Source organism: Dipteris shenzhenensis, chromosome 22 (assembly GCF_047967505.1).
Source record: "Dipteris shenzhenensis isolate YYH24624 ecotype China chromosome 22, Dip_SZ_1.0, whole genome shotgun sequence".
NCBI lineage: Eukaryota > Viridiplantae > Streptophyta > Polypodiopsida > Gleicheniales > Dipteridaceae > Dipteris > Dipteris shenzhenensis.
In genome coordinates, this window is record NC_141617.1 from 53,897,902 (window position 1) to 54,030,726 (window position 132,825).

The following is a 132,825-nucleotide window of genomic DNA, read 5'->3' on the forward strand; positions in this document are numbered from 1 at the left end:
GCCCTCTTACTCTCATTTGTGTATATTTGGGTGTGAGGTATATGCACATGTGCCAAAAGAGCTTCGGAATAAGCTAGATCCTAAGTCTAGGAAATGGATCTTTCTAGGTTATGGTGAAACTGGAGAGATGGCTATCGTCTCTAGGATCCAGAAGCAAAGAAAATCATATGAAGCCATGATGTGGTCTTCAATGAGAAGAAGATGCATAAGACACCCATAAGGAATGTGGAAAGGAGAATCACTTTCCAAGGTGTGAATCCACCTGCATATGTTGATAGACAACAAGTTGTCCATGCACCGAATGTGCTAAGAAATGGTGCCACCAGGTACTCCCACAGGTACACAATCAAGGGCAGATGATGGATCATCTATTGGTGGCAATGATGAGCCAAATGTGGCTGATATGCAAGCGGGACAGCAAGCTGAAATGCCCTTGAGAAGAACATCTAGAGTGTCTAGACCACCTGAGAGATTTTTTTTAGGGGTAGACTGTGATGCTTACTGATTGCAGGGAGCCTTCTTGTGCTACAGAGAGGCTATGATGCGCTAGGATCAGCGCAAGTGGGAGTATGCTATGCAATCAGAGATGAGTCACTCATAAAGAATCAGACTTGGGACTTGGGTTCTTTGCCACATGGAAAGAAAGCATTGCCATGTAAATGGGTCTACAAGATGAAGGTCACAGGTGATGATGTGCCTAAGTACAAAGGCCTATTTGGTTGCTAAAGGGTTCAAGCAAGAGAAGGGGTGTGGACTTTGATGAGATATTCTCTCCAGTTGTGAAGATGACCACACTTAGATGTGTACTTGTACTTGTGGCAATACAGGATATGGAGCTTATGCAGATGGATGTCAAGACAGCTTTCTTGCATGGGAATTTACATGAGGAAATTTACATGATATAGCCGGAAGGCTTTGAAGAAAAGAGCAAAGAGAATTTGGTTTGCAAGCTGAAAAAGAGTCTCTATGGCCTTAAGTAAGCACCTAGAGAATGGTATCACACGTTTGATGCTTTCATTCGGTCCCAAGGTTTCAGAAGAAGTGAGATTGATCACTACCTTTACAATAAAAGGGCTCAGGATAATAGCTTGATACTCTTGGCACTTTATGTGGATGATATGGTACTGGCTAGCAAGAACACTTATGAGCTTGATTCATTGAAGGCCAAGTTGCATGAGGCCTTTGACATGAAGGATTTGGGACCTACAGGTCATATTCTTGGTATGTACATCACGCATGACCGGAGTAGGAAACTCCTTTGGCTTTCACAGAAGGAGTATGTTACAAAAGTGTTGCAACGTTTCAATATGGAGGGGGGAAAGGTAGTAAGTACTCCATTGCCTCCATATGTGAAACTGAGTCAAGCAAATAGTCCCAAATCAGATGAGGAGAGGGCCATGATGGCCAAGGTTCCATATGCATCAGCGGTTGGGAGTCTTATGTATGATATGATAGCTACTAGACCGGACATTGCATTTGTAGTGGGAGTTGTTAGCCGGTATATGGATAATCCAGGAAAGAGGCATTGGGAGGCAGTTAAGTGCACCATGAGGTACATGAAGGGTACCAAGGAGGTGTATCTGCTTTGGCAGAAGAGAGATGCGTGTACTTGGGTACACAGATTCCGACTATGCAGGGCATGTGGATAGTAGGAGATCCACACTTCTGGTTATGTGTTCACCTTTGTAGGTGGTCCAGTGTCGTGGATGTCTCATGCACAGAAGTGCATTGCTTTGTCTACCACAGAGGCCGAGCATGTTGTAGCCACAGTGGGTTGCAAGGAGGCTATATGGCTTGATCGGCTAGTGAGAGATTTGGGGATTCATATAGGTGTACCGACATTGCATTGTGATTCCATGAGTGCTATTCAGCTAGCACGGAATCCGGTCTTTCATGCAAAGACCAAACACATTGAGGTCAGGTACCATTTTATCAGGGAGGTACTTGAGGACAAGCACATAGAGCTTGTCAACGTTTATACAGATGATAACCATATTGGGCCCTTACTCATGGCCTCCTTAAGTTGCTGAAAAGACTCTTGTTGCTCCACACCCCATTGGAAAGAAACTCCTTTTTTTGTCAATAAGTTCATGGGATGCACTCTCTATGAAATCATCACAAAAGCGTTGATAATACTTGCTCTTTCCTAGAATTCTGCAAACACCAGTGACACTCTCAGAACTTGGCAATGCCATGATTGCTTGAACCTTGTTAGGATCCATTTGCAGGCCTTCTTCAAACACAATATGCCCCAACAAGACTACTTTTGTTTGAGCCAAATGACACTTACTACCTTTTAGGTTGACCAATGCACAACTACATTTCAAAGGTTCATGAGTCAAGTGCTTGGGCCTTGGGAAAGTTCACAAGGGTGCTTGTGGATGATTTTTTCATTTATTCTCGGCACATAGATCACATGGAGAAGTTAAAGATGGCCTTGAATACCTCCCCATTGAAAATTAGAGATTTCAAGTCTTGTGAAGAGAGGAGTTTGGGCGGCCGAGATCTAGTATAAGAAGAACCATGGAGCAGAGAAGGAGACAAAGGGCAAATAGACAAAAGCTTGAAAGAGAGAAGAAACCTGGGCAAAATGGTGAAAGGGAGAGAAACATGGGTCTCCTCCATGTCCATTCAGGTTCTATAAGGAACCCAAGGGGAGGAGTTTGTGTGTGTGTGTGTGTAGTAGTAGTAGTAGACATTAACAACATCCCTTTCATAGTGAAAAGTAGACAAATTTGGTGAGCTCCTAGATTTCTTTTTCATCATAGAATTCCAACATCAAGGAAGCCAAAAAGACCATGGGCTGTTGTGGATCAAAGACAGAGTCAAGATTCGAGCAATTGTTGCTCACTGACATAACTTCCTTCATTGATACATATATTTCTGCAGATGGTTGCCTACTTGAGGAGTCTTTGCTCAACACCCAGATGCACCACCATCATAAGGGCTACAAGTAGGTGAGAAAAGATGCAGGTACGGCTTCCCTAGGCCACTGTCTTGATGCACTTGTGTACTTCTCCCATAGAAATTTATGAGCACTTATGCAACATTGATCTGAAAGCACTAGCAAAGAAAATTGGCATGGCATTGAAGGACTTGGAGCATAGTACTACCATTCTGTTCGACCGGCTGTCTGGTGCTTTTGGCCGTAACTGAGGAAGAATACATGGAGGCACTGCGATATTCCATTAAGGAACCACTAATTTTGCTAAGGAGAGAACCCAAGGACACTTCAACCCCACAATATTTTGGGATGCAAACACTGACATACAATTCATTTTGAATCCCCATGGTGCAGCAGCATATTGCACATCTTACATGATGAAAACTGACACAACCACAACGAAAGCACTGAAAGAAGCATTCAACTACATCACCAAGAACAACCTCAACACGTTCGAGCATTTGCGAAAGATTGACAACACACTAATAAACACTTAAGAATTGAGCTCCCAACAGCTTACATTGCACTATCTTACCTCTGTGCTGGAGAGTCAAGATATGAGAATTGTAATTTGTCTCATATAAGTCCTTCATGTAACTAATTGAGAGTAGCTATGGAGGGTGAAGATGGATCAACATCATGAAGAGAAGAGATACAATGAAGCATAATTTTATTCATGATAAAAAGAGCCTTAAGTAGGCAAAGATACAAACCATTCGACATCATTGATGAGCTCATAGTTGAGCATCTAGATCCATAAATCACTCCTAGATTATCTCCATCATAGCTACCAAATGAGTCGAGCTCAATCCACTCCAAACACACATCTAACAGTGCTTATGGGCACCTAATTGTGCCTCTAGCACACACACACATAGAACCCAAAGTGTGCCTGGGGCATACACCTTGAGATATCCCATCAAACCCCCCCTCAAGGGAATGCCTCAGGCTATGTCAAGGATACATCTAGTCTCATAGTTTCTCATGCCATCTCATGGTGGTCAAGGATAAATCTATGGCTAGGATCTCATGCTAGCAAGTGTTCCCAAGAGTGTGAAGTAAACAAAAGGGATACATAAGACCTTCCAATGGTTATCTCCCTTGCATGTACATGCACACAATGTTTGCAGAAGGTACAATGGAGCAAAACACATACACATGGCCTACATCATATGGTGACCAGAGGTGTTTACAAAGAATACAATAGTTTATTCCATTCATTTTGGAGGACTATCCAGGCAGAGTACCTTGACTCAACATAAAAGAGAGATCTGGAGCATATATGGAGATGGTTCAAAAAGCATAATCATCATAGGAGGCCTCATCTTGTGGAGGCACATCAACTGAAAGTAAATTGGTAGTTTCTGGTTTTGTAGTTGCTTCCTTTTTGGCCTTACAAAACTTTTCATGGTGATTGTTTTTGCCACAATATTTGCAAGCATTGATCTTGAAGCAATCTTTTGAGAGGTGATTAGTCTTCCCACATAGGTAGCCGACAAAGAGTCTACCTAGTCACAGCAGTTTGAGTATTGTCGTGTATTGATGGGTATTGGATAATATGCTCATTGGTTGTTCTCCCTTAAAGGCACATTGGCCTTAAAGTGGGAGGTTGTGGGGGGTAAAGGCCACTATACCTTAACCTTGGTTATGTACAATACTCAAACACATATATATATGGATGAAATAGAAGATTAGGGTGTTTTGCACCCACCAAAAACTTGTGTCTATCAAGCTCCCTCTCTCCCTCAGCTTCTGTTGTGTCCTCACAGATGGAAGGTGTTAGCTGTTTAACATTCTCTAAGTTCACGCTCAAGGAGCCTAGTGATACTTTGAGTAATATGGCCGCTAAGTATTACACATCCTCCGTACTATGCTCGTACTTTTGACTCAATTCTGATGATTCATTCCCTATAACATAGAAATGAATTTAGAGAGGCTTGAGGTAGTAGTCTACCTGCTTAGAGATTGTCTAGAGACTTGCATGTGACATGTTATGAGCTGGGAGCATTTGGCTTTGGAGGCTTGAGAAGGCTATTTATTTTCATGACTCTATAACATTGTTGGCAGTGAGGAGGATTTCTTTCATGTACTGTGGGTGACGATTTCTTCATAAAGTGAACATCTGCACTATTGATGACCATTTTGTCACAACCTCTTCCATTCTTGCCCTGTAGTAAGTTTGGCTCACTAGTAAGGTATGTTATTTTCATTAAACAGTGAGCTCATTGAGACCCAGTCACTAGTATATTAAGATACACATGATTGTTTGAATATACGTCTCGGAACATATATGCATTTTTTTGACGTGACTATTTGTACATTACCATGGATAATGAGGGAGATTCTCACTTTCTTTGTGAGCCTCTAGCCTTGGATATACAACTCCTACTCTTGGTACTACATCCTTTGCTTATTAAGGATGGGGAAAATCTTTTGGCGAGCTTTTTAATGTGAGCTTTTTTACTGTTTCCTTTGTTTTTATGAGCTTTTTTTAGAAATCCATACATGTTTTTGTTATAAGAAAGATGGGGAGGTTAGAAAGAGGGGGAAAGGATATAGGATATGTTCATTTTCATAGCATGTGGGAGGGGTGGAAGAGTGCATACTGTGCATAAGGGGGGGGTGGATATGAGTGGCAGTAGGAGGCAAAAAATTGTGGAAGATATGTCCATATTGAAAGTAGAAAAGGGAGGAACTATGGGAGATATGTTCATTTTAAAAGTGTATAATTTGAAACTTTTGACCTCATATTTGGATTCCTCATCGAGAATTCTGGTCATTTTGAGTACCAACATGACCATATTTCGATAAAAATTGAAAAAATGGTGTTTGTCATTTTGGCCTGTTTTGGGCCTATTTTGAGTCTGAGCGACACCATTTTTTCAAATTTTATCGGAATATGGTCATGCTGGTACTCAAAATGACCGGAATTCGATGAGGAATCCAAATATGAGGTTAAACCTTTCAAATTATACACTTTAAAAATGAACAAATTTCCCACATGCTCTCCCTTCCCCTTTGCATTTAGTAGATGAACATAACTTTCACATTCCTCATCCTCTCTCTCCTCCTTGCACTCCTCTTTGCATACCTTATAAGTTCCCCCTCTACGTTCTCCACTATGATAATGAATATATGTTCCAACTCCCCTCCCCTCCCTTCTCCATGCCACCTTACCCATGCGCCCGTCCCTCCCCCTTTCCTTTATCTCTTCTCCCCCCCCTCTCCTCTTAACCGCAACCACAACCCAAACTTTCAACCCACCCCACTCCATGACCCTTCCCCCTCTCTCTCTCTCAGGTGAATGAAAAGCTTGCAATATTCATGAAAATAGAAAAAAAGCTCGTACAAAAAGCTCACCAAAAAATCACACCCATTAAGGACCACTTACAAGTTTCCCGGCCATGAAAACAAGTGCTCAAATTGACCAAACTTCCATATTCATTGACAAAAATTTGGCATTTTTATGTATTCACATCGACCTAAGTTTGATTTGCAATGATGTGGAGAGCATTGAGGAAGACACACATCCCCACACCCAGACATAGACACACACAAACACACACATGTCATGAATGACAAATCAAATTTGACACATTGTATGTCCACTCAAAAACACGCATTCAAAACTAGGAAAATGTGTTGATTAATAGAATGGGACCAAAGATTACAAATCGACCATAGGGAGATTTCAAAACTATGAACATGTGATGTTCACATAGGACACACACACACATTTCTAGGCATAAACATTGGTCAAATCCGCACGCTATGAATTGCAAATTGACCCAAGGTTGATATAAAACCTCAAAGCATATTCTAGTGAGTATTGAGGGACACACACACACACACACACACACAGGTATTGTCAATTATAGTCATGGCACAATATGAGCTAGAATGCAACGTTGTTATACTAGAGGATGGATTGAAGGTAGCAAAAGGGACAATTATTTTAATTGCTCTAAATGGTTCTTGCCACTTTCAAACATTGGGAAAATTGAAATGGGATGGTATCAGTTTCTATTAATACCAGTTACACGGATTTTGATGGTGAGTTTGCTTACACTAACATGGGTGCATCCGATGTCAAAGAGGTCCCACCCTTGAATGTAACAGAACCCTCATTATTTAGAGGTAACCTCAAGAATTAGCACACATATACCAAATGTTTTACTTGGGCACATCACATAACCTTCAGGTTTGTGGCCATGCACATTCTCTCACCCGACATTATTGAAGAAGATGAATTAGAGGATCAATTCTTAGGTAGAGGTACAATAGATAATGATGATATAGCTGATCAATTGACTATACATTTAGAGATTTACTTATTTGGGGCATTGGACTTGGCTCAAGACAACAAAGCCATTGATGTAAATCCTATTGATTGATTCTTTTACCATCGACAAGGATTTTTATCTTCGCCCCTTTCACTCTTCTAGTGGCACTGTTATGTACATTTTTATATTGAATGCACTATGAATACACAAGTATTTTGATCTCAAACTTCATGTACATACTCTTATAATTCTATCTTTCAAATAATAAAACTTGTACCCAAAAATTATTTTGGGTCAAATAACGTATTATAATTCCATCAATGTCAAAAATTTGTATCACTTGCACGCTCTAAGCATTGGGAGATAAGCATAAAAAAGGATGAAGGGAGCTTAGGAGAGGTATTCATTCTCATCTTTTGAAACCCTACATTTTTCTTCAATTTTTCCTAAGGGATTCATGTGTGTGTGTGTGTGTGTGTGTGTGTGTTTTTAAAATAAAACCATTTAACAACATATCAGACGAAGCTCAAAAAAAGGTGGATAAAAAATTGTTTTATTATATGGGTGTACATTAAATAAATGTTGGTACAAAAAAAAAAAATCCATCAAGTAGTCCAAGCTCCTAGGTCAGGGTCCACTTACCTGCCACCATCCAAAGAAACTAGGTGTTAGAACATCATAGTTACGTCTGGGTAGATAGGTAATACCTGTGCACCATGGCTTGTTATTGCTTTATCTATGAACAAGCACGACCATCCAGATTCTAAATCATTATTAAAAAAGTGAAAAAAGGTGCAAGAAACAAGTGGGGGGTAGACCACATCCATCAGAAACAAAAAATTGAATAATTATCAAACAAAATCCATTCTTTTGATTTAATTTAAAAAAAAGGGTATTCCACTCTTTTTAATTTGATAGTCCACAAATAGCTTTGAAATATTAAAGATTTATGTTAGTAAATATTTACCAATGATGCTATGCCAAGTGCTTAAGAATTCAGTAATAATAAAAGGCCATAAATTATGAATTAAATGGAGGAAAAATGAAGCAAAAAATTAAAGTTATCTAAAGTAGAATACATAGATCATTAACAACCAAAAGTGGTGACCCACTTAATTAAAAAATGTCTACTTAAAGAAGATAAATAGGGGGGGAGGGACAGTTAAAAGACTTTTATAAACAAGCATTCCACATTCATTTATCAAGAACAAGATGATGGGAGGCAAGTTCCCTTATTTGGGTATTCAAACTTTGTAGCAACTTGAGAAGATGAACAAGTTGGGTCATAGTGGCCTCATAGCCATGGACTCCACCTTTGAAACCAACAAATACAAGGTGATTATTGCTTAGACTCTAGCTCAATGTTTCTTCCAATGCATTGCAAACAAATTTCTAACATTTCTCCTTTATGTGTAGTTTTCTTTATACTCTTTGTTGGTATTTGATGAGCATCACAATGGTGTTCTTGTTGCTTGGACCATTACCTCATGTTGCGAGGAGGGGATTGTGGAGGCTTGGCTTACTGCATTACGCAATCATGTCATCCTAGACCACAATAAGTCATGGGAACCCAATGCCTTAGATGATGCTGCTGCCAAACTTCAAGCTTTATGGTGTGCCCAATTGCCTTGGACTCTTTCTATATGTCGGTACTTATTGATTGCTAATGCTTAAGTAAGAAAACTTGTTTTTCACGTTCCAATACATGCTTGATCACACACTTGGACTCTATGCTAGATAAGTGCATTGTGAGCTTGACTGGTTTAAAGGCATCACACAATGATCATATACTCCACCCTCTACATTCATTTTGTTAGTAGTAGATGTTATGACAAATTCCTGTGCGACTAATACTTCAAGGCCATAAGGTATAAATCCTATATTGACCTTTAGTGTGGTTTGATATGCCCATGAGGCTACATTAAGCTTTTCTTCCTAGTCAAGTCTATTGGGCTCTAGTATTGTGGTGTGAACACTGCATAGTACCTTGTTGGTGAACTCGGCTTGTCCATTGCCTTGGGGATAGTAGGGTGTGCTTTTTTTGTGGATAACCATAATGCTAGATAAAATCTCTTGCATTACCTCATTGAAGAAATATGTGCCTCTATCTAACACAATTTCAATGGGGCATCCAAATTGTCTAATCACATTTTCATACAAGAACTTTGTTGTGCTTCTGGTATCTTCCTTTCTCACTGCTTTAGTTTCAACCCACTTTGTGAAGTAGTCTATGCCCATAATGATGTAGCTTGTGTTCTCTTTCTAGTGACAGGATATGGGTCCCACAAAGTCATCCCCCATTTAACGTGACATATGATCTGCAATGTAGTGCTGAGCCCCTTTCCTTACCACTATCTTAAAGTCGAATTCTTAGAGTAGTAGAAGCCATCTGGTTATCCGACCAATGGTACATGGTCGATTCACAAGATACAATAGGACTTGATGATCTGTGTAAAATAGAAAGTCAATTGCCAATAAATAATGTCATAATTTCTTCACACTATAGACCATTGCTAGGGCTTCTCTTTCATTGGTAGTGTAATTGACCTCCGCATCATTTAATGACCTGCTTGGAAAGAAGATTGGGCAATCTTTGTTGTACTTGCCAAGTTGACATAGCACACTCCCTAGTGCATATTTGAAACCATGTTTATGCACTTGGAATTCAATGTCCCAATTTGGAGCCATCAGTATGAGAGTTGTGATCAATCTCCACTCGAAGGTTTCAAATGCTTATTCACATTCTTTTATCCAATGAAAGTCATGAGCAGCTTCTTGCAATCATGTCTACCTAAGTATGAACCTTCTATAGTATCCGGCATGTCCCATCAATACTTGGACACCCTGAGCATTTTGTGGGGGGGAGGGAGGGGGAAGTTCCATGATGATCTTGATTTTGTCCATGTTGGTAGCAATCCCATGTCGAGAGACTATGTGTCCCGAGACTACTCCATTGTGTGACCAATAATTGACGTTTGAGAGGGCTCAAGGATATTCCATATTCCTTGCATTTATTCAGTACATCTTCAATGCATTTCAAGTGATTTGTTTTGCCTGAGTTTGTACACAAGCAATAAATGCAACATGCCAATGAGATATGCCACAAAACTTGAGGAGCCTAGAATCAAGAGAACTAGAGGTCAAGCCATCAACTGTGCAAGATGCAAGTGCAAAACAGCTTGATGCCCAAGCCAACAAAGAGCTGACAACAAAGGGAACAATACAAAATAGTCCTTCTTACCAACACCTACTATGACGGAATACATCGGTCAATTCTTAACATCATATAAAAGCATAGAGTTGGAGAAGGATAAGTATGGCACAGTAACATATAATGAGAGTCCTTTATAGGAAGATTTCTCATTCCCATAGGCACAAGGAGAACATCGAATGAAACATTTAGATGCAAGAACCTTTGAGATTCAATATTTGTTCCCACCTAACACAAAGTCACAAAGTAGGGCAACAAACCATGATATGATTCTAGACCCCATATGCAAAGAGGAAAGTGGAAAACTTATACAAGAACCTCCCTCAAAGCCTATGATGCAACAAAGACCTACAGTATTGACCAGCCCTACTACCACCACTACCAAGCCAAAAGGCACAGTACCATAAGGACCTGTCTTGAAAGGATGTAGCCACACAAGAACCTACGTGCTTTGTTTCCAAGAATGACCATCAATGGTAGCGCAGCAATGTTGATCCACCACTGATAATCAGGTTGAAGAGTAGGATCAACACATGATCTACCTAGCTAAGACAAAGTATGCTTCTTCGATTTCAACCCCATGACAATCGACATAACAGGAACTGCATTAGGTGCAATCTAGGTTCAGGTGAGTCTATATGGTAGGCATATCATGAACAAGCACCAACAGCTCAAGGTCCTTGTCAATCATTATGCACCCACACAGTTAAGGTCAACATTGGTGAAAACAACTAGTAACATTTTTGCATTAGGGCACGCTGACCTCACAAGTCTCCATTGCCCACATGCCAATGCTAGCTACTGCCATTCAAATGTCCTGGCAATACCCTCAACATCTTCCAGCACCCTCAATTGGTCAAAAAATTGTTAAATCTCCAAATTCAGGCCAAACTAGCACCCCAGTACCTTATCTAGCCATCCCTCTGAAGATTGGTGCCAACTAGATGGTCGCCATACTATTATCCCTCTGGGTTGGTGCCATAATGCTATCCCCCCAGTCAGTGGGATACTAAAGACTCTAAAAGAACCCCCTATCCCCCCCCGCTCTCGTCGCCTTAGCACAAACAGCAAAACTCTATCAATGTTCTGCCAAAATTTCTTCAACTTCCTACAATCTTTCCCACTATCCACTAGCCTCCAAATCAGCCATTAAATGTCCCCTACTCCTCCTCTACTGACTCATTCATTACTTGCTTGCCTTATTTCTTCCCGATGGATCCCAATAACAAATTCTTTGAATTTGAGAGAGAACTTGGCATATACTCCCAGGTAATGCAACATAAAGACAATGATTACACGATGATAATAGCAATTGAGCTTATAACAAAATGTACAATGTACAGCTCAGTAGAGCAAAGCATTACGTAAAATTTTCAAATTCTATACATGTACACTTAAGTTCCTAGAGTAAATTAGTGGGCTATATGACGTAATGGTTTCAAATTCAATACAACTACTATAATTGATGATTCGAAATTAGTAGAGCTATTGTTGTCTCTATGCCAACATGGACTTAGGTGGAATAGAATGTGTGTGTAGAGTAGCGGCAAAGCTCCGCTTGTACTTGCATAAGGCTAGAAATAATCCCTCTTAGAAATCCAACTTGCATGTTCTACATGCAAGTTCTACATATGATTCCTACATGCCACTCCTACATGCGAGTTCTACATGCAACTCCTACATGCGAGTTCTACATGCAACTCCTACATGCAAGTTCTATATGTGAGTTCTACATGCAACTCCTACGTGTGAGTTCTACATGCAACTCCTACATGCGAGTTCTACATGCAAGTTCTACATGCAACTCCTACATGCGCGAGTACTACATGCAACTCCTACATGCAACTTCTATATGCAAGTTCTACATGTAGAGAGAGAATATCTTACAATTCCTACATGTAGAGAGAAAAGCTCTCCAACTTCTATATTTATCCCATAATGGAATGAAGCCCACACTCTTTGGGGCATTGTGTTGAGTTCTACTTTGGTATTCCAAGCAATTGTCTCAAGTGTCCTTGCTTCCTTGCACTCCACGTCCAAAAGCATGTCCTAACCTTCCAACTCCTCCTTCCCTCTCCACTAACCTTGCAACCCATCCTCTCCAACTCCTCCTCCCCTCTCCCCCAGCCTTGCAACCCATCCTCTCCCTCTCCTCCTCCCTCCTCCTCCTCCCTTCTCCTCCTCCCTCTTCCTCCTCCTCCCTCCCTCCTACTCCTCCTCCCTCTTCCTCCTCTCTCCACCTCCCTTCTCCTCCTCCCTCCACCTCCCTCCTCCTCCTCCCTCCCCCCCCCCCTCCTCCTCCTCCTCCTCCTCCTCCCTCCTCTCTCTTCTTTTCCCCATGCTCTTATACCTTCCTCTCCCACTCCTATGCTCCCCCTAAACCCTTAGTTTCTCAACCCTTAATCTCCATGATCTACAAGGGAGATGAGTTCTCCACCATGTACTCTACTCTAAACCTTGGAACCTCTTCTAAACTCTGGAATCTCCTTCTAAACCTTGGAACCTTTTTCTAAACCTTGGAACTCCTTTTAACCCTGGAACCTCTTCTAAACCTTGGAACCTCCTTCTAAAACCTTGGAACCTCCTTCTATCCCTTAAACTCCTTCGGAACCTTGCAACCCCCAATGAAGACGAAAGTCTTCATTACCTTAACCATGAAGATACACGTTCCCTTTACACATGCATGCATTATGTTTGCTTACCACACTTAAGCCTAAGTCTCTCACCAGAACATGACTCGAGGTCCTAAGCTACACGTATACTACAAACGATAACCCCGATATATCTATAAGTGACAAAAAGCCTCGAACCTTGCATACTGAGAATACCTTGCTCTTCCTACAAAAGCCGTAGGAGAGAGCCAACATTTGGCACCACTGTCAGGGAGACTAGCATCTCAAGTAACGAGTAAACATACACAGATATGTGTAAAAAACAAACTACTTCGAACTTTCATGAAAATATCACTCAAGAGCTAGGAGAGCTAAAATTTTTCCAACTCAAGTAAAAAATAAATAAATAATTCCTAGCTGAAACTCTTCGTTACCGGTTTAGGAAAATGCATGTTTTCTGAAAAAACAGCGCCTTAAGGAATAAATCAGACCATGTGATGGTTGTCAGAGTGTAGAGCTTGAAATTTTGAACATTTCTCCTTTTTACAGAAGCACATTCTAACACAACCACCAAAAGTTATGGGCAACATTCTAACACAACCACCAAAAGTTATGGGCAATCGATGATTAAAGTTCTAAATGCCATAACCCAAAAGAAAAATTAAAACCACCTCCCTAGTCAAACTTGGACAAATTCAAAGGTGCACATGTGTTTGACTAAATCCACAACTCCCCCTCCTTTACTATAAAAGAGCACCCATCCCTTCCATACTTTTTCTTTCACATCTTGCCTCCATCCTCTTCTCCATTCCAAGACCTACGCAAGACACTCCTCCCTCTCCATTGACCCCACCACCCTACTTCCATCCTCACATGGTAAGTTACTTCGAGCCCATCTCGCAGCAGTGATAACCTAGCCATCCACCCACCATCCATTGGTCCTCAACAATCCCGTTACATTGAGAAAGACTTGGAGAGCGTTCAGCTGACATCTCTTCCTCCCTTTGGATTTCCATCAAAGTTTTCCATCCGTCAAGTTTTTTCTTTTTTCCCCCTCCCCCTCAGTCTCCCCCTCCACCCTCCCCTCCATCTCCACCACCCAAATCCCCCCTCCCTCCCTCCATTCCCCCCCCACCCCCCCTCCATCTCCACCACCCTTCCCCCCCCCCCTCTCCCTCCACCACTACCCTTTCTTTGCCCCCCCCCAACCCGCCTCCTCCATCTTCCCCTCCCCCCTCCATCTCCACCACCAACCCCCCCTCCTCCATCTCCACCCCCACCCTTTTCCCCCCCCTCCTCCATCTTCCCCTCCACCCCCCTCCATCTCCACCACCAACCCCCCCTCCACCACCACCCCCTTCCCCCCCTCCTCCATCTCCACCCCCCCCCCCCACCACCCTTTTCCCCCCCCCTCCTCCATTTCCACCACCCCCCCTCCCATCTCCACTGCCACCCTTCCCCCCCCTCCCTCTCCACCATCCCCTCCACCCTCCCCTCCACCCTCCCCTTCCCTCTACCCCCCGCCCCCGCTCGAAACCACCCCCCCACCCCCTCGCTGTCGTGCAAAAACCCCCCCTCCCAAAATTATTATTTTTTAATTTATGATCTTAAAAAAAAAAGATTTAAAAAAATCTAACCTAACCTAACCTAACCATTGCACTAACTATAGTTATCTAACCATAACTAGGTTAGGTTAGACTAACTATTAGGCATCTAACTAGATAGTTAGGTTACTTAGACAAATTAGGCTAGTTAGGTCAAATAAACTAGATCAGTTACTACCCCTCAGTTAGACTTAAAGCCCATTCACACCAAACCTTAAGACCAAGGCCCCCCCCCAAAAGGCCAATTTTACCCCTACTTCAACACATCATATCATGCCCGTTTGGGACCCAAACTGGACCCCGTTTGAACTACAATTTCACACACGGAAACAACACACTAAGGGATATTTTTCTAGCCCATTGCACACCATTTTGGCATCCCTAGCACTCGCTCATTCGTGCCTCTGTGCGGGCCTCGTTTTGCACAAATTCGCTTGTATCTTCACACCATGACCTCTGATTGATGATCTGTCTACACCGGCACATTTCCTTACACACGTAGGACAATCTTAGGTACATTATTAACATGATGGTCCCTACACAAACTAACACCACTCTAACCCTTCCAACAAACTACATCCACACCCGCCCGCACTTGCGGCAGAGACATCCTTTGCAAATCTCACCCAATTTGCATGTAGCTACGTTTCGGCCAATGCCTCTGACTCCAACGCTCACCAAATCTGCATACAACTTTGTTGCAACCACGGCCCCGACAATCCTCTACCCTGAATTCCCCCTTGAGATTCAATCACTCCCTTTAACTCCTCCACACCACAACATGGCCGGATGCCATTGCGATAATGATGGGGATATCGACCTCGATGCAGAGGCTGACAATTTCTTTAATCAAAGAAAAACTAACACTCAAGGCAAGCGCCCCTTGGGAAAACTAGAACTTCCCAAATATAATGGTAGGGGAGATCCAGCCCGATTCCTCCAGCATTTTGATGCCACATGCTAAGCACGTGGAGATCAATCCCATGAAATGAAGGTGGCTTGGTTTCCCATGGTTTTAATTGATGAAGCATCTAAATGGTACCTAGACCTTCTAGTGAAAGAGCGTGCTACATGGGACCTGCTTCAAACATAATTTAAAAGATGCTTTCAAATGGAGAAGCTACAAGATGATCCCATTTTCCAACTAAGCAAGATGGAACAAGGCCGTCAAGAAGATGTACGCACGTACCTAGGTAAGATGAAAAGATTAATTGCCAAATGTGACCCACACCCCGATGCAAAGTATCTCACGGACTGGTTCATTGTAGGACTAAGAAAGAAAATATGAAAGAATACGAAAAAGATAAGCAGCTATGAAACGTTCAGTGCTGCTCATGCAGCAGCCATTGACATCAAGGATGGCATGACTGCCGACTCAGACACTAGTAATGATGATGGCAAATCTAGTGCACAAGATAAGGCTTGAAAAAGGGCAAATCAAAGTCCACTACCGAAACATCAGATGAAGATCGCCTAGAGGCCATGACCATGAAGCTGAAAGAAGACATGATGCAAGCCATGGAACAAAAACTTCACTTGTCACAACCGCTAACTCAGGCATATGCACGGCGAGAAAATGTCTGGTGTCCACACTGCATGGCCAATCATATAGCAAATGAATGCCCGGTCCTAAGAGCCAAGATCACTGCACAAGCAAATCCACCACCAAGGTTGTGGTGCCATATCTGCATCATCGGCGGCCATGATGAAAACAGTTGCATCTTCAACATGTGCAACAACTCGCCTCGACCTCAACAATACCAAGCAGCACCCATGCCAATGTACAGGCAACCAACACTTGCACAAGTGCCCCTAGGGCTAAATCATGTTCCCGTTTGGACACAAGTCCCACAACTACTTAGGAATCCAAATCCACGACCATATCCAAGAGCACCAAATCTAGCTCCTCAAGCAGTTCCAATACATCAATTACAAGCCAAGGAAGTAGACTCGTCATTTGACTATAAAATAGAGTACCCAATGTACTATGTAGAAGGTGCAGAGGGTCTAATACCAGTTTATACAAATCAAGTACATCCCAACACATATCAAGCACCAATCAAGTGCTACAGTTGTGGAGAAAATCACTGGATCACAAAGTGCCCTCATCGTGGTAGCCCCGCTAGTTTCCAACCACTCTGCAGAGATTGTGGCATAGGACATGCCTGTATGGATTGTCCCATGAAAAATAAAGTCCGATAACAAACAGAGGATAAGTCTGACGTCCCAATCGGCATCATTGGGGTGGACCATCAAAGTCTGGGTCTAGCAAGTGTGATATCACAACCTGTAAATGTAATTACACGCCAATAGAAAGAGGCCACAAAGGACCCTAATATTCCAATCCAACCAAAGCAATTTCTTAAAAAGAAAACACAAGTGCCTCCACCTCCGTCAAGCAATGAGCAACCGAGCTCATCCACATCAACTCCCGAGCCTCAAATAAAAGAAGCTCAATACCCAAATGCTGAGGTGGAGAAGGCTCATTTTTAGGCACTTCAACAATGGGTACAAAAGGAACAAGCTCAATTTGAGGCTGAGAAACAAGCTCAATTTGAGGCTGAGAAACAAGCTCAAGACCCAATCCATGACTTGGCCCCACATAGTATTGATACTGTACTCGAGCCTCTGTTCCAACAACAGACTCCACAACATAATGTACTGCCACGTCAAATTGAAGGAGCCGCACTCTCTAGCATCCTGAGTTGCCCTGTGTCAATTCCCATCGGAATCCTCCTACGAAATTGTCCCAATCTTTGGGAGAGTTTCAAAGGATGGATTGAACTCGCAAATCCCCCTCCACCTATGAACGACATTGAAGATATCCATGTGCGGATGGGTGAGAGACATGACATACGCAACATTACTATGCCTTTGATCCATGAGGCATATAATGAAGTCCAAGCCATAGTGGATGGCGGAGCAGGTGTAAATGTCCTATCAAAGGAGCTCTACAAAGAATGGGGTCTCCCACCAATGCAAAAGGCTAATTTCAACATAGGCCTTGCCGATGATTCACGGGATAAACCGTTGGGAATAGTGAATGGCGTGTCCACAAAGGTCGCAGGAGTCCGCTTTTCCCTTCAATTCACAATCTTGGATCTTCCCAAAAAATCCTATCAAATCTTATTGGGACGCCCTTGGTTACGGGAAGCATCAGTCCTCCATGATTGGGGAACTAATAGACTGACAATCCAGAATCACGACACCGCAATTAGGATGAATGTGGGAACAGGAGCTATAAAACCAACTGTGCCTAGAGCATTGGATGACACATCTTCAACGACAATCTCAAGCAAATAAGCTCCCTTGCAACAGCATGCCATAGTGGGCGATTCACAAAGCAATGTCAATAACTGGATATAAACATTGGCAACCATTAACAACTACCATTCATTAGACCCCATCTTCTCACAGATAGATGCTAAGGTGCTACAAGTAGATCCTCCACTCACACATGAAGAACCAATCGATCTAGAGATGCCATTCTTTATGGCTGACCTCGAGTGGGATAATGAACCTAAAGATGGTACCCATACCAAAGATGACTCAGATTTTCCTTGGGACCTTGAAATTGAGGCTGAGAATGCTGAAATTGAAGATCAAATCTTTGATAATGACTTAGCCATTTTGCATGCCCTAATGGCAGTCAAACTCTGAAAAGTTGAACCTCCAAAGTTGAATAACAGCAGAAGATCCCGCAAGAAAGTCGGAGGAAATTGCAGAAAAGCTAAGGCCGAACACTTCAATGAATTCGAACGAGTCTAAACAAGGATCATAGAATTGTACCTTGCAAAGCCAGCTCCCTCAAAATTAGAACCACCGCATCTTGAATGGTCCCCTGAGGGACTGGAAGGAGTATGCACAACAAATGAACCCTTACTTGGAAACACCTTACCAGTGGAAAAGTTACCCCACAGTTCCCAACGTAAGAAGTTTCAGAAATATAAGCCACATGTGCGGATGAAGCTCGATCAAGAGACTTCAAAAAAATAAAGTCAAAAAGAGCCTAACAAATTGGTAAGTCAATGTACTTTATTGCACAAAAAGCCTTGGCTATTAGCAAATATGAAGCACTTTGCTCTTTGGGACATAGTTTACAGCTACCAAATATGCCATTGAATAGTGAATACTCATCCTACACTAACATGGTCTCAGGCAAAGGGTTTCTTCTATCCATATCTAAGGCTCTATTTACTTGTCAAAGACATGCTATGTCATCTAGTCCATTTTATGCATTGATGCTAGATGAGAGCATTGTCTTGTTCAAGCAATGAATATGGATGATGTACAAGTGCTCAAGATTCATGATGTGCGATGGCTTGCTAGGGGCGATGTCATGATGAGGCTCATAAGGCTTATGCCTACTATTTTGAGCTTTTGGAAAGAAGTTGCATTATCATGGTATAATAAAGCAAGAATTTTTAAGCTTCAGTTTTGCATTCATATGTTGGCAGACGTTTTGCATGATCTGAATCTGCTTAACAAAAAGTTTCAAGAAGAAAACATTGATTTGACGTCCCTAGGAGTAGCAATTGATGTCACTGTTAAATATTTGCAAAGGAATTTTTTGTGGGATAGCATCTCAAAGGATACAAATGTTGCCAAGTTTATTACCAAGTCCGTTGGTGGAACCTTGGATCATGAAACAGGCGAAGGAAATGTGATTGTGCATCAATTATGATATGCTCAAATTCCAGGCAAGGACAACAAGGGTAATGCATTGGATACAGGAGGAGTGGACTTGGATAGTTGCACTGCTATTGCCAAAGAATTTGCACAGAAAGTCATTGATTGCTTGGATGCAAGGTTTCCTGACTTACCTTTGTTTAATGCAATCAAGCTTTTTAGTCCTCAACACTATTCACAAGATATCTTGGTAAGGGAGTCAACGACAAAAACATGGCTACGAAGGCTCCTCGACAAATTTGGTGGTCACATTATGGATGCCTCCGGTTGCACAAATGAGCTATACATGTTTGTTGATACTCTTAATGTAGGTTGTGAAGGCTTGTCAATGAAGGATGCTTGGAGAGTATTTTCATCTACACCAGATTGGTAAGCAACATATCCTAATATGATGCGCTTATGGCAAATCATCCTCGTTCTTCCAGGATGCTCAGTTGCATGTGAACACGGATTCTCAAAGCAAAACCTTATTAAGAGTTCTCGAAGGACATGCTTGAAGATAGATACCTTAGAGGCTTTGATGAGAGTCTCATTAATTAGCCCTGATGTATCTTGTGTTGATTGGCAAAATGTATATGAAATATGGGAGGATGCTAAGAAAAGAAGAATCATGGATTTGTAGTTTTTCGAAATTGAATCCTTTTCGTCTTTCAAATGCCAGAATCCTTTATTATTGATGTTTTAGTTATATGTATGATTTATTCTATAGACTACAACTCTAGTTTAGAAGTAAAGGTGAGTTTATAAAACTGAAGCCTAACATAAGATTAAAAGCTTAAATTTTTTTTAAAAACTTCATGGAAAATTTTGTGAAGCCTAGAGTTGTGCAGCAAATATAAGCACTATTGATATCAATAATCTTTTTGGGAACATTGTAGATTGCATTATTAATGTGCTATACACAAAAATCCATAAAGAACATTAAAAGGGCTACGCATGAACTTAATTTTAAACAAAAGAATTTTGTTAATATAGACTTCGTCTTGTATAATATGATGCGTGCTTTGATATTGATTCGATGCAAGCTCAATTTTGGCAAACAAAAGCATCAATCATGATTGCTCCATCTCATGAGTTGCTGTGTGATTTCTGAATATTGCTAGTATGCGTGCAAGCTCCATGCTAATAAGCAGGACATGTAGCTAATCTTGAGAGTTCAAGGGACGAGAGAGAGTCGGTGACAGATTAAATGGCGTTTAAGCAACGCACGCCACAGGACTCCTGCGCCCAGCGACCATGCATTGCAGATCAGCGACCAGCGATATCATCTCTCTCATCATCCTCAGCAGCAATTCCTAAAACAAAAGAATAGATTATGGATTCCCCTTGTGTCTCTCTCTCTGTCTCTCTCTCTCGTTGAAATACCGTACTGCACACCAGTAGAAAAGAATGGATTCCCCTGGTCACGTATCGCATGTCTGACGCAATGCAGGCTGGCCGATGGTCCCTAAGCCCTTCATTGCCCCACCCGCTCGAAGAGCTCTTAATTAGTTGACCACACTTCGCACTGTGCCCTCGCTTCTTCCTGCATCCTTGCAGCGGAAACCCAGGTCAAGGGTTCAATCCCCCAGCTAGCCTTCCGTCGATATGTTGTTGTGTGTGTTGTGTTATTTCCAAAATTAACGTCTCTTCGAAAAAAAAAGAAAGAAACTAAACTTAGCATTGCAATCGCGACGTCTGGTTCTCTTTGCAATATTTCCGCCCAGTGAGAAGCTTGACAAGAACAACTTCCAAGCATGGAAGTTCAGGATGACAAACTTCCTTATGACGTCCTCCATGGTCGAGGACGCTGTATTTGAAGTTGTCGCCTTCGCCTGCTACTTGCTGTCCAGTCTCATCGCGCAAGGGTTGAAGCTTCAACTGGCCGTGGTCGGCGGAAAGAAAAATATCACAGACGTGTTCGTCCCGATCAACGAAACTGTCATCCGAGTAGGTATGCTGGCTACAGCGTTTAGTACAGCCGTGGGAACGGTGTTTCTGGTGGTGTCTATAGTCCATGTAATCGAGCTGCGCCTTGGATTGCCGTCTTGCAGCGACAGTGGTTGGTCGAAAGCCGCGGCAATCCCGCTCATTGTGTTGGGCTCTATTGGAGCTTCCATTTTTAGTGCTACGGTAGGATTTGCTTTTAGCAAGTAGATCACAAAGCACTCCCGACGGGATTTGCGATCCATTCTGGTTCTCACTTGAATACCTCTTCTGTGTCTATCCTCATTCGACTTCGACCTCATATTTCCAATCTCCTCACTCTGTTATTATCTTTGGTTTCGTAAATAGCTTGCAAATTAAGGGGGACATGAAGTTTAGAATGGGTTGCGTCTCTCTTCGTCCACTTCTCTCATAAGAATCTACATTATAATTTCGTAAATAGCTTGCAAATTATGGGGGACATGACTCTAGAATGGGTTGCTTCTCTCTTCGTCCACTTCTCTCAAAGACTTACATTATACAAAGTCTCTACTCATATTTTGTAATTCATTTCAAAAGTTTTTTCTTGGTCTTATTAATCCTATCTTTATTCCAAAATATGATAAAATATAATCGTAGGATGGCTCTGAAATACATATTGGAATAAACCTGGTACGGAAATGTGAAGAAGAAAAAGCTTTCTTTAGTACTGGGTTCTTGTTCGTCAACTCGCACATGGATTTGAACAATTCTTCCTTAATTTTATGGAAGATGTGCTCAGTAAACTAGATGAAATTGGATAAATAACGTGGATGCAGAGGGACATGATTGTGATAATGAGAAATATTGGCCTTGTATTAGGAGGTATATTATGATAATGATAATCATTGGCCCATTCACCACTTCTATAAGGATAAAGGATACGCAAGGCCACAGGCGCCTATAGGCCTGATAGACAAGGTAACGGGTGGCATGTATTCTTCCCCTTGTTTAATTGGTTCAAGAATAATTTGTTTTTCTTGATGCAACACAATGTCTTCAAATGTAAAAAATATCTCAACCTTCTCTTTCAACCTTACAATAGCATCATTCGCAAAACATGCATCTGATTCTCTTAAACGTTATAGAGTTTTCTTACTCCATCGATTCTTGAATCTGTTTTTAATCATCCTTTCAATATGGCCTTCAATCCTATAAGCTTCATGTTTTTCTTCAACTTGAGGTTATTTAAGGTCCCTTATCATTCCATCATCTACAGATGGAAGTTGGAACCTAAAGATGAGACTTGAAGAGAGGAAGTTGCAATATCACATCCGGGCAAGAGGAAAACACTCGTCACCTCTCACCCGCACCCATTACTGTCAACAGGTAGTGAACAAAGGAAACATGAAAATTCTAAAGCGCGAGAAAAAATAATGGTTTCCGTGTCGTTTTGTCTCACATTGTGGGAATTACTTGCAAGCGCAAGTCCAAGATGTCGTGAAAGTTAATGGAAAAAAAAGGATGCCTTGAAATGTAGATAGACAAGGGGAATCTTGAAAGAAATTGTGACGAGAAGCATTGCCATAACTTATGCATTGCCATGACGAAAAAAAAGACTTCTCTGTATTTAGGTATCTTGCATGATAATTTATGCATTGCTCAACGGAAATCGGTAAACTTTGTCTTCAAGCTGTAGTACACATTCTAAACTTGAACATGAGAACAAAAAATTATGGAATAAGGATTTGGAATGAGACCATTAAAGCATTACAAGTGCTATGTTGCATATGAAGCATGCATCTTGAAGACTATAGAATATAGCAATTTATTTAAAAACATCAAATTTTATTCTATACATACATGCAACCAAGTAATCATTCAAAAGTACACTACGTCAACTTCTCTTCAACCCAAGGACACACCTAAATGAGAATATTAGGCATGGGTTAACAGCACTCCAATGTTGTGCTAAAGTGATGCATACCCATTTGAGGACACGCTCCATAACTTTTTTTTTAATTTGTTGAAAACCAAAACGGATTGAAAATTTGGAATCCAAACTATTGGGACTATTGCATGGTGGTCTTAAAACATTGATAGTTGTTGGTATTAGTATCTAGATTCACCCTAAAATGGAAGAAGTTGGAAAAGTGCAATTTATGCATGTGAAAAGACATTTTAATAAATCCAACACTGCTTACAATTTTGAATTGTTTCTTTTTCCATGCACTTGCTTGTTTCATGGCTTATAAGCATGCCAAAGGTCATTGCATTTAATAATACACAGCATCAAATCCGATAGCGTGTCCTTTGGCCTATTTGTGTTTTGAAGCATTTTAGGTCACATTGCACTTGTTTGCGATATCCAATTCTACTGACGTGTATCATTGGAGGAGAAAAAACCGGTGATTGAAATTTTACTACTCCCATAAATTTTGAATTGTCACACCTCTCACCCATCAAATCTTGAAAGATTAAGTACCTACAACTTGCCCTTGCCCTGTGACCCGCACGCACCTCGACGTGACCTCGCGCATACTTTGGTTTGCCATTGTCTTCTTTCGAATAAGTTGTCTTCTATTCTTTGCTTGCCTCACCAACTAGGTTCTCTAGGTCTATTTTGGACTGATCATGGTTATGGTGCCAATGGTAACATGCAGCTCGCGATGGCTTACAAGAGATGCAAACAGAGGCCCCGAGATAGGAAAGCTAAAAAGCCAAGTCAAGGCACAAGGAACAAAGTGCGGGTCAAGGAAAGCACTGGCACAATATCAAATCGGCAACGGAAGACACTTTTGCAACATCTGGGAAGGAAGAAACAATGAGAAGAAAGAAGAATCCTTGCAGAAAGCAACAAGAAGTGGTTGCAGATACATGCATTTGATCATTGTCATTGGAGTGATGAACACGAGCTGTGGTGTCACGATTGGCGGGAGCATTCGAGGTAGCAACATTAGGCCATTTAGGTGATTATCAGTCTCGAGGAAGCAACATCAAGCCGTTAAGGTGATCTTCACAAGCTTTAGCTTGCACCCTAAAGTTCGTAGAGTAACAACCCTACCAACACCTCTGGAGATGCACGCCCAAGAGGCGATCCTCTCTAACTTGAGAAATGGCCTACAAAAAGTGAAAGGGGTGCACAACTTAGATCAACTAGCTATAAAGAGGGCAACATTAGCTATGTTGGTGTCCCTTAAAACAAAAGAGAAATGGCTTGGGCACACAATGTCAAAGATGTTGTCAATCAGAAGGACCAACGTGGCTTCAGTGATTGAACGTAGAGCAGAAGCAATGCACGATCATCCCAATTTGAGAAGTCTATCATTTTAGAATGTCTTAGTTATGTATATGTGTATTTGTTTATCCGAACATTGTTTGTGATTAAGCTTTGGGATAGCTCACTTGTTTCATTTCTTAAACTAGGCTTGGACTAAATATGATTGTTCTAAACTAGCCCGGTGGTTGGAACATCATAGGCTGGTTCAGCTCAATCGCCAATTATGTGATTGTCTTGAACAAGCATGGTTGAAGTCATCCAGCCGAGTGTCATGATTAAGCAGAAATTAATAGTAATATATTTTGAATTGTATTGTTATTTTACTAAACCAGCCCAGTGGTTGGAACATCATGCAACCGTGGCTACTTCAGCTCAATCACCAGTTATGTGATTGTCCTGAATCAGTGTGATTGAACAAACATTAGTTATTGACCTATTTCTTAGTACTTAAATTCATTAAATTTAATTTCTTGCTATTCAGGTCATACACCACTGTTAAAGTATGAAATTCATAAATAAAAAGTTATATATTGTTATTTTCTAATGGTGAACTTCGGAAATGAAAAGCAATATACTTATTATTATCTAATATGTGAAGTTGACACCGTCAGGCTAAACCCTCCTGGTGGCTGAAATTATGACAATGTCCTAAACCATCTCGGTGGTTAAAATTATAACTATCCTAAACCAGCCCGATGGTTGACTATCCTAAATGTGTTGTAAACTAGCCCGGTGATTGAAATTGTGACTATCTTAGACTAGCGCGATGGTTGAAATTTGTTTTTCTTCATTATATACTTTAATTAGGCTGTGTTTTGTCTTCTTTTAGTAGTAGCAAAAAGGGGTCACTATTCTATTGTTCCCGCATGTTGGGTTAGCAGCAGACGGAGTTTTATCTCAAGTTTATGGATCAAAATCTGAACATTTCAATTGGGCATAGGAGCTTTGAGCATTGTAAGCCCTGGTACGTCAGGCAACTCAAAGATAGGAGTGTTTGTTGTTGCAAAATACACATAGACTTTGACCTGGCCTAGCAAGCTATGAATGACTTAAAATCTAGTCATGTTAGAGCATTGCTCCATGGGGATCGATGCCCATGCCTCTCCGATGGATGTACAGTTTGTAGGCCACCTGGATCTTCATTTTGTGTTGCAAGGGAGGGCAGGTTTTGTAGCCTAAGGTCTTTATGGGAGCGAGTGGTTTGTCCAAAGGGAGACCGTGAGTGGCACAGGATTGAATGCATTCACGGCACATGCAAGCATTGTAGTTTGAAGCTGAAGAAGAAGACATTCAATGTCTGTCCAACCACATTGCTCTAAAATGGAGGAGATTTGAAAATGTCAATGTTAAAGGATCTCATAAAAAGAGATGGCTACTGTCATATAAGAGTAGCCAGCCAAGGGAGCTTGTAGGTCACGTGGTTCAATCCATCCCAAAATAGTTGCTTCATAATTTCACACCAGCTAGCACAGGATAAATAGTTTAGGACGTGCCTTGCCAATTTTCCCCATGACACTATTGTATCTGTCATAGATTTTGCAAAAAATTATTCATTTCAAGAATAAGATGAGATACAAAGTGCTCACTGGTACAAGCAGCAGATAACAATTCTTATGCATATCACATATAATCATATGCTTGATTCTTCTACGCCTGATGCAAATCTACTTGTTGACTCATAGAAGTCCAACAGAGCAATGCACATACAATTTCTACATTTTAGATGATAGAGAACATGACACCTTATTTGTGTAGCATGCTTTTTTACTGCATTAGGAATGGCCGGAAAAGGAAATTCCCCATGCAGAAAATATAAAACAATGTTGGGTGTGGTTAGATGGTGCTGCCTCTCAATTTAAATCAGCCCATGGATTCTACTTCATCTCAAGGTTCAAATCCCTAACTCGGTCTAGACATGATGTGGAATTTCTTTGGGTCTAGCCATGGCAAGAGTGAACATGATGGATGCAATGTTGTTATTAAGCAAGCTCTGTTTAAACACCAATTAGCATGCCCTAAAGAAAAACTCAATGATTCCCATGATGCTTTAAGATGGCTTACAACCAACCTCTCCACATACAATAAATAAAGCCTTAAGAATACTGTAGTACACAGAGTGTTCCATGAAGTGAAAGAGGATGAAGTGCAAAGGAGAAGCTAGCACAATTGCGAGAAAATTAAAGGATTTCGTGGTCTACAAAGAATATGAGTCTAATCAAACAACCAAATGATAAAAAAAAGAAAACTTTCTTGCTTCTGCAGTGTGTGCATCATAGGGGATCATGACAATTATGAGATCATTGTAACTGTGAAGACATGGGAGCGAGTTCAAGTTTTCTCTCTACGTTTAGATGGAGTGACAAACAATGGAGGGACAAACGACTCGCCATAGTTGGGGAGAGTTTTGATAACCTCACTTACTGTCTAGAAGAGGGGGATAACTTTGCAGTTGTCGCGGCATCTAGGGAGAACGAGGAAGATGACCCATACTTTCTATTGCAGTGCACAAAACCTAAGCACAAGGTTGAGTAAACATAAAGGGATAATTAGGGGACAATCTATGAGAAGTGGGATGTAGTAGTCGGAGCTTTTTGGTACAAAAAAACATCCAAGAGAGGCCGCAATTACAAATGAAAGAAGGGCAAGAGTGTCTTCAAATTGGATTTAGACACACATGAGCACATCTTGGGTTGTGTGGGAGTGGTGGATGAGGACGACTGAGATAGTACTAAGAAAATGTATGTAGTCTCATTGCAAGGAAACAATATGTCCACTTGTCCTAGAAAATGGAATTTGTATTTGAGACCACTAAGCAACCACTAAGCTGGTTTTATTAAATTATTTTTGTAAATCCCAAATGATAAATCCCATGCTTGTTTTTAGTATATCCCAACAACCACCACATTGGTTTCCCATAACGAATCCACACATCCTCCAAATCCATTCATCTTGTAATAATAGACATTAGGGGAGAATTGGTGTCTCAAAATGGCATCCAATTAGTATTTCCTAATTTTAACGGATTAGAGAGTGATTTGAGGTGTACCAATGAGAGTGCTAGAAGGTGTGGGGCAATGGTATGTTGAGGTGGAGGGTGGGCAGGCCTATAGAGAGCCCCTATTGGTTACTCCCCTTACACTAGGGACCACCCAAACCATCCCTCCCCCTCTTAACCCATGTTTGACCCTCCTACCAGGTGCACCTCCCCCACATGAGCCCAAAACTACCTTCAATGGCATGGTAGGGCCCTTCTGGTGAATTTTTCTTCTCCCCTCCCTCTTTCTAAGGCCTCTGCCCCCCACTGTTCTGGTCCAGCTTGCCAAATCAGTCCATTTGAACCAAATCCAATGCATTTTCCCTATTCCCCCTCTTTCTCTGCTCCCTCTTGCTCTGGCTTGCTTGCTGTAGCTCCTCTCTCTCTCTCTCTCTCTCCCTCTCCTATGCCTCTGTTGGAGCTGCCCTGTCCCTCTCCTTCTCCCTCTCCTATGCCTCTATTGTTGTTGCTCTATTCCTCTCCTTCTCCTTATTTTGTGCCTCTGTTAGAGCTGCTCTGTCCCTCTCCTGTGCCTTTGTTACTGCTGCTTTGTCCCTCTCCTTCTCCCTCTTTTGTGCCTCTGTTGGAGCTTCATTGCCCTGTGTAGGAGTCCCATTCTTGCTATTGCAACCTCTACAAGCATGGTGAGGAGCAAGGCTACAAGACCATGCAATGCTGTGACCTCTTGTGTCTTCCACAACACCAGAAATGCATTGGATGAGTGGATCCCTTGCACCTACAGCTTAAATGATTGGATAGTGATAAAAGGATCGGCCAAAGGTCCACATAAGCTTCCCAAGAGCAAGAGAGGTGGGGAAGTAGCAAGCTAAGTGTGTCCACTTTTTGTTCACTCCCCAATCCTTGGGAGGTGGAAAAACAAGCTTTTTAGCACACAAAAATGCAAATCTCACCTACTTCCCTATGGATCTAGTCTTTGAAGTCTTCAGACACAACATCACACATGCTATTGTGCACACAATCGTATAGTTTGATCGAAAATTTGATGCACACACAAAAAATTTCTCTGTGTCACACGGCATGGTTCCAAGGTGGTCACACCTTTGTCACGAACAGAGAGTGTCATATTAAATTCTAAATTTCTCACTCATTTTAGATTAAATGTTATTGAAACTTTGTAGGTGGTCTCTTTACATTATGTAGAGCTTAACTTGATTTATTGGTAATTTTTTGAATGAATTATCTAATTATAAATAATTATTCATAATAAATAAAGTCATAAAATACATGCATTTTAGTAGCACACCATATTTTTTTAGTATTTTGAATAATTAAGCAAATCCAATTTGGTGGAAGGTTAGTAGGCACATAAGGGTGTGTGGTTGAATCATCAAATCCCAAATCCAACGGTTAGATTTAGGAAGATTGAAGTTTAATTTTTACTTTTACTCCTTAGAGGATCGATAAAGAATATTAAAAATAAATCTAGTAATTCTCAAACATGACTAAACATATCAAAAATGTCAATATTTTTAGTCCTCCACATGATGAATAAGAGGAAAAAATGTTGGTTAAATTTGAGTAAGGGAAACGTATGATATGGCCTCCAAGATTGAAATCTCCCTTTTGTGGGGGAAAAAGGGCCACCCAAGCCTAATACCAAGACAAGGTAGGCTTGGTATTAGGCTTGGTGAGGTAGGCTAGGAGCATCACCGACCCTAGTGGCAAGCCTTTGGAGTGTGCATGCTGCCCATGCAGAAGGCTGTCATCTATTTTTGCCTTGCAACCATGCCACGTTGTTAGACCGCGTGGTGCCATGTCATCAAGGAGATGTGACATCACTCCTTGCCATGTCACCTTACATTGCCACACGTGCTGCCACATCAGCCACATGTGCCACCTCATCATTCCACATCATAGGAACTCTTGGAGCCATGTCATCACACCTTCCCACCTTGGCATACCTCGTCAACCTTGCCACATCACCAATCCCTCCACCTCAATTTGCCATGTCAATCTACCACCTCATGAATGCCAACTCATCATGCCACATCACATTTCCACATCATGGAAGAGACTCATATATTCCACACCATATTGCCACATCATGGCCATGCATGGTGCCACATCAACCACATGTATACACATCACGATGTGCGCAAGGCATAGAATACCTCGATTGAGGTTTATCACCACGATGTACGAGGCATAGAATACCTCGATCGAGGTTTATGACCTGCATGAGGCATAGAATACCTCGATCGAGGTATATGACCGTGGGGTATGTACCTCGATCGAGGTTTATGACCTGCGTGAGGCATTGAATACCTCAATCAAGGTATATGACCTAGGCATAGCATACCTCGATCGAGGTTTATGACCACGATCGAGGTATTTGGAGGTACAAAATTGGAATAAAATCAAACGATGCAAATATTTGAAATTAACGTTGGATTCTAGCCAATTAGTTTCAATCTTAGCACCTTCTCCACCAATAATAATCAAGAGCAATCTAAGAGCAATCTAGTGGATGAGTTGAGGCTCTCTATAAGACACCACGTTTTGGTTCATTTCACCCATTCTTAGCCATTCTTGCCTCCTCATCACTTTGTCACACCTTCCATCCTACTTTCATTGAGAATGGGTTCTCAAAGCCGTAGAGCTAGTAGACGTGAAAGATGTAGGAACCTCCCCCCAAATCTCATTGACGAGGAGCGCAAACGGAAGGCTCGTGAGTGCAAGAGAGCCTCTAGAGCTAGAGCTCGTGCTGCCACCACTGATCCACCTCCACCTCTACATCCCACCTCCACCTCCACCTCCACCCCCACCCCCACCCCCACCTCCATTGTCCCCCCATCCTCATCTGCTCCCCTACCTCCAGCCTCCGCCCTTCCCCTAGCCACCTACATTTTGGCCTCCATCTCTACCTCTTCCCCCTCCACCCTCCCCCATCCCCCTCCCCCTCCCCCTCCCCCCGTTCCCCTTGGCACCTCCCTTCCCTCCTCCACCCTACCATCTCCCATTGATCCCCTTGCCCCACCTTGTAGCAGCAGTGTTGCTTCACGATGTGACTTGCCGAAGTCCACTATCCGTCGTCGTACTAGCAAGATTGTGTAGTCTTTTTTTTGTGACCTCACGCCAGCTTCGGATTCTACTCTTCTCACGTCCCTGATTGATCACCCTGACTTGGTAGAGTGTAGGAGGCTTGCTGGTCTTGGTGCACGTAGAGATAGGGTTGTATGTAGCGAGGTCCTTAGCAGTGTTCGACGTTCCTATGCTTCTATTAAGCATAGGAACTCCAGTAATGCCTTGGCAGCACGTCGTGCTATTGTGGCTACCATTAGTAGACCTCATATGATAGGCCATGTGCATACCACTTCATGTCTTCTTCAGATTGCACCGCGCACATTGCGAGTAGGCATGATTAGGAGGCAGAGTCTAGAGGATAGTGAGACTGATGCTCTTTGGGCTTCGAGTGGTCGTGCACCTCGCAACGATCGATTGTTGGATGATTCCACTAGGTCCATACAACAGTTTTGGGAGGAGCATTGCAGAGCATCCCCGGTGTTCAAGAAGGCATTGCGGAAGAGGGTGTCATGTGGTGTGTACATTGAGCATGGTGCATGTTTTTTGGAGTGTACCTAGACTGAGTTGTACACTCAATTTGTAGAGGCGTACCTGGAGTTCAGGATTGGGCAAAGTTCATTTGAGCGATGCAGGCCATGGTTTGTGCAATGCTCTCAGGAGTGTGACACATGCTGTTGTCGCTACCATGTGGATTTTGGATTGATGTATGACGTATTCCATTCCCTTGATGGTCACAGGGGAGTGGTTCCTACTAGCCCTCGTGACTTCATTCATTCCATATTGTGTACATGAGATGGTGATGCTTTATTCCACTCCCTTGATTGTGTGGAAGGCAGGTGTACTTTGTGTGGTGACTTTGCTAGAGTGCCACGAGTTGCACTAGATACTTGTGATGTGTAGATGGTTCGTTGGCAGCAGTATGAGTACAGTACCTTGACATTAGATGGTGGTGCACAGTCGAGGAGGTTGTAGCTTGTGGGGAAGGAGACACCACGTGTTGTATTCATTGACAGTTTTCAGGGAAGCTGTACCGCTACATACGCCACTCACACACTGCAAAATGGGAGGATCATCAGTTCCGTGCATGTTTGAGGACATTTCCTACAGGGGTGGTTGTCTCAGTGGTGGACTTTGTAGAGAATTATATCTTTGCACCACATCATGAGATCCAATCGGAGTATTATTTCTCCGAGCAGGTGACGTGTGATTGAGTTATTGGTTTTTTTATGGCCTCATTATATTGAATTAGGGTTTCGCTACCTCGATCGAGGTATTTCACATGCCACATACATATCGATCCATGATACCTCGATCAAGGTATAGACATGCCACGATACCTCGATCGAGATATTTTACTTGCCACATATACATCACTCCGTCATACCTCGATACCTCGATCGAGGTATTTGACATGCCCCATACATATCGGTCCATCTACCTCGATCGAGGTATGGACCTGCCATGATACCTCGATCGAGGTATGTCAGCTGCCAGTCGGATGCCACATACCTCGATCGAGGTATGTCAATTGCCCTGTCGGATGCCCTGTGGGATGGCACATACCTCAATCGAGGTATCTGACATGATCAAAGACATCCATCCATGAAACCTCGATCGAGGTATGTGGACTTGCCACAATACCTTGATCAAGGTATAGCTGGATTGCCACGATACCTTGAACAAGGTATAGGTGGCATGCCAGGAGACCTCGATCGAGGTATAGGCTCGGTTCAGTGAAAAAAGTCCAGGACCTCGATTGAGGTATTGGCTTGGCTCAGTTGTCCTCGTGTGTGATTTTCATTGGAGATAATACCTCGATCGAGGTATTGTAGATTGAAGTAAAACCTTTGTATTTTCACTCGAGCGGGTGTCACACTCACCCGAAAGTAGTCCGAAAGTGGACACCCTTAGCTTGCTACCTTTCGGTGACATCTTGGATGAGTGGAAGGGGTGCATCTTGAAGTTCAAGTTTGGGAAGAAAGGATGGCTCACAAAAGTGCAACATGTTTACATGGGAAAAGATATGTGGCTTCCTCTATCATTCAATCAATCTAGGATACCATCACACTGTGAGCCTTTCTATCTATGTACCTTTTTCACCTGTAAGTGTAATGAGTCCATTTGGAAATTTTGTGTTTGGTTTCTAAGAGCTCTTATTTGTGGTGGCAGATGTTTTCCCATAGGACTTTGAGGAGTGGGAACCAGTTGAATCATTCATAGGCAAGTTCACTACAATTCATGAGGGTTTAGGTAAGCAAATGCATGCCGAGGAGAAGTTGGCCTCCTTGCGAATGAAGAATGTGTATTGGTATAATGCAACATACATGACTCCAACAACATCATCAAGCTATGGATGTTTGCAAACCATTGCACCACCACAACTTCAAGACATGGATTCCAATAATGTGGACTCGAGGACATTGCAATCGTACAAAGACAAGATTGCAAAGGATGTGGGCATGGCCATGAAGTTTACATTTGGATCCAAATGGGCAAGGTTATCTAGGTTTATGCCTCTACACATTTTTGCTTCTTTATTTCAGAATATACATATGCATAGAACAAAAACTATGTGGTCCTGCAAGCGTGTAGATGAAAATGCTCTTGAAGATTTACTTGGGATGAATTGGGGAACCAAGTTAGGCGACCAAAAGGGTGATGTGTTTCAATGTCACACATGTAAAGACAATGTGGTTTTATTAGATACCATTTGTCACATCAAATGTTGTATTTAGCTTTTCAGTATAGGCGCTGGAAGAAAACAAATGGCCAGTGGCTTCCCCTAGACTCTGATGATGAAGACAATATAGGGGTAAGTTTGTCTATTGATGTTGAAGAGCGAGATGTCAAAAGAATGTGAATGTCACATCGCAGTGGACTCTAAGGGATGTGTGAGAACACCTATTGGTCATAGAGGATAGCATGTCAGAGTCCTTCTACTTTACCTTAAATGGTGGTAAGATCAGCTGTTGTGTGGAGAAGTGCATGCATAGTGCCAATTTCATTCCTCCTGCAACTTTGAAGATTGCTAACATTGTGTTTGACTAGTGCAGCATTTAATTTTTTGTCTGTCAAATCCTAGTTATTGCTTCAAATGATGATGGACAATTAAATTAAAATGTTATTTCTTTCAATGTTTTCTCCTTTCAGTTCATGGTAAATGTTTTTTTAAAAAATTGGGGATTTTATGTTTAATTTTAATTTTTAGGGTTTTGATATATATTAAGGGGTAAGAGCCCTTTTTACATCACATTCTCACTTTCACATTTAAAGAGTCATAGAAACTCCCGTCCTCAGAAGTTACTCCCTCCATCAACTACTATTTGCCATGGATTCAGCTAGAATTGTGTTCCATGACTTCATCTCACGAACTACATTTGCAGATCGTCCGGAAGAGCTATTTTTAGTGTTTGATAGGACTTTAGATGTCCTAGGCACATATATGCGAGCCAAGGATGACTTCTCAGATCTCATCCTTTACATGCAAGATAATTTCTCAATTTTTGCCTATACACTTGACCACTCTTCAAAGAGATGAGTTCCCATAGATTACATAAAGTATCTGTTCATAGAGGAATCCAAGTTTTTAAAGCGCTTGGCCCACTTTTGTGACAACCTTACAGATGAAGGGTTTAGGACAGTTGAAGTTCAAGACATCCTAGACATAGGGATCACAGGAAATATAGGCACCAAATTCCTTTCATGGGAGATGACATTCATCTTCCTTCTCCAAGAAGGAAATTTAGAGAAAGAAGCCTCATCGTCTAGCACCCCCTCTAGTAGAACTGCTGATCTAGTCGTCCCTAGACTAGACTCGAACATCTACATGAAAGAGAGTCTTGACGATCCAATAGAGGAGATGGAAGCAGCTCAAGCATTGAGCCTACTTCAAGAGCCCCCAGTAGAGCAAGAATCTGCATCAGAGACCGCTGACCCAGACTCAAAATTATGGTCCTTGTCCCCCCTCATCATCGATGGAGAAGAGTACATATTCCTCTATGACATAGAGATTCTTTTTGGACTATGAGAGGATGAGGCACTCGGAGTCCGATCGGGGTTCGATGTTGACACAAGTGTCAAAGATCCCAGGGTTTTAGGTACCGAAGACCAAATAATGGAAGACTTTCTCTTAACGACGTTGGTTTCAATGAGGGATGTAGACATGTCCGTATACGATGCACAACCCTCTCATGCCAAAGCTTCCACCTCCAACACAGGTCAGGAGAAAGCGTCCACCTCCCAAATGGAACATCACGCAGCACATGGTTCCATCAAAATTGCACATGAGGAAGGGATAGAAGCCGACGATGCTATAGTGGTAAGTTCGAACAATATTTTTTATTTTGATGTTCTTTTAGTATAATTTGTTTGGTCAGTCTTCTAATGTTTGTTGAATTGTTGTAGGATGCGTTTGAGCTTGATGAATTCTCATCTCGATGGGGTAATGTTTGCAACGCATTTGGGTGAAATCATTCTTTGGCCCATTACCTTGGCAAAGTCGCAGAGCATATCGTGGTCTTTCACATCAAATTTTCTCCTCGAGGTTCTTCGAAGCTGCTAAACTACAAGGCATTGTTGCACGCTATCGAATACTCCAACATTACTCGGAATGCCAACAAAGTCATTTTGGTACACTGCCTGGTTGCTATCAATGCCTTTGGATCGAACATTCATGGCAGGGCATTGACGGCAACGGCTATGTCTTTGGCAGTAGGAGAGTAGGATGTTAGTGCTGTTGCGACTAGATTTATATCTAGGAATCCACTAGGGGATTCAAAGACCCCTATTCTCGATGTACTTGGACTAGCCAAGAAGAGAGATAGCCTATGAGGCCTTTTGTATATATAAACATATATTTAAATGGATATTTCAATGGATACATGACTACATGTCTTTATTATTTGTTTTAAGTTATCATTGCTCGTCATGAATTCCATTGTATTTTGCTCAAGTCGATGATATATTTTCTCCATCATTTTAATTGTAGTAGTTTAATACATTTCTAGCCAATTTAGTATTATTTTCACCAATTCTGGGTATCGAAAGTTCATTTCTGTCAAATCCTGAAGGAATTTCACCGTTGCGCAGAAGGGAAAAGTGTTTGGCACATCGCCAGAACCCTAGAAAGCCCAAAACCTGCCACGGTGCGAATTCAGGCATTCTGGACTTGGACCCCAAAAAGCCCAAAACCTGCCACGGTGCGAATTTGGGCATTCTGGCAAGTCCAGAATGCCCAAATTTGCACCCTGGTGGGTTTTGGGCTTTCTGGGGTCCTGGCGACATGCCGGACACTTTTCCCTCCTGTCAATGGTGAAATTCCTTCAGGATTTGACAGAATTCAAAACTTACATTATCAGTTACTGTAGTCATAGAAATGGAAAATACACAACAATGCGATAGTGTAGAGAAATGGAAAATACACAACAATGTCCTTGTCCATGACTATGATGCGCTTTGCATGGATGGCACACAAGTTGGCATCCTTGAACAGAGCGGTGGTCACTTGCTCTGCAACCTCTTGGAGTGCCCCCATAGCTCTAATGCTAACTCGCACATTGTCCTTGTATCCCTGTGATATCTCCCGTACCACACATTCGAAGGGAGCACGCGGGATCAGGTTGTCGGTGGTCTTCTGCATTTGCTTGATCTCCCTTAGGGCCCGCGCTCCTGGCTTTACTCTGTACGGCTTCCTGACTCTTGGTGGAGGCTTGACAGGTACCCAAACATGATCCCACGGCCTCTTGTCTGCCTTGAATTTCTTCCGCTACTCTTATCTGTGTTGATCCTCCTCCAAATCCTCCTCTCACGACCCTCTTGAGCTTTGTCCTTCTTTAGGATGGGGCTTCCTTGGCGTCTGCTTTACCCTCCTCATGGGCACAGGGATCATCTCTACGGTGGGTTGTATCACTGAGAGAGGGAAGATGGTGCTCTTCCTAGAAGTCTGTTGGCCCTCAAGAAGCATCTCTATGTTCGGTGGGTCATCGAACATGTTTGATCGGGGGAGAGCTCTCATGGGGAGGGGAAGGCCGAGGGGAAGGCTGAGGGGAAAGTTGAGGGGAAGGCTGAGGGGAAGGTTGAGGGTCTAAGGCTGAGGGGAAGGTTGAGGCTGAGGGGAAGGCTGAGGGTCTGAGGCTGAGGGGAAGGTTGAGGGGAAGGCTGGGGAGAAAGGCTGAGGGGAAGGCTCATGCTCTTGGGACTAGGGAGTGGGCTCACAGGACTTGGGAGGAGGAGAAGGCTCACGAGATTGGGGAGTGGGCTCACGAGACTTGGGGCTCACAAGAGTTGGGGGAGGGCTCACAAGAGTCCTGGGAGACCTCACAAGATTTGGGGGAGGGCTCACGAGAGTCGAGGGGACCGGATAGGTTCATGTGTGCAGATGACATGGAGGTGGTGGAGCTAGAGGAGGAAGGGTATAGGCGGCGTCCAGTGGGTCTAACAGTGTTCTTCACTCTTGCCATTGAATAATGAAAGCTACGATTTTTTTAAATGTTTTATATTGGCCCATCATTTTTTGACATCCCTTTTAATTATATTTAGGGTTTCATCGTGCCCCTTGCCCCCACCTAACCCCCCCCACCCTCATCGCCCTCCCCCCCCCATTGCCCTCCCCTTACTTGCCCTGCCCACACCTGTCACCCTCCCCCATTCCCCCGATCCCCCTCCCCCACCCTTGCTACCACTCCACCCCTCCCCTTGCCCCACCCCACACCCCTCCCTGCTCTCCCTCCTCCTTCACCATGTCCCCACTTTTCCCAACGTCATCTGAGTACAAAAATTATGGTCAAAATAAGCAAGATATTAAAGAGTAAGTACACAAATTATGGTCAAAATAAGCAATAAATTTATTTCATATTTGTATACAATTACACCATAGCTTCTGTTGGTGGTTAGACCCATCTGCTCCCTTCTCTCACTCTAGCTTGCAACCAACATGTGACTCCTCGACTCCCTATGGATGCTTTCAAGCACTACCTTCTATTCTTTGATACAATTTGAACTGCTTTTGCAAGTTCTGATGCCTTTGCCTTTTCAGACTTCAAAGTCCTTCCTAGTAAACATGTAAAAAAACCAGTCAAACATCTCATGCAATGCATTGCTGCAAGTGACACCACCACCATGCCTTGAGTTCTTGAAGTAGGCTGCCTTGGCTCTATAGTGCAACTTCTCCATGCCTTGTGTATTCCAAATGGACAAAGGACCCCAATTTTGTACAAACCATGGTCCGTGTGCATAGAGAATATGTTGCAAACATGATGAGAATCAAATCAACAACAAAAATTGTTTATAAAGCAAGTGCTAAATATTACGATGGTGCCAAGATTACCATGTAATGCATAATGTGCGGCTCCTCCCATGCTTTCACCATTAATTGCATAAACTCTTTCACAGCCATCTTAGACCTTTCATAATACATCTCATCGATTTAAACCTGGCAAAGAAATTTTATCAATGCATCTACCTTTGTCCATACTTTAGCTCTCAAAGTTGCTACTTGAGGATGAGAAGCCTTATTGGTCATGCATTCACACAATGCTTTCCAATATTCCCAACCCAAACTACTTTGAGATAATGTATGTTTGTCTTTGTTGAGATTGTGGTTCAATAGGAATCTCCTTGCCTTCCCTCCACCCATGGACACTTTTGCAAGAAGATTCTATGTTGCCCTAGACATTTTCTTATCCTCCTTAAGTTCGACATGTCCTCCATGGAATCCCATCTCTGACAGCAACTTCTTAGCTTCTGCAATGCACCATGTGGATACTTCTTGCAGAATCAAATTCCAAGCATAAACAAGATGCAAATACAACTTATCAAGTACATGTAGTTCTGTGTGTAAAGTACATATGTGTACTCTCTCAAGTGGGATGGGCAAGATGGGATCCCACTTTGGATCCTTCTTGTCACAATTGGGAGCTTGCGTTTGGCTGCAAGATAGAATGCCATTCTCCCATTGTAAGCCAGCCTTTTGCTTACGTTGCAAACACATGCAATAAAGGCATGTGTTCATTGCATTTGCCCCTATATCACAACCATGCAAGCACTTGAGGGTTTTTAAATCACCAGCAAGATGCCATTCAACTTGAAAGGTTCCATGGCCATCGATTGTCAATGTTTGCCCTTCCTCTTGTCTTCGGATCATCAATGGGATTCCTGCTCTATCTAGAACCCACTTCAATGTCTCATGGCACTCTTTTGGAGTCTTAAATGCTACAAGCCACCATATATATTTCTCTGATTGCACTGAGAAATCTTGCTCTACTTCATCGTCCCCTTGAACAAAGGCTAAGGCTTTATTCCTAATGTAGATGCTGACTCTCTCTAACTTGTGTTCTTTCACCAATTGAGCTTCATCCATTTTGATGACAAATATGAGCTTTCCATTGCAATCTATACAACAAAAGAGAAAAATCGTTAGGATAAACATGATATAGGAAATGAACTAAGTAAAGTGCAATGCTATAATGGATTTTCTCTTACCATCTTGTCATGCCATAGAATTTGACCATTGCTTGTTGCAATTTCTCAACATTTAAGTAGACATTGTTGAAAGCATTCATCTCAAGGATTTGCAAGCCAAACTTCTTTTTACTCTTCCAAGTCATTGTGCCCCTTACGCAATGGTACCCTCCAAGCATTTCTCTTGCACATTGGTTTGTTTCTCGCCGTGCATGTCTCATAGACCAAGGTGTGGGTAGAGGCACTGTAGACTTCTTATACTTTCCCAAAATAGTAGACTTGAAAATTTTGAAAACAGATGTGTAAGCTTCACAACTTACACCGGTAGTATCACAAGCTGCAAGCATCTTCTTTGCATCCACAATATCCTTGAAGTCCTTCATCACCTCTTCAACAACTTGCATGCATAGGCGCTTGTGTCTTAGGTCCCTTAGTATCCCAATGACATCGCTTGACTTCAATAAACTAGCTAGAGCATATGAATAGTCAATATCATCCCCGTCCGTTCTTCCCATCACATCTTCCATGAAGTTCCTAAAGAAGAACACAATAAAAACTTAGTCACAAACAGTGTAGCACAAAAGAGTGTAATCTCATTGGAACATTTGATAACCAACCTTGTAGCCTAGACTCTCCTCTTTCTAGCACCACCAGTGGGTTCCAATGCATCCATGTTATGTAAGTACCTTCTTTTCCTCTCTTTCAATCCCAAAGGTGTTTCTTTCATCTTTTGCACTTGTTCTTCTGCCTTCTCTCATTCCTTCTCTACGGCTCGTCGAACTTGATTGTATATAGATCTTTCCAAGCCTTTTTTGGACTCAGCTAGCTTACAAAGTGACTCTTCTAATTTATGTCGCTCCAAGTCCAATGCTTTGGCTTTATCATGAAGATCCTACATAGAGTTATGCATTGCAACAATGGTGCTATTTCCTAAATGTGCTAGCATCTCTACTTGGGCTCTGCGCATCTCGCTTGCTTGCATAGCCATTAACAAAGCATTATTTAACCGATTGTAATAACCAAGCAACCCCACATGTCCATTTCCAACAAACCGAACTAGCTCATGCATTGTATGGAAAGGAGGGCTCTTTTGGTTGGCAGGATCTAAAGGATACAAGGATCCTTCTACCCAAATGTCAAGATGCTTCTTTCCTTGTGAACGAAGACTATGGATTTTGGAAGCTCCCCTAAATCCTAGACTACGTGTGCTTGCATATTCAGCCAACTCTAAGTGAACCTGGTACCTGTTGGAGACGTCCTCGAATGGTGCCATGACTAAAGGAGTGTAGAGAAGGAGAAGGTGTGGAGATGCAAACTTCAAGGAGCAGCACACAGGAAGAGGGAGGGCGAGGAGGAGGAAAGATGGGGGAGGGAGGACCAGTAGTTGAAGAGGAGGAAAGTGAGAGTGCTCTCAATGAAAGCAAGAACGGAAGAAGGAGAGAGAGAGAGAGACAGAGAGCCACATGAGTTTTGGTGGGTGCAGAACCACCCTAATCTTCTTTTTCATTCATTTATATATGTGTTTGAGTATTGTACATAACCGAGGTAAAGGCACACTGACCTTTAACCCCCACAACCTCCCACTTAAAGGACAATGTGCCTTTAAGGGAGAACAACCAGTGAGCATACTATCCAATGCCCATCAATACACGACAATACTCAAATCACTGACTAGGTAGACTCTTCGTCAGCATATCTGTAGGGTTATCATCTGTATGAACCTTGACAAGCTCTATGCGCTTGTCCTCAAGTACCTCCCTGATGAAATGGTACCTGACCTCAATGTGTTTGGTCTTTGCATGAAAGACCGGATTCCGTGCTAGCTGAATAGCACTCATGGAATCACTATGCAATGTCGGTACACCTGTATGAATCCCCAAATCTCCCACTAGCCGATCAAGCCATATAGCCTCCTTGCAACCCTCTGTGGTTGCAACATACTCAGCCTCTGTGGTAGACAAAGCAATGCACTTCTGTGCGTGAGACATCCATGACACTGCACTACCTGCAAAGGTGAACACATAACCAAAAGTGGATCTCCTACTATCCACATGCCCTGCATAGTCTGAATCTGTGTACCCAAGTACGCGCATGTCTCCTCTACCAAAGCAGATGCACATCTCCTTGGTACCCTTCAAGTACCTCATGATGCACTTAACTGCCTCCCAATGCCTCTTTCCTAGATTAGCCATATACTGGCTAACAACTCCCACTGCAAATGCAATGTCTGGTCTAGTAGCTATCATAGCATACATAAGACTCCCAACTGCTGATGCATAAGGAACCTTGGCCATCATGGCCCTCTCCTCGTTTGATTTGGGACTATCTGTATGACTCAATTTCACATATGGAGGCAATGGAGTACTGACTGCCTTCCCCCCCTCCATATTGAAATGCTTTAATACTTTTGTAACATACTCTTTTTGTGAAAGCCAAAGGAGTTTCCTACGCCGATCACGCATGATGCGCATACCAAGAATATGACTTGCAAATCCCAAATCCTTCATGTCAAAGGCCTCATGCAACTTGGCCTTTAATGCATCTAGCTCATAAGTATTCTTGCTAGCCAATAGCATATCATCCACATATAGTGCCAAGATTATCAAGCTATTATCCTTAGCCCTTTTAGTGTAGAGGCAGTGATCAATTTCACTCCTTCTAAAACCCTGGGACCAAATGAAAGCATCAAACTTCTGATACCATTCTCTAGGCGCTTGCTTAAGACCATAGAGACTGTTCTTCAGCTTACAAACTAAATGCTCTTTGCCCTTATCTTCAAAGCCTTCCGGTTGCACCATGTAAATTTCCTCATGCAAATCCCCATGCAAGAAAGCTGTCTTGACATCCATCTGCATAAGCTCCATATCCTCTGATGCCACTAGTCCAAGCATGCATCTAAGTGTGGTCATCTTCACAACCGAAGAGAATATCTCATCAAAGTCCACACCCTTCTCTTGCTGGAACCCTTTAGCGACCAAACGGGCCTTGTACCGAGGCACATCATCACCTGTGACCTTCATTTTATAGACCCATTTACATGGCAATGCTTTCTTTCCATGTGGCAAAGAAACCAAGTCCCAAGTCTTATTCTTCATAAGTGAACTCATCTCTAATTGCATAGCATACTCCCACTTGCATTGATCCTCACGCATCATAGCCTCTCTGTAGCAAGAAGGCTCCCCGCATTCAGTAAGCATCACATAGTCTACCCCTGGAACAAACCTATTAGGTGGTCTAGACACTCTAGATGATCTTCTCAAAGGCATTTCAACTTGCTGTCCCATTTGCATATCAGCCACATTTGGCTCATTATTTCCACCAATAGATGATTCATCATCTACCCTTGATTGTATACCTGTGGGAGTACTTGGTGGTACCATTTCTTGCACATTTGGTGCATGGACAGCTTGCTATCTATCAACATATGCAGGTGGATTCACATCCTGGAAAGTGATTCTCCTCATTTCCACATCCCTCATGGGTGCCTTATGCATCTTCTTCTCATTGAAGACTACATCATGGCTGCGTATGATCTTCTTTACTTCTGAATCCCAGAGACGATAGCCCATCTCTCCACTTTCACCATAACCTAGAAAGATGCATTTCCTAGACTTAGGATCTAGCTTCTTTCGAAGCTTCTTTGGCACATGTGCATATGCCTCACACCCAAATATACGCAAATGAGAGTAAGAGGGCTTCTTGCCACTCCATGCCTCTTTAGGAATACCACCATCCAAACTCTTACTAGGTGATCTATTGATCACATGCACTGCAGTCTTCATTGCCTCAGCCCAAAAACCACCAGAAAGACCTGCATTGGAAAGCATGCATTGTAACCTTTCTTGAATGGTATGGTTCATCTTTTCTGCAACTGGATTTTGCTCCAGAGTACGAGGGGATGTGAGCTCCCTCTTAATCCCACGTGTATCACAGAAATGCTGAAAGTCATGAGAAAGATACTCTCCACCATTGTCAGTCCGTAGGCATTTAAGCATTCAACCTGACTGATTCTCAACCAAGGCCAGCCATTTCTGAAATACCTGGAACACATCACTCTTCCGAGCTATAGCATAAGCCCACACTTTCCTAGTTGCATCATCAATGAATGTCACATAGTATTCAGCCCCGCCTAATGACCGTGTAGGCATGGGACCACATACATCTGAATGCACCAAATCAAGCATTTCAAACTCTTTCTTTCCCCTTCTTTTATGGGCTGATTTAGTCTGCTTCCCATAGAGACAATGCTCACAAAATTCAAAATCAGAGAAACTCAAATGCGGTAAATAACCCAAACGGCATAAGAGTTTCATTCCATTCTGGCTCATGTGCCCCAACCTGCAATGCCACAAAGAAGTGCTTGGCTGCTCGGTTATTGCAACAACATGATCAAACACCCCTAATACATGTAAGGGATACAAAGTCCCCTGGCCAAAAGCATAGAGCCCTTCTGAATTTTCCAAAACTGAAAGCCAAAAGTGGTATGAAAACCAGCATCATCTAGCTGACCCACTGAAATAAGACTCTTGGTTAGCTTAGGCACATGTCTCACATGTTTTAAAACAAATGCAGACCCATTTGCAAAAGAAAACTTTATGTCATATGCATAGTCATTTCCAAGATGCACACAACCTGTCTTTCCACTGTCATAAGTGGAGAACCATTTCCTATGGGGAGTAACATGGAATGAAGCACCAAAATCCAAAATCCAATCCTGGGAATATGCATTATCTGAAGTGGTAAGCAACTCTGCAGATAAACTAGACATGAAGAGAACGTCATTGTCACTATCATGTGTAGCATTGATCTCCTCGATCTTCACTTTTCCTTTGTCCTTCCTTGGACTCTCTTCCTTTTGATTTGCACCCCAATCTGCATTCTTTTTCTTATCCTTTTGCTCTCTTTTTAGCTTGTAGCAATCCTTTTTCATATGGCCCTTCTTGCCACAGTGGTAACACTCAATGTTGCGTGCCCTGGATTTGCTGCGAGACTTTCCTCTTTCTTGGGACTTCCCCCTGAGCTGTGATCTGACCCTTTGCACATTTAAGGCTGCATCCTGCTTGTTGCCATCCATAGACTTTCGTCTAATCTCCTCAGCCAACAAGCTACCCACAACATCATCAAATTTCAGTACTCCACTAGGTGCAGAGTTACTGACAACTGTACGGAAGGTATCCCATGAGGATGGCAATGAACATAAGAGAAATATTGCCTTAGTCTCCACATCAAAATTCATCTTCGGAGCCTGAAGCTGGCTGAAAATATTATTGAATTCATTCAAGTAGGAAGCAATGGAGACACCTTCCTTCATCTGCAACTCAAACAACCTCTTCATGAGGTAAACTTTATTGAAGGCAGTTTCCTTTTCATAAGTGGCACATAGTTTCTTCCACAAATCTTTCGTAGTCTGCTCATTTACTACTGTGAAATAAACTGACTCTGCAAGATGAAGTCTAATAGTAGACTTTGCTAATGCATCGAACTCATTCCAATCATCCTCAGACATATTTGCAGGCTTAGCTTCAATCCCTGCCAAGGGTTCAATCTGCTTCTTTTGAATAAGCACATCCCTTATTTGTTCTTTCCTCAAAGAAAAGTTTGTCCCATCAAACTTTTTAATGCTAAAAAACTCCTTTTCAGACATGGAAGAGGATGCCATGATGCAAATAAAGTAAAATCCCAAATGCTAGTGCCTCAAGAGAGAATCACACCAAATACCAAGTGCACCCAAATGTGTATGCCACAATAGACTGAAATATCACCAAAACTCAAAGCTCAAAGCATCTGACTCATGTGCATATACTATGCATCCATATGAGCAAATCTGGCCCAAAAGAAAATGCCAACTGCAATGGCAATCCAAAATGCCAATAAGTGCCAAATGACTCAAGCATAAACACCGTCCATTGCCATACGCATCAATAATATCTCATCCAAGAGAGCATAGCACTATCAGTGCATCACCTACAATGTGTCAAAGCTGTCCCTCGGCATAAAATGGCATCCATGTTCAAAACGTCCATAAAAAATAGCATCCCACAAGGCAATTTGGGCCTATCAACGCATCCAATAAGGACCGTAATGCATCCAAATGGCCTATAAATCATCCACTGCAACCCAATGCATACCACGAATGAGCGCATTGCAACTAGAGTGATCTACATAAAGTATGCTCAAGAAATCATAGTCCCACAGTAATGACCGCTACTGAAAATAGAACCTGAGATGCCTCAAAACATGGGCGCCATTGCATAATCGGACTCATCAAGAAAATTTGCAAATATCTCTCTTCTGCCAGAACTCCAAAATCCCAACCGATGAGTGAGAAATGGGAGTCAACTCTTATCCACTGCCATGTGGCATAAATCTAAGGTTTCAAAACCTTAGAATGAAAAATGCATAACAGAGAGATGAAATCGAATACACAGAGATCTATAACTCTAAAAATCCTCCACCGAATCGCGCAAGAACTGACAGTTAGGGGTTTTTGGGTGTCCGAAACGCAATGGGATAGACGGTTTTGGAAACCGTGGTCTCAATCACTGGGTCCAACACACGGACTGAAAAACGTTTTTGGAAACAGAGCTGTTTGTAAACTCCACCGGAGTGCAAATGATGAGCAACATAGAAGTTTTAGGACCTCCTGAGTCCACTAGAACTGACAGATCTGCAAATGGTTGCTCCAAACTTGAGTTCCAACACCCGAGCAAAAAACGCAGAAACTGACACAGTGAGTCAGAAATCCAATGAAATGATCCCAGATTCAAGAATGAAGGTGTTTCCAAGCTCCTGAAGTGAAGTGGATACCAAAAGCAAGCAATAATTGCCTCTATAGGTCAATACGGAGTCTCTGTCATCGAACAAAACAGGGAAAAGCTCAAAAAACGACTTTTTCTTTGAAACCACTTAATAGGCTCTCAAAACCACTTTGCAAAGCCAAAGTGACTTTTCCAAAGGTTCCTCCAAGCTCTTTGCACACTCGGATGCAAGTAAAGTCACCCACAAAGCTTCCCATAGAGCTTCTCCTTCCTCCCACAGAGCTGCTGAGCCTCAAGCATTCACGCATGCTCAGATAGATCACCCGGGCTCTGATACCAATTGAGAGTGCTCTCAACGAAAGCAAGAACGGAAGAAGGAGAGAGAGAGAGAGACAAAGAGCCACACGAGTTTTTGTGGGTACATAACCACCCTAATCTTCTTTTTCATTCATTTATATATGTGTTTGAGTATTGTACATAACCGGAAGAAGGAAAGAGAGAGAGACAGAGAGCCACATGAGTTTTGGTGGGTGCAGAACCACCCTAATCTTCTTTTTCATTCATTTATATATGTGTTTGAGTATTGTACATAACCGGGGTAAAGGCACGGTGACATTTAACCCCCACAGAAAGGGGGGCAGTCCAGCAGGTGTGGAGGGTGAGGAGGAGTAGGCATGGAAAAAGAGAAAGGGAGGAGGAAGGAGCAGCGGTGGAGGAGGAGGAAGGGGCAGGCGAGGAGGAGCAGGCATGGAGGAGGGAGAGAGGGGGAGGGCAGGAGGAGCAGGCATGAAGGAGGGAGGGAGAGAGGGGGAGGAGGAGGAAGGGGGAGGAGGGAGTGAGGAGGGGGACGGGGAGGGGGAGGGGGAGGGGAGGAGAGGGGAGGGGGAGGAGGGATGGAGGGAGGGAGGGAGGGAGGGAGGGGGAGGAGGAGGGAGGGGGAGGAGGGAGTGAGGAGGGGGAGGGAGGGAGGGGGAGGGAGGAGGTGGAGGAGGGAGTGAGGAGGGGGAGGGAGGGAGGGGGAGGGAGGAGGGGGAGGAAGGGAGGGAGGAGAGAGAGAGAGAGAGAGAGAGAGAGAGAGAGAGAGAGAGAGAGAGAAGGAGGGAGAGAATTCAAAATTCAAATTTTGAATTTTGAATTTTTTGGTTCCCACCTAGGAGTAAGAGTTATATAAGAGGTGTAAGAGGTGGGGTCACTTTTGGGCTTAACCCACCTAGGTGAGGGGGGGTTAGGACTTTTTGGGACCTACCTTGGCCCTTTCATTAGGACTAATCCATTTCTTAATCCATTCCTTATGAGGCCCTTTTGCGACCCCAATTCTCCCCTAATGAGCAAACCACCGCACTGGTGGCTGTTAATCTCCTAGTGTAACCAACCACCACGCTGGTGATAACTTATCCTGCACTACTACCATGCTATCCCTACACTACTATTGTGCTATCCTAAAATTTGTTACATAGTGCTATACTAAAATAGTGCCCTTTAGACTATTTATCGTTTCGTTAACGCTGTCAGATTTCATCCCATGCTTGTTTTTAGTATATCCCAACCACCACCACACTGGTTTCCCATAATGAATCCATACATCCTACAAATCCATTCATCTTGTAATATTAGAAGCAAACCACCGTGTTGGTGGCTGTTCATATCCTAGTACAACCAACCACCATGCTGGCGATAACTTATCATGCATTACTACCGTGCTATCCCTACACTACTGCCATGCAATCTTAAAATTTATTGCACAGTGCTATTCTAAAATAGTGCCCTTTATATTGGTTATTGTTAACCATCAGATTTCAAACATCGGTCTATTTAAAACATTTAAGTACTAACATGGAAGCAGGTTGATACAAAATCAGGTATTACGAGCACCATGAGAAAGTCCACAAGTCTAAGAAATATCTACAAGATTTTTATTTTTTCAAAATACAACGATATTTTGTAGCTCAAGGAAATTCCAAACTCCCAACTATTTTATCAACCTCTCTATAGCAAGCATCTCCTAGCTCTTTAGGCTAGTCTGATGCACAATGGCAAACCACTTTACACACTCGAATTACACGCTGCTTGCTTGACTTTGCCGACTTATATGCCCATAGTAACTCCTCCTTTTGCCGGGGGTCCTTTTCATCCTGTTCTTTGTGCTCTATACATCTTCGTGCCTCTATCATGTCCTGCCAAAAGAAACCTACATCATGAGCTTGACAAGTACCTTAAAGAAGCAGGAAAAATAATAGCCATGAAAATTAATATTCACCATCTCTGTCGACTCCAAGTAATACACCCACCACCGAAGCAAGTCCTCCTTGTAGCTATTTTCCTCCTTCTTCTCCGAATCTGTTTCTACGAGGATGCCATCCAACATCATTTTCAGATAGAACTAAAGCATTCCTAAGTTATTTGGGTATGCCACATATTCATTGTAGGTGGATCGGTGTACAGAGTCTTGGTGCTAGATTTCATAATGGGCTCTTAGTTGTGTCAGCACTACACTTAAATAGGGAGAGAGTTCATTAAGCCTGACCTTCTCAATCTTCAGTCTCATGTTAGTTTGGTAATCGAAATCTTTGAGTTCATTGAGCCCGACCTTCTCATTCTTCAGTATCATGTTAGTTGTCTAATCAAAATCTTTCATCTCATATTAGTGATCTAAACAAAATCTTTTGTCTCATATTACTTATCAAATCGAAATCTTTTGTCTCATTATTATCACCGCATTAGCATGGATCAAAGGACACTATCTAGTCTAAGTAAACTCTAGAGAAAATGAACAATTCAATAGATTACACACATATTATATAGATTATATCTCAAAGACTCCTTTCCTTCAAATTACATCTCAAGGACTCCTTGTTGAGCTCCCTCATTGCAGGCTCGGCCCTCCTTGCTCCTTTTCAGAATGCGGCTGGTTTGTTCCTACAGGGGTCTGGTCCCTCCCTTCATGCCGCTTTCTCTTTCCTTGATTTGAGCTTCCTAGTTGCAAGTTCGGCCCTTCTTGCTCCTTTCTTAAAGGGGGCTGGTACCTCCCTTCAAGCTCCTTTTCCTCGCAGTTAGGCTTGGTCTTGGTCTTCTTTAATTTGAGCTCCTTGTCTTTTGTATCTTTTGCCCAAATGGCAAATTGAGCTGCAGCATCTACTTTCTCGTCATAGAAAGTTGTAGTAGTAGCAAGCAGGCACATTTGATCTGTCCATGACGTGAGAATGGCAAATGGCATTCTCTATAGCTAGATTTTGTATGCATAAACACCCCAAAGCAAAAAATGTGCACAGGGTGGTAGCATGCAGGCCATCGGATACAACAGTCATCTACGATGGGGGTATGGCAGACCATGCATTTCGGACCCTGCTACATAGCAAAATAAGCATCTGATTTAATTATTGGGGCCGTCAATATCACACTCTTGCTCTGTACATGACAAAGTTGCTTCTTGATTCCTTCCTCCCTCGTCCTAAGGCTGTGGATATTCTCCTTCATCTCCTCCACTTTTGCTCTCTGTGCAACAGCTTCATCTGAATCCCTCAGCATCTGTTGAAGCTTCTTAAATTGCTCAAACACATCTTCATGGGCCGTTTCCCAGACTTCCACTCTAGTTTGAAAATCTTTCAGGATGACAAACTTCTTTTCATAACTGTCAAAAGCCATGGAAAGCTCATGCATAGCCCTATCGTAATCTTGTTGTAGGGTCTTGTAGCTTACTCTTTAGACTTCCAATAGTGCTTCAAAAAAACAACCCTCACTTGGCTGCTACAAATTGCCCCACCGTGGCTACTGCAACTTGCCCCACCATGGTTGCTCTGTACATCCTTCCATGCCTGGAGAGCTGCCTCATTGTCTTCTCTACCCTAGCTGCTCTCTGCCCCATCCTTCCTAGCCTTGAAGCTCTCTTGCAATTTTTGCATCATCTTTTTGGTTTCTGCATTCTCCCTTTTCAGCTCCTCCATCATTTGGTCTTTTTCAATGTTCAATGCGTTCTGCATGTTGCAGAGCCGTTTGTAAAGATCCTCTTTTTCGGCTCTCTGATCTTCAAGATCATATTGCATCTTTTCTAGCTCCTTGTCTGCCATGCTGCCATCATTTCTCACTTCCTCAAGCCTATCTAAGAGCTCCTTCATGCACTTCTTTGCTTCTTCTCTTCTATGCCTTTCCATGTCGACCATTTTTGTAGTAGCAGCCTCAACTTGCTCTTGTGCTTGCAAGGCCCTTACTTGTGCCTCCTCTACCTCGTCTTCTGCACCTTCCCTGAGAACTTTTATCAAGTTGCACTGCCTTTGCTACATCGGTGGATTTCTCTTGTAGAAAAGTCACCTTTTGAGACATCTACTTAACGTATTGCTCAAAAATTCCTTTGAGGGTAGATGCCATCAGGTGCATTGCAACTCCTGCAGACTGAGATGACAATTGGGATTTGCCATCCACGCAATTCTTCAGGTTGGTTAACACGCTCTTGGAGATCGCCCTTGAGAAAGATACATCACGTCCTTTCAATTTCTCTACTGCTGCTTGAACCTGCTAGAACTTGCAGGATCCTCTCATATCCGGAAAGAAGTGAATGGTCTTCTTCAGCACATCTTGGACGTATGTTGGCAAGCTAAAAATCTTGACTCCACCATCTTTACTAGTCTGAGCGTTGGGGTATAAATCTAGAATATCTTGTCTCTTCCACTGCTTCTCGAAAAAGTGTGCTTGCAAAACTGCCTCTAGAAATTCCTAGAGCATTTCCAATCACAGTTTCATTAATGGCAATCTTCTGACCTTAACAAACTAGTTGCGCCTCCTTCACGTTCACCTCTTGTACCAACCTAGTGAAGTTTTGGAGAGCATCAAAATTGGGATTTTGAAGAGCAAGAGAGAAGCTCCCATATGTCATGATTTCAAGATTAGGGGAGGAGGAGCTCTCGCATTGTACTGCAGAGGGGGAGGAAAGATTGCATGAGGAGCTTCCAGACTATGCAGGGTCCATTATGAGAGGGGATAGAAGTTGTAGGAAGAGTGCAAGGGAGATAGAAATGTTTGAGAGGGATAGAAGATAAAAAAGTGAATAAAATGGAATAGTGGAGGCTTGAGTTTGCTGTCCGATTGCAAGGGACTACAAACTCAAGCCTCCACTATTCCATTTCCTTCACTGTTTCATCTTCTATTCCTCTCAACATTTTCTTTCTTGATTGCGAGGGAGAATGAAATGGTCGAGAGGGATAGATGACAAAACGGTTAAGGGAGTGGAATAGCGATTTGTAGCCCAACTACATTGTCAAGGTGAGAGCCACCATGGTGGTTGGCTTGAATTTTGATTAATTCAAGGCGGTAATACTGACTTGCATGGTAATGAGTGATTAGAGGTGGTGGCATCTAAGATTCCCAACCACGTCTGTGGTGGCAGCTACGACCCATCGAGCTGGTAGTTAATTACCAGCCATCGCAGTGGCCCACAATTACTCAACTTCCAGTTACCACCACTGGGCTTGCATGCATGATTACTACAGGTGTAGTAAATTACCAGTCATTGGGCTTGCATGCTCAAGAGAGTACTAGAGTGCATGGTAATGAGGGTTTAGAGGTGATTAGGCTTCATGATTTACTTTTGTGGAAATTACTGCCTGGTGGTGGTGGCTATCATCAGCCACATCTGTCATGGCTACGATTCCACCAGGCTTGCAGTTAAAATTACCAGCCAACCACCACTCACCCACCACCGGGCTTAAGCATGCATGATCACTATGGGTGCAGTAAAAATTACCACTCACCGGGCTTGCATGCACATTAGAGTACTAGAGTGCATGGTAATGAGTGATTACATTCATGGCTATGACTCCACTGGGCTAGCAATTAAAGTTATGAACCACCACCACTACCACTGAGCTTAAGCATGCATGATCACTATGAGTGCAGTAAAAATTACCAGTCATTGGGCTCGCATGCTCAGTAGAGAACTAGCGTGCATGGTAATGAGTGATTAAAGCTTCATGATTAACCTTTGTGGGAATTACTTCCCAGTGGTGGTGGCTCTCATCAGCATGTTTGTCATGGCTAAGATTCCACCAGACTGGCAGTTAATTACCAGCCACCAGAGTGGCCTGCTCACCCACCACATGGCGTCTGCTTCATGATTACTAGCCCATCTGGGATGGCGCCTGAGATTCCACCGCAGTGGCATTGCAATTAATATGGATGGAGCCCTGGGCTCCAGCCACCACAGTTGCTCGAACTTTATAATATATATAAGATCAGTGGCATTTGGCAATTTACTATGTTGCTCTCATCCACCCCGACTCTGCTACTTTGCTCTATCTTCCTACTTCCAAGTTTTAACTTTCCACCTTTTCCCTATGTAGAGCAAGCAAGGACATGTTAAGTGTTCAAAAAGTTCCAACAACGAGACGAGAGATGATTTTGATATTGAACTTAGACTTGCAAGGCCTTAATGAGCTTAGCATGTGGACCAATGCGTGATTGGGTATAGTCATTTTTTGTGAAGTTCATGGAATATATCGCATATGGCTAACTTAGAAAACTTGCTCGATTTGTAACTTATGCATTTCTCAATGAAATTTAACAAACTTGGTGTCTAACTAATCTACACATTATGAATTTGCATCTGAGATATAAAAATTACACAATCGGCATCTTGAATGAGATCGTTAAACTATATTGCAAATGTTGTAATGCCTATGAAGCATGCATCCTATATTAAAAACATCAAATAATTGTTCTACATATATATATGGAAGCAGTTGTTTATTTGAAAGTGCACTACTTGAGCTTCCCACAAACCAAAGGAGGAAATCAATTGAGAACCTTTGCTATGGTTTAGGGATTCTCCAAGATTGTACTATAATTGTGCACATACATTTAAGGGAAAGCTTGATAACTTTTTCTCACTTGGTCGAAAAAGTAAACTATTTGAAAGATTTTGAACTATGGAGCTAAGGATAAAACTCTACCAAGTTAAGCATTTTGTGAGAGTTGAGAATAAACTAAGAAACGGAATAAAAAGAAAAAGAGAGAAATATTTAAAATGAGAAAGAAAAAGGAAAAAAAAGTCCATAAGAAAAAATTGTGAAGGAGAATAGTTTGGGGTAGGCATTTGGAGTACTTGGCACATTTTAAAGGCCAAAAGCCTTGAGATATTGCCTATGCGGCCTCCAAAGTATACATGTAGCTCAAAGCTCCAAGAAGATTCTCCATGGTACTTTGCACAACCAAAGTATTTCAGTGAGCCCACAAACATCCCATCAATCAACAAATTATAGCTCCAAGCATTGAAATCTCAAGAACTAACTCACACAAAAGACATACCCACAAATTGAGAAGACCCACCAATGAACACAAAGCCAACTAAAAAGAAACTTCATTTAGTGGGACCAAGGGAAGATCTCAAGATTTATTCATCAACCCCCCCTACTCCCTCTCAATATTTCTTTCTCTCCCCCCCCTCTCTTCCGTCATTCAGCTCCCCCTCTCTCCCCCCACTCAACGTCTCCCTCTTCCTCCTAGTGCCTCCCCCCCCCCCCCCCCTCCCCATCCCCCTTTCAAACACACGAGACCTCCGTCCTACATACCATGCTATTGCTCCTAGCAAAATTATGGTGTTCCTCACTTGGGACAACTTTCTTGCATTCCACCTAAAGAGATTAAAGACATAGCTAAACTAGTTATATGCAAGGCAAGCAAGAGGGAGAAGTGGCAAGACACAAGGCAAGCAAGAGAGCAAGGAAGCAATGGAAGGGAAGGGTGAGCGATGGAAGAGAAGGGGGAGGAGAGCAAGGAAAGCTGCAAAACTCAATAGAGGGGAGAGGAAAATTCATGAGCCTCGAGCATTAACTTCACGCAACTCGAGCGTCAACCGATCTTCTACTGACTTACATTAATGGGCATGTGCACATTTGGCTTAGCTTAAACATAAGTTAGTCGATCCAATAAGTGGGAAGGGAAAGTGACTAATTCGTGTTTTCCACCAACTATTCACTAGAGGGACATATTCACAAGCTAGGGAAGACACAGTGTGAAGCAATCTACCTTTTGTACATGTTGATCAAGTATATCAACTTAAGAGTGGCAAACATGCCATCGAATGATTGATTGTGACACCGACAACTTACTACTTGAGGAGTGGCATACAAGTCATTCTACGATGAACGAGACTCTTTAAAGTATGCCTCTTAATATGGTTAGCACTAGCATTAACAATTGGAACCTCAAGCTCGGCATATCAAACGACTTATCAAGTTACTACTTTGCACGCGCCTTTCTAATGGCCTAGAGGTGGTTCTACACTCTAGTTCATTGTTTGGAACCACCACGTGTCAACTTGGAGAGATTGAGGCAATCCAATGAGAACCCAAATAACTCTACAAGCTAAATTAGTATTGAGCCCAAGCCACTTTGTCCTAGCAAGTCATAGAAAGGCAAAAAAACTTGGCACAATCAATCTATTCTTAAGAAGCACTTCAAAATGGCATGTAAGCATGATTGTGCAACGTGGACCAAAGAGGCCATACATAAAACCTAATTGGAATAGATCTCATAGAGTCACCCAAGTCCAAACCAAGGGATTGAAGAGTTTCGAGAGAACAAGTGACCCTAGCCAATCAATAGCAATAAAATTAATCCTTTTGTATTTTTTCGGAGTCGATTTCACATTATATTCTAACTCAATCTTTTGTAGAGTTCTTTAATTATCTCAAGCTTTAAACAACTTCATTACACACATGATCTCAGGTCTTCACCATCAAGTGTAGTCACAACCATTTCGAGGCACAAGAATTCATTCAACCTATAAAATCAAGGATCCCATAAGCTTGGATATCGTGCAAGAGGTCTTTTAACTATTACATAGACGAAGATATTCTCCTACTTCAACTACGAACTATGACAAGTTGAAATTGCCCTCCAAGGCTACTTAATCACAAAATTGCTAAGGAAGCTTGATTAGTCTCACCTTTATTTCCTATAGAGAGTACATCAATTTGAAGAGTTCTTATAATGAATGCATGTCCAAAGCAATATATGCCCACAAAGGAAAAGTGATATTATTAAGTCATGCTAGAATCAAGGCAAGGCAAGGCAAGGCAAGGCAAGGCTGAGATGAAGGTTGATTGTACCAACCCAATGACAAGTAAACCCAATTCATCTAAGATTCTCGACATAGCAACCCTACCAAAGACTTACTCTATTTATAGCATTGCCCATGTGGATTGACGAGGTAAATCAATAAATTTAAATCACATTGTTGCTTGCACACCTTTAAATAGTACCAAAGTGCCAAGTTGCACAACATGACGGGTGCATAGAACATTTCTTAAATTGAATGGAGAACACCAAACTCTGTTGAGAGTAGTGCAAGTAAGACAATGAATGGATTAAAAACTTGGCGAAAGAAATCAACCTCTGGAACTCATGGCCACACCACCTCACTTATTGCTTAGCAAGATGCCTTGCAATAGAGCTTAACACACTCAAGACTCTACGGCACGAGACGTTGCAGTTCTACAATCCTCACCAAAGAAGCCCCTTACTTTTCTTGACAAGCATCCCAATAATGTCCTAAGAGGGAACGCGGCCCAAGGATCCCAATCCTTTAGGGCCACCAATGCATAATTGAGTTGCCATCACCCATCCTTGAAGAACCTACCCTCTATGATAAGGCACTATACCAACTTACTCTTGGCACTGCATGGCCTAATTAGAGTCCACCAAGCCCATGCCGAGATATGTACCATGCCTAGGAAAAAGAGGGACTATTGCCAGCCTAGCAAAAGCCAAAGCACATGGGCAAATCCACTACTCTAATTTTGGTATTTATGAAACCTTCGTCATTGTGTGATACAAGGATGACTTTTCATACTCCTATGTAGCAAACCTTGTAGGATCGTGCATCTGTTAAGTATGTAGGTGTTCCAAGACTTCAACCTATCAAACAAAAGTTGTTACGCACACCATGCAAAATAAATGCTAAAATGGCCAAAATTATTATACTTGACCGAGATGAGAAGCCCCTTGAAAGCCCAAAAGAATACATGATTCCTTCCTAAGGCAAGATGGCCAAAGATGCCAAGAATAATGTAGGATAACCGAGCAAGGCATACATGAGTCCTACCAAGTCTACTGCTCATGCACAGAATACCAAGTATGATTTCAATGCAAGACAAGCCAAGAATGGATTTTGACATGTTGAGACTAACAAAGGGGATACATTTGATGCTAACATACAAGACGAACCCAAGTGTGGGACTGGCCCAAGTACCACATGAGAAGAGTGCCTAAATTGTAGCAATGAGGAGTCTGGTCAGACTTCCACTGTGTGATGCCAAGAATGCCATCACGGTGAGCTATCCAAGAAAGGCGGAGCACACTGCCACTCAACCAGGGACTGCAGGATGGCACCACTTTCTCCTCTTATATTATTGCTATTATTGATCATCTTGATACACCTACGTGATTGTTGAGGACTTCAGGAGAAACTCACAAAATGCTGACCAAATGAACATTAATTCCACAACTGCCCAACTCCATTAGCAGCTCACTTAAAATCTAGTGTATTTTGCAAAGATGAAGTCCATCTATTTATTCTTTTGAAGCCAACAATCCTTCATTTTAGTCGAAAAGCTGGCTTTCAGAACAGTGACTCCTGCTTGTCCAAGTCTCAAAGAGAAATCCACCCGTATTCCATATCTATTTCCAGTTATCTCAGCTCTGAAGGAGTGATGCCCCTGCAATCGACATTCATTTCTCAAGAATAACAACTCAGTCGGATCAATTTACAACACATGCAGAGCTCTAAGGAGAGCATGATTCTCATAATTGGCAAGCTGAGCACATCCACACAACCCTTCCATCCCTGGGAGCCTCAAGTCACCCTAGACTATATTCTACATTCCAAAAAGAGTATTGCTTCTCACCTATCAGGTAACCATAGAAAGCAATTGCTATAAAAACAGAAAGATAAGCTGACTAGAACAGAGAAACTTGAGAAACTTATGAATTTAGAAATTCAAAGTTGAAACCTCTACACTTGAATCAGAATATATTTTGCACAACATAGGAGCCAATACACTCATCTTTACATTATAGACATCAATTTTTAAAACAGCCCATCCATCGTGGCAACTACTCCACTTACCACCGAGTGCAATGAATGCTCCTGAGCACCGTATACAACCACAAACTCCTACAGAGCTTTCATATAGTTACAAACAAAGTGTAGGCAAGCCAGTTTGTTCATCCCTTTTTATTCCTTTACAAATAACTCCAATGTCCTTCTGACTAATGTCCCCATGTTCTAACTGCCACCTGCTAATCGCTGGCATAGGATTGGCAGGCCTTTCTTTAAAGTTTTAAATATTCTCAGCCTTCCCCAGATCTACTCACAAGGTGATGGCCAGTATACATCAGTGATACATGACAGCTTTCTAAAGAAATTTTCATATGCTACAAGAGGGAGCCAGAAGACCCCACTACAATTCTCACAGATTGAGGGTTTTGTTTACTTTTTATTCTTTTTCTCCGTGGATTCGGGGGGGGACACAGGGACACAGAGAAAGAGAGAGAAAGAGAGATTTAAAACCTGCACTCCATGGAAAATCATGACGATATTGGTTCATAAGGGTATGAAAGCCAAGGATGCTTCAGTGCCTCTGATGCACCTGGGCGATTTTCAGGATTAACCTGAAGAAGATATCCAACAAAGTCGACAAAGCCTTGATCTCCCATGGGCAGACGGTGCCTTAATGATGTCTTTTTGGGCAGCAGGTACTCCAGCTGGAGTGTGTCCTGTGATCACAGAAGAGAAGGTAATTTCTAACGAGCTTGAACACAACAGATTACAGCATTTCCAAAAACCGAGCATCCTGCAGACATGTTTTCTGTGTACTGTGTACAGAAAGGCTACTCGGATGTGCCTTTTACTATTTAGACGAATGTAAACTAATAAGACAAAGCAGAGTCACCAGAAACATTTCTAGAAGCGGGTTTTAGGGCCTCAAATTGAAACATTCCAAAAATCTCCAAAGAATTTTGCCTAGAAACATGCATAATTAATATCTCCATTTCCTAACAGCAAGATCATCATGTGAAGCTGAGTATAGGACAGCCTTCACAACAACAAGAGAATATGTATAGAAGATCTTCGTGGTGGTTTGCAGCCATCTAATGGAATGTTGGTATTAGAATCCCCAGACCAATCTGAATCACTAAAAGCATGCAAGTCACAGACACCCCCGCTGGATATAATTACTACTGGTGGAATGCTTCGTAGCATAATCCCTAGCCCAATTTGAATCACAGAAAACATGCAAGTCAGAGCCAGCGTATCAAGCACCTTCCCCCCCCCCCCCCCCAAAAAAAAGAGACTTCTATTAAGTAAGAAAGAAACCCGCTAGAGCAAGCTCTATGCGGTAATACACCATGCTAAGCATGTAATAAAAACACCTCAGAGGAATGAGGTAGAAAGAAACCAAGGCTGAGGCTAAAAATGCCATCTCAACCCTATATAAGTCTCAGCAAAGAAGGGAGAGTCTCTCCAATCTCTGAGAAAAGTAACTCTCCTGGAGGAGGCTACTCGAGATGATCCCTGCATGGTCGCCCAAATGGCCATCAGAGTGTGTATCGTATTTGTCCAAGTACTGGCCAAGATCTGAGAAGGGTGAACCTGAGAACCCTCCAAAGCCTCAGTGCATCTGGCTCTCCAAATGTGCCATGCTGCAATGCTAGCTAGGATCTCCCATGGAGAGTCGACCGAGGAGTGAGCAGCCCTGAAAAGAGTGGCCGGAACATCCTTTAGAGAGCACGACTCCACAAGGTGTCGTCGGATGTGAAGAGCCCAAGAGGAGTCAAGTCTCTCAAAAAATACTTGCCCTGAAAGAGTAAGCCAAGCCACTGATCCCCAGGTCATATAGAAAGGTAGGCGAACAAAAGTGCTGAAAAGTCTTGCAATCCCCTTCTATATGATTCTCGCCTGTCTGCAATCCCATAGGCAGCGCTGTATTGTCTCCAAAGCAGAAAGGCAGCGAGGGCAAGAAGGGTCAGCTCCGAACTTGTATCAAGCACCTTGAGTGCAGCAACGCCGTGAGTTAAGGCGCCAGCATAAATCGGTGAGGTGCAAGCACTCATTATGCCTTTATTGCACACTCTTTGCTCAATTTCTCTTAGCTATTCAGAAAGTTGTGAGATTTCAAGCACGAACAACACTTGTTTGCCTCTAGACTCAAGAATTGCAACATAAAACACATGGCATGTTCGAGCTCGAGAGCCTATGCCGAAATAAGGCATTAAACCAATGGGGATAGGCATCATGGGATGGTTTTAATCTTGATAAATTGACAAGAAAGGGCAAAAGGGCAAACACAAGTGATGAGCATCAGCAGGTGGGACACCCTTGAAATGATTTCATCTTTGGTAGGGTGACAAGAAGACAGCCATAAGTCTTTTGAGACATTCATGTTTCCTTTTCAAACAATTTGATCGAACAAATCAAGTGCAATAGGTCTTTCCGTATAGCAGGGCCACAATTAAAGGGCTCCGATTGTAACTCGAGGGGAAGCCTTAGTTTTATTTTACCAAGATAAGAAGTCACACGCCTAGGTTGTGAAGATGCACTTCTAATGGCTAATTCCACTAGGATGATCCAACATGAATAATACAAGCAACAAAAGCACCATCCTAGTCAATGTCAGGGTATTGAGGAAGAGGAATACTTAAAGAGGGCGAGGTGATCAGGATGACAGAGGACCAGCATATACAAGGGGAGATAAAATGCATGTCCATTCCAACAATAAGAGAGCAGTGCCAAACTTACAGATAAAACAACTAAGATGCAAACCACTACCAATCTAGGGAAATTGCTGAAGCATGACCTCTCAAAAGGAGAGGATAAGTCTTGAAATGCAGACATCTCAAGGACCAATTTACACCATACAATGTAGACATCATACCAAGCTTGAATGTCATACAAACTCAGTCGTTAAACTTGTAGTCACTCACTTCAGCCAAATGGCATCTTCAAAACACGTGATTGAAAGAGGTACCACTTTAAAAACCCAATGTCCATGTTTTCTTTTTTGCAAAGAAAGGAACCTTCTATTAATGCTTGAAAGACTTCATACAAAGCAGTCCCGAAGGTGCTGAGTATGGAAAAAACCGGGAAAAGGCTGAAAGAAAAACCGGCCTGTTCCAGAGAAACCCAGCTCACTGCCTAGGGGATCTCTGGTACTGGGGCTAACAACCAGGTGGGGGGACTATACAACCAGCGAATACCTCGCGGAGTGAAAATGTAAAAGACTCATGCAAGCCAAGCCTTGCAGAATCTACCTCGCGGTCTGAGATACTGGGAGGGTCAATGTGCCACTCCTTCCCCAAACATCCCACCACTCTGATCATAGATGACCAGTGAACCCCATCTAGACTCCCATCCATCTCTGGGTCCCTCTCAGTGAGATCCTGTACTAGGCCTCCAGGTTCTACACGGAAAAAACCAGGCTGTGTGCTGCCTCGCTGCATCATCATCCTCAACGGCACACCAGTCCGAGAAAACTGGCCCAACCATCTCCTGTCCATCCACACGCGAAGTCCCTCCCACCAGAACTCAGGGATGGCTAGGTCAATCTCTCTCATCCGCTACCCTGCCCCTCGTAGATGTGCTACGGCGCCAAGCCTCGCCTCTACCTCCATGGGTAATCTACTCCATCTGCCAAAGGACCGGCCCGGTCCACTATCCCACTGTGCCCAACCAATGTGAGTCCGTTGTCCGAGCATACGCCCCTCCTGATCTCAGATCTCTGGGTGCCAAACAAGGAGTTGATGCTCGAACTCCTCTCTGCATTTGGGCTGAGCAGGAATGAGGCCCCCCGCTAATCTCTACAAGACCCTATGGAGGCTCCTCATCAAGGGGGGACCCTTCCCCATAAGGGGGGCCTCTAAGAAGATCCATCTGTGTGAAAGCTGCCACTGCCCCCTAGTGCGTGGGGTGTTCTTGAGAAGCCCTCGCTATAAGAGGAGCTTCCAAGGCTCTGCACCTGGAGTGAGGCCGCAAACAACCAACTTGCCCAAGAGGGCTCTGCTCTACATCTCCGGATCAATGATACCCAAGCCTCCCAGTGCCTCAGCATAATCACCGTCTGCCAGGCGACCCGGGCTCTAGTAATCCTTGTGCCGTCCGAACTTGCCCAAAGGAAATTCCGAACCAACCGTCGGAGCTGCCCAATGCACCCTCTATGAAAACACTAGCATGAGGTGATATACCAGGCCGTTGGCAAGAAGGACTAGTTTGCCACTAAGGCACGACCCGCTAGGGAGAGGTTGACAGAGCTCAAGTGGAGAAGCTTGCCCCAAACAAGGACCGGGGCAATCTGCTACTCTGCTATAATGTCAATACCAATCTGATATCCGAGGAATCTCGTTGTCTGGCCCTATGGTATCCATCTGAAGCCAAAGTCGCTCCCCCACTCACGAATCTCCTATGTCTCCTCAAAGCCTATGAAGAAACCTATGGACTTTGTCCAGTTGATCTACGCACCCGAGGCCTCACAGTAGATAGCCAGGGCTCCCCTGACTCTCTCCAAACTCGTGGTGCCCTCTACATACAAGGCTGTGTCATCTGCAAACACAGAGTCCAGTAACTATTCCTCCTGCCTGATTGGGAACCTCACCCTGTGAGGCCCACCACCTGTGATCTCAAGTAGTAGCCCAAAGCCTCTGCGACAAACAAGAAGAGGAAGGGAGCAAGGGGGAGGCTCTGGCGGATTGAGCGAGAGAGAGGAAAGGCCTCGCCCGTATGTCCTCCGATAAGCATCTAGCTAGAGCTCCCCGCATAAAGCGCAGAAACTCCTCTAACCCATCCGTCTGAGAAACCCAATCTCTGCATAGTACCCTCCAGGAAGGACCACTCCACCCTGTCGTAGGCCTTCTCAAAATCCAAGAGGAGGACGGCCAACAGCTGTGACTCTTCCCTAGACCAATCCACTGCCTCCCAGAACATGAAGATGTTGTCCAGGATGCTCCGCTCCTGGACGAACCCAATCTATGTGTCGTGAATGATGCCAGTAAGATGGAGCCGTAACCACAAACTCAAGAACTTGGCGAGGATCTTGTATGCAGTATCAAGCAAAGTGATCGGTCTCCATTGCCGGATGTCTGACCTATCTCCCCCTTTCAGGATCAAACAAATCCACCCCCTGCTCAGGGACTGAGGGAGAGAGCCCGTGTCAAAAATCTCCTAGCAAGCTAGTCAAAAAGGGGTGGAGATGAAATTCTGGAAGAAGGCAAGAGTCAAGCCGTCCTCACTAGGACACTTCTTGGTCGGGAGATCCTTGAGGGCTTCCCAAAGCTCCTCATCCGCGAAAGGCTCCTCCAAACTGCTGCACAAATCATGCGAGACTACTGTCGGAACGTGATCCCAAACTACCTCCCGGGCCACAAGACCAGCTGGAGTCATCCTCTCTGTCCGAAAGAGCTGGTTGTAAAAACCTGTGGTCAAGTCTAAAATCTGTTGAGGGTCAGTGTGCATGATGCCTTGCAAATCTCGAAGACGCTGCCGCTGCGTGCCTGCCAATCAAGGCTCAGTGGTCTGAAAAATTCGCTTCATCATCCTGTCCCCCTGCTATACCCACTGGGCCCCGGAAGAGTGATAGGAGAACTCGGCCCGCCGAATCTCTGTGTCCTGAAGCTTAAGGCGAGCGCTCTCAAACCTGTCACTAAGCCACTGAGATCTTGGGTCTTGCTCCCTGAGCCGCTCTATGGAGGCGAGGTCTCTCTTCAGTGTCTGCTCGCGCGCCTGAAGAGTCCTCCTCCGCCTAAGGGCATGAGCCTGCAACTCCTCACTGCTCCTCTGGATCGCATCGGCCACCCATGAAGCCAAGCCCTTACACGGTGCCGTCTCTTACTGCTGCCATGACCTGTTGAATCTCCTCATCCTGCAGGAGGTCCTCTGGAATGCAGACCCCCTTTTGGGGAAGACCTCCACGGGGTTGCTCTAAGTGAAGTACTACTGGAGAGTGGTCTGACATTGTGGTGCTTGCAAGAATCCCAGTAGAGCCACCTCTGTGCAGTGCCCAGTCCCCAACATAGAAGCGGTCTAGCCTCTCAAGCAATCCATCATGTCTCCTCTGCTCGAAAGAGAAGAGGAGGCTGCCAGGTATCCTGCTGAAATCTGGCTCTCGCCACGGGTTTCTGCCACTGATCATGAAGATGAACTGCTCTCAGGTGCTCCACTCTGCTGCTGGCATCTCAGAGAAGGAGGCATCACCATGTTTGTCCTCCCCAAGCTCCAAGTTGTTGAAGTCCCCTCCAACAATCCAAAAGTTACATCCGGAAGACAGTCTGATAGCCTCCTCCAAAAGGCCGGACGATGTTGTCTGCACGCTCAAGCATACACGTTCAGGATCCCAATCCTGGACTCTCCCATGCTAACTCCCATCCAAACTACCCGTCCTAGGATAAGCTCACCCTGATCATAGACCTCTGGAGCCATTGTCTGTGAGACCGAGATGCAGACCCCTCCACTCCGTCCTACTGTAGGGAACCACTCCTCCAGACCTCTCCCTGGGAGAAGGTGGTGTCGCCGTCTGATGTCTGATGCTGATAACATATGCTCCTAAATCAAAAGGATGTCCATTGTCCACCCTACCACTGCCCTTTGCAACTTTTACCAAAGGATCAGGTATTGCGGTTGACTACGAGCACGGTCGTGGAGCCCGTGCACGTTCCAACTCACTACGGTCCAAATCATGAGGACGGGGATGCAAAAAACAAGCCTCCCCTGTGAGTGGATGCATGTTCTAAAAAGACTGCCTTATGTGACTTTGCCGGGGGTTTGGAGAGCGAGTAGTCCGTGTCTGTACGTCGACGTACTAAGGTGCACACCGGTTCAATGCCAATCTTCAGTGCCCACTTCATCATGAAGAAGACTTCCACCCCGAACAACTCCGCACACTTCTGGAGTGGCCAATAGTATGCCTGATCAACCTTTGCCTCAAGCTGCAATCTGATAACTTCTATCGCCAAACCACATCAGCTTCTCTCGCATGAAGCACTGCTGAAAATTCACCTCCGCACCATGGGCGTGCCAAAGGTCCAGTCCCTGTGGCCCCATCCACTCGTCCATCATGCATCGAATCTGATCTCCCATAATAGCATCAAACACCACTGGGGACCACTTCTTCAACCCTCTGGATGCGAGCTGGAATCTCCAAACTGGGTGTGTCTGGGAGCCTACTACGTTGATCGAACCCCCTTTCCGAGGCTACAAGACCACAAGCGTTACCTCCACGGCTAGAGGGTAAGAGTCTGGAATCTACAAATAATTCCAGAGTCCCAATCTCCATAAGTCCCGCTATAAGGGACGCCCAGGCTGGAGATTGGGAGCTGTTGACCGGGAGGATGAGCCGACTGGACAAGATGCTGCGGTGAGGAAGCGGAAGGGGACGTCGTCTTACCCTTACATGCTGGCAGGGGTGTCGAGACAGGGGAGGGATGGGAGGATAAAGAACATGCTGAGGAGGTGGAGAGGGGGGCGGAGGGAAAGGGGGGAGACGGACGGAGGGGGCGGGAAGTGAGGGTGATCGTAGCAGGAGGGGCAAAGGAGGGGGGAGGGGACGGGGGGGAGTAGGGGTGACCACAAGCCCCCCTTGCTGACTAGGCTCGTCGAGCCTCTGGATTCGCTCCTCCTCACCCGTTGCCGGGCCAACGTCCGTAGCTTCCGCCATCGCAACGTCAAGAGCTCCTGGGGCTCGCTACTCATGCAAGGGTGAGTGCGGACGCTGAACCTCCATCACGGGAGGATCCTTTGGCTAGGCAGTGACCCCTTCCGCTAGGGGAGGTGGATCTCCACGTAAGGGCTCCTCCTGCTGCTCCTCCTCCTCAGGTCCCTCTCGAAAAACCTTCTCTCTCTCTCTCTCTCTCTCTCTCTCTCTCTCTTCTTGAGGGACATAACAAACTGGCTGATTTGCTACATAAGGCGTCACCCTCAGCTTTAGGAACATTTGTATCTAAGCTTTTCAAGCACAGAAACTCACCTAGACATAAAGGTAGCTTCTCTTATTACCCTCCCCTTTGAGGGAGGAGTCTTTATGTATGTAAGGTTTTGTATTGTTTTAGGTCCCATAGGCCGATTTTGGATCTTCAGATGACGATAATATATTCTTCTTCTTCTTCTTCTTCTCTCTCTCTCTTGTAGGATTGAATGAAAGAGAGACAAAGTGCAAGTAGCAAAGAGTCGCACAAGTCTTAGCCGTCAAAACTAGGATAATGAAAAATAGGAGTACAAGGTACTTGTAAACCTAGACCTAGGACTCAGTGTCCTATGTGGCCTAAAAGGCACTAACACTACAAGTGCCTACATTTATGCCTACAAGGCACATACCATGGCCTATAGGGCATCACTAGAACCACCAGAAGATGGCCTACAAACCCCCCTCCATGGGATGGGCTGAAGTACTCTGGAAACGTCTCAAAATACCTGGTATTTTCTTGTCATGGTGGCACATGTTCATCCAAAAGAATATAACCAGCACTATTCTGTCTTCCAATTTGAAAATGAGTGCAACAATAGCAATACGAGAAGGTGGCAAGTACGAAATATGATCTTTCGGGCATATGTGATACAGACAGTACTCTATGGAGTAGAGGTATGGGGTGGGAGTATATCTCCATCAACGCGGAATGAGATAGAGAAAATGCAAAAGTCTTTCATTAGGAGGCACCTGGGCATCAAGGCTACTACACCATACTCTTTGTTACTCCTAGAAACAGGATGTATACCCATAGAGCTACATGCTCTGAAGAGAGTACTCAGATACATCACAAAGGTCAAGTGCATGGATAATGAAAGGCTACCAAAGAGAGCATGGAATGAAAGTCAGAAGCTTCAAAAGACAAACAAGGGCAAGATTTTGACATCCGGATGGGCACAGGACCTAAAAAAATGGTTCAAGAAGTGGGAAGTAGAAGAGTATTTAAACTACTCTTCAGATGAATGCACTACACAGGAAATGGCAAACAGCAGAAAACAAAGATAAATTTGAGTACTATCGCACATATATCAACCCCGAATATTGGTCAATTTATACAGGAAGGGAGACAACAACGCAGAAGTACATATGTACACCTATAGCAGTGCATAAACGGAGGGCTTTAGCCTCACTTCGCACCCGATCACACCAGCTGCAAATAGAAACAGGGGGATGGAAAAAGATGCCAAGGGAGAGTAGAATATGCCAACTATGTGATCAAGGTATGGTTGAAACAGAAGAACACATGGTAATGATATGCCCTCACTATGCACACATTAGGGAAGAGTTCAATCACCTCCTTGAGGGACATAACAAACTGGCTGATTTGCTGCATAAAGGGTCACCTTCAGCTTTAGGAACATTTGTGTATAAGCTCTTCAAGCATAGGAATCCACCTGAATCCTAGAAGGTGGTTTCTCTTTCCACCCTCCCATCTTCGGGAGGAGCTTTCATGTACTTGTGATATTGTATTGCTCAGGTCCCATAGGCCGGTTTTGGTCTTCAGAGGACGATAATATATTCTTCTTCTTCTTCTTCTTCTTCTTCTTCTTCTCCCCCCCTATCTGTGTTGAGGATGACAAGCTTACATCCTGATTCATTCTCAAACACATTCAGCCATCTCTGAAAGCATAAGAAAACTTTAGATTTGGCCGTTAAAGGATATACCCAGCAATATCTTGTGAAATCATCAATGAGAGTCACGAAATACGTATACCCCCCAATGGCATTTGTCCTCATTGGGCCATAGACATCACTATGTATCAGCTGCAATTTCCTTTGTTAGAGTTTTGGACAATTCTTTTGAAAAGGAAATCGATGCATCTTACCCAAAAGACAACCCTCACACACATGTTTGGAAACTGTGTGAGCCTGAGGTACATCATTTGCCATCTGCTGTGAATGTAGCTTTGCAAGAGCTCTATAATTGAGATGGCCCATTCTCTCATGCCAAAGATGACTTTCAACAAGCTGTGAATCTGAAATAGCAAATGCTTCGATAGAAAGTGCAGCTGAATGATGATCAAGGTGATAAAGCCCTTTTTGCAAAGTGCCAGTGAGAACTATGGCATTGTCATCACGAAGATCATAAACTAGACATCTGTAGCCATCAAAAATCACTCTGAAACCTGAAGTAGCAATTGCTGAAATTGAAATCAAGTTGACTTCAATGCCAGGCACAAAAAGGAACATTTGTCAAAGTGACAGGATGGCTTGAAATGGATGTGAGCTGCACATCTCCAACTCCTTTTACAGCATATGAAGCATTATTAGCACATGTAACAGTCCCCCCTCGAGGTGCATCAGCTAAAGAATGAAACAATTGTCTGCAAGATGTGACACGCTTGGAAGCACCACTATCAAAGTACCAGGACTGAGCATCATTAGCAGTAAAGAATGCATCAGCTTTGGAGGGATCAAATGAGCAATGGACAGCCCATGCCCAATCATCCTGAAGAGCATGTGCATGTGAAGCATCTTCTGGCTCATGGGATTCAATAGCATGTGCAGCATTAACTGTCAATCCTGCTTTCTTTTTCTCCGAAGCAATGCGCTTCCTGCATTCTGAAATGTCATGTCCAAGCTTGTGACAATAGTTGCATCTTTTCTTCTTTGACTTATCTGCTGTATTTTTAGATGCATGGGAGGAATTGCAGGTGCTATGCGCAGATTTTGGCTTGCCCATAGGCTTGGAAGCCTTGCCTCTTCTTGTCTACTGTGAAGCAAATGCATGATCAGGAATAATGGCTTGTCTATTAGCTCTACTTTGCTCTTCCTGCAAAAGCAAAGTAACTAGCTGATCAAAAGAATAGTGGTCTGGATTACCCATGGCCACTAATCGAAGGGTTGTAGCAAACCCTTGATATGTATCTAGCAGTCCATTCAATGTGGTACTAACAAGCTGTGAATTTGGCACCACCTCATCAATGTTGGCAAGTTGTTCCATGAGGTCCGTGACCTTTGTCAAGTATGCATCCATTGACTCACCTTCATTCATACTGACTTCCTGTATTTGCCTTCTCAAATATGCAACACGAGCTTCATTGCCAATCTGATAGAGAGAAGCCAATTTATCCCAAGCATCCTTTACTGTCCTGCAAGACCAGATGTGTGGAATAATGATTCTCTTGCATGATAAAGCAATGCATGAATGTGCATTTGCATCTCTTGCATCCCATCTTGACTATTCTTGAGTTGGAAGAGCAGCAGCAGGAGTGCTAGAGGAAGAGGCATCAAGAGGAGTACCCCCTGCAGAAGGACCAGCAGTAGAGGCAACCACTGTAGCATTGGCTGGCCTCAGATTAGCCCCAGAAACAATACTCCACAAATGCTTTGCAACAAGAATATGTTTCATGAGATAAGACCACAAGAAACGAAATACTCTACTACTGAAAGGGACGCCTTGGAAATAAAAAAGCGCTCCTGCGAGCTTCCCCTCCCCCCCTCGCCGTTAGCCCCTACCTCCCCTTCGCTCCCCCCCCCCCCCCTCGCCGCGTCCACCTCCACCCCTCCCGTCCGCCCTCGACCCCCGTCCCCTCTCCTCCCCCCCCGCCGGCACCCCGCTACCCCTCGCCTCACCTCCGCCCCTCGCTCCATCCCGCCCCTCGCCTCACCTCCGCCCCTCGCCTCACCTCCGCCCCTCGCTCCAGCCGCCCCTCGCTCCATCCCGCCCCCTCGCTCCATCCCCGCCCCTTACCTCCGCTCCATCCCGCCCCCTCGCTCCAACCCGCCCCTCGCCCCCGCTCCAACCCCCCCCCCCTCGCCGCCGCTCCAGCCCCCCCCTCCGCTCCATCCCGCCTCGCCTCGCCCGCCTCCGCTCCAGCCCGCCTCGCCTCGCCTCGCCCGCCTCCGCTCCATCCCGCCTCGCCTCGCCCGCCTCCGCTCCATCCTCGCCCGCCTCCGCTCCATCCCGCCTCGCCTCGCCCCCTCCGCTCCATCCCGCCTCGCCTCGCCTCGCCCGCCTCCGCTCCATCCCGCCTCGCCTCGCCCGCCTCCGCTCCATCCTCGCCTCGCCGCCGCTCCAGCCGCCCCCTCCGCTCCACCCCGCCTCGCCGCCTCACCCCCAGGCTCCACCGACGCTTCATCTCTTCTTGGGTGGCAGCCTGTTTTTCTTCATCGGAAGCTTGCAGTTAGTCTTGGCGGTATGGCGGCCCCCAGCCCGGATCCGGAGGCCCAGTCGGACCCTCCCTCTCCAGATGCCTACCGCGTTATCCTGACAGAGCAACAATCATCTCGTGTTCAGGAGGTAGCCAGTGACTTTGCTCGTACCTCTGTTTACGGTAGAGTCATTGGACACTCCCCCTCCAGGTCTACCATCAGGGACTGGCTCCAGTCCACTCTCTTGCTAGAGGATGGCCATATCGAGGAGGTGGCCCTTATGGGAAGGGGCATCTTCTGGCTCAAACTCTCCAGTGAGAAAGCTGCGAGCAATCTGATTGCCGGTTCCCCCACATCGGTGGATGGGAAGATCATCATGATAGTCCCGTGGTACCGTGGTTTCAGCGCAGCGGATTTCGACACTCGATTCCGTATACCTCGCCACCCAGTGACACTCGTTTTTCCAGGGCTTGCTACTGAGCTGCGGCCGATTGTCAGGGACTTGGGCTCCCATTTTGGCTGGGTTATGCACGACACCTTTGCCGACGCGGTGACCACGGCAGGAGCTCCCCGAGTCCGTGTGGCTGTGGCGGATCCTGCGACTCTCCCTGCAGTGATCGAGATCGTTACAGGTGCCGGCAGTATCACCCAGAGCATGATAGTCACCGGACAGCCAGGTCAGTGCCTGCGGTGCCATGGCTTTGGGCACTTGGCGGCTACTTGTCCACGCTTTGCCAGCTCGTCTCGACCCTCCCCGCCCCCGCCCCCTCCGCCCCCACCTCCCCCCCCCGGACAGCCACGTCAGGAGGAGCCGAGGCAGTCGGAGCCTGGGCCAGAGGTAGTGGGCGGTTGGACCGAGGTTCGAAGGAAAAGAGGAAAGAATAAGAAGATTTCGGATAAAGGCAAGGAGGCAGAGGTCACCATTCCTGCAGCAGCACTCCACAGGCCTGACAGGCAGATGCCCCAGGGACCTGGGAGAGCCTCTTCTTCGACGGCAGCCCGCCCTCCACAGCCTCAGATCCTCCTCTCTCCCACCCCCCCGCCTTCTCCCCGGTTTCCCCAGTTTCCCCCCCCTTCGCCCGCCCCGCAGTTTCAGCCCCCGCCTCCTTTTCCTCAGTCCCCTCCCCCTCCCCCTCCCTCTCAGCCCCAGTTCCAGATGCATCCCCATCCCCCTCCCCCCCCTGCTCCCCTCGCCCCTCCTACAGAGTTAGCTGCACCGTCGCCTTCCCAGCCGAGTGCAGCCTCCGCTCCACCTCCTCCACCTTCTCCGCCAGTCGCCTCCGTGGAGCCCGAGTCGCCTATCCCGCAGCCTCCTCCCCCTCCTCCCCCGCTTGCAGGACACCCGGTGTCTGTACCACCAGTGGAGCAGGTTTCCCTTCCCGCTAGCCCCTCAGTGGCAGACTCAGCTGGGTCTCAGCTCCAGGAGAGAGAGCTCCCTCGAGACTTTTACAGATCTGGCCCCTGGGACTACCTGGATGTGGCCGACCTTGGGACCTTCCCGGCTTGTCTCGACATTAGTATCTTCATGCTCCGCAAAGGGGCGGATGGGAGGATTGGTGCCTTGGCTCCCAGGGATGGCCCTAGCTTCGCCTTCACGTTCCTCAGCGATGGCACCGAGACCTGGACAGACGACTCGGTGTGGGAGGCTCTCAGAGAGCAGACACACGCCCAGATTTGCTCCTGGATAGGCCCGTCCGGTGGGCAGCTCCTCGAGACTCAGTGGTCCGAGGGCGATGTGCGCTTGCGGTGGCGTTGCGCTGCCAAACGTTTCCGATTGATCGTGATCCTCAGACCCCCCCTGGCATGGCCTCTTCCCCAGGACGTCAGAGCTTGGTCCCAACAGAAACTCCGAACCTTCTACGGGATGACTGCTTCAGAGATCTCGAGCTGGCTCGAGAAATCATTTGTTCATGGCACTAGAGGCCTCTCGCCTTTGCTGAAGGTGTTGAAGAACGGGCAGGACGACCCCGTCTCCCCCTCCAAACCTTCTCACAAGCGGCAGCGCCTCCACTCCGATCTGTCTGATTCTTCTTCGACTTCTTCTGCGAGCAGACAGCTGTTCGCAGCCCCCCATCCCTCTCCATGAGCCTACACCTCGTATCCTGGAATGTGAACGGGTTTCACTCTTCGAGTACCCGTGGTCCCAGGAAGCTCATTTTGCGTCAGGAACTTCAGCCTGCAGTGATTGGTCGATTGGATGTACTGCTGCTCCAGGAGCACAAGCTTTCTGCGGCTCATGCCCGTAGCTGCGGGAAGGTTCTCCCTGGACGCTCCTACACTTATTGGGAGCCTTCGATCGGCGCACAGGGGAGGAGCGGGGGGGTCTGTACCTCCGTGTGCGAGCAGTTAGCTCAGTCAGTTTTCGGTCACGGCACGTTGATCCCAGGCCGAGCCCTTTGGGTAGGCCTGAATTTGGAGGGATCCAAGATAGGAATCCTCAACATTTATGCTCCCACAGACCTCAGATGCAGAGCCACCTTCTGGAGGACACTTACAGGGATTCTTCCAGACATGGATTCCTGGATTGTTGGAGGAGACTTCAACAACCTGGAGACCTTGGAGGACCAGCAAGGTAGAGATCCGGAGTTCACAGGTATGGCTCAGGCAGAGCAGTCAGCTTGGGACTCTTTCATCTTCGCGACAGGAGGGAGGGACAGTTGGAGAGACCCGTCCTTCCGGCGTTGGCACGGGAGCCTGGACTTCTCTTGGGGCTTCCGCAGGGAAGGAGGCAGACTCCTGGAGCGGCTTGATAGGTTTTATGTCAGCGATTGGGCCATCAGCAGAGGTGGCCAGGCGGGCATTGTTCCAGGGACGACACTATCCGACCATGCGCCTGTGCTCCTCTCATTAGATTCGGCAGCCCAGACTCTCCCCCCCCGATCATGCAGGATTCCCGATTCCATCTTCTCGAGGGCGGACGTCCGTAGCAGCATTTGCAGTCTTTGGGACAGAGACTGGGGGGAGGGCATGGATCTGGTAGACTCGGTCGCGCAGGCTCTGCAGGAGTCCAGCCAGATCTGCCAGCTCGCAGCCCTACAGGTTCGACAGGATTGGTGGGGCAGAGAGAGAGCTCTTCGGAGGGACCTCGCCTCCATTCAGCGACTTCAGCAGTCTTCCCCGGGCTCGGAGGAGCTTCGGATCCAGGCCCTTCGAGCCAGAGCCCTCTTGGAGGAGACCCTCCAGCGTCGCTCCGAGTTCTCCTTTCACGCCTCTCTCTCCTTCTGGGCCCGGAAGGGTGACCGGATGTGCAGGGAGTTCTTCAGGACACACGGCCAGAGAGCTGCAGGTGATCAGCTACGGAGTCTCAGGACAGCGGATGGTCACATTGTTACGGACCCGGGGGAGGTCCTGGGGTTGGCCACTGACTTCTACAGGACCCTCTTCCAGCAGGAGCCACTTGCCCCTCGTGCTAGTCGTGACCGTGAGGAGGTGTGGAGGCACATTCCATCCCTGGTCCAGCCCAGCATGCAGGCGACGTTGTTGGCGCCGTTCACCGCGGATGAGATGTTGGAGGCCTTGATGGCTATTGATGGGCAGAAATGCCCAGGTGAGGATGGGCTATCCCGAGCTTTCTTCACCTCCTTCTGGGACCAGATCCATCAGCCCCTCCTTGCAGCTCTGCAGGGGATTTTCAGCAGCGGTCAGATGCCAGAGAGCCTTTCCTCGGGACTGATTTGCCTCATCCCGAAGGGAGGAGATAGACAGGAGATCCGCCAGTGGCGTCCGATCACTCTCCTTACCACTGCCTACAAAATCCTCGCCAAGATGATCAGTGCCAGAGTTCGACCTCTACTCCCAGACCTCGTCCATGACACTCAGACAGGCTTTGTCCAGGATCGCAGTATCCTGGATAATGTCTTCACCTTTTCAGAGGCGGCGGAGTGGGCTCAGTACAGCGGTTCACACCTTGCCATTTTACTTCTCGACTTCGAGAAGGCCTACGATCGCGTGGATTGGTCCTTTTTGGAGGGGACTCTGGAGCGACTAGGTTTCCCGGCAGGCTGGATTCAGGGTATCTCAGCTTTGTACAGGACAGCGTCTAGCAGAGTCATCATTGGAGGCAGGATGGGTGAGCGTTTCAGCTTGGAGAGATCAGTACGTCAGGGCTGTCCCCTGGCTCCTTATCTGTTTCTCTTCTTCGCCGAGGCCATGACTTACTACCTTCGGGCGAGGTCCACAGGGCTCAGGGGTGTTCGCCTTCCACTCCGGGAGGACACGGAGCTTCTGGACTCAGAGTACGCAGATGATACAGCCCTTTATGTCCAGGACGATGAGAGGATGCTAGAGAGGGTGCGGATGGCCCTGGAGGTTTTCTGCTCGGCCGCTGGTGCGAAAATCAACTGGAACAAATCAGTTGGTTTTCTCACAGACCCGGGGGCGTGTTCTCAGTGGGGGCGATTCCTGGGCTTCAGATGGATTCCACGTGGACAGACAGCTAGATACCTTGGCTTCCAGGTTGGCCTAGACATTACGCCAGCTCAGCAGTTTCTCCCGGTGCTAGATTCCATCCGACGGAAGCTGGCTTTCTGGAGCACTGCTAAGCTGTCCCTTGCAGGTCGTGCTTTAGTAGTTAACCAGGTCCTTCTAGCCACGGCTTGGTATGTGGCTTCCTGTTGGTGCTTCTCGAGATCCAGCGTGGCACAGCTCAGGAGGTTGGTTCGGAACTTTCTTTGGTCTGGGGAGGATGGGCAGAGAGATACCAGAGCCAGGGTTGCTTGGCAGACAGTCATTCTTCCGCAGGCGGAGGGGGGTCTGGGGGTCATTGATCCAGAGCTTCAGAGTCAGGCCTTGTTAGGCAAGCTTATCATCCGCGGTTTGACCCCAGGGGGGCAGACGTGGAAGATGTTACTTCAGCAGGGAGTCGGCTCTTGTGTCCCGCGCCGAGGTGGAGAGTGGCTACCGTCCTTCAGGTGGATCTTCACTTCCGCCCCGCTCACTCAGCCCCGCTCCCCACTCGTTCGTAGCCTCCTCATGGTTTGGAGGCGGCTCCGTCTCAGTCTCATTCAGTCCCAGCCCAGCTGTCAGGAGGAGATTGATCGCCAGCCGCTCGTCTGGAATGGGCAGGTCAGAGACGCCGAGGGCCTTCAGCTGGGGGAGAGATCACATATCAGGTGGGACGGCTGGATGAGGGGGCCAGCCCGGTCCCTTCGAGTTTGGAGGGACACGTACAGACATCTGGAGATGGCCGATCTGGCAGACGCAGCGGGAGGTGCACGCGGAGTCCAGGCGAGACGCACGGAGATCGACGGTGCGATCCCAGCCGCTTGGTTGGCTCCACCTGAGCCTCAGGTCCTCATGCCTGGAGACACCCACTGGCTGGGACAGTTCACCCCTCGTGGCATCCCACTGGTGGTCGCAGGACGTTTGGATGACTCCTCTATCGCCTTCTTCGCGGTTTCAGGGGACGGACGACTCAGGAGAGAGGATGCGCTCATTGACCCCCTACTCCCGTGGCAGAGGGTTAGGGTCGTAGGCCTTCTGGGGAAGGTCTGGCATACCGACCCTAGTATCGAGCAGGACCAGTTGCAGCTTTGGCGTCTTTGGCTCTGGGAGGGGCGGGCCTTGTCAGAGCTTGAGTGGGACCCAGGAGAGTGGTGGTGGCCAGAGATTGTGACAGGACAGGGGCAGACTTCCTTCTTCGCTTACAGCACGACTCTGGGCAGGCGAGTTCTCGGGAGGATGCAGAGCCGCCCCCCCACCCAGCGTCCTAGCTGGTACGCACAGGGTATTTCCAGGTTCTTTTTGCAGGCTTTCTGGAAGGCCTTGTGGGAGAGCTGGCGGCCGCGGAAGATCTCATACTTCCTGTGGCTTCTTACCCACAAAGGTCTTCCAGTGGGGAGCTGGTTGAGGCAGATAGGCCAGGACGGTTGCTGTCAGATTTGCCATGTGGATGAGGAGTCACCAAAACACTGCCTGTGGAGCTGCATGCGCGCCCAGGAAGTGTGGAGGTGGACTTTCGGGCTTCTTACTCGTGCAGCACCAGAGCTAGGAGTGATCACTTGGGGCGCGTTCTGTTGGTGCAGCACCGCACCTGGTCTTCATCACTTGTTCGAGGCATGCCAGCAGGACCCCACTTTCCTTATCACACAGGGGACGTGGGGGCCGCTCGAGGGTATCCCACAGCACCTAGCAGAGGCTGATACAGGAGTTCGGGAGAGGCAGCCAGTCTGGGAGATTATCAGCAGCATTACAGGATGGCACATCTGGACCTCGCGCTGCGCGCAGATCCTCGGTGGCACCTCCTTATCGACTGCCCAGATCATGGCGGAGATTTGGAGTGAGATTATTCATACCCTCAGAGGCCAGTGGGACCAGATTCAGGGAGACTCCCGGGCTGGTCAGGAGAAGCGGAGACGCTTCCTCCAGGCTTGGGATTCACAGAGCCTCTTCTTCGAGCAGACTACGCAGGGCCTTCGGTGGCACTACTCACCACCCCGATGGCTGTTCATTCACACTCAGCATATTCCTCCGTGAGAGTATGATTTATTATGCTACCTTTTGGGCTGCGTCCGGTTTGTGAACGCAGCCCGTCAGCTATAAGCTGACCTCTTGTATCTTGTTCTCGAAGTAATATAATTAGAACTGTTTTTTCGGAAAAAAAAAAAATTTTGAGATAAGACCACATCGGATAGTTGGTGCCATCCAACTTATCATCTTCACGAAGAACTCCAAATAGATCTTGATTGTTCCCAGCCATAGCAAATGTGATACCCTGAAGAAGACCTGAAAACCCAAAAGCCTCAAGGCTATCACTGCAGAAAGCTGGCTGTCCAAAAATGACAGCAAATATCTGCAATTTTCTGACCCAAATCAAAGGGCAAATGCTGATCTGACCCAAATGTGACTATGGCAGGCAATGTTCACTGCAAAAACAGCAAATCTGGCAAAAGCCCCAAATTTATTGAGGGCAAATAGGCCAAAAAGAGGGCAAATGCAGAAAAGCCCCAAATTTTGCTGAAATTTTTTTGCAAATGTGAACCAATGTATGCAAATCTGACTCAATGTCCTGCAAAAGTGACTCAATATCCTACAATCTGACCCAACGTATAGCCTCAAGGCTTGAAACTGCAAAAATATGAGTTATTGTCCCAAACACTAGTTGAAATTGAGCTCCCAACACAAAAAGCCCCAAATTTTGTTGACCTGAGTGATGACGTGGCACAATGTGACAGTCCTGAACCTGAAATTAACTGAAAACTTCAATTTTTGGAAAGATTTCAGTTTTCAACCTTGTCAAAAGTATCGTATTGACAGGTTGAAGGTCCATATGTTAGAAGCCCTAAATTTTTCTGTTGGAAATTAGGGTTTGACAGTAAAAACTGGCAAAAAACAGTAAAAGACTGCAAGAATTTAACTCATGCCAAATGCTGTACCAAATCTGGGAGTAAACACAACTGTACGCATGACAGTACGGAAGCAGTTACTATGCCTGTACCGAGGCTGTACGACGCCTGTACAGAGGCTGTACGACGCCTGTACGGACGATGTACTGGACGGGCACATTGTTGCTACGCTGTACGAAAACTGTACGACTCGGTACTTTCTGCAGGTACTGACGTATGAAAGGTGCAACGCAAGGGAGTACAGTACAGCGCATTACTGTATGCAAGTACGAACGTACAACGCAGGTACGTTGTACAATAGTGCGTGAACAGTAGGTACGACGCTGATCAGGTACGGCGCATGTGCAACATAGGATCTCAGGTACCATGCTGAGCAGGTACGGAACCGTACGGTGTATGACCCAAGTACAGCACAGATACAGAGAGCAGTACGGATGAGAGGAAAGGGTGTAGGAGACGAATCTAAATGTGGCTCTAATACCACTGTAGGATCGAATGAAAGAGAGAGAGAGTGCAGGTAGCAAAGAGTCGCACGAGTCTTAGCCGTCAAAACTAGGATAATGAAAAATAGGAGTACAAGGTACTTGTACCTAGACCTAGGACTAAGTGTCCTAGGTGTCACATAGGACTAAATGTCCTATGTGGCCTAAAAGGCACTAACACTACAAGTGCCTACATTTATGCCTACAAGGCACATACCATGGCCTATAGGGCATCACTAGAACCACCAGAAGATGGCCTACATCTCTCTCTCTCTCTCTCTCTGTGTCTAGCCCTCTGCCAGAGACGCTTGCCGGCCTATTTGCTTGGTTTCTTTTTCTTTTTAACCTGGGTCCAGTCCCCTTCTGAGGAAGTCACCTGCTCCTATCTAGGGGGTGCTAGGCTATTGCCTGTTGACTCTGCCTGGTCTACGGGGATTCCGGGGGAGGAGCTCGGCCTTGGCTGCAAGGGCAATCGAGCCAACAAGGTGTGTCCTAAAGATGTAGAAGTGGATACGGGAGTTGTGTCCTCTTCTCACCCACTTTGGAACTGCAACGAAGACACTGGCTTGGTAACCCAGAAATCTCCACTCGTTGGCGAAGTGTGCCCCCTTAGAGGGTCTCTAGGAGGATCAACTCTAAGAGGGACTCTGGGCTCTCAACCACCAGTCTGATCTTGGGAAACCACCATTGAAGCGGCCAAATCTGGCAGAGACTCAAGCACGGTGCCAAATGCCCAACCAATAGAGGGGACGATGCCTTTATACTCCTTTGGAAGCCCTGGGAAGCGGAGCGTAATCGAAAAACGAGGAGCATGGTGTGTCGTGTCCATGTCCTCCACTGTAAATCCATGGTACCAAGAAAAGAGGTACACCAAATGCGGGCCAAGGAGGATGGGGCTCTGCTCCACAAGTGTCAAGGCAATATCGAGGGAGCTCAATTGGATGAGGAAGACGCCCCTTCCATAGATAGTGACCTCTTGAATGTGGTCACCCTCTAGTGCCATGTGCGCCTGGATCCACTCTCGCACCTATCGCCTCGTGGGTGTGAGGCCCACAATTCTGCCCACAATCGCCTTGTCTTGGAGGGCTGGAGGGACTGAATTGCATGCTGCACCTATTGCTTATCTAAAGGAGGAAGGATAACCTTGACGGCTTTGGGATTCGAAGGTGCTGCCATTTGAGCCCTTTTGACCAGACAAGTGTCACCACCGAGCTTACTTTCTCCAAGGCATAGGCCAATTAACCCGAAGCTGCTCGAGAGGAAGAGGAGGGGTGGAAAAAGGGGAAAGGAAGAAAGCTTAGAAGACGGTCAAGAAGCAAGGGGGGCATGCAAGAAATGGCATAGGAAGCGAGGAAGAAACGAAGGGTGGGGGGAGACCTATGTCCATGTTTCTATGCGGAAGAGCCACTTCATAGTAGTTAGTCATCAAAATAAGTATGCATGCAGGTATAGACACTTTGTAATCATAAAAGCTTGCTTTAAAAATTTCTTTGATGGCAACCCAAAAAGCTTACACACATATACCTTTTGTAAGACTCAAAATTCTAAAGCTTATACACATTGCATTTCCTTGTGAGCAGTTTGTTCGCTAACAAGAGAATGCTAAGATACACGTTGGCTCTAGCCAAAATAAGCCTAAGTTCTTGGGTCAGCTTTGTGGGTGAAAATTAATAGTCTAATGAATGCCAGAAGGCAGTCAACTTTATGAATGAAAGATAGAGTGAGAACCGAAATAGCTAGTACCAAAGAAGATTAAAGGGGAGTGCATTTGAATCAAAGAAGAGTTCTTTCTCTTTGGTAAATCACTGAAGTCCTTGCAAAAACAGTAAGCCATAAAGCGTAAATTGGAAATTTGTCAGATGGTGTGTACATTTTCAGAAGGAGCTTACAAACTACAGAAACATACATCCACAACCAATGCACTTCAAGATATGGTGTACCTGGTTCCGCTCATACAGCATATGATTTTTTGTAAAGTATTTGTGTGTATCGCGCCCTTTTGCAAGCATTTCAGGGTTTACTGGGCCAATTATTCCAACAACCCGTGCCAACAATGTTGCTAAAGAATCATTTTGAAAAATAACCTGCAAGTGAAAACTTTATCTGAGAACTTTCTTCCTGGGATACTATATGATGTTCAAAAGGCATCTAACAAAGAACAACCCTGGCGCATTGTTCATCTCAAATTCTACTTTCCCCTTTGAACCATGTGACCCCCCTCCCCCGTTTCCCCCCCAAAAAAAGCAGTAAAAAGTAATGACTTCAATGACCGTTAACGTTGTTCCATGCATGATAAGAAGATCCTTTGCAAGCTTGCACGTCCAAAAGCTTACTATGAGTCTCTCCCAAGGACATTATTAGTCCAATTCTTTTCTTTGTCATTCTCAAAGGTTGAAACCCAATTGCCATGTAGCTGAATCTTTCTCCAAATTCCCTTGTAACATGAGTTTTTGAAGACATAATCCAGGTGGGTTTTTTTTGGGGGGGGGGGGAGGGGAGTTAACATTTTTTGAAACAGAATTTAAAGGGCCCAAAACAATTTCCAATTTTTGTACAGCGAGTTAAAATATCTAAGAGGATTAAGGAAATTGGAAGTTCATTTACAATTACGAACGACCTTATCTGTAAGCAACCACATTCAAGCAAACATGAGCTATATCAAGAATTGCATGACTCAAGCTCATGCAAAGGAAGACACCTTGAATTAGGAGTACATGATGCCAAGAAATGGCGATACAAGGTATACTGAAAAATAAAAGCTTGAGAGCATAATTCTCAAAGCTATTGCAGATATCCATATAAGAGACACTACGCAGCCTCAATTTCCAATTTTTGTACAGCAAGTTGAAATATCTAAGAAGAATTAACGAAATTGGAGGTTCATTTACAATTACGAACGACCTTATGTCACGAGGACGTGAAAAGTGATGTAAAGTATCTTCGTAACTCAACTTACCTTAACCCAAGGTTAACCATGGTTAAGTGTTGTAATGGTTTGGCCGTGAGGGACTGGCTAGAGCAAGTGCACACTTCCTAGAAGTTCCTAAGGGCAAAGTCTAGGTGCACCACTAGGTTCCAAGGGCAAGGCAAAGGCTTTAAAAGAGGGGTCTAAAAGTTGGGCCCAAGGACAACCAACGTTATCCTTGGTATGGGGATTAGGACTTTAATGAAGGAGCAAATGGCAAGAAGGAGATGCCATTTGTCATGCATGTGTATGCATGCCCTTCCCCCACCTTCCATCTCTCTCCCCTCACTCTCCCAGAGGTGTCGAACGTTTTCAGTTGTTCTTGTGCAGTTTTTGAGCTGTTTGAGCTGTTTCAAGCCTGTTTTCAGCCGTTTTAAGTCATTTTAACTCTATTTTGACTGTTCCAAGGCTAGTATGCACTTCTAGGAAGTGCCAAAAGTCATTTCAAAACTTTTTAAAAATTTCTGAACGTTTTAAGCCGTTTGAACTCTGTTCAGCTGCCTCCAACAGGTGCCCGGGGTTGTCTTTTGCTGTGCTGGACCTTTGTGCACATGTTTCTGGCTGCATGGTGGCTTTTGGAGCTGTTCTGAGCTATTCTGGAGCTGTTCTGGACCAGTGCAGGCTGCAGGAGGAACTTTTCCTACTGCTTTTGGCACCTTCTCTTAGGAGGACTCACGCACAGATCCCGAGGCGATCATTTCGGGACAAATCTGTGAACCATCTTTCCTCTACAGCTCTTTCTTTTTCACCCTCCGCTCTCTACCTTCATTTCTCTCTTCTCTTGATTGCTGGAAGACACCTGCACCCTGCAAGAGCTTGGACAGAGGATAGGTGCAAGGAAGGAGCTCGTTCCTCTACCACAGACAGCGGGAGTGGTTCCACATTCGGTTTTTCCTTGTTCTTTCTTGCTTTGCAGCTTTTTGCAATGTATGCGTGTTGTGTGCAGTCCTTTCAGGACTCCAACAGGTTCTAGGAAGCACCCAAAGGCAAGGGTGATCCTGTGGAAGGCCTAAGAACAGTGTGCATGCATGTGATAGCCTTGAGGCTGCCTTGAGCTCAGTTTGCCAGTGGTTTGGATGCCTGAATGCCTCTAAGTTGTGTTAGATCAGAAGTGAATGCCTGAGTATGCCTTGCCAGTGGGAATTCTAGTGGTGCACTGGGATTAGATGCCTTGAAGACAAGTAGAGGACTTGCAGCTTATCTATAAGCAACCACATTCAAGAAGACATGAGCTATATATAGAATTGCATGACTCAAGCTCATGCAAAGGGAAAGGCCTTGAATTAGGAGTACATGATGCCAAGAAATGGCGACACAAGGTATATTGAAAAATAAAAGCTTGAGAGCATAATTCTCAAAGCTATTGCAGATATCCATATAAGAGACACTACGCAGCCTCATAGCCTTGCCTTCCAAGACTTCAAATTCTACCCAAGAAAAAATAATAGAAAGAATATCTGCTGGACTAACATCTTTGAAACAAAAAATATGATATTCAAATGACTATGCATCTACATCACAATATGGCCACCTCACCCCAGCATCCCATCCTTCCAATAGAAACATCTAAAATCTAATATTTTGACGCACCAATGTGAAGACCGCACACATTGAGCAACAAAGCACCTACTTTTGCAAAGACCGCACACATTGAGCAACAAAGCACCTACTTTTCAAAGACTACTGTAATGCCATAGATTCAATGTAATCCACAAATCTAGTCAATTGTTTTCAGATAAACAGAACATATATAATCAGCAGTCTGCAATTGCAGTGCTGAAACAAGGCATGCAACCTAAGATCTCCTAGAACAATGAAGAAATAAATGGTGTTCCCCTGAGGGTCGATTCTCAAGCACTCTGTAAATTAACTGCCTATTTGCTTACAATTCAAGAACCATGAAAATCTGCCTAAGAAAGCAAAAGAAAACTCACATTTCCAGAGCATAGTTCTGCAAGAATGCAGCCTAGAGACCAGATGTCAATCTTCTGGTTATATGGCAGTCCAAGAATAACCTCTGGTGCACGATAGGACCGCGACTGTACATATGGACAGAGATGGTCAGTTTGGAAGCAGCTGCTGCCAAGGTCAATCACCTTTATTTCACAACGGCTGTAACTCTTCACTAAAATATTTTCTGGCTTCAAGTCACAGTGAATTAGCCCCAAATTATGCAGAAACTCCAATGCTTCCAAACATTGTCGAGTAATTGACTGCAAGGCCAACATGAAAAAGGGAAAAGATCACAAAGCATCTTAGATTGAAATAATAACCTCAGCAGGAGTAAAACGAGCAGGCAGAAACTCAAAGATCCACACCTGCAATCTTGACATGGTGAAATAAACTTCTCCTCCTGATTCTCTATTGAACTTGTGAAATTCATACAAATTTGCACGTAGAAGTTCACATACAATAAAAAGATGTTCCTGTCATTTCAAAAAAGTTGTCAAACTGTGCCCATCTGAATCATGAACAGAAAACAAAAGACTTTGCAGAAAGAAATACTCTAAGACATCAAAGAGTGGGTTGGGGGGGAGCGTGCACAGGGGCGCACAAAGGGAAACCAAAACTCCCTACAACCAGACAGATCCCATATCTTGAGTTAGTCACAGGTTCTTTAAATCAATTTAACACTATGATGTGCACGGTTTTAGAGCCCACAAATGAGTAGGTGACTAAACTATATGGCATCCAATGAAAAGGTGCTGAAGGATGTAGTTATGAGTGGGGGTTCGTATTTCACCTAACAGCCCCAATGGCAAGACAGCTAGATTAATTTTTTCTCAACTCAGATAACCAAAACCATATGAAGAGAGATAGCTCAAAATACATAATTATTCTCCACTAAAAGAACCAAGACGAATGGGCATTATGATGTTCATGGCAGTGTAACAATCCCAGCTAGATGAAGACCATGTCGCATGTAGTTTATCACCATTTTATTCCTAGGGGGTTGAGGATCACAAATGGCATAGATGTCTCGAGACACAAGGAGAGGAGAGTTCGCACAAAGAGTATACCTTTAAAAACACATGCAGGTCAATTCCTTTTGAAAACACATGCAGGTCAATAGCCATATGGTGCTGGAGTTTGAAGAAATCCCTGTTTGATACACTTGTCAGGCAACAAATGTTGTAAAGGCTTGAGGTTTGGGGGACAGATGCCTCTAAAAAGACACCTGGAATGAGGGAGAAAAGTTCCAGAAACAGTTTTTTACCAGCTTGGGGTTCAAAGAAACCACGTCATAGTCCATTTTCCTCATGGAGGCTAAAAGAATGCACTTGAAATTCCCTGCGATGGAAGAAATAATCAGAGCAATCCACAAAGTGCAAGGTAAGCAAGCCAATAGGCTTCCTTTCTAGGTTTGAGAAGCCAATTTCAATGAGAACAAGACAATGGAGAGCAAACTCCTAGTACCAATAGTCAAGGTGGATTAAGGACAACCACAGACTTCAATCGGCAGTTGTGCCAGCTCGAGGAGTCGTCCCTCCACGAGTCTGGACTTTTACCCCAGCATTGGGTCTCTCTGAGTATGAACAGGCAAGTGGAGGCACCTTCCACTGATGAGGATCTTTTGTAGGCTGTCAAAGTCCGCCCTCCTCAAAAGTGCCCTGGGGAGAATGGATTGACACCTTCCTTCTTAAGGTGATTCTAGGAGCACATCCACACCCCTTGGGTTGGCTTTTCAAGAGATTTTCAGCTCCGCCTCTCCCTGCAGTCCTTGAGTCGAGGTTAAATTTGTTGCAGGACATTCACCAGTAGATGTAGTTGATTGGGCTCAGGAGGAGTCTCAGCCTATCGTGAACCTTCTTCTAGATTTCAAGAAGGTTTATGGCAGGTGGAGTGGTCTTTTGGGGATTGGCAACATGCACAGGTTGGGCTTTCCAGACTGACAAATTCAGGGGGTTTCGGCCATTTATGCAAGGAGGGCTAGCCACATGCTCGTTGGCAGTGGGAAGGCCTTCTCTCTTCCCGCTCAGTTTGTCAAGGCTGCCCCCTCGCTCACTTCCTCTTCCTCTTCGTAGTAGAGGCTCTCGGTTACTTTCTACACTCTTAAGAAGCAAGCCTCATTGGGATGCAACCCCCAATTCGTTAGGAGGAGCTACTAAAGTTTGAAAATGACATAGTACTCTTTGTGGAGGGCACGACATAGAGCCTAGAAGGAGGTCCGGGGAGCCCTAGAGACGTATTGTTTGGCCTTCAATGCCAAGAACAACTAGACTAAATCAATTGGCTTCCTTACACAGGCTGAGGAGGTTCAGGTGAGCCTGGATTGAGGTACTACACTCAGCTTTCGGTGGATTCCGCGAGGGCAAACAGCAAGGTACCTTGGCTGTCTAATGAGACATTCCAACAGAGCGGTAGATTGCCCTTGATCTTGAGTGTGCGATGCAAACTTATCTACTACAATTCGGCCAAGCTCTCTCTAGCAAGCAAGGCCCTTACAGCCAACCAGGTCCTCTTGGCTACAATCTCGTACATAGCCTCTTGCTGGAGTCTTGCACAGGGTACGCATGGGACAGCTCAGGCACTTGGTGTGCAACTTCTTGTGGGCAAGATTGGATGGCACAAGGAACATAGAGCCCTAGTAGCATGGCAAACGGTGACTTTACACTAGGCAAAGGAAGGACTAGGCATCATAAATTCGAACATGAAGAGCGGAGGCCTTTTGGGCGCGTGAACTCACCCGAGGTACACAGCCCTAGAAGCTCTTACTTCAAACAGGGCTTCTCAAGAACACTCCTAGCACAGGTGGTCAATAGCAACAATCCCACGGGTGGATTCTTTCAGAGGCTCCCCCCATAGGGAAGGGCCCCCCTTGATGAGGAGCATCCATAGAAATTGGCAGCACTTGTCCGGAGGGCTCATCCAAGCAAGCCCGAGGTGCCGTGAGGAGTTTGAGGGACAGCCCTCATATGGCATCCGGAGGTTCGAGCCCTGGAGCGACTCATGTTGGGACAGAGAATGCACATCAGAAGGACAATGGCCCAACCAATTCTTTCAAGGCATGGCCGCCTTCTCGCAAGGGAAAAGGCAGGAGTTTAGGCACTCTCCCAACTTAGATGGTGGAGATCATCCCAGAGTCTTGGCAGGAGAGACTACATAGTGCCTCGAACCCCCCTAACTGGAATGGATAGTTTTCTAGACGGGGGTGCCTCTCAAGATCCACTTTTTGCAATAATCTCTCATCTCCTATCGTTGCAAACTATACAGACGAGGGCTTGGAGACCTTCTTCAGCCCAAGACTACGGGAGAACCCGGAGTGGTGGACGAGGCACTAGACTTGCTAGAGTGGCAGAGGATCAGAGTTGTGGGCCACTTAGGCAAGGATTGTATTCTAGTCTCAGCTGGACAACAAGGGTGCGCGTTGGCACCTCTGGCTATGGGAGGGACAACCTCTTCCAAATATTCAGTGGGATATGGGTGAGTGGTTTTGGCCCATACAAGTAAGACATTTTGACAGGGTGGACGAGGCGCCTTCCTTCTTGTACATGACACACGTTGGCCGGCATCTTCAACTGGAGGCGACAATGTGGATGGCCTCGAGAGAGCATCATTGGGTGAAGCAAAAAGTTCCACATGAGGATATCTCGTGTTTCTAGTCATGTCTTTGGACCAACTGCAGGCCACGAAAGATCTCATACTTTTTTTGGATCGTGGCGCATGGAGTATTGCCCATTGGCCCATGGTTGGAGCAGACATGCGTAGATTGTAGATGCCACCGTTGGGCAGACAAAGATCTAGAGATGATTCCACATTGTCTTGGGGGTTGCCTCACAGCTTAGAGGATCTAGATGGAATCCCTCCGGATTGTTGCAAGGACGCCAAGGTTACAACGAGACTTCACCTCGGGGATGGTTGCATGGCTGACAGAGGAAAGTCATGTCTTCTCCATTAATCCAACCTCTCCAACCTACAAGATCCAAGGTCAGTACGTTTTTAGAATAGAGGGGCATGATGCATCGCCTCCTTGTCACCCATGTAGGCCATCTTCTGGTGGTTCTAGTGATGCCCTATAGGCCAAGGTATGTGCCTTGTAGGCACAAATGTAGGCACTTGTAGTGTTAGTGCCTTTTAGGCCACATAGGACACTTAGTTCTATGTGACACCTAGAACACTTAGTCCTAGGTCTAGGTACAAGTACCTTGTACTCCTATTTTTCATTATCTAAGTTTGACGTGACGGCTAACTCAGTGACTCTTTGCTACCTGCACTCTCTCTCTTTCATTCGATCCTACACTGGTATCAGAGCCAGCTTGGACTCGTCTTCCTGCCCTGGACCTTCATCTTCTCCCTGCCCTCCTTTCCCGTACAATCCGTACGACTGTACGGACGTCCCTTGTACCTGCGCCGTACTGTGGTCCGTATTGTACCTATGACATATAGTCACGTATTTGCATCAACGTACAGCACACGTACGTTGACTCTGTACTTTTCCGTACAACCGTGCGTTGTTCATCGTAACTGCATCCGTACACTGTTTATACTTGATTCGTACTTCCCACACCGTACAACTGTACAAGCCTTACCTACATCACCGTACATCGTACATTCGGTACCGTACTGTCGTACAACCATACACCGTACAATCTCTGCACTGTACTTTGGATCTATTTCGTACATCCATACAGTTGTACTTGTTTCAAGATTTCCGTACAGGTTTGGCACGTGTGAAATTTGCAGGACACTATCAAAATTTGGGGCTTTTGAGGATTTTTGTTATCCTTATCTTCCTTCTACTGTTTGAAATCATCTCAAGACATTTCAACAAATTGGAAAGCCTACATTTTGAGGTTCACACTTTGGGACAGGTGCACTTTTGCAAGACATTGGCGATTTTGGGGCTATCGGCTTTTTTTTTCAACTCCTTTGGTTGCAATATCTTGCAAGAACACTGGAGTTCTGGGATTTGGTCTGCAATTTCTTGTTTCATTGCAGTACATTTGGTCGGATTGCAGGACATTGAGTCACTTTTGCACGACATTGAGTCAGATTATCCTTCATTGGGTCACATTTGTAAAAATTTCAGCAAAATTTGGGGCTTTTCTGTATTTGCCCTCTTTTTGGCCTATTTGCCCTCATTAAATTTGAGGCTTTTGCCAGATTTGCTGTTTTTGCAGTGAACATTGCCTGTCACAGTCACATTTGGGTCATATCTGCATTTGCCCTTTGATTTGGGTCAGAAATTTGCAGATATTTGCTGTCATTTTTGGACAGCAAGCTTCTTCCAGTGATAGCCTTGAGGCTTTTGGGTTTTCAGGTCTTTTTCAGGGTATCACATTTGCTATGGATGGGAACAATCAAGATTTATTTGGAGTTCTTCGTGAAGATGATAAGTTGGATGGCACCAACTATCCCATGTGGTCTTATCTCATGAAACATGTTCTTGTTGCAAAGCATTTGTGGAATATTCTTTATGGGGCTGATCTGAGGCCAGCCAATACTACAGTGGTTGCTTCTACTGCTGCTCCTTCACCAAGGGGTACTTCTCCTGATGCCTCTTCCTCTAGCACTCCTGCTGCTACTCTTCCAACTCAAGGACAGTCAAGATGGGATGCAAGAGATGCAAATGCACATTCATGCATTGCTTTATCATGCAAGAGAATCATTATTCCACACATCCGGTCTTGCAGGACAGTAAAGGATGCTTGGGATAAATTGGCTTCTCTCTATCAGATTCGCAATGAAGCTCGTGTTGCATATTTGAGAAGGCAATTACAAGTAGTCAGTATGAATGAAGGTGAGTCAATGGATTCATACTTGACAAAGGTCAAGGACCTCATGGAACAGCTTGCCAACATTGATGAGGTGGTGCCAAATTCACAGCTTGTCAGTACCACATTGAATGGACTGCCAGATACATATCAAGGGTTTGCTACAACCCTTTGATTAGTGGCCATGGGTAATCCAAACCACTATTCTTTGGATCAGCTAGTTACTTTGTTTTTGCAGGAAGAGCAAGGTAGAGATAATAGACAAGCCATTATTCCTGATCATGCATTTGCTTCACAGTAGACAAGAAGAGGCAAGGCTTCCAAGCCTATGGGCAAGCCAAATTCTGCGCATAGCACCTGCAATTCCTCCCATGCATCTAAAAATACAGCAGATAAGTCAAAGAAGAAAAGATGCAACTATTGTCGCAAGCCTGGACATGACATTTCAGAATGTAGGAAGTGCATTGCTTCAGAGAAAAAGAAAGCAGGATTGACAGTTAATGCTGCACATGCTATTGAATCCCATGAGCCAGAAGATGCTTCACATGCACATGCTCTTTGGGATGATTGGGCATGGGCTGTCCATTGCTCATTTAATCCATCCAAAGCTGATGCATTCTTTACTGCTAATAATGCTCAGTCCTAGTACTTTGATAGTGGTGCTTCCAAGCATGTCACATCTTCCAGACAATTGTTCCGTTCTTTAGCTGATGCACCTCGAGGAGGGACTGTTACATGTGCTAATAATGCTTCATATGCTGTAAAAGGAGTTGGAGATGTGCAGCTCACATCCATTTCAAGCCATCCTGTCACTCTGACAAATGTTCTTTTTGTGCCTGGCATTGAAGTCAACTTGATTTCAATTTCAACAATTGCTACTTCAGGTTTCAGAGTGATTTTTGATGGCTACAGATGTCTAGTTTATGATCTTCGTGATGACAATGCCATAGTTCTCACTGGCACTTTGCAAAAAGGGCTTTATCACCTTGATCATCATTCAGCTGCACTTTCTATTGAAGCATTGGCTATTTCAGATTCACAGCTTGCTGAAAGTCATCTTTGGCATGAGAGAACGGGCCATCTCAATTATACAGCTCTTGCAAAGCTACATTCACAGCAGATGGCAAATGATGCACCTCAAACTCAGACAGTTTCCAAACATGTGTGTGAGGGTTGTCTTTTGGGTAAGATGCATCAATTTCCTTTTCAAAAGAATTGTCCAAAACTCTCACAAAGGAAATTGCAGCTAGTACACAGTGATGTCTGTGGCCCAATGAGGACAAATGCCATTGGGGGGTATAAGTATTTCATGACTCTCATTGATGATTTCACAAGATATTGCTGGGTATATCCTTTAAAGGCCAAATCTGGTTGCCATAAAGATGCTTTTGACAGCAAAGAGTGGATGGACTCAATGAGAGCTCAGTTACAATCTGAATAGAAGTTACAAGAATGAGATACAGAGCGCTATCAACATGATAAAACCTAAGGTAAAGCTCACTCAGTTACTAACTCAACCACTAACTGTGGTTAGGGGGAACCTTCAATGTCCGTGGGAGTGGATCTGATTTTTTAGTGCTGATTTTATATGTGGATGATATGCTCATCACGGGCCCAAATACTCAGCAAATTGCAGCTTTCAAGGCTGATTTGCAGCAGATTTTTGACATGTTAGACATGGGACGGCTCCATTATTATTTGGGCATTCAGTTTGCTCATGTTGAGGGGGGTATCATGATGTCTCAATCCAAGTATATTGGACAGCTCCTTGATCGTTTTCAATTTGAGGATTGCAAGCCAATCTCTACTCCACTGGACCCTGGCTTCAAATTCTCAGCTCATGATGGGAGCCCACCATGTGATATCACTCTTTATCAATAGGCTATTGGATGCCTTGTTTATTTATGTCACACCAAACCTGACTTGCAGTATGCAGTATCTCAGCTCAGCAGATTCATGCACATGCCCAGTTCACAGCATTGGCAAGCAGTGAAGAGAGTCTTCAGATATCTCAGAGGCACTTAGGATTTAGCCCTCTTCTATGGTGATCAAGGTTCACTTACCATGCATGCTTACACGGATAGTGACTGGGCAGGAAGTTCCAACACCAGAGTGTCACATATTGGCAATTGTTTTTTGCTTGGCAATTCATGTGTCTCTTGGCTCAGCAAGAAGCAACCAACAGTTGCCACATCTAGCTCTGAGGCTGAGTACAGGGCAGCTTTCACTGCTACAGTAGAGTGTGTTTGGCTTCGACAGTTACTTACAGATCTTGGTATTTGCCAGACATCCTCCACTATTGTCTACACTGACAACCAAAGTGCTTTGGCCATTGCACATAACCCAGTGTTTCATGCGTGTACCAAGCATATTGAAGTTCACTATCATTATGTTCGGGAGCGGTTGTCAGCAGGAGACATAGAGTTGTCCTATCTTCCCACAAAGGACAACATAGCAGATATGTTTACAAAGGCACTTCCTCGTCCCAAGTTTGAAGCCTTCCGATAGGCTTTACTCTTGGTTCCCTTTGTTACATGATCTGACATCCCTTGTACATTCATAGGTGGCTAAATCTTTTTGGATGAACATGTGCCACCATGACCAGAAAATACCAGGTATTCTGAGACGCTTCCAGAGTACTTCACCCATCCCATGGAGAGGGGTTTGTAGGCCATCTTCTGGTGGTTCTAGTAATGCCCTATAGGCCATGGTATGTACCTTGTAGGCATAAATGTAGGCACTTGTAGTGTTAGTTCCTTTTAGGCCACATAGGACACTTAGTTCTATGTGACACCTAGGACACTTAGTCCTACGTCTAGGTACAAGTACCTTGTACTCCTATTTTTCATTATCTAAGTTTGACGTGACGGCTAACTCAGTGACTCTTTGCTATCTGCAGTCTCTCTCTCTTTCATTCGATCCTGCAACCCACACCCGCTGCCTTTGCCAAAGGATAGCATATGGGAGACGATGTCCAACATCGTTGCTTGGAACATCTGGGTTGCCCGCTCTACATTTTTGTAATGGGAGGCCATCAAGTTTCCCCTAGGTGGCCACCCTTGTCACCATCTAGCAAGATAACATTTTACACCCTATGTGCCATCTATGAGTGAGGGACGTTAGGATCTAGGGTGACCGCTGAAAGCTAGAAGCCTTTCTGCAAGGCTTGGCATGCCGCTATCTTTTTTTTTTTTACCACGCTAGGTTTTCGTTGCATATACCTAGATGAATCCAGGAACATTCCCAAACTCATCCTCTAAAAACACAACATAGTGCAGTTTCAATCTCATGATAGTCACTCATAAGATTGAAAACCATAAACTCCATCACGCATAGCAGGGACTAGCTACTATGACATCCCCACTGACGTCATCAACGCCCAACAATGAGTGTAGACCATAGTATAAAAATATGCTCTCACACATACAAATCCACACACCCACACATACTTGAGCATCCATTTATACAAAGTCTTCACATTAAGTTTATGTCGACACTCCGGAGGTGAAGGGCAAACTCACCCATGACGAAGGCTAGCACTAAAGGAGAAGGCTAATCAAAAAGTAGTCCAAATCTCTTCATTCAAGCTACAACTTCTTATGAAGTCTAAATGATTTCATTTTAGTCTCTCCCAAGCAAGCATCTAAATCTAGCTGATGGAGCAACGCACCATTTAAGATAGAAAAAGAATTATCGCAATACCAGCAAGCCACAACTTGGATGAAAACTTCACAAGGTGAAATTTACATGTCCGCTAATACGGCACAAGCATATACCTAGATGAATCTAGGAACATTCCCAAACTCATCCTCTAAAAACACAACATAGTGCAGTTTCAATCTCACGATAGTGACTCATAAGATTGAAAACCATAAACTCCATCACGCATAGCAGGGACTAGCTACTATGACATCCCCACTGACGTCATGTATAGACCTCCACCTTGGTTGTTAGTCCCTATTCCAGAGATTCCCTGGGCAATGAATTAGATTCTCTCGAAACAGGATGGTTTTTTGAACAGCCAGTTTTTTCTCATTTTCGCCATGATCAGTGCCTCTTGGAATGCTGACTTGTACGGTTGGTTTTTCAAGCATTAATAGAAGGTTCTTCTCACCTTTTTTTCCCGGAAGGACTTGCTTTCCTTCATTGAGATTTACAAGAGGTCTATGTCTCTGTTTTTAAAGACAAAGGGTCTGAAAATAAGATATGCCATTTGCACAAAGCATTGTATGGTTTGAAGTATGCATCCAACAAATGGTATGCCAAGATTTGTTCACATCAAATCAACCTTAGTTTTTTTTTTTTTGCCAAAAAAATAACTTCATTAATGAAAACCGCAAGAGCAAGCTCTAATGCGGAAGTACATCATGCCATGCATGAGAAAAAAACCAGCTCAAAAGAGCTAACAAAAATCCAAGGTGGAGGCTGAAAATGCCACCTCAACCCTGAAGGAAACTCAGAGAAGAAAGGAGATCCTCTCCAAACTCTCAAAAAAGACTCTCTCGTGGCTATAGCTGTTGTAGAGCATCCCTGCATGCTCGCCCAGATGGCCATCAATGTGTGTATAGTATCATTCCATATACTGGCCATAGACTGGGAAGGGTGAACTTGGGAACCCTCCATCGCCTCCGTACATCTAGCCCTCCAAATATGCCAAGCTGCAATGCTAGCCAAAAACTCCCATGATGTGTCTACCGAGGCATGAGCAGCTCTGAAAGGAGTGAAGGGAACATCCTGGAGAGAACATGACTCCACAGAGTATCGTCGTATAATGAAGGCTGAGTCTAAGTCATGTCCCTCGAAAAACACATGAGGGCCAATAAGAGATAACCATGCCACTCATCCCCAAGTCATGAAGACGGGTACTCTATGAAATATGCTAAATATCCTAGCAAGACCCTTCCAGATTGTACTCGCCTGTCTGCACTCCCAAAGGCAATGCTGAACTGACTCAACTGCTGCGTGACATCGATAATTCTATTCCTGAGAGATTTCCAGAGCCTCCTCCAAAAGTTTTTACGCACCTCTGTAAAAATTTGGAAACTATCCCAATGAGGAGCTCTGGAGGGCCTCCAACCTCTACTGCTAAGGTGAAATCTCTTGGCATTTCTGACTGTGTAACGAAAGAAGGGGGTGCTCTTCTCTCGGTGCCCTTCATCAATCCATTCCCACTTCCCTAGATCCCACTATAAGAACCTAATGGGAGAACCAGCATACAACCAAAGTCTCCAAGACCCAAGTGCTAGGAGAACACGGTCAGAATCAAGATACCATTATGAGTCTGTGCCCCACTCCATGTAACCTACAATCCTAACACGCTAGAAGGCAACCTCCAAACGAATATCATCTGAAGATCTGAGAAGTCTGCCTCCCCACTAAACATCGAAGACAAAGGTGTGCATCCCGCAAGGCAATAACCTGTAAAGGAATACCCGTTCCCGTGAAAGCTCCCAACCAAGTGGACTCTGTGATCAGCATGTCATCTGTATCTATCCACTCTGCTGAAATGGCTGCCTCTACCTGCTGCATCCTGACTGCACTCCCTCTAAGGTAGCCAACTGATAAGAATCTCTGATCCTCTGGAAGCTTCCTAAAATCCTTCCACGAACCTACTGTGGAAACAGATCCCCTCTCCCATCTAAACCACTGCATGTAATGTGACACTCCTAGCGATTTGCCATGCTCATCCAATATAGAGTCATTCCACATGATAGGTTGCATGTCTATTTCTTCGCGAGAGGAGGGTCGAACTCTCCAAAGAGTGGCTCTGAAGTTGCCCCAAGCTTTCAGAATGGCAGCCATGAGAGGGAAAGAGGGAGATCTAAGATGGGTTGAAGTAAAGATCCATCTCGAGCTGTCCATCCAATCTCCCCCATGAGAAGGTGTACAAGATTGAATGCTGTGTAAGAAAAAATCTTTCCAAGGCTCCTGTCCAGGCATCAATCCTCTCACTACAAACTTGTAGAGCAAGGCCATACGCTACAATTTCCGATCAATAATATTGAGACCTCCTTTCCCTGTGGGGAGAATGAGGGTCTCCCAAGCCACCCTGGCTACAACATCTAAGGTGCCATCTAACCCACTCCATAGGAAGTTTCTGATAGGTCTCATGAACTGAGAGATACAACCTCTAGATCTGCACCAACTTGAGCAAACAAACCAGGAAGTAGCCAAAAATACCTGGTTCACAACCACTACTCTGGATGCAAGGCCAAGTCTGGTAGAACTCCAAAAAATGAGTTTCCTTCAACACGGGAGCAAACTGCTGTGCTGAAGAGATGCCCATCCCAAATCAGCCCTACAGAGAGCACTCTCTATGTGTGCAAGTTTGCTAATTCTTATTCTATATGTGGATGATATGCTCTTGACTGGACCTTCCACTCAGCATATTGCAGCCTTCAAGGCCGATTTTGCTGCAGGCATTTGCTTGACAGATTTGGGCTAGCTGCACTAGTATCTCGGCATTCAGCTTGCTCATGTCGAGCAAGGTATTAACTCTTACAGAAATTTCATTTTGAGGACTGCAAAGCAGTTTCTACACCTGTTTTCTGTTTCTCCATGAGATGATGTTGCGTCATTTGATGCCACTCTCTATCAGTAGGCTGTTGTGCCAGATATATCTGTGTCACTAGGCCAAATCTTCAGTATGTTAGTTCTCAATTGAGCAAATTCATGCATAGTCCTAGTACACAGCATTGGCAGGCTATGAAGCATCCTCTGATACTTGAAAGGCACTCAAGGTTTGGACCACAATTCTTCACCTATCATGCTTCACAGATAATGATGACTAGGCTGGATGCTTTGACACTAGAGTGTTGCACAGTGGCAACTGTTTTATGCTTAGAGCTTTATGTATTTCTTGGTTCAGCAAAAAACATTCTACAATTGCTACTTCTAGCTCTGAAGCCAAGTACATAGCAGCTTTTACAGCCACGGTGGAATGTATCTGGCTCCGGAAACTACTTGCAGATCTGGATGTTGGTCAAACATCTCCCACCATTATCTATTGCGACAGTCAAAGTGCTTTAGCCATTGCACAAAATCCTGTGTTTGATGTGTGTACCAAGCACATTGAGGTTCAGCACGCAACTACAGATACAAATTCAGCAAATGCATGCTCACTCTTTACCTTGCAATGATATTCTGCTCATAGTTTTTTTCAAACAAATATATTTGGTTGTATTTGAATGGCAACAAAAGCATTTTTTGTTGCTGACATGTGGAGACAAGTGGTGGTGGTGGTTGTGTTTTTCTTTTAATGGTGGGGGGAGTGGGTGCAACCATGGCAGCAATGGACATATGAGCTGTTGGACAAGATAAACCTGATGAACAGCATGTCTGATTCTCCTAAAGCCCTTAACTGCCTCCAGCAACAGTGAAAATACAAAAATGCTTCTAAAACACCATAAATTTTGAGTTGTAAGCAAGAGTCGATGAAATGAGGTTGAAGGGACTCAGAAGTAAAAACACTAATCAGAAAATAATGGCTTACCCTGTAGTAAAAATAATCATACAGCCGTAGAATATGGTACTTGTCAGCAGGGTCATTTTTGTTGATAAACTTCAGAAGCTTGATCTCATCAAGGCTTTGATCAAAGAAATCCTTGTTATTTTTTATTATCTTCATGCAAACATCCATCCCTGTTTGTAGATCACGTGCTTGAATGGCCTTGCTAAATGCTGCTGACCCTAAATACTCAGTGACAAGATAGCGTCCAGCAACCACTGAGTTTAGCATTACTGGGAAATTCTTTTCCTCCTCGAATCCAGTTCTACAAAAGATAATTGAAATGTGTCAACCAATATGCAAAATTTCAAGACCAGAAGTTAAACCACATGCTCATAAAGAAAGAAAAATATAGGTAAGTTTAAGAGATAAAGCTTGCACAAAGAGGAACCTGTTCTTTCTATGGACAATCCTCAGGTTGAAAATCTCATATTCATCTTCTTCTGCTTTCATTTGCTGAAACTCTTCTTGTACAGCAGCAGCTTCATCATCATCTACGAGTGTTGCATCTGTGTCTTGATTACGATATGGAGGAATTTCATCCTCTTTCTCTTTTGCTTCACGTGAGAGAGATTCGTCAGTAGATTGAGCTGAAACAGAAGAGTGCACAGAAGAAGCTGCATTGAGAAATGTTTCCCCTCGTGGACTCAATATAGGTGATGAATCATTGCTTTTCCGTTTCCAAGATGCCAATGTCTCATCTGGACCAGCAATAGCAGCACCATAAACATCCGTATCTTCAGTTAGAAGAATATTTTCTGTCAACCATAAAGACTTTCCAGAATCTGCCTTGGAAGCTGCCAAATCACAAGTGCTTGAAGGAGATGGAAAAGAGAAACCACCAAACCCGGAACCACAACCCTCTTCTTCAAAATTATAGGGATGGCCATCTACAACTTTAAATGGTCTTGAGCTGCTGCTCTCAGGGTTGTGTTTCTCAATGCACACACCCTTGGGTAACCATTCTGAGCTTGAACATCTGAGGGTACCATTACTTTCACCATGAAAATCACTGCAATGCCTTACTCGATCATTTCCAAAATTTTGTAATGTATAGTCTTGAGCCAACATCAACTCAGTAACTTGGTACCCTTGCACTTGTTGCTCCTGCAAACTCTCTCTCTCCCATTCACTAGTCACTGCTGCGAGCATGCTATCTTTTGCTTCGCTCCCCAGATCTGCCACATCACTACTTATTCCAGCACCACTAGATCTCGCAGACCCCTGTTTCTCATCGTCAACTTCAGAAGAATATTCTTCTTGAGAGTTTCCAACACCGTGAACACTTTTCTCCCCACTGAGAAGACCAAGTTGATTTGCCTGAGAATTAAACCCTTGCCACACAGGCTCTGCCCTCATCAAGTTCAACTCCTCTGCATCCATAAGCTGACCATCATAATTCATATTTCCAATTTGGCTCAAATCTACGAAATTGTTCTGGCTTGAACTGCCAAAAAAGTTTGTCATGCTGGCACCATCATGACCCACAATGGATTTTATCTCACTTTGACCTGCTTTATAGAATTGTTCCCCTGAAAAATATGATTCTTCTTCTATTTGAGAGAGCTCATCATCCTCGTGATTATCCCCTCCTTTTTTGGAATGACTACCTGCTCCTTCCATATTGGGCTTAGCTCTGTCGTCATCACTTGGGTAGTCAATTTCATGAGCCAAAAACCAAGCCTCATCTTCAATTGGTTGTCTGTGGTAACCAGGATCCTCATCATCTTCATATGTATCCGAATCCCAGTAGCCCTGAGGATACCCAACAGCTGAATCACTCGGTTCATCACCCAGTGTTGCAAACCCTGATAGAAGCTCTGGGGTGTCCTCCACAATGCCCTGACTGACAGAAAGTCGAGTGCTACTGTTCTGCCGCTTGGCTCCTTTAAAACAAGAAATCATAGAAACAAAACCAGCGTGAGAAGCCATAGCAACTTTATGATTCAAAAGAAAAGGAGAAGCAAAAGAGGGAGAGAGGTGATCAAGCTGGGGAGAGTGCAAAACAATTCTGAGCAAAACCATGCTTCACAAGCCAACACAAAGCACAAAATATACCTGTGCAGTCATCAGAGTTAGATGCTTTCCAAGCTTCACAACAAAATAGTTATTGAATTCAAAAGCCTAACTGAAAAACTTAAAACCATCAACCTATAACAAAATATATATAGGCTCAATTGTATGGCATATGCATCATCTAATCCCAGAAGAACATAAAAACAAAACTTATGAAGACTGTCTACTTTGGTATTCTGTGTTTTATGCACAAATATATGAGCAACATGCTAACTGTGCGCTAATGCCCAGAGGGCTGAATACAACTGTATGGAAGGACTAAAACCCTCAATGCAAAACTGGACTACCTAGAGGAGGCGAATCCTCACTAGAGCCCTGTCGAGGCTGAGGCACCCTACTGGTCTGCTGCAAGGAGGCCTAACTGCTGCTGAACTGAGGCTGTGATGCCCAGCTGTGGGATGGAGATGAAGGCCAAGGGGGCTGCCTTTTGTATTCCCCATTGGACCTGGAAATGCACCGACCATCTTCCAGCCGCCCACCGACTTGGCAGACTGCAGGCCGACCTGCTGGCTGCACCAACTTGCCACGTGGCTGCTGATGTGGTGCCGCTTGTCCCTTGCTAATGTGGTGCCTTTGCTGATCTGTCGCTTGTGTTGTGCTGGCTGATGAGCTGGCTGCTGCCTACGTGTGCTGCTGCCTACGTGGCAGCCGGCTAACGTGGCTGCTTGCATGGCTTGCATGGCAATCCACATGGCTGTTAAGGTGGCTGCTTGCTGATTGGGCAGCCCACACGGCAGCCTAGCATTCCACAGGCTGAGGATGCCCGTGACATCCCCTTTTGGTGAAACTCAAACAAGTATATGAAAGTGGACTCCCGTCGTACTGATGGAGGTGTACTGGCTGTGGTATACCTAGCTGATAAATCCTAATCTGGATATCTGTTTCATGAATCCATAAATGGCTGCTATGTCACGATCTGTGACGTATTCCTTTCTCTATACCTTAGACTTATGGATGGTTTGATGAATGGACACTTGTGGAAGGGTATGCCCTTTCGATGGGACACTTCCTATGAGGCACAACCCTTCACAAGAGACACATTCTATTGAAGAGACACTACCATTGTAATGTACCCTCTCATTAAGGGTCACACCCTTCACAAGGGGTACACACCTCTTCATGCACATACACTTTGGAGTACACACCTTTTCATGTGTGACTCGTTCACTCTCTATATAAGAGAGGCCCAACTATATGGATGACACACTCTAGACACTCAAGCAATACAAATATTCCTCGTTCTCTGCTATTTCAGTCTCCTTTCGGTTCCTTAGCACATTTCTAAATATAGTAAATCTAGGATTTCTTACCGTGGTATCAGAGCAAATTTTGCTCCTGCCTGTAGAAAATGCCTCCCACCTTCTAGCGCCTATCTGATACTCTACTTCCGCTAGAAGGATATCCACACACTTTTGTGCATGGAAGAGATGGAGAGAATGAGCGTAACATTTTTTAGCGCAAACCCCACCTAAGTCATCAGTGGCCTCTCCATCTTCCTCACATCACAAGTTGATGTGAATGGACACGACAAAAATCGTGTCTTTTGATGTGCCTGGGCTGTCCCAAAACCAAGGGACGCACCTTTTTCACCATTGGATGCACCTTTTCATGAAGATTTTTTGACTCCGCACCCAAGGGACACACCCCATCGTGAAAAAGACACACCATTTCTTGTGGGGACGCCCCCTTTCAAACAGGGATATATCCTTTCATGAAAAGGTACACCTATTCCAAGGGTCATACCCCTTAGAATAGGCACACCCTTTGGCACCAAGCACCCACTTATAAAGAGGTCCCTAGAGGCCTAAAAAGGGACAACCAGCCCCTTACCCAAAGCCTAACCCTAGGTCACCCTAGGCTCAAGACAACCCACGTTTTAATTTTTGGCAACCATCAACCAGAAAAAAAGGCGAAATCAAATCCCGTTTTCCCGTCTGCCTTCTCCGCTCCAAAATGGCCATACATTTTTCGCCATCTTCTTGCAAGCAGGCTGTGCCCTTCGTCTAGCTTCCATCTTGCATACTCTAGATCGTTTTGCAGCAGCCAGCTCTCGCTGGGTCATCGCCATAACTGCCTGCAACCAGCAGCCCTTGCTGCCCGTAAATCTCGATTCAGACCAGCCTGGTTCTTGCTGGCTCATCGCGCAACCTTAGCCTGTGAACAGCGGCCTTTTCCTGCCTTCCAATTCCAACCAGCCAGGCCCGCTCCTGCTCCTAGCACCCCACAGGTACTTGCCACTGAATTCAACACAGGAAAAGCGCGCCAGGTTCCACGAAATCTGCCCTTTTCTACAACACGCCTCTGCCAACGCCCTATCTGCCTCTAATTGGCAGATCTAATCTACGCCAGGTGGATTCTTTCCATTCTTTTTTCTAAGGATTTTCTTTCATATTGATATTTGCTGCTCATTATCAAATTACAGCAAATGAAAGCCCTCTCCTTAAAACATGGAAACCCCTGGTAATGCCCCAGCCCCTGCAAGCTCACCATGGACATCACCTATCACTCAATATCATGTTCAGATTACACAACCAGCCCACTTTGGAGCCTTTGCATCGTGGGTCTTTTGTGTCACATACCCTTCCAGTGACTTGGACCACATCCTATATCTGCTGCGTGAGGCACCTCAATTACACTACTTCCTCAGCACAGTCCAAGTTGTGTTGCACGAGACACGTAGATACCCAAAACCTGATATTCCTGACGAGTTCGCTGTCCATTTTGCCCCCTCCAACATGAGAAAATCTCAGGGAGCAGTCCGGATCTTCTTCCAAGAATGGTACGAACTAGAGCGCAGTCTCGTGCTTTTCTCACAGGGACCTTAGACATGTCGAACCGCTCGCGTGCAACCTCTCCGGAGATAAGCGACCCTAATCCAAAAAAGACCCCTGAAGTAAATATACATGGCGAAGCATTTCTTCAACTTCAAATTTCTCAGCTTCAGGACAGCATTTCTGATTTGGTCCAGAAAGTCCAACAACGCCAGGATTTTCGCAGTTCCACACATAGAGAGGATGACGTGATGCCACCCGACAACTATGTGGACCCGATCCCACCAGAGGTAGAACACGTTGAACTTAGTGCCCTCTACCGCTTACTTCAAGCTTCCAAAACTAAAAGACTTGACATAAAACTACCGGAAGCCTACACTCATCAACAAAATCGCCGAACAATTGACCAGTGGCTCACTAAAATGCGCATGTACTTTGACATTGTCGCCCTCACTAAAGGCAAGAAGATTGCCTTGGCAGCCTCTCTCCTCAGAGATACAGCTTTTCTATGGTAGCAAGGACGCTTAAAGGACGGCAAAAGTGTGGTAATTTGAACACGTGCTCTGCAAGCAATTCATACCTACTAATGCGGACTTCCAAGCACGCTCAAAACTTCGACAGTTGGAGCAAACGAGCTCCCTGTCTTCCTACATCTCCCAGTTCACCACATTGGTGCTGGAGATCGATGGTTTGACTGATGATGATTGCCTTCATGCTTTCATCTCAGGCCTAAATCCCTCGTCCTCAAAGCAAACATCACCACCACTGCTGGCGTTATTGCTTACGCAAAGGCATTACAGATTTCCAAAACACAAGGAAGCACAAATCACAGAACTCTACTAAGGCCAAGGGTGCTCGCCCTCAAGAAAACTCAAAGTTAAGAAAAAACACGGGTAATCAAGGTCATCGACAGTCTCAAGATCCTAACAAGCCTCAGAAATCGTATGCTAGATCCCAACAGAAGCACTCCTCCAAGGATCGCGCCTCTTCCTCTTCGCAGAGTCATGATTGTCATCACCAACACAACGGTGCGGCCTCTGACAAGAAGAACAACTCCAGCACAAAAGCACTTTGTACAAAAGCACTTTGTACCATCTGCACTGGCGACCATAGATGGTTCGATTGCCCAAAGCGACCCAAGCAAAATTCCAATATGGAACCTAGCACTTCCCAAGCAGAAGATGCTACCCCAGCACAAGACAAGAAAGGCAAAGCTGTTCGAATGGCAAATACCATCCACGTGAGCCTTGCCAGCAACCACGAACCTTCCCTGGCCACTCAAGTACTTTGCGTCCAAGGATCGATTCATGAAACAACGGTCACTATCCTCATCGACAGTGGCTGCTTTCATAATTTCCTAGCTAGTTCTATGATCAAAAGCCTTCAATTGACCACCAATCCTAGTCCTATGGACTATTAGATCGAACTCCCAAATGGAACTACCTTCTTGTGTAACACCAGGGTCAAAAACCTGTCCTTTCACATCCAACATTATATGGACAAGTTGAAATTCGACATCATGCCTCTTTCTCGGTATGATGTCATACTCTGACAACATTGGCTCTACAACTATGATCCATCAATCGGTTTTCGCAGCCATACTATACAATTTGTCCACCACGAAAAACTTATTGAGCTAACTGGTTCTAGACACTCTCCTTCAACTCTAGTTGCCTCCGCCTTACAAGTAAAGAAGTGGGTTCGTAAACGTCAAGCAAAGACTTCACTTCTGTTGGTTACGGCAGTTGAGGAGACACCTAAGAAAGTTCATGATGTCCGCTCTTTTCTCAGCTTGGCAAACTTCTACCATACAAAGGTCTATCAATTTTCCGAGATTGCAGCTCCGATGTCCAAACTATTGGAAGGCACGGCAGTTTTCCAGTGGCTTCCCGAAACAGAGTATAATTTCCAACAACTCAAGCAAGCACTCACTACCACACCTATTATGGCTATTGCTGACCCAAACCTTCCGTTTGAGGTCATGACCGATGCTTCTGACATCGCTACAGGAGCAGTCTTGATGCAAGAAGGCAAAGTTATTGCTTTTAACAGCCATAAACATTCCGATATCCAAACCAGATACCCGGTTTATGATAAGGAGTTTCTTGCCATTGTACATGCTTACTGATCTTGGAAACATTGCCTCATGAGAGCCGACTCGGTGGTTAAGACAAACCATCACTCTCTAAAGTATATCTTTACTCAGCTAGTAATGAACGCTTGACAAGCACGCTGGGTTAAGTTTCTCGACAACCTTTTTTTTTTTCAAAGAAAGGAACCTTCTATTAATGCTTGAAAGATTTCATACAAGACAGCAGCCTTTCTGGCCAACTTTCACATGACCATTGAGTACATTCCAAGACTACGCAATGTAGTTGCAGATGCTCTCAACCTAAATGATCAAAAAGGAATTAAGGTCAAGGTCCTTGGTGAGGGTGACATGGCACAAGACTAGGTGGATCTAAGGCTAAGAAGACTTCGGCACAGTAGTACAAGTTCTTTCGAAAGATCAACCTTCTACTTCCGAACTGAAGATCTTCTCATCCTATTCTTATATGGACGACCTTATGTATTATCAAGATCGCGTCTGTGTACCACATGACAAGGATGTTCGACGTCTTTTGTTAAAAGAGCATCATGTAGTTCCTTATGCTGTACATCCGGGCATCAACAAGACTTACAGGTTCCTGAGTGCAACATAGTAGTGGCCTCAGATTAAAAGCGACGTCATCAAAATGGTTGCATCTTGCTTATCTTGTCAACAAATGAAAGCAAGCCGACGACTTCCAGCATGACTTCTTCAACCTCTTCTTGGGAAAGTATTTCCATGGATTGTATTACAACACTACCACGATCATCCAGAGGTAACACTCAGATTATGGTAATTGTTGATCGAATGTCCAAAATGGCACACTTTGTTGCTTGCAAAAGTAGTGCACAGGCTCCGGACATCGCCAAACACTTCATACAACATATCTTTCGACACCACATATTGCCCAAGAACATTGTCTCGAACAGAGATCCTAAGTTTACCAGTCACTTTTGGATTTCTCTGTTCGAATCTTTGGCTACAACTATAATGTTCAGTTCAACCTACCACGTAGAATCAGATGGCCAGACTGAAAGAGTCAACCAAGTTCTGGAAGAAATGCTCCGACATTATATTCAGTCACGCTTAGCAGCTTGGGAAGAGTATCTACCACTCCTTTAGTTTGCTTATCATAACTCTTTCCATAGTGCCATCAGCATGACTCCATTCCATGCAGCTTACCTAGCTGATCAACTCGTTCAAGAAATGCAAGATATTCTACTCCAAGTCAGGGATCATATGCGAAAAGCGCAAGAGCGGTATCAACGGTCCGCCAACAAACGTAGACGTAACCTTTAATTTGAAACTGGTGACATGGTGCTGTTATTTGTAGCCCCACATCGCGATCAAGTCTGTGTGTTTTCTAAGTTGCAACCAAGATACTATGGACCTTTCGGATCATCAAGAAAAATTCACCTTTAAGTTACAAATTGGAATTACCACCATCATGGGATAAGATCCATCCGACATTTCATATTTCTTGGTGAAAGACATATATTCCAGGTGATAAAGCAATTCCTCCTGCAGGTCACTACGTCCCAGAAATCAAAGACGATTATGTTCTCCTTATTCCTAAGCGTATTCTGGACCATTGACAGCGAGAGACTCGACATCGACTTATCACGGAATTCCTTATTCTTTGGCGAGATTTGGACGACTCCGATGCTGCTTGGCAATCTGATGAAGACTTACAGCAGTACCCTAACATATTACAGCAATATTTTCAGAATTTATCATGATATTTTCTACACCAGTTCATTATTTCCATCAGGGTCTTATTTTAAGTGGGAGGGGATGTGACGTATTCCTTTCTCTATACCTTGACTTATGGATGGTTTGATGAATGGACACTTGTGGAAGGATATGCCCTTTCAACGGGACACTTCCTATGAGGCACAACCCTTCATAAGAGACACATTCTATTAAAGAGACACTACCATTGTAATGTACCCTCTCATTAAGGGTCGCACCCTTCACAAGGGATACACACCTCTTCATGCACATACACTTTGGAGTACACACCTTTTCATGTGTGACTCTTCACTCTCTATATAAGAGAGGCCCGACTGAATGGATGACACACTCTAGACTCTCGAGTAATACAAATATTCCTCGTTCTCTGCTATTTCAATCTCTTTTCTGTTTCTTAGCACATTTCTAAATATAGTAAATCTAGGCTTTCTTACATGCTAAGCTCATGAATCCCGATCTGCAGGTACTAAATTCTTGAGCGGTTGTCAGCAGGAGACATAGAGTTGTCCTATCTTCCCACAGAGGACAACATAGCAGATCTGTTTACAAAGGCACTTCCTCGTCCCAAGTTCGAAGTCTTCCGCAAGGCTTTACACTTGGTTCCCTTTGTTACATGATCTGAAATACCTTGTACATTCATAGGTGGCTATATCCTTTTGGATGAACATGTGCCACCATGATCAGAAAATACCAAGTATTCTGAGACGTTTCCAGAATACTTCAGCCCATCCCATGGAGGGGGGTTTGCAGGCCATCTTCTGGTGGTTCTAGTGATGCCCTATAGGCCATGGCATGTGCCTTGTAGACATAAATATAGGCACTTATAGTTTTAGTGCCTTTTAGGCCACATACGACACTTAGTCCTATGTGACGCCTAGGACTAAGACACCTAAAACATTAGTCCTAGGTCTAGGTACAAGTACTTTGTACTCTTTCTTTTCTACTACTCTAGTTGACGTGATGGCTGATTCTTATCGACTCTTTGTACCTTGTATTCTCTCTTTTGCTTATCGATCCTACAGTGGTATCCAGATCCTGTACGTCTCCTCTAGCTGCTGTCCAAGGCTTCCAGAGATTTTTTGTCGTCACAAAGTGCCTCATTGCTGTTTCCAAGCTGAGGCGACTGCTCTAGGACCTTGCTCCAGTTTTTTTCGTGGACCATATCAGCTCTTTGTGGTCAGTTCAAGGCCTTTCATCGCTGGAAATTACTTCGAACTGCTTCTACACTAGGCGCCTACCAGTCGCGACTTGTCTAGAGGCTGTTCCACGGGTGCCTTGCAGCTCTACACACAGTTCGAGGCTGATTTGAGGCATTTCCAGCCCTGCTGCTGCTGCCTTTTCATCTCGAGCTGCTGCTACAGCCCTTTATCCAGCTCCATTACACTCACAGGTGGCCCTCTCAACTAGGCGACTAACTTGGGATCCATCTCCCAGCCAGATTTGAGCTTCAACCTTCAGTTTGTGGCACTAGAAGGTGGCGACTTACCTTCTCCAGAAGGTGTCTCCTCTCCAGCTACTCCTCTGAAGCTTCTATTGGCTGCTCCCATCTTGTTTTTTACTGTTTTTTGACAGTTTTTACTGTCAAACCCTAATTTCCAACAGAAAATTTAGGGCTTTTGACATCTGGACCTTCAACCTATCAATACAATACTTTGGACAAGGTTGACAACTGAAATCCTTCCAAAAATTGAAGTTTTCGGTTAATTTCAAGTTCAAGACTGTCACATTGTGCCACATCATCACTCAGGTCAACAAAATTTGGGGCTTTTGTGTTGGGAGCTCAATTTCAACTGGTGTTTGGGACAGTAAATTCTACTTTTGCAGTTTGAAGCCTTAAGGCTATACATTGGGTCAGATTATCAGACATTGGGTCAGATTTTCATACATTGGGTCACATTTGCAAAAATCTCAGCAAAATTTGGGGCTTTTCTGCATTTGCCCTCTTTTTGAACCATTTACCCTCATTAAATTTGGGGCTTTTGCCAGATTTGCTGTTTTTGCAATGAACATTACCTGTCACAGTCACATTTGGGTCAGATCTGCATTTGCCCTTTGATTTGGGTTGGAAATTTGCATATATTTGCTGTCATTTTAGGACAGCCAGCTCTTTGCAGTGATAGCCTTGAGGCTTTTGAGTTTTCAGGTCTCTTTCAAGGTATCACATTTGCTATGGCTGGGAACAATCAAGATCCATTTGGTATTCTTCGTGAAGATGATAAGTTGGATGGCACCAACGATCCGATGTGGTCTTATCTCATGAAACATGTTCTTGTTGCAAAGCATTTGTGGAATATTGTTTCTAGGGTTGATCTGAGGCCAGCCAATGCTACAGTGGTTGCCTCTACTGCTGGTCCCTCTGCAGGGAGTACTCCTCCTAATGCCTTATCTTCTAGCACTACTGCTACTGCTCCCCCAACTCAAGAACAGTCAAGATGGGATGCATGCAAATGCACATTCATGTATTGCTTTATCATGCAAGAGAATCATTATTCCACACATCCGGTCTTGCAGGACAGCAAAGGATGCTCGGGACAAATTGGCTTCTCTTTATCAGATTCGCAATGAGGCACGTGTTGCATTTTTAAGAAGACAGTTGCAGGAGGTCAGTATGAATGAAGGTGATTCAATGGATGCCTACCTGACAAAGGTCAAGGACCTCATGGAACAACTTGCCAATATTGATGAGGTGGTGCCAAATTCTCAGCTTGTTAGTACCACATTGAATGGATTGCCAAATACATATCAAGGGTTTGCTACAACCCTTCGGTTAGTGGCCATGGATAATCTAGACCACTACTCTTTTGATCAGCTAGTTACTTTGCTTTTGGAGGAAGAGCAAAGTAGAGCTAATAGACAAGCCATTATTCCTGATCGTGCATTTGCTTCAAAGCAGACAGGAAGAGGCAAGGCTTCCAAGCCTATGGGCAAGCCTAAATCTACGCATAGCAACTGCAATTCCTCCCATGCATCTAAAAATACAGCAGATAAGTCAAAGAAGAAAACATGCAACTATTGTCGCAAGCATGGGCATGACATTTCAGAATGCAGGAAGCGCATTGCTTCAGAGAAAAAGAAAGCAGGATTGACAGTTAATACCTCACATGCTATTGAATCCCATGAGCCAGTAGATGCTTCACATGCACATGCTCTCTAGGATGATTGGGCATGGGCTGTCCATTGCTCATTTGATCCCTCCAAAGTTGATGCACTCTTTACTGCTAATGATGCTCAGTCTTGGTAATTTGATAGTAATGCTTCCAAGTACATCACATCTTGCAGACAGTTGTTTCATTCTTTAGCTGATGCACCTCAGGGGGGGACTGTCACATGTGCTAATAATGCTTCCTATGCTGTAAAAGGAATTGGAGATGTGCAGCTCACATCCATTTCAAACCATCCTGTCACTTTGACAAATGTTCTTTTTGTGCCTGGAATTGAAGTCAACTTGATTTCAATTTCAGCAATTGCCACTTCAGGATTCAGAGTGATTTATGATGGATACACATGCCTAGTATATGATCTTCATGATGACAATGGCGTAGTCCTCACTGGCACTTTGCAAAAGGGACTTTATCACCTTGATCATCACTCAACTGCACTTTCTATTGAAGCATTTGCTATTTCAGATTCACAGCTTGCTGAAACCCATCTTTGGCATGAGAGAATGGGTCATCTCAATTATAGAGCTCTTGCAAAGCTACATTCACAGCAGATGGCTAATGATGTACCTCAAACTCACACAGTTTCCAAACATGTGTGTGAGGGTTGTCTTTTGGGTAAGATGCATCGATTTCCTTTTCAAAAGAATTGTCCAAAACTCTCACAAAGGAAATTGCAGCTAGTGCACAGTGATGTCTATGGCCCAATGAGGACAAATGCCATTGGGGGGTACAAATATTTCATGACTCTCATTGATGACTTCACTAGATATTGCTCGGGTATATGCTTTAAAAGCTAAATCTGAAGTGTTCTCATGCTTTCAGAGGTGGCTGAATATGGTTGAGAATGAATCAGGATGCAAGCTTGTCACCCTCAACACAGATAGGGGGGGAGAGTATATCTCAAAGGAGTTTGATGCATTTTTGTCTTCACGGGGCATTGTTCACTCATGCACTACTCCTTACACTCCTTAGCATAATCCTGTTCCTGAAAGGAAAAACAGGTCTACTATGGAGATGGCCAGATGCATGCTTAAGGCCAAGTCTTTGCCCAATAAATTTCGGCTATGATGGGAGCCCACCATGTGATATCACTCTTTATCACACGCTGTTGGATGCCTTATTTATTTATGTCACACCAGACCTGACTTACAGTATGCAGTATCTAAACTCAGCAGATTCAGGCACATGCCCAGTTCACAGCAGTGGCGGGCAGTGAAGAGAGTCTTCAGATATCTCAGAGGCACTGAAGATTTAGCCCTCTTCTATGGTGATCAGGGTTCACTTACCATGCATGCTTACACGGATAGTGACTGGGCAGGATGTTCCGACACCAGAGTGTCACATACCAACAATTGTTTTTTGCTTGGCAATTCATGTATCTCTTGGCTTAGCAAGAAGCAACCAATAGTTGCCACATCTAGCTGTGAGGCTGAGTACAAGGCAGCTTTCACCGCTACAGTAGAGTGTGTTTGGCTTCGCCAGTTACTTACAGATCTTCGTATTCGCCAAACATCCTCCACTATGGTCTACACTGACAGCCAGAGTGCTTTGGCCATTGCACGTAACCCAGTGTTTCATGCACGTACCAAGCATATTGAAGTTCACTATCATTATGTTCAAGAGCGTTACATGATCTGACATACCTTGTACATTCATAGGTGGCTATATCCTTTTGGATGAACATGTACCACCATGATCAGAAAATACCAGGTATTCTGAGACGTTTCTAGAATACTTCAGCCCATCCCATGGAGGGGGGTTTGTAGGCCATCTTCTGGTGGTTCTAGTGATGCCCTATAGGCCATGGCATGTGCCTTGTAGGCATAAATATAGGCACTTATAGTTTTAGTGCCTTTTAGGCCACATAGGACACTTAGTCCTATGTGACACCTAGGACACTTAGTCCTAGGTCTAGGTACAAGTACCTTGTACTCTTTCTTTTCTACTACTCTAATTGACGTGACGGCTAATTCTTATCGACTCTTTGTACCTTGTATTCTCTCTTTTGCTTATCGATCCTACAGTGGTATCAGAGCCCGGATTTGCTTCTTGTCCCCATAGGCCATCTTCTGGTGGTTCTAGTGATGCCCTATACGCCATGGCATGTGCCTTGTAGGCATAAATATAGGCACTTATAGTTTTAGTGCCTTTTAGGCCACATAGGACACTTAGTCCTATGTGACACCTAGGACACTTAGTCCTAGGTCTAGGTACAAGTACTTTGTACTCTTTCTTTTCTACTACTATAGTTGACGTGACGGCTGATTCTTATCAACTCGTTGTACCTTGTATTCTCTCTTTTGCTTATCGATCCTATAGGATCTGGTGCCACCATTGTTCTCCCAAGATGACATCCGTTGCCTGAGTAGGTACGACCCTGTGTAGCCAACTGTGTACCCGCCTTGAGATCTTCAGAGTGGCTGAAGCTACCTGCATGTTGCTTTCTATCTACTGCCCCGAAAATGCCCCATTCAAGGTCATAGGTTCCATTGGCATAAGAGGCAATTGAGCCTTCTGAGCTGCTTTGGTGGAGATGATGTCCTCGGAACAGCCTGAATCTGCCAAGATAGGGTCCTTCTAACCACCAACCTGTCCATAAAACCAAAACATATTGGGAAACTGACGAGGCTCCCCCTTCTACTAAGCTTCAAGCTCTTGTATGACTATTGAGGTTGTCCCTATAATCTGTTGTTCATCAAGCTCCTCAATGACTACGGAGGTTTTTGAAACTGCACTTGACGTAGCTCTTGCAATTAGAAGTTTCTAGTGATGCGGGCAATCTTCCTTAATATGGCCCGGTACATGACAATGGGAAGCATTGGTTCTCTTTGGCATAGAGTGCTCGTGTCGCTTTATCCAAGTGCCCGCCATAGCCATTGATATCCTTCGCCATCCAGCTTTTCTTCTACAGCCCATTCCCCCCATCACCTTGTGTGGAATCCTAAGACTTCTTACTATTGACCTGCCTGGATCCTTCTCCCTTGTGCATGAGCTCAAAATTCTAAGCAAGCTCATATGCACACCCATAATCCCGTGGCCTAAAACTTCTAACATGCCACTAGATGTATGTCACAGCCCATGGAGAAATTTGCTAATCTTCTGATTGTCGTCCATCTGCAACTGTATAAACACCTGAGTGAATACATTGGCATAATGATTCACCCTCTCAGTGTCTCCCTAGCATAGCTCATAGAACTGACTCTAGAGCCTATCCAAGTACTGCGGTGGCAGGAACCGTGATCAAGATCTTTCACAAATTCCGTCCAACTATAGAAAGGTGTCTCCTCCTGTGCATCATATTGGTCCTTCTACCGCTTGAGCCACCACCTGACCACCTCGCCTGTGAGGTGCATGAATGCTAGGATACACCGCTCGTTGTCCTTTGTAGCATCACTAAAAAATAACTTTCGAACTGATTGAGCCACGAAGTCAACACTAAGGGTTCTTGCTTACCATCGTACTATATGATGTTGAGCTTCCCTGAAAAGGAGGGCTTGGCCGGAGGTGGAAGTCTCTCCATTTCTCCCCCCGTTGGTCAGAGTAGAGAAATGAGAAGCTGCCGGTCCCAATTCTTCCTTCTCTTCTCAAGCCGTACATTCTCGGAGCTCCTTGGATTCCCAAGCCTCTCTATTGCATGAGTCTTTCCTGAGCTGCCCTTTTGGCTTCTTGAGCTTCCGATCACGTTTTCTTTAGCTTCCTGAGCCTCTCATTCACATTCTTCTTTTGCCTCTTGAGTGAGTCTTTCGCGCTCTCTGGCAGCCTACCCACGATCTTCCCACATCTCCTGAAGTTCATGCAGGTGAAGAGAGCCTCAGATTGTTGTTGTTTCATCTGCATTATAGCCTGCAACATGGCTATCATGGGAGACAAGGAAGTATCTGCAGGATTCTGTGGCGGCAGTAGTGGTGGTGGTCGAGGCACTGAACCCTCCCCCCCTATGTTGGACTGCTCACTAGTGCTCATCGTGTCCTTACCGGATCTTGTCGTTCACCACAGATTCCTAGGATGAGTAGGTAGCCTCACCCTCCTGCTTCGATGCTTTACTTTTGTCTTTTATAGAATTGGTCTTGGCAATTTTGGCTAATAGAGTCGGACAATTATTCCATGGATGCCCTGGCTTATGTTTCACATTTACCTCCCTTAATCAGCTTTTTCTTCTCATCATCAATCATGGCAGGAAATGGTATCCATCCAGGACATGATTAGATGTTAACATTTTGTACAATAGCTTTCTCCTTTCATTTGTTTAAGGGTTTACGAGAATTAAATTTCCTCTCAGCAATCTCAGCCAATTTAGTGAGGTCTTTAAGGGTAGTTGGGTTGAACATTTCAACCTCATACCTCACTTTCAAGCTTAGGGCTGCTAAATACTTATTTCTTCTATCATCCTCACTGTTCTTGGGTAATTCTAGAGAGGGAAAATGGTATCCATCCAGGACGTGATTGGCTGTTTTTTGTACAATAGCTTTCTCCTTTCCTTTGTTGAAGGGTTTACGAGGATTTAATTTGCTCTTAGCAATCTCCGCCAATTTAGTGAGGTGGGCTGAACATTTAACCTCATACCTCACTTTCAAGCCTAGCGCTGCTAAATTCTTCTTTCTTCTATCATTCTCACTCTTCTCAAGTAACTCTTTTCAGAGTTTCCAAAACCTGGCTGTAAATTCAGCGTTACTCTCCTTATTGAATCGCCTGAACCTTTCCCAATAGAAGGTCAATTCTTCTTCATACCTCAGAGGCATGAAAGTGACCTTCAATTGCTCAACAAAGTTTAACCATTGGAGAATATGCTCTTTTCCCGTTTGTAATGAGGACCACCATATCAAAGCATCCTTCTGTATGTACAGTGTGGCAAGAGCAAGCTTCTCGGGTGATCGGTCTTATCTTGATGGGCAAAATATAGCTCAAAATGGCGAATCCAATTAAGGATTTTATCCGCCTCTCTTGCTCCATCATATTTTGGGAATTCTATACTCTCTCACGGTTGAAATTTGGCTCTCTTCGAGGGGGTACTTAAATCTTCATCCCCAAAATTCAGCACTCTCTTAGACCCAAATTTTGTCAAAATGGATAGTTCAATCATATTACTAAGCTGAGAAACCAGCTTATCAACAGGAGACTCCTCTCTCCCTCTTGCACTTGGAAAATAATCCATGTGTATGGGATTTTGAGTTAAAGGCGTAAACTCAGTGCCTTGCTCTTGGATGGACTCATTTCTCCCTTCATTTCTTAAGGAGAACCCCCTATCAAGAGGTTCTTGAAGGAGAGACGAAGGTAATTCTATTCGTGGGTTATCATACTCGAGGTGTGTGTAACTCTCATCTAAACTATCCTCTTCAAGAGAAGGTGATGGTGTTCTCTCCCTATCCCCCTCTGGTAGTGGAGGAAAAAGGACAAGTTCATTATCAAATCTCCCTTCCCCTTCCATTCTTTCCTTTTAGTAATACAAAAGCGAAAATGACTTCCTTATTGAATCGCCTGAACCTTTCCCAATAGAAGGTCAATTCTTCTTCATACCTCAGAGGCATGAAAGTGACCTTCAATTGCTCAACAAAGTTTAACCATTGGAGAATATGCTCTTTTCCCGTTTGTAATGAGGACCACCATATCAAAGCATCCTTCTGTATGTACAGTGTGGCAAGCTTCTCGGGTGATCGGTCTTATCTTGATGGGCAAAATATAGCTCAAAATGGCGAATCCAATTAAGGATTTTATCCGCCTCTCTTGCTCCATCATATTTTGGGAATTCTATACTCTCTCACGGTTGGAATTTGGCTCTCTTCGAGGGGGTACTTAAATCTTCATCCCCAAAATTCAGCACTCTCTTAGACCCAAATTTTGTCAAAATGGATAGTTCAATCATATTACTAAGCTGAGAAACCAGCTTATCAACAAGAGACTCCTCTCTCCCTCTTGCACTTGGAAAATAATCCATGTGTATGGGATTTTGAGTTAAAGGCGTAAACTCAGTGCCTTGCTCTTGGATGGACTCATTTCTCCCTTCATTTCTTAAGGAGAACCCCCTATCAAGAGGTTCTTGAAGGAGAGACGAAGGTAATTCTATTCGTGGGTTATCATACTCGAGGTGTGTGTAACTCTCATCTAAACTATCCTCTTCAAGAGAAGGTGATGGTGTTCTCTCCCTATCCCCCTCTGGTAGTGGAGGAAAAAGGACAAGTTCATTATCAAATCTCCCTTCCCCTTCCATTCTTTCCTTTTAGTAATACAAAAGCGAAAATGACTTGCTGTAATTTCGAAAAAGGGGTTTATTTTGCAGCAAAAGTCAAGTGTTATAGAGTTGGTGGTACTTATTTGACTCCCGCTTCGTTTGTGTCGAAAAGCAGCTTGAAATGAGCTCTTCTTTCTTCTCTTTTGGGCTCTTCTTCTTGTTTTTCTGCTGTAAACTAGTACACTCCGTTCGCGCTACTTGTTTTGAATGGATTGGAGCTCTAGACACCATTATAGGGGGTACTTGGTGGGTGGATCACCCCCTTAAAATCTTGTTCCAATCCGACTTCCCATTAGGAATAACGGGGGGTCTCTTTTCCTCACAGTCTAAGGGTTTCAAGGGTATATTCGCACTCGGTGGGAGTCGCCCCGTTAGGACACCCAGTTCCTTGTCTAAAGGTCAGAGTTTCAAGAGAAAACCCTTACCTCAAACCCTCCACTGTTGTTGTTCCCGGCCAAATACCAATCCGCGCTCGTAGCAAACCCTGTACCTCTCGCACATGTTGGTCTCCTCCCCATCCACTCTTTACCTATGTGCTGCTTTCCCGCCCAGCTCCTCTGCCTTCTCATGCTGTACCGTACAGCGCCTACTGCCTTGTGCGGCCCTACTTACCCGTACAGTTTCTTTACGGCACTTTCTCTGCGGATTTTGCAATGCCTCTGCTCTGTAAAGCCCAAACGTGCTGCTGGTGCGCTGTCTCTTTTCCTCACAGTCTAAGGGTTTCAAGGGTATATTTGCACTCGACGGGAGTCGCCCCGTTAGGACACCCAGTTCCTTGTCTAAAGGTCAGAGTTTCAAGAGAAAACCCTTACCTCAAACCCTCCACTGTTGCTGTTCCCGGCCAAATACCAATCCGCGCTCGTAGCAAACCCTGTACCTCTCGCACATGTTGGTCTCCTTCCCATCCACTCTTTACCTATGTGCTGCTTTCCCGCCCAGCTCCTCTGCCTTCTCATGCTGTACCGTACAGCACCTACTGCCTTGTGCGGCCCTACTTACCCGTACAGTTTCTTTACGGCACTTTCTCTGCGGATTTTGCAATGCCTCTGCTCTGTAAAGCCCAAACGTGCTGCTGGTGCGCTGTCTACTCGGTGCCCTCTTTTCCTCCACAACGGATCCTTCGCTCTTCACGTCCCTGCACTGGATCGTGCCGCTCTGATACCAAATGTGAAGAACCAATTTTCTCAAGAATGCAAATGTGTGCAATGCATGCAAAGTTTGAACGCCAATTGGCCCTCCAATGGGGGAAGAGTGCCCTCGTGAGAGTACTTGTTTCTCTTTTCAACCTACATGCAAGGTGGGAGAGAGATGGCGGATGAATGCACTTGGTAGAGAGAATGCTACGTAAGATTCACAATGAAGGGTGATACCCTTTCATTAATGTCCCTTGAGATCACTCAAGTTTCATCTTCGCATTTAGATCTACACTTAGCCTATGACCCATGCATCTACCATTCAATGCACCTTAATGCACCCTTCCTTTCCTATTGCCCCTAGGAACTAGACACGTGGGTGTACATCTTTATTAATAAAATAAGTGGACTTGTGTCACAAGTCCGAACTTGATGCCTTCTAAAGTAGTGGCTCTAGCTCGACTAGCCCTATCTACTCAGATGATCCACCACCATAACAATTCGACTGGTGTCCATCATAAATACAAATACATTGTACACCATTGGCGTATAATATATAATAATGTTCTAATGTCTACTAATCACGGATTAGTGATTTCTCTTGTCATGATAGAAACTATGTAAAAACTTTTTCATAATATATAACAAATATCTTTTTATGCTCCAAAAAAATTTTGAAGAAGAAGGCTATTCAAGAAGTAGTCCACGTTCTCTTCATTCAAGCTACAGAAGACTCTACAATTTCATTTTAGTCTCTCCCAAAGGAGCTTTTCTAAGCAAAAAATGCTTACACAATCTAGTTGTTAGGGCAACGCACCACTTAAGATAGGAAGAATTTATCGCAATACCAACAAGCCGCAACATGGATGAAAAGTTCCCAAGGTGAAATTCGAATGTCCGCTATAATGGCCAGAACATATATCTAGATGAATCTAGGAACATCAAACACACACACATAGTGCAGTCTAAATCTCATAACAGGCACTCACAAGGTTGAAAACCATAAACTCCACACACATAACAAATATTAGCTTACAATGACATCCCCAACAACATCATCAGCACCCAAGGGTAAGTGTAGAGGTATAAACATATCACTCACACAGATATCCTCCAATGACCAAAATGGTTTAGGAGACAAAATCCAATGTATTGCATGAAATGCGAGGTGGGAAAGGCAAATTATTTCTCCCACTCAATTGAGAAAAACAGCACAATGTAAGGTTCAACTTTATTGAGGTGTGGTGCACTGTCACACTAGCCGAGACATCCTATCACTAGCTCATACCCTTGGGTGGAACTAACCATTGAGTTGGGTCAGGGGTTCAGCCAGATTCGAAGTGAAGGAGGAAAAAAGGGGTGCCCCCCCTATGCTTGTCCAGAGGCTGGGGTTCGCAGTTGTATGGACTGGAGTGAAACTGTACGAAGTAGAGGGAAGGAGCTGTACAATGTGCTCAAGAGGAGTTGTAAAGATTGGAGCAGGAGAGTTGTATGGGTTGAGCTGTACCCGTTACAGATCCTCGAACCCCAGTGACGGAACCAGAACCAGAACGCCATTCCCCGTTCCCTGGGGAACAGTGTTCCAGGATCTACTCTGCCAACATGGCGTTCTGAACGTAACCTGGGATCCTGTTGCTCTAGCCATGTTCCCGTGTTCCAGGAAGGGAAAACAGCCTTCCCTGGTAGTTACGCTCTGGAAGAAAGGCAGAAAAGGGAGGTTCGAGTAGAATGATGCAAAGAATCCAACACATTCTATGGAACACGAGACAAATGCACACAATCCTTGAAACAACAAACAAAAAAGGAAAGCCATGCTTGTCATCAGTACTAAACCCTAAGCTGCAAGGTTCCCTTGATTCTGAGGTTAACCCAGTGCTTGTTATGATATTAAAACAAAAACGAAATTGTAAAGAAGCACAAAAGCATGGGGAGAGAGTCAGACAGGGCTAGAGAGATAAGAATCATAGTACAGCCCAAATTTTTTTTTAATATAGAGAGAAGAGAGAGAGAGAGAGAGATGTCAGCCGAGTACTAAACCCTAAGCTGCAAGGTTCCCTTAAATCTGAGGTTCACCCAGTGCTTGTTATGATATTAAAACAAAAACGAAATGGTAAAGAAGCAAAAAAGCATGTGGAGAGAGTCAGACAGGGCCAGAGAGATAAGAATCATACTACAGCCCAATTTTTTTGTTAATATAGAGAGAAGAGAGAGAGAGAGAGATGTCAGCAGAATGGTCGTAATATTCCACAGGATCTGAGACTAAACAGAGAGTAGGCTTCGACACTCCAGCTTTCCCATGAATCATATGTAGGCTGAACTTCCATTCAAAATTCTGATGACAAGAATCCAACCTCCCTGCCTTCAGTTAGGGAGGTTAGAAAGAGATTTGGCGTGCAAAAGTTACAGAGCGACGAGTGGCAGTTACTTTCAAAAATCAATATCCTTTCTGACACGCAATATATTTTATTTCATGGAAAGCAGGAGTCTATTTGCAAAATCAACAACCCCTTGGGACCTGCAGGAGTCTATTTGCAAAATCAACAACCCCTTGGGACCTTTTTGTTACTGAGACAACAACAAACCAGTCCAGATATGTAAACCAAGGCCTTCTGAGCACTGTTATCCTTGCTGGACAAATGAAAATAACATTCAAAAGAACAATAATAACACCTGATAATAAAAGTGAACTAAATTGTGTGAATCCAGAGATAAACTTCAGCATAACCTGCAACTCCACCACAACAAGATAGAAAAGAGATGACCTGAGAAAGCTACATCTTGCCCCACAGGGATGTCCAAAAAGGAGCCTAGATTGAAGGATGTCTCTGAAACTGCATTTGCAATCCCATGATGGCCTGTCTCTGATGTACTATCCAAATGAAAAGTTCCACTGTTCCCTTTCAAAAGATCAAGGTTCTTATCAATTGATCTGACTCTAACATGAGGTAGCCTTGGTAAATCTTCAGGTCTGCTTTCATTTGTACATGCCTTGGCCTCTTCAAAGCCTTCTAGCCGATCAGTTTCATTTGGACAGCACACTTCCCAGGGCAGTACCAAATCTTTCAAAAAGTCCACAGGTCTTGACTCCATGTTATAGGCATGAACACATCCTCCTTGCACCATTTGCTTTATCTCATGCTGCTCAAATTGGTCAGATGAATTTCCACTAGTAGGGCAAGACAAAGGAAATGGCTGGCCACCTCTGGAGCACATCCCCTTATTCAAGGTTTTAGGTAAAGAATCACTAGATCTCCTATCATCCAACCATCCATTTTCCATTGAAAGGCCATATGACCTGCTTGCAAAGCTGTCATAAGGGTTTTCAGGAACCTTTGATGTGTCACCAGGAGACGTATGTCCTTGGAAAAGTTCTGGACTTTCATGCACAATGGTGTGCTTCTCTACCTGAAAGGAGCCAACATCCTGCTGGAGAAAATCATTGCTGCGCTTTTGCAAAGACATATTACATTCCTCCCATCGTCTCATCCCCGATGTTGATATAACCCCTGTTTGCCCAAATGGATCACCTGATGATCGGACCTGGTTTACACTTTCAACCATGCAATTCATTCTTCTTGTCTGCATTTCCAGAGGCTCCTGCTGAATACATGATGAATTACAGGATGTGGTGTTCTGAGGGCGAACTTGAAACTCTTCTTCATTTTGGACTCCAGTATATCTCTCCGAAGTTCCTGTATCTTTATCAGAGATGTGGTCTTTCCAATTTATGGGAACAATACCTTGGTTATCAAGCTTTGACCTCTGAAGTCCAGTCTGGTCTGGTGCATTACCAAGCCGAACGTGCTGTATCCTAGGCCCCCTATCTAGTTCAGGACTTAGCCTAATCGCCCCATGATTAAGAATTGCAAGCGAACCGCTGTCTAAACTGCCATTAGAGCACGGTTCAGTACGTTCATAAATAAGTTTATGTGGCATCAATGACCCGATTCTCTTCGATGCTGCATTTTGACTCGCCAATTCAGGCTCCCATACCTGTGATTGCAAATCCAAAGCCACTAATTTGTCTGTTAGAGCTTTGGAATCAGAATCTAAAGCATCTCCATGAAAACTTTCATCTGCAGGGAAAATTTTGCCAGAATATGGAGTGAGCTCCTCCTTGACCGGTTCCCCTGACAACAAATCAAAATCCAGATCCTCCCTTCTAAGTGCGAAAATGGGTTCTGTTAGACCTTTTCTTCCTTGCATCTCCAATCTTAGAGCAGCTTCGGCTCTCATAAAATTGTGTCGTCGTAAGTACTCCAGTACTATGCCGACAGTTTCTGCCATTTATCACGAACTAAGCCACCTTTTGTTATCTCTTGCCAGTCTCCAGCCTCCCCACACAATTTTAACGGGCCTAAGCTGTGCGATGAACTGCTTGGCAAAATGAAAGAAATTGCCTTCGAGAAAAATGAAATAGGGCGTTATTTCCAAATTATTTCCTTTAGCGACTCTGAATCACCATCCCCGAAAAGTGTAGGGTGCAATTTGGAGGCAAACTACATTTTTCCTGATAATTGTGGTTTACCAACAGTGCTCCTGGAAGCACATCTCAGACTCGCAAATCTTTAAAGCAGATCCTGTGCAGAGATGACATCTAACAAACACCACTAAGCGTTACGTTCCTTGTATATTTGCGGCTGTCGTTTCCTTCTTTCAAAATTCCACTTGCCATTGTAAAGGTAGCCATCATTCATATTCCGCATACCTGCAAGACAGACGGGGCTAAATACATGGCAAATTTCAGTTCGATAATTAACATTTTCTGCAGCGGAGCATCCAGACGCAAAAATCAGATGATTTCACCGAAAGCCTACGCTTGTAAGCCATTTGCGGAGCTGAAACTTGAACGAAAGGGACACGCGTTAGGGGGAGCACAAATGTACCAAACACAGACGTGGGGGGGTATTGAGAGCCCCAATTTTGGAAGATGCATTCTGCGTGAAGGAAGCCACTTGGCCCAAACGCCTTGGAGCTGCCGCAAAACGAAAGATGTGTTGCTGAGGACAAGGCCGCCGTTGGGTTCAAAATAGAGCAGGCTTCCCACAGAAAAGAAATGCCACGAATAAGGTGTAAGGCATGGGCGAGCAGGAGGCGAAAAAGGCAGAAAAATGAGGGAAGAGGGCGCAAGAAAATGAAGGAAACTGCTAGAGATTGGAGAGAAATCCTAGTGTTGGTGCGGGGGAGAGGATGTGGGGCGAGTAGGCATACGGATAGAGAATGAAGTGGGAAAGTGTGCGAAAACTGAGGAAAGGAAATGAAAGGAGAGAGGAATTGGATTGGAGGGAGGGAGTGAGAGCCCTGAGGAAGCGGAAGAAGAAGAAGAAGAAGGGGTTGGAAGAGCAGAGCAGAGATCGGGCCGCCCGCCCTCATCTGCGGCGGCAGAGAGCGCAATAATAATAATAATAATAATAATAATTTATTATATTACCCTGCCCCAACAAATCACATTTTTTTCTTGCTCTTTTTCGTTTCCCCTTCCCCCACGTGGCATTGCATTTCTTGATTCGAACACTCTCTCCTACTACACTATTATTATGGCATCTCCTTCCACTCGCCTGGTTGTTGTTTTGGCTGTCTAGCCTTGGTACAGGACGGCGTTGTTCCTTCGCCCTAGTGTTGTTGCGTTTCCGGATTCGAATGTTGTTGCATTTCCGCATTCGAACAGACTCAGTTTTGGATGCACCTCTTATAGAGAAGACCCTTGTTGAAGCCTCTTCTTCGTTTTTTTCCAGCATTTTATTGAGCTTTATGATCAAGTACATCATGCTCCTAACCCCAAGCTTTCGTGCACACAATTCATTTGCTAGCACATATTACACTCCAAATGGGAGGCAACACACACACGCACGTGCATTCATACGCGTATATTTTAATTAGTAGCGACAATAACAAAATCCCTAATTGTTATGAATTACATTTTCCCTCCAAAGTCTAAATTAAGAAGCTCAATTTTCCTACACTCAATGTTTTTAAAAGCTAACTCTTAAAAGATTTGCAAAACATTCCTAATCTTGGACCTACATGCTTTCACGATAAGCACTCCATCCCACATATCCAACTTGCACCCAACTCCCCTCATCCTCTTCATCTTGAGTCTCCTCTATTCTAAGTGATTATAGCTTATCCTCTCAAGTATCCACCCATAATACATAAATCCTCTTTACTCGTGAAACCAACTATAAAGCACTTGCATGAACAAATAATTACATCTTTCAATTAGCAAGTGTGTATATGTGTGATGTAATACAAAGGTCAATAAATACAAAAACAAACAAACTATGGAGCAAGAGAAAATGCATGGAAGACCACCTAAGGAGAGTCATGGGTAGCGCAAGACACTAATATCAATGTGAATCATAGTAGCGACCACCTTGCATTTGAGATTTGAATGTACTTAGGGAGAGTCATAGCTAGCACATGAGACTAATATGAATGTAAATCATAGCAACCACCTTGCATTTGAGAATGGAATGTACCTAGTCAGTAAGGCACACATGATGTACCTAATAGATGAGGCATATATGATGTACATTGTCAATGTAGGTAAAATAAAAAAGGTTGCTAGATCTCCTTAGGAAACAAGTTGATGCTAGACCTCTAGCTATATGGGGCTTTGATACCTATCCGAAGCATCTCACAACTTGATCAATGATGTTTTGCAAAGCACCTATTGAAGACATTACGGTAGGAACATTATGTTTGCGTGTTATGTTCATATGTTCTTACCGAAAGGCAAAGTAGGCCTCTTGTTGCTTACAGACAAAAGCATGTAGAATTATCTCATGTGCTCAATAGCAAAGAGAAGATGGTCATTGACTAGTGGTAAAAGACACACACTTTGATATAAAGTAGCCAACACCTACAAGAGATGCATTGTGCTCTTTTGATGAACGCAACTCAATAGGAGATAATGAAATGTTTCTAAATGTCCAATCCAAATTTAGTTCTAGACTTTCCATAGGCCTTAAATGAGGTAAGGCAACAAACTTGAGCAAGGGCATACTAACAAAGGTACGTTACTAGTGGGGCTATGGAAGATGTTAATTATGAAAGCATGAGAGGTGTTAAGGAGTGGGTATTGGCAACTTGCAAGTATCCTGCAAGTTTCATAACTAGTACATTCTCTTAATTGTGTTAAGGCTTATGCATGCAGAGAGAAAGCAATGTAATGGAAGGCCTCTAGCTCAAGAGCATGCCACATTCCCAAATAAATACTTGTATTTGCTAAAACATGAGCTTACATTGACAAAAGATCAAATGAAGATTGAATTATGGAATATTTCTAGATATGAATTTACTTCCAATGTTCTCATTTTATGTCTAAGTTGCCATGCTTCTTCAAAGTATACATGTGACTCTATAAATGAAATATTCTTGGCACCCACAAAAGTGTTGCACTCATGGCAAAGTTCAACTTAGAGTGAAATAGACCCGAAACAGAGTAGATGTCAGACTAGCCATGTTTCAAATGAAACTAGGGAAGTGGTTGCTCTGCAATGCAAAGCTAGATGCATATAAATGCAAGGCTATAATCTCCCAAGGATGGTATGAACAAAACTATATGAATAAGAATTCCCACCAGGAAATCCAACAATAGATTGTCAAAAGGACTGTATAAATTGTTTATAGAATCGTGCATCCACTTTTGCATGAGTGTCAATGAGTTTCCATCGTCTTGTTGTTTTACATGTTGCACCTTTTCAAAAGTTACATCACTCTACTCTATGAGACGATAATGATTCAAGATTTGGCACACCTTTGTGGCCAAACAATACTGCATTAGTCCTATATCTGACATGTTATGTAATTGTGACAAAATCATACTTGCTTTCATCCACCAAAGATTGATCATTGTGCATTATAATCAAGTCATCTCCTCTTGATGTTTCAATTGATAACAATCTAGAGTTAAATCATTTTCTACGAGATCTTTCTATTGAAAGTGTTCCTTAATCTATGAAAAGTGCATATGCTCTCAAGGGTTGTTTGAGACAACCCAATGCAATGTCAAGTTACACATAAATGCGATGCCGAGTATACAGATGAGGGTCTTGTCCTCTTTTTGCTCAAATTTGTTCGTTGTGCTTCAATTGTGTTCATTGTGCTTCCTGTTCTAGTACACATGTCGAGCTCTTTGATGCAATTTCCACCGATAACGAGGATCCAATGAAATGACAATCCTCATGATTGCCCATTTGGTGCTGAATCCAGAAGGTAATTCTTTTCACACAAATTCACCACTTAATCAATTGGAGAAGGAGAACATAATCACACCATGAAAAATGACAGCAGAATGGGTACAATCTCCCCCCCCTATATGAGTGGCTCACGCTTCCTCATCTAGAGTATTTACGATATTTCATAAAAGCACCAAGGAGCCAAAATTATCCCTCTCATCCAAAAATGAGGGATTTGCTTTACATAGCCATCTTAGGGCCCAAAATGAATTATGTCCTCAACAAAATATATTGCTCAAACTTGCAATAATTAAACAAATACAAAATTGGTCCATGGCATATATAATGCGCTGTGCGACACCTCGATCGGTACCCTCGCACTAACTCCAATCCTCGCTATGAGTTCCATCACCTGTACTCAAGCCACCAATTACATTAGTTATTAACAATCGATTGAACGAATCGCCGAATCAACCGATCCCAACATAACCGCGCTCAAAGAACAATAATCAAGCACAACACCAATAACACTAGCGACATCAGTATTAACATGGAATCACCCACAATACTGACCATCTAGCATGGCAAAACACAAGCTAGTCAGGCATCCCCAACTAACCACACAAAGTATCCACTAGGACCCCTGCCGCGTCCGGTGCGCTCCTATGGAGTACTTTGTCATAGTCACACTCGACTAAAATAATAATGTCCAAAGCAAGATATATCAAAAATATAATTTCAGTAACATCCCTCTTGCCGCTCAGGCATCCACTGAGCATCATCTCTTGGATGGTTCTTAAATTTGAGCAAGTATTTAGTATAGACATTTTCTTTTCGGGTCGAGGTCTATTGATGATCAACAATGCATTCGGGTTCTAGAATGTAGTGGAAGGTGGGAAGAATGAAGAGGATTCTCAAATTTGGATCTCTTGCTTGAAGCCCAAAACAACTTCTTTTGTAGAAAAGAGGTTGTCAACGCCCATGAAGCATGTGGAGTCATCTGACATAGAGTAATGGAGGCATGAATAGGTAAAGGTCCTTTGAAGGGCTTTAAGAGGCTGATATGGAAAGCATTATGTATTTTCACATTATCAACCAGGTAATTCAAGCCTATAAACTAGATCATTGATTTTCTGAATCACCTTGAATGGTCCATTAAAACGTGGTGACATCTTGATTACTGGCCATTTCTCAACACTCTTCAATCTTCTTTTCTCAATCCAAAGAATGTTTTTTCATTTCTTATTAGCTTGTTTAGTGTACTTCTCTTGAGCTATTGCAATCACTTCTCGAACTTCTTTGAGAATATTTTGATAATCATGGGTAAATGCATCTACTGCTTCCACTCTATGGGTCAATCGTGTGATAAGAATGGGATAAAACCTTCCCATAGATAATCTCAAAGGGTGCTTTTCCAGTTGCAGAATGAGGAGTATTATTATAAGAAAACTGTAAGACATGAATGTATTTGTCCCAAGTCTTTGGTTGACTTTCGGCATAAGCTCTTATCATATCCAGAATAGTATTATTTGTAACCTCAGCTTGTCCATTTGATTCTGGATGAAAAGCTGATGAGAAGTCTAATTTAGTGCCTAGATTATGAAATAATGCAGTCCAAAAATTACTGCAAAACTTTGAAACTCGATCAAACACTATAATCTTTGGCAAGCCATGATGAACAAAGATATGCTTGATGAATAAATGTGCAGCCTGCTGAGCTGTTAAAGTCTTCTTACATGGGATGAAATAGGCTTGCTTACTAAAGTGACCTATTATTGTCCAAATCATATCATTTTGATTCGTTGTAGTAGGAAAACTTGTTATGAAATCCATGGATATTTGTTCCCAAGGTTGCGTAGGAATAGGCAAAGGCATTAGCAATCCTGGGATCTTGCCTTTGTAACTCTTGATTTTCTGACAAGTGAAGCATTCGGCTACAAACTTAGCCACATCTTTTCTTATAGTAGGCCAATGAAATTCTCTTGCTATCACTTGTAAAGTGGCAGTCACTCCCCTATGTCCCATAGATGGTGGTTGGTGCATTTCCTCCATTACAACTTGTCTAAAGGGTCGAGTGATGCATAATTTTTTTTTATAAAAGAGGTGTCCATCAGTGCATGAATAGTCCAACATAGGATTCCAATTGTTATTTTCTAATTTGTTCCATATATCAGAGAAGTCAGGATCCCCTTGATAAGAATTCTTCATACCTTCAAAAGGCTGGGTTTCTACATCAGTGATGTGATTAATACTTGGCTTTCTACTAATAGCATCAGCAACTACATTCTCCTTTCCAGGTTGATACTGAATTATGGGCTGAAAACTCTATATAAATGATGCCCACTTAATGTGCTTATCGAATATAAGTGGCTGAGTCAACAAATGCTTGATATTTTACTGATCGGTTTTGATAAGAAAGTCAGATCCCATCAAATAATGTTTCCACATTCATAAGGCATGCACAACAGCGGTTAATTCTTTATCATATGTGCTATAGTTGCATTCTACTGGTTTTAATTTTCGGCTCTCATATGCTATTGGATGTCCATCTTGCATAAATATGGCTCCAATTCCATATCCACTAGCATCGGTTACAACTACAAAGAATGGTCTAGAGAAATCGGGTAGTTGCAACACAGGAGCTTGTGTGAGAGCTTCTTTCAAAGCTGTAAAAGATTTATCTTGATGCTCAGTCCATAAGAAATGCTTAGCTTTTCTAATAATGTCTGTCAATGGATGTGCAATGTATGTGAAATTCTTGACAAACTTTCTGTAAAAGCTACACAATCCCAAGAATGATCTTAATTCATGTATATCTCGGGGTTTAGGCCATGTGACTATGCACTCGATCTTCTTTGGATCTACTTGAATCCCATCGACGGATACAATGTGACCCAAATACTCTATCTGATCTTGAAAGAAACTGCTCCTTTCAGGATTTATGTACAATTGATTTTCTTTCAAGAGTGAAAAGACTCGTTTTAGATGTTCCTTATGCTCCTCAACATCTTTGCTAAACACCAGAATATCATCGAAAAATACTACCACACGATCTTGATGTTTAAGAAAGATTCGGTTCACCATTCTACTAAAAGTAGCTGGAGCATTAGTTAGCCCAAAAGGCATAACTAAGAACTCATAATGTCTAGTTTGAGTTCTAAAAGCAGTCTTGTATATATCCTCTTCTACCATACGAACTTGGTGATAGCCGGATTTAAGATCTATCTTACTGAAGACCTTGGTCCCTTTCAATTTGTCCAAAAGATCATCAATCCTAGGGATTGGATATCTGTTCATCACTATGATTTTGTTCAGTGCACGATAGTCTATGTACATTCGGTAGGTTCCATTTTTCTTTTTGACTAATAAGACAGGTGCTCCATAAGGAGAACTGCTGGGTCTTATCAATCCTCTCTCTATCAGTTCCTCCACTTGCTTTTGAATTTCCTTTTGTTCTAGTTGATTGACTCTATAAGGAGCTTTGCAAGGTGGAGTATTGCCCGGTAGGATTTCTATCCTATGATCTTCAGGTCAAGAACATGGTAGTCCAGGTGGTAAATCCTCTAAGAAACAATCAGAAAATTGAGAAAGAAATTTTTGGTGCATAGGCTTAGTGTTTGACTGAGTAGCCGTTACTGTATTCACCAAAATAAGATATGTTTTCTCACGTTTTCTAATTGCTCTTTTGGCTTGTGTGTGGTTGAGTAAAGGACTGACCTCAGATTTCATTGAGCTTTTCAGACATATTTCTTGTTCGTCCTTCTCAATCTACATCTGATGTGAATCATAATCTATCTTAGGATTGTATCGATGCCTCCATGGCATTCCTAAGATGATGTCCACTCCCTGTAGGGGTGCCACTAGAAAGTCTCATGTATCCTTGTAGGGTTTGATTGAGATTTCAAGATTCTTGACTTCTCTAGTGCAATTGTATTTTGTTTTGGTAAAAGCAGCTTTAACCTTATAGTTAGATGGGAAAGACTTTAGGTTTAGCTTTGCTAAGGTTCTTTCCAAAATGAAATCATGTGTACTACCATCATCATGCAAAATAACAACCTCTTTGCCATTAATGAAACCTTTCATCTTTAGAAGAGCATGACAATTATACTTACCTCCCTCTTGCTTGGCTTCTTCATTGTCAATCATGTGCACTTTCGCCGTCGGCTGTGTCCTAACCTGTTGCATTTAAAACCCCTTATTTCTTTCTTTGGAAAAGTCCCACTGTTAATTACTCGGTGGTTCGTGGTTTCAATCGCCTTCTTGATTTGAGCTTCTCAGATTTTGCAATGGTCTTTATCTTGTTGAGCTCCGATCACCTTGTTGAGCCTCGTAGCTCGCTGCATTTTTCCTCTTCTTCTTTCTTTTTTCTTTTTTTTTAAATAAATAATTATATATATATATATATATATATATATATATTAAAAAAAAGGGCCTTTGAACCTTATGTTTAGTCAAAGCATCCTTTGACCTGATGCGTTGTCTTCTAGAAGCCTTCAGATCTTATGCGTCGCGTGCGATGGCAGAGACAAACGAGGAGGCCGCAATGATGAGACTGTAGGACTGCAAGTCCACTGACGCGATCGCGTAACGGAAAAGAGACAAGGTCTCTATAGAATTCTGCACTGCTCGGCTCCTCCTCCCAAAATCGGCGGCTCTTTTATATATATATATATGAGATCTGTAGAACCGCGCGTGGGCAGATGCTGCTTTAGCGAACCGAGACCTGTTGCTCATTGTAAATTTACAGGATACGAGTTTTTATTTATAAAGGCCAGAGATTGTCTTGATGTTTGGGGACTGCTTGGATTTGCGCATGGGTGAAGGACTGTGGGTCTGTGCCCTTGTTTGTAGGTCTAAACGAAAGGCAGCACGCGAATCACGATGGCTGGCAAAATACTGCAGAAGACTGTAGGTCCTACAAATGGGGCCGAGCAAAAGGAGGAAATTTACTACAGGGCATTCCGCTCGCGACAACGGTTCGAAGTTCGCGAATGAGTTGTTGCAAGGCTCTCGAGATGATGACTCTAGGCACGATCTTCAAAGTTCAAAGCCTAAGGCTTGATGTGCACATCCCTCGATGCAAGATTTCTCTCCCCCACGACCACGAGCTTTATTTCATGCATAAGTGTCACATAGTACTCTTGAATCTTCCAGAGGACTTCTCTCCCTTTCACTTTCCACACGAGGGAGCTTCTCTTTAATTTCTTCACAAGAGCGTGACCTAGGCTCTGATACCACTGAAACCAGAAGGTAATTCTTTTCACACAAATTCACACTTAATCAATTGGAGAAGGAGAACATAATCACACCATGAAAAACGACAGCAGAATGGGTACAATCTCCCCCTTAGATGAGTGGCTCACGCTTCCTCATCTAGAGTATTTATGATATTTCATAAAAGCACCAAGGAGCCAAAATTATCCCTCTCATCCAAAAATGAGGGATTTGCTTTACATAGCCATCTTAGGGCCCAAAATGAATTATGTCCTCAACAAAATATATTGCTCAAACTTGCAATAATTAAACAAATACAAAATTAGCCCATGGCCATATATAATGCGCTGTGTGACACCTCGATCGGTACCCTCGCACTAACTCCAATCCTCGCTATGAGTTCCATCACCTGTGCTCAAGCCGCCAATTACATTAGTTATTAATAATCGATTGAACGAATCACCGAATCAACCAATCCCAACATAACCGCGCTCAAAGCACAATAATCAAGCACAACACCAATAACACTAGCAACATCAGTATTAACATGGAATCACCCACAATACCGACCATCTAGCATGGCAAAACACAAGCTAGTCAGGCGTCCCCAACTAACCACACAAAGTATCCACTAGGACCCCCGCCACGTCCGGTGCGCTCCTATGAAGTACTTTGTCATAGTCACACTCGACTAAAATAATAATGTCTAAAGCAAGATATATCAAAAATATAATTTTCGTAACAGGTGATGTCTCAATGTAGTTAACATTCATGATCTTATTACATCACCTTGCATAGCATCTTTCCATTCCTTTTATTGTGAACGTTATTACTTCACTTGCTACACTGGATTCAAGCATAACATTTACACTAATATTCTTCAATGCACGTAGAAGCCATCTAAGTCTCTTTACTTATCAATGTATGATTTATTTTTATTGCGGCAATTCCACAACATCCCTTGTATCATCCTTCATGATCTTATTATATCACCTTGCATAGTGCCTATCCAAATCCTATATCTCACGTGTGTTCAAGAGATCCACTCTTGAGGTAAAGTGGGGGGAAGAGAGTTCTCCATGAGAAGTTTCTTGGGTGTAAGTGACAAACATAGAAACCTTGGCCCTTAAAACAAACAAAAATTAGAATCCTTTACTTTTAAATCACAAGGCTTTAAAATAATGCCTTTTTTTATACAAACATACAAATTTTTCCAAAACGCCCATTTAAAAACTCATAGTATGCGTATACTCCTATTTAAAAAGTGTGCATTTTTGCTATTTAAAAACCCCATTTGTTGAACCCACACTACATATATGATGAGTGAACCCTCTAAGTGTGCTACCACATTGAATTTCCCCTTTTGATATGTCAATTGAATACCAAATTCTTGTATTAATTTAGCTGATTTAGACTTTGTTCCTTTAAGTTCTAGTTGATTGCAAATCCATCTGGTATTTTATTGACTAAATACTATCTTAAATTTGCCACCATTTAAATAGTTGCCTCTATTTCTTTAGTGCATAAATTATAGCATATAATTGCTTCTTATATGCCAAGTAATTCCATTGAGCGTAATCTAACTTCTTCACTTTTCTTAAATGTTCCATATGCATCTTTTATAGACAAGGATATCGTCTATAAATAGTATAGCAAATTTTCCTAAGTACAACCTTAAGACACTATTCATAAGTGTTATGAAATGTTGTTGGACCATTAACTACATAAAAATGGCATTACCTTTAATCGATAATGCTCATTCCTGGTATGACAAGGTGTTTTGGATACATCTTGTTCTCCAATTCATACTTGGTCAATGCGAGGCATAGGATACTTAAGTTTTATTGCGGTTTTGTTTTATAACCTATGAATAAATTGTAGTACTATACCACTAAAAGGAGTGAAGACCAAAGTTAGGTACTTGGCTGAATTTGGCCCTTCTCAATATATTTAGCTCTCTTTCTATCCCATGCTTTTCCATTTGACTAAGTCTATAAGGGGTTTACAAATACGGGTGGATCCCAAAAAAGTATTTATTCTATGATCCAATTCTCTCTATGGGGCTAAAGTTTGAGGAAAAAACCTCTTTAAATTCAATCGTCAAATTGTTAAATTAAAGTTTAAGCGTTCAACCATCCAATGCCTTTGTGGGACATATATTCAAGATGTGCACAATTGTCTTGCATGCCTGTTCCCATGGAAAGTTTGATATTTTCTCTATAAGAGGCATAGACCATGCAATTTTAAAAAAATTAGTGCTTATAGTAGTTTTCAATATTTTGTGAGAATTACTCTCCATAGCCATCCGATCTTATAGTTTTCACTGATTTACAACTTTTCCTTTCAACATTGCTATTCTTTCTTTGAATTTTGTAGAGACTTTAGATTTCTTTGATAAGTACATCATCTTGAAGGTGACAAGTTCCCCCATTTAAGAATAATTTGAATTCTATCGTAAACATGAAGATTATAAGAAACTTTGTTCCTCCCTTCTTGCTATAATGTAGTCTACCTTTCATATTCCCTTCACAAATATAATAAGGTCCACATCAACAATACCTTCAACCAAATCAGTGATCACAATCTATCAAAGGAGGTATGCTCCTCATGCTTTATATGATCCATTTTCCAAGCCCTTCACCATCCACTATTGCTAATGTTGATGCTTTACCATAAAGTAAAACATGCAACAAGTAGAGTCTATTTTACCTTGAAAAAATGTATACTCATCTTTCAAGTTTATCACAAAGCATTTATACTAGTTGAACTCTATCTTGATTTGTAATACATTTTATGGATAGTAGATTTTGTGCCAAACTTCACATGTAATATTTACTATTAACAAATTCAATATCGCCATTGGGAAACGTACAAGTTTCTCTAATTTGTTGGCTTAGTATCTTTACCATCATCAATAATCCTCAATTGAGAAAACTAATTCGTATCATGATAGCTCTTACATATAGGTTGCACACGAAAATTAAGCTTAAAATGAGTTGAAGGTTAGTAAATGAGCAGTTAGATCAATGTGGAAGACATTTACCCACTAAGGAGTTCCAAAAGAGTAATATAAGTCATAGAAGCAAATTTAGAACAATCAATGCCAAAACTTTAAAAGAGTTATGTGTGTGCAATAAATAGTTCAAATAGAGGAGGTATAACTAATGATTGCTAGAATGACATTGGATAGATAGAAGGAGGAAATGCGTAACATTCAATTATACAAAGATGCATGCCAATGTAGAGGTGATTTCACTTATTCTCGCGGGATTTCGATTTGATTCCCTTTGACACAAGATCTCAATCACAATCAAAAGAAAAGAAAATAGATTTTGAGCTAGAATAACACAAGAAGCTTAGAAGTTATTGACAATCAAATATACCATAGAGGAGGACATGTAAACTCATCCATCTACCAATTGTGAAAAGCCCAAAATTTTATTTTAGAGGACGACATGAAAATTAATCCATTTACCTCTACTGGAGAGTCAAAAAATATCCAATAGATTCCTTGAAAACAACATGAGAATCTCTAAAGTGGAAGCCTTTAAGACAAACCATGAAAAAGGGAAAAGATGGTAAGCAAGAAGTTAAATTGTTTAAAACTCAACATATGGAGTTTCTCAATTGAAGAATAGAACCTTCAGGTGTAGGAGGTGGTTGAAATTTACATTTCTTATCCTCTCATTTTCGCCATTCAAGAGCTGAAGGTAGCCCTCTCTTAAATTGACTAATAAAATAGATAAAAGGTGATAGTGTTTTTTAACCTATCATGAACCAAGCTAAGGTGTTGTCATTTTTTTAAAGATTTTAAGGTATTGTATAGTAGGAGGGCAACGAAACATATATACAAACAATTGGAGTTTTTGGTGTAGAGAATGCTAAGGAAATGAGCCTATTAATTTGGCCCTAATGTAGAGTCCAATTGATTTAACAGCCAAGTGGAAGAGCACTATAGGGGGAGATGATTAAAGAGATGCTATTTTATAAATCCAAATGTCTCACTCGATTTTAATATGGGTGTACATATAGGAATACAATAAATTTTGGAAACTACATGTCAAGGAGACGTGCCTAGTAGTGTGAACAGGTAAAAAGTAGCAAAATTTAAACAAAAGAGATTACATCTATATCCAAAGGCAGTTTATAAAATCTAACAACTCAGCAATTGCTGAGAACCTCATGGAGCAAAAATTGAACAAAAGAGATTACATTTATGAAAACTCCACAATTGCCGAGAGGTTAGAACTCAAAAGATTACATCATCAAGCAAAAATTAAGCCAAAGAGATTACCTTTACATCGAAAGCCACTTTATAAAAAGTTAAAACTAACGATTAGGAGGAGAGAGGCATCAGAATAAAAAACATTTATACTAGAAGCAATGGTCCAATATATTGACGTAAATGCCCAAATATAATGTTTGCTAAAAGCCAACTAAAATAGCAAAATATAGCATATATGTTTACTAGAAGTAATAGGCAAATATACTAGTGTGCACATGTAAAGTTTTTTTTTTTTTGCCAAGAGCCAACTCAAAACTAAGGAGCATATTGCTCATAATTAGATTGTGGATTAGTAAAGCTGTAGACCTAATAAGGAGGCCTCTAAGTTTAATAAAAAAAGACTATACAAGAGGAGCTTCCTCTGCGTCTAAATGCAAATGGTTCTCATGAGAACTCCAAAGCAGACAACGTAGGATATCTACTTATTTGTAAAACTTGCTAGGCTCTAATATAGTGATGACTTGGGAAATAATGTTCACCCAAAAAGAATGTAAGCGATTAAGAATACATGCTGTCATTCTTTCTTTCTTTTTGAGAAAAATAATAGTTTGTATTACATATTCAGCACAATATTTACATTTTTTAGTTAGGACTCAATATAGCTAAGTAGCCTAGCATATAAAAGTGGTACAACCCTAAAAGAAACATATCTAAGCCATGGGGTACTACTTGTTAGCCTTGAAAAGGATGAAAAGATTTGGAGATGGACAATGATAGAAGCCATGGTGGCGGACTATCTGCCTACCAAAGATATGGCTGCATTTAGCTTGTTCAACACCGGGAGTTCTATGAATAGTAGGTTCAACTGATCTTCCTTTTTAGGAAGTAGTTGAGACTTTGCTAGGACTTATGATGCTCTTCTATACTTTTTTCCCCCTATGAAACTAAGACTTGAAAGAAACTTATCGATTAGTAACATTATTATTCTACACTATTGTCCTTGGGAGTAAGGGTAGTGTCATTTGCAAAATTCTCATTTATTGAGTGGGGACCACGAGGGAGTTCAATAACCTTTGATATCTTTTAGCATTT

General features: G+C 43.9%; 2 protein-coding genes across 3 annotated transcripts; one reads left to right on the forward strand and one right to left on the reverse strand.

Annotated features, from left to right (window-relative positions):
- Positions 1 to 21,119: 21,119 nt before the first annotated feature.
- Positions 21,120 to 21,479, forward strand: LOC147888294 (uncharacterized). The gene has a single exon (XM_087393313.1). The coding sequence runs from the start codon at positions 21,120 to 21,122 to the stop codon at positions 21,477 to 21,479; it is 360 nt and encodes a 119-aa protein (XP_087249439.1).
- Positions 21,480 to 56,814: 35,335 nt separating this feature from the next.
- LOC147888295 (uncharacterized) lies at positions 56,815 to 119,316 on the reverse strand. 2 transcript variants are annotated; one of them, XM_087393122.1, is made up of 8 exons: positions 119,001 to 119,316; positions 116,877 to 118,822; positions 95,298 to 96,792; positions 94,892 to 95,171; positions 82,003 to 82,110; positions 81,619 to 81,897; positions 78,660 to 78,803; positions 56,815 to 57,567 (listed from the first exon to the last, which is right to left on the reverse strand). In XM_087393122.1, the coding sequence occupies exons 2-8, from the start codon at positions 118,399 to 118,401 to the stop codon at positions 57,379 to 57,381; spliced, it is 4,020 nt and encodes a 1,339-aa protein (XP_087249248.1). In that variant the 5' UTR covers positions 118,402 to 118,822; positions 119,001 to 119,316; the 3' UTR covers positions 56,815 to 57,378. The 2 variants fall into 2 exon arrangements, with proteins under 2 accessions (XP_087249248.1, XP_087249247.1); XM_087393121.1 differs by having other exon boundaries at positions 116,877 to 118,839.
- Between the last annotated feature and the right edge of the window lie 13,509 nt (positions 119,317 to 132,825).

Excerpts from the sequence above, each read along its gene's own strand:
- LOC147888294 (XM_087393313.1), top strand. The coding sequence starts at position 21,120 with ATGGTCGAGGACGCTGTATTTGAAGTTGTCGCCTTCGCCTGCTACTTG.
- LOC147888295 (XM_087393122.1), bottom strand. The coding sequence starts at position 118,401 with ATGGCAGAAACTGTCGGCATAGTACTGGAGTACTTACGACGACACAAT. Across the intron at positions 96,793-116,876 it reads GCAAGATGTAGCTTTCTCAG|GAGCCAAGCGGCAGAACAGT; the intron begins GTCATCTCTTTT and ends CTTGTTTTAAAG. Across the intron at positions 95,172-95,297 it reads ATTGTCCATAGAAAGAACAG|AACTGGATTCGAGGAGGAAA; the intron begins GTTCCTCTTTGT and ends TATCTTTTGTAG.